The sequence below is a fragment of the Acomys minous genome, assembly GCF_964271855.1.
Source record: "Acomys minous genome assembly, chromosome: 19".
NCBI classification, from domain to species: Eukaryota; Metazoa; Chordata; class Mammalia; order Rodentia; family Muridae; genus Acomys; species Acomys minous.
This window is the reverse complement of record NC_140499.1, coordinates 54,717,008-54,861,186: the sequence shown is the minus strand read 5'-3', so window position 1 is coordinate 54,861,186 and position 144,179 is coordinate 54,717,008. Positions and strand designations below refer to the sequence as shown.

At 40.7% G+C, this 144,179-nt stretch overlaps 2 protein-coding genes across 3 annotated transcripts; both read left to right on the top strand.

Annotated features, from left to right (window-relative positions):
* Positions 1-33,166: 33,166 nt before the first annotated feature.
* On the top strand, positions 33,167-87,969 carry GUCY1A1 (guanylate cyclase 1 soluble subunit alpha 1). Of its 2 annotated transcripts, none has more exons than XM_084769762.1 (9): positions 33,167-33,377; positions 59,495-59,853; positions 65,646-65,707; positions 68,437-68,495; positions 70,322-71,031; positions 73,175-73,660; positions 77,441-77,584; positions 82,394-82,548; positions 85,536-87,969. In XM_084769762.1, the coding sequence occupies exons 2-9, from the start codon at positions 59,599-59,601 to the stop codon at positions 85,738-85,740; spliced, it is 2,076 nt and encodes a 691-aa protein (XP_084625888.1). In that variant the 5' UTR covers positions 33,167-33,377; positions 59,495-59,598; the 3' UTR covers positions 85,741-87,969. The 2 variants fall into 2 exon arrangements, with proteins under 2 accessions (XP_084625888.1, XP_084625889.1); XM_084769763.1 differs by lacking the exon at positions 33,167-33,377 and adding an exon at positions 33,392-33,819.
* A 13,770-nt stretch (positions 87,970-101,739) lies between these two features.
* On the top strand, positions 101,740-143,857 carry GUCY1B1 (guanylate cyclase 1 soluble subunit beta 1). The gene is made up of 14 exons (XM_084768901.1): positions 101,740-101,897; positions 102,393-102,466; positions 115,522-115,622; positions 118,074-118,192; positions 129,107-129,304; positions 130,569-130,799; positions 131,927-132,043; positions 132,832-132,965; positions 136,502-136,699; positions 137,870-138,107; positions 140,434-140,574; positions 140,982-141,136; positions 141,443-141,569; positions 142,660-143,857. Exons 1-14 carry the CDS (start codon positions 101,895-101,897, stop codon positions 142,681-142,683), a joined length of 1,860 nt encoding a protein of 619 aa, XP_084625027.1. The 5' UTR covers positions 101,740-101,894; the 3' UTR covers positions 142,684-143,857.
* The last annotated feature ends 322 nt before the right edge of the window (positions 143,858-144,179 follow it).

Genomic DNA, 144,179 nt, shown 5'->3' with positions numbered 1-144,179 from the left:
AAGTTTCTGCTCTCTAGGGAAACCATATCCTATTTGGAAGAAGGGCCTTTTACTCCTAAACTCACTGCTCAGTGTAAGAGGACAGACAGACAGTATGCCACTGGATACACATATGACAACATCTGTCCAGCATAACCAGGTCACTCCAGGATAAAAGGTTTGGCCATAAGCTGATGGAACTCTGCCCACTACCCTTAAGTGAATACCACATCACAGAACTCCCAAAGGACAATAGTGGACTTCGGTTGAAACTGTTGTAAAACACAGACTCTTTAATGAAAGGAATATTTAGGGATGCCTAAACTCAACAGTCAAGATAGATGAAAGACTGAAAAAGAAATTTGTCAGTTGTTAAAGCAAACGTAAAGCAAGACATTATGTTCATCCTAATGATGTCTTTACACAGGATGATTCTTCATCCTTTCCTACTATCCAATTCAACATGGCCTGGATCCATGAGAGATTTCAAAGAACAGGGAGCAAAAGCAACAGAGTACTTATTGAAATCATACCCAGAAGTAATACAGATGTTGGACTTGTGCGACCAGGAATTTCAATAAGTATGATCAGGGTTCATGAAAAAAAAAAACATAGACAATTTGTGAGAATGGAAGCAGAACTTACACAAACAAAGAGAAACTAAGAAAAAAGAAAAAAGTCTTAGAAACAAAAATGTCTGTAATGGAAATGAAGAATGCTTTTTGACCGACTCATAAGAATAAAGCCTAGAGAAGGAAAGAGCTGAGAAGAGTGAAATAGAGCAACAAATCCCTCCGAGCTGAAATGTAAGAAGAAAAGAAGCAAGGAGAGTGAGGGAAGAAAATGGGTGATAAAGAAGGATGGGAGAGTGAACAAAGGAAATACAGGACATGAAAGAGGAATAGAGAATTGCCTGGGTCTGCAGGGAAAGTTAGAGGACAGCAGGGTTGCGCAGATGGCAAAGGAGAGTCACTGAGGCATGCTTTGTTCCAAGATATCATAGTGTTATCGCAGACGTTGTGTGCTAGTTTAAAACACACAAAGTTAAAGAGAGAAAATAAATAATAAATGGGCCAAGAAAATTTCTTTTCTTAGTTAGTTGCTCTCAAAGAACTGCTGACTACGGATGAGCTGACACATGCCTTTAATCTCATCACTTAGGAGACAGAGAAGACCAAACCTCTGTGAATAAAAGGCCAGCCTGACCTATATAGCAAGTTGTGGACCAGGTAGGGCAATAGTAAAAGTCTGCCTAAGAATAAATACATAACAATTTAAAGCTGCTTAAATTAACAGTGATAGCAATGAGATGGATGATTATAGTATATGGATGAGTAATATGAGTGGCATCCATGTCACTGGGATGGGACCCAGGAATGGACAATATTTTATGGAAAGGTTCCTGTGCTACACATAAAGTGGTGTAGTGCTAGGTGATGGAAATTTTACGTCATTTTGAGATACACATTCAGGATGTAGAATGTAGAAGAAATTGTTGAATGCACAAAGTAGAAACAAGGTGCTGTCATAAACAAGGCCCATTAAACCAGAGAAGGAGAGAAACAGAAAAAAAAAAAAAGAAAAAAGAAAAAACAGTGATAAATAGAGGACAGTTCTAAATATGGCAGAAATCAATCCCACTATGATACCTATATGGAATCTACTCAACTATTAAGGTGAGTTAAAAACTAACCTTGCATTGGGAATGTATCTCAGTTTAGGAGTCCACTTTCCATATATGAAGCCCTAGGTTCATCTACAAAGTACCACCATCATAAAAATGGTACAGCTATTGATGATGGATTGATATCCCAAGTTAACAGTAACCAACAGAAAACGGTAAGAGTAAAAGTAACCTCAGACAAAGTAGATGTCTTCACTAAAAACATGAGCAGGAATGCAGAGTGGTTTTGCCCAGTGATAAGAGGGCCAGTTCTTGGTGTGATAGTATAAGCCACATGGAAAGTCAGAGACTAGCAGAGCTAGGTAAGTTCAAAGCTAGTTTGGTTTATATAGGATGTTCCAGGTCATCAATGATTACGTAGTTAAACCCCGCCTCTGTCAAAAGAGTTAGTGTACAAAATTACGAATCAGCATAATGGTGAATGTCTTTTTTTTTTTAAAGTAAAATTTGCAAGTCAAACAAAGGTAGAACCTAAAGGTAACTCCATTGAGATTGCTGAGAGCTTCAATATCTTTATTTTAGTGTTTGCTGAGGATGCTAAAAAACATGGCCAAGTGCAACTGTCAATTTAGCAATACTAAAGAATAAGATCTTTGGGAGTTGATGAGAACGAAAGCTCTGCTCTTACAAATAAATTCATGCCACTACCTGAGTAATGGGCCAATGCAGAACAGGATGTTTCATCTTTCTTCCCCTTTCTGTGCACACGGTCCTCACTGTGTGATAGACTCTATTGTGTCAGAATATCATGAGATGCTCCAATGGAATGTGGCCCTTTGATCTTGAACTTATCAGCTCCCATGCTGGGAGAAATAATTTATTTTCTTTAAAATTTTTCCACTCTAAGATAATCTGTTACAGTAGCAGAAAATAACAGCCTTTAAAATATCATGTGGGCAGAAAATCAATAAAGAGAGATTTAAGTTGAATAGATATCTTAAATTGATAAACATCATTAGCCAAACTAATGAAGACAAAAATAGACATGACATAAATATTTGAAATATTTAATGAGGAAGAGGAGGGAGTAGGGGGAGGGTTAACCAAGACTAATGATATATAGAGATTTATGGAACCTGCCACTTTATATGCCAAATAAAGAACGTAATTTTAAACAGAGTTTGAATGGAGGTGCCTAGCATGGGCATACAGTGAATTCATGGATTACTAAATGAAGATTCATTGCCAAGAGTCAAGTACTTCCTGTGAATTGTTGGTTAGAAATGTCTTTGAGGTACTCAAAACAATAGGATTTTGCCTTTTTTTCTTGGTTGGCTCTTGTAACTAAACGTTGAAGACACCGCATACTTTGGTTGCAAGACTTCAAGAAATCAAATTTAAATTGACCTGGAAATCTCTTTTCTACTGGATAGTTTCCATAGTATCAGGATGTCTATGCAGGCTGCTTAGAGAGAGACTTAATTAATGCTCAAAACCAACAGTGGACCTTGATACTATACTGACCTGCTAGGCAGCGTAGATCCACTAGTGCAGTGGTTCTCAACTTCCCAGTGCTGTGACCCTTTAAATGCAATTTCTTATGTTGTGGTGATCCCCAACCATAAATTTATTTTCATTGCTACTTCATAACTGTATGTTTTCTACTGTTATGAACCATAATGTAAATATCTGTGTTTTCCAATAGTCTTAGATGACTGATATGAAATGGTCTTTGACCCGCAAAGGGGTTGCAACCCACAGGTTGAGAACCATGCAACAGGGGCATGGATATAATATGTACAAGTTTGAACTTGAGGCCTGAGGCATGGGAGGCTTTCATGCTTGGTGTTGACCAAAATTCCATGCCTAAGGAGGCCATAGGCTCCAGTGGTTACCTTCCACTGAAGTGTTGCTACATTAATATATTGTAAACCTGCCTTCTGAACATTTGTGATTTTTACCCACAAATTCTGACTACTCTAGACCTTAGTGAGAGAAGGTCTTTTGTGCAGTGGATAAACAACAGTTAAGGCAAAAACTCAGAACTTGTCAGAGCACTGAAGTCACTGTTGGAGACTCAGATCTAAGTGGGACTCCTGACGTTTTTACTCTGCCATCCAAGGCTCTGAGAACATCACAGGAGAATGGTTAGAGAGGGTGTAAGAACTAGACAGTGGGGAGGAGTTTGGTAAAATGCTCTGGACATGACACTCCTGTTGCACTCATGAGCTCACAGCAGCTGTACTTACTTGCACAAGATCAAGCTCTTTAACGTTGCAGCATGCATGGGGTAAGGGCAATAACACCCTCAAGTGAAGAGTTATTGGTAGGTAGTGGCTGCCAGGGGTCAACTGTAGTCATATTTGTTGCCACTGGCAGGCTACCTATGACCCAGTAACTAACCCTATATCTATGGACCTATGAACATAGGATCAACACTATTTAGACTCATGGGATTCTATTTTTAAAAACAACATGAAAGAGGGAGCTGCAATAGTGAGAAGGCTTTCAGAGGGAGCTGGGAGAATAGAAAAAGTAAACGGGAACAAATATGATCAAAATACTTTACATGCATGTATGAAATTGTCAAAGAATAAATAAAACCACAGAATTCAGCCCATAGTTTACAAATCTGGATCTGTTCATTGTACCATACATGGATATTGCATAAATGCTTTAAAATAAGAGCAGTTGATGTGGGATACATGGGAACTCAGTGACCTCCAGGATGTTTCTATTAAACATAAAATCATTTTAAAAATAAAGTACAGGGCTTGTTAAGATGTTGATAATGTATGTCCAAAATATTACATCATAAAATTGGCACATCTGTGATCTTCCTTTCAACACAATCTGATCATGACTAAGCTATTAGACAAATCCAAGTAGAGGGGCATTCACCAAAACCAGTGTACATTGTCCCTGCTACCTCAAGAGCAACTTATGAAGGCTTGAAAGAGATGAATCTATCCAGCCATTTAAAAAGGCAGGGAAGGTACAAGAAATGATTTGCCGGTGGGCACGGGCAAGAGTGGTTATGATGTTATAAAGGCATTTCTTTTTTCCCCCTAACTTCTTTGAATTTATATATTTGTTTTCTTTACATCCTGATCAGAGCTTCTCTTCCTTCTCCTCCTCCCAGCCTTCCCTGCATCATCTCTCTTTCCCTTATGCCCCACTCCCTTTCCCCTCAGAGAAGGGATACCTACCACAGATATCAACCTGCTTTGGCACATCAAGTTGGAGTATGAGTGGGTGCATCTTCTTCTATTGAGTCTAGCAAGGCTGTCCAGTGAGGGGAAAGGGATCCGAAGACAGGCAACAGAGTCAGAGATGGCCCCTGCTCCTGCTAGAGGACCAACCTGTACATCTGTTATATGCCGTGAGAAAGCCCACCTCTGACACTGTTAATAATCTTCTGCTAGACTTTCAAACATCAAGTGAGCATAACTGTCATCTGAAAGGCTTCACACAGCAGCTGATGAAAACAGAGACCCATAGCCAAACATTAGCCAGAGCTCGGAGGCATCTTGTGGAAGAGGGGAAGGAAAAAGTAAAAGATCCAGAGATGTCAAGGACAACAAAAGAAAACCTACAGAATCAAGTAACCTGGGCCCATAGGGGCTCACAGAGACTGAACTACAAACCAGAGAGCATGCATGGGACAAACCTAGCCCTCCTACACATACACATAAAGACATTTCTTATGAGGATGCTTTTAACACCAGGAGCTATGGATCATGGACTCACAAGTTTACTTATGCTTGGAGTCCCCTTCCAAAGAAAAGGCACATGTTTTTAATTAGTTTGGAGCTCTCTCCTTTTATTCACTTTAAGTGTGGTTTGTTTGTTTTCTAAATAGTGCACAAACAGATGAACCCAGACAGCCATTTATTGGAAGTTGACAAATTGTTCCTTTTTTTAAATTGGGAGAAAGCTAGCAACATTATTTACAGATTGGGGCTGTATGATCTATTGGATGGCCACAGCCTAAACTGTATAATGTTTAAAGTTAGTTGAGACTCCTGAGGGGTTATTCGTAGGAACCCAGGGTAGAAGTCTTGGCTCCTTTAGTTTTTGTGCTATTGAGGAGCTATTTCCAAAGACCAGCATGCTTCACCTGTTCCTGCGCCAACTTGCAAAAGGGGGAAGTCTCCACAGCCAGAGATTTCCTCAGCAACCTTGGAATATTTACTCCGTTGGAACAAAAATGTGTCCGTTTCATGAGGTTCTATTTATTAATTGTTGATTTTAGTTCCTGTCCTGTGTTCTGCTCATAAAATTCATTCCTGTGCCAATGAGTTCAAGGCCATTCCCCAAGAGGAGGTACAAAGAAGTTAAAAGCCAGAGGGGATGGAGAACACCAAGAAAAGAAGACCCTCTAAATCAACATGAGCAAAGCTCTTACGAACTCGCAGAGAGGGAAGCAGCACACACACAGCCTGCATGGGTCTGCACAGTTCTTAGTGTCTGTATTATGGCTTCCAAGGTAGTGTTTTTATGGGATTCCTGAGTGTACAAATGAGCAGGTCTCTGATTCTTGTGCTTTCTCTTGGGCTATTTTCCTTTTGGTGGTTTGTCTTCTCTCACTTTGATATGATAAGGGTTTTTTTCCATTATCTTATATTTTATTTTGTTGTATTCTTTTTTAAAAATATTTTATTAATTTATTCGTATTACATCACAATAGTTATCCCATCCCTTATCCCTTGTATCCTCCCATTCCTCCCTCCCTCCCGCTTTCCTCCTACTCCCCTCCCCTATGACTGTTCCTGAGGGGGATTTCCTCCCCCTGTATATGCTCATAGGGTATCAAGCCTCTTCTTGGTAGCCTGCTATCCTTCCTCTGAGTGCCATTTTGTCATATTTTTAAAAAAAATGAGTGGATGGATAGATGGATAAATGGGTGGATGGATGGATGAATGAATGAATGAATGAATGAATGAATGAATGAGAACCTAGTATAAGGACAAAGGTTATCAACTGGACTGTCACATATACCTGCTGGGAGAGGGAAAATCAGTTTTCTCTAATATAGTGACACTGGGCATATCAAACACTTCAGGACAAGCCTCATGGTCAGGAGCAGTTGACCAACATATAACAGACTCCACAGTTTTTTGTTTCCTATTATTTGGTTATAGTTTGGTGGTATTTTACACCTTGGATGTGATTTTATTTTGTCTTTTTGTTTTCTTGAGGAATTTTGCTCTTGTAGTGGGGTTTTGTTTCATGAGAAAGAAAAACCCCAAGTTGGGTAGGTAGGTGGGGGAGAGGATATGGAAGGACCTGGGGAAGAAAATAATATTATCAAAATACAAAAAGATTAAACAATAAAATAAAGAGAAAAAAAGAAACAAAAACTGTCCTTTTGTGGCTCGTGCTGACTATGCCAATTATGTTCTGTATAAGCTTTTGGGTGAGAATAAGTGATCTTATTAAGTATATGGCAAGCAAAAGTGAAAGAACAGATAGGAAGTAGCAGACACAACCATCATCAAATTAAATACTCAGTTGAAATAGGCTATGAAAAGGGCTTGTTGAAGCGATGAGCTGGAGTTCCTGCTTACCACAGAGTACTGGGCAAAGACTAGTGTCCCTCAGGCGGGGCTTCCAGGTAAAGGAATGACTAGCATCAGATAGATAACATTTTCAAATCAGGCATTACCAACAGCCAGCAGAAAGTGACCGGGGAAGGTGAGATCGCCAGCCAAAGTGCCTGCTCAAGCTTCCCCTCCGCAGATGAGCTTTCCATGAATAACTTCCGGTTCCTCACCCCCATTGAAAACTTTCCTTACAGTGTGATAAACAATAGCAACATTTTTCCGTTGCGTGATTTTTTTTCACCTTCTAGCTGTTTTTAGAAATGTAATTTTTTTGTTGTTGTCGTTGTTCTTGGGCTGTTTTGTTACTTACTTTGCACAACATTAGAGTTAGGAGACTGGACTGTTCTAGAAAAAGATGCTTGAAGAACATTTAAAAAAAAAAACACTTGAAATAAATAATTGGAGTTTAAACCAAGAGAGCCCTCATCACTCCCAGCATCTGCTTTTAATGAGCTTTCAGAGCACATGGCAATTGGTCAATATAATGTACATTCATTACAACGCACAAAATGAAAACTTGAGGAGTCACCACAGTCGAAAGGAACCAAGGACATATGAGCACTAACGTAATGCAGAGAGACAGAAAGGCAGAGCTAAGAAAGCTGTAGTGATATGTAAACCCTAGTTAATAGGAGCACATAGGTTCCGGTTATTAATTGTAGCAATGATGCCAGATGGAGTCATATCATAGAATAAATAACAGTAGAATAATAATAGAATAAATCTGGTGTGGGATCAACCACAACATTCTGCTTTCTAATTTATTTGTTCCTTTAAAAGTGGGTTTTGTTATGTTATGTTATGTTTTCTTTGAGCATGGGATTTATTCTGCTTCATTTTCTGTTGCTGTAATGAATGTCCTCTCCAAAAGCAACTCAGGAGGAGAAAGGGTGTTGTGGCATGCACTTTCAGGTCACAGTCTACCAGTGAGGAAGTCAGTAAGGAACTCAAGGAGCAGATGGGAGCAGAAATCTGCTTACTGATTCACTCATAGAGTCACATACTCTGCTAGCTTTTTTTATACAGCCCAAGAGCAAAACAAACCAACCAAAAAGAAGGAACAGAAACATAACTACATTTATTTATAGAAATATAGCTAAGATATTGGCCCACATGCTTTAGTAATTCTGCCTTTATTAGTTTATTAGATACTTTATGATGAAGTAACCTATACAATATTCTATTATCACATTAAGAAATAAAATTGCTCATATTCTTTTTTTTTCCCTCCGGAGCTGAGGACCGAACCTAGGGCCTTCCACTAGCTAGACAAGCGCTCTACCACAGAGCTAAATCCCCAACTACGCTCATATTCTTTTTCAAAATAGCAGTTATGGTCTTAGCACAGGTCTTGACCAGTTAGCATATTTATGCTTTGTTTGCAATAGTCACATGGTTTCTGTGGTAGGATGTGTATTTTCATGTTGAAATGAAGAGCTTTTATTACAATAGCATGTAACCGTCTGTAGGGCAGCATGGAGGATGAAGCTGTATGTATAAAGTAGAAATCTGGTAAATTTACTCCTAATTGCTGTAACGAATTCAGCACTAGTAACACAGTATTTAAAGTAAAGTCACAGTGGCAAGGAGAGTAAAAACTGTGCCGGTGAAGTAAGGCATTCCTGGTAAGCACAGGCTTGCCATCTTCTCTAACTACCAGAGCGGGGATTAGAAGTGGACTATCACCAATTGAGTCAGAAGAATGCAACATATATAAACTAGCTAAAACAGGATAGGGCTTTGTCCAATATCTCTCAGCTAACCCCGAACGTCTCTAAGATGATATCTGAAGCTTGATCTATAAATATCCGTGTCTCTGACACTGTGGGACCATTCTGGGTGCTGATGGTAAGAACATTCCTTTTCTAGAATGTTCTTATATCTATCTGCCTGTAGAGAAACTGTAATGTCATGTGTAGTCATGCCTCCTATGGAGGAAAAGAACATGAACTTCTGTAAAATATGCATGATAATTTATAAGAAATGCCATATGCTTCCTTACTAATATTTCTATAATAAATATATGACTTTGTGATAGAATTTGCATGATAACCAATTCCATAATAATCTATGCTAACATTATAGAGAAAAGATAGTTAGAGCCCACCTACTTTATTAAAGAGCCTTCCAGGTACATATGAAGAAACCAAAATTTAGAATAAGGATTGTGATGACAGTTCCTATATGAGTAAATAAAAGTTAGTATATTAGTTCTGGGTTTTGGGAGTTTTGCTTAGTTGATCCTTGGCAACTATTGAAAAAAAAAACCTCACATATTTTATCAAAAACTACATTACAACAAAATACCTCCTACTGATAAAGCCTAATTTTAATTTTTTTATGTATTAAAGAAAGACCAGGTAAATCCATATGGTATACTTTCAGTATTATTTACTGTCTTAGCTAGCTTCTGATGCCCACTTGACACAAACCTAGAATTCCCTGAGAAGAGGGAACATCAAGTAAAGACTTTTTGGTATCAGATTGTCTTGTGACCATGTCTGTTGGCCATTTTCTTAATTGATAATCTATGCAGAAGGGTCTAGTCCACCGGGGGCAGTGCCATCCCTAAGGAAGTGGGCCTAGGATAGATGTATAAAAAACACAGCCTTGCAATCCACTGGAAGAAAGCCAGAAATCAATGTTCTTCTATGATCTCTGTTTCAGTTTTGGTTCCAAGTTCCTGCCTTAGTCAGCTTCCTTCAGTAACAGACCATGACTTGTAGGATGAAATAAACTATTTCCTCTTCAAGTCGCTTTTGGTCTGGTGTTTGTCACAGCCACAGAACACAAACTAAAGCATCTATCTTGCTTTTTGGAATACTGCTAGTAAAATGTATTAAATGTACATGAGACCTTGTCCATGATTAATTACAGAGAAGTTCTCCCATTTTTCAATAGTTTATATCTAAGTGACTAATTTAGAAGTTGATAGAAATGTGGAGTGCTAAAAATGATAATGCTTCTTAATATAAAAACAATTCATTTCACTGCCAGCAGAATCCCTGGAAAACTGACACAGTACATTTCAGATGTGTTTTTGTCAGCCCAAAGCTCAGTGTAGAGCATCGTTGAAATACATATTTAATCAACAGTCTACGCCATTTAATTCTAAAACAATAGCATTTTTCAGAAAGGATCATAAGACTAAACAAGTGTAAGCTAGGAATATTGTTGTACATGAAGGTCTCGTTAAACTTTCAGTCAAAAGGGCTTATGTGAGAAAAAGAATACATTGCTCCCCAGACTTCTGTGTGTGTGTGTGTGTGTGTGTGTGTGTGTGTGTGTGTGTGTGTGTGTTAATTTATTTGCTTTACATTCCACTCATAGCCCCCTCCCTCATTTACTCCTGGTTCCATCTTCCTCCTCCTATTCCCCTCCCCCATTCCTCAGAGAGGGGGAGCCTATCAAGTCCCATCAGGACTGCCTGCATCACTCCACCAGGGTGAAGTGATAAAAGTGCAGGCAACAGAGCCTGTGGCAGGGACAGCCCTTGATTCCCTTAATAGGAGACCCATACAGAGACTGAGCTGCCCATTGGCTACATCTGAGTTTGGGGGCCTAGGTCCTCGCCATGGATCCTCTGTTTTTTGGTGCCATCAGTCTCTGCTACTGCCCCCTCCACCCCCTGGACCCAGATTTCTTGGCTCTGTTGGTCTTCTTGTGGTGCTCCAGTCCTTCCATCCTCCTACTCATCCATAAACTTCCCCTCCACCCCTCTTTCCCTTCTCCTTAGAAAAAGGGAGACCTTCCATGCATATCAACACTTCTTAGCATGTCAAGTTGCAGTAGTACTAGGCATTATCTTGTACTGAGGCTAGACAAGGCAGCCCAGTTAGAGGAAAGGTATCCAAAAGCAGGCAATTGAGTCAGAGACAGCCCCTCCCTCCTCCAGTTTTGGGAGTCCCATATGAAGACCCAGGTGTACAACATATGTGTAGAGGGCCAAGGTCCATCCCATGAATGTTCTCTGGTTGGCAACTCTGTCTCTCTGGATACATAGGGACCAGTTAGTTGCTAGAGGGCCAAGGTCCATCCCATGAATGTTCTCTAGTTGGCGACTCTGTCTCTTTGGACACTTATGGACCAGTTAGTTGCTTCTGTAGGTTTTCTTGTGGTGTCCTTGACTATTCTGGCTCCTTCTTCTCTGTCTTCCACAGGATTCCCCAACTCCACCTTATGTTTGGCTGTGGGTCTCTGCATTAGATTTCATCAATTGCTATGTGAAGCCTCACAGAGGACAGTTATGCTAGGCTCCTGTCTGCAAGTATAGCAGAATATCATTTAATAGTGTCAGAAATGGCCTCCTTCTCATGGCATGGGTTTCAAGCTGGGAGAGTCACTGGTTGGCCCTTCCCTCAAATTCTTTTCATTTTTTTTTACCCCTGTACATCTTATATCACAACAAATTGTGGGTCTACAGTTTGTGGCTGGATTGGTGTCCCAACCCCTCCACTGAAAGTCTTGTCTGGTTATAGGAAAAAGCTGATTCAGGCTCCATATCTCCCATTACTACAAGTCTTAGCTAGGGTCTCCCTCAGATTCCCGGGAGTTTCCACTGTCCTAAGTTTCTAGCTTGTCCCAGAGGTGACCATCCCCAATCCAGTTGTCCCTTCCAGTACTCTCTCCCTTTCTCTTCCCTGACCTACATCCCTCCTGTTACCATCCCTACCTAGTCCCCTCCCTCCAATATCTAATCTATTTCCCCTTCTCAATGAGATTCAACCATCTCCTTTTGCCCACCCCCCTTGTTATTTAGCTTCTTCAGGTCTATGGTTTGTAGCATGGTTATCCTGTACTTTATGACTAATATTCACTTATATAAGTGAGTACATGCCATGTTTGTCTTTCTGAGTCTGGGTTACCTCACTCAGGTTGATCTTTTCCAGTTCCAACCATTTGCCCACACATTTCATGATGTCATTGTTTTCAATGGCTGATTAATACTCCATTGTGTAAATGTACCACATTTTAAAATCTATTCTTGTGTTGAGGAACATATGGGTTGTTTCCAGTTTCTATCTATTAGGAGTAAAACTTCTATGAACATAGTTAAGCAAATGTCCTTGTGGTATGGTGGAGATTCTTTTGGGTATATCCTCAGGAGCAGTATAGTTTGGTCTTGAGGTGGTACTATTCCTAATTTTCTGAGAAAGTGCTAGATTGACTTCCAAAGTGGTTGTACAAGTTTGCACTCCCACCATAAATGGAAGTGTGTTTCCCTTTCTCCACATGCTGACTATTTTTGTTGTTGTTATTGTTGTTGTTATGAAGCTATGTACGATTAGAGTCACTAGCAAAACAGTGATTTTTTTCAATAAAAAGGTGAAGCAAGTTAATGGAAAAGTAAAAAGTTAAGTTAATAGAGACAGAAATGATAGATAATAGGTCTGATTTCTGGAGCGATTAGGCACATTCAGAGTGCTATGGCCACAGGCTCTTTCTGTTTTCTGTATGAAGCACAGAATGACAGGATGGATTCCTAGGGCTTGAGATGATGTAATGATTAATATTTCTATGGCACATAACAACTGGGAAATTCGTGAAAACTCAGAAAGTTCAGTTGTGGTCATCCCTGAAATAAACAGAAACAATTTCCCCTTGAAACACTTAACATTTAGGTAGAAGATGGATTCCAAATGTATGTGTGATGCCTCAATCTAACAGGAGATTTAAACAACTCTTCTTTTTACTTAGTAATCAGACAGAACTAGTGTTAATGAAGGACCAAAAAAAAAAAATGAAGGTTATGTTGAAAGAATGAGAAACATACTGAATTACAAATTTCACTTTAAATAGTCTTTTCCTAATTCCAGTAAATAGCTGCTCCAGGTCCTTTACTGATGGGTTATGCTTGTAAAATAGAGGTGAATTTTAAACTCGCTTTCAGAATAGGCTAATAGTTGTCATAATAATTATCATTTCAAAATTTCTTTTTTCCTTCTAAAAGGTAAGAATTAATAAAAATTAAGTTTTAACCTGTATCTAAAAGATTCAACTATATTGTGGTTTTTATTTCATCAGCCAGTAACCATTTCCCAGTGTTTTTCAAGAACGATCAGAATTTCAGGTCCTATGCTCTGTTACAATATCCATTTAATCAAGTAGAATTACTGTTAACTGTTTTTAATAATTTTAAAGGATGACCAACAGTCTTTTATGCTGATTCAGTTCCCTTACATGAGAACATTCAGTTAGCCGCTAATGCTAATTGCCATGAAGTTGGCGATCATGAAATTTACTTCTTTCCTATTTTTTTCTGTGGGTGGTTTGACTGCATTTGTTTGTGTAGTATGTGTGTGAGATGTTCACATGGGTCAGAAGGGAGTGGCTGACTTTGAGGTTTGGAAAGCCAGCCACCAGATGCACTCCTCCTCCAGTGAGGCGCACCTCCTAACCCTTCCCAAATAGTTCTATCAACTTGAGGCCAAGTATTCAAAGAAATGAACCTATGGTGCTACTGCCATTCAGACCATCATATCCCCTCCATTTACAAGGAGAAAACCATTAAGACACATGAACTTTGTTGCAGCTACTGTGCATTGCTTTCTAGCAAATATTGTTAAAGTAACACATTTGCTACTTTAACCTAGGCATTTTGATCCTACAGTAAAACAATGCTTTTTTTAAAGGGAGAACATGTACATAATAAAAGGTAAATGCCCTCATGGTTGTACTGAAAATGGGATAGTTATAAGTCACTTAAAAGAGCTGGAAATTGTCCAATTTCTGTGGCCTGAAGACTGAAATAATTACTCATTATAAAGGAACAAAAGGTTTATTGTTGTTGGTTTCCAAGACAGGGTTTTTCTGTGTAGCCTTCACCATCCTGGACTTGCTTTATAGACCACGCTGGCCTCAAAGTCACAGAGATGTACCTGCCTGTGACTCCTGTAGTGCTGGGATTAAAAGCATGTGTCACCGCACCAAGAATAAAGGTCTCAGAACTTTATCTATTTCTTCATGTCTAAGCTATCTCACAAATATCTAAGGGAAGGAGATATTTAGGAATTCTGGGTAGCAGTTGTGTCATTATTAAATACAAAATGGCAGTTAAAACTTAAGTATAATTGTGGTCTCTTTTCAGCTTCTCCCTCATTCTTCTGGTTATTCAGATCTGTGTAGCTTTTAAAGCATCTTTTAGTTTTTGTTTCTTATTGTTTGCCAGGTTCATATTACTTGCCAGATTATTTTCACAGGAAGTATGTTCTCTCTTTCTCTCTCTCTTTCTCTCTCTCTCTCTCTCTCTCTCTCTCTCTCTCTCTCTCTCTCTCTCTCACACACACACACACACACACACACACACACACAAACACACACACACACACACACACACATACACACACGCGCACACACACACACACACGATGTAACTGGAGATTTTAAAGAGTACCCAGGCACCCAAGCTTATCAAAGAACATCTGGCTTCCTGGAATTTGGAAATACAAGCCTTAGAAAATTCAGCAAATACCATTTTTTATTGGGACACCAAGCATGACATTCCTGTCCATACACTCAGCACAAGTCCGTGCTAGCGACCTTGACTCTCAATCTGGTAATTTACTGAGCACTGTACAACTTCAAGACCTTCTTAACCAATCCAACTTCCAAATGTCTAATTTCCACCTTTGTGACAACCATTTATACTTCTGTTAAGGAAAGATTTATGCAGTCTTGAAGTCATACTTCAAAGATCTAAACTCTTCAAAATGATTCTTGACCCTCTGTGGTATAGCTTTTTATGTAAAATGTTTCTTTTGAAGTTCTTGATATATTATCTTTTTAACTGCATTATTTGTTGTATCTCTCTCCTTACAATATCTTCGTTGGCTCAGCTCAGTTTCTCCCGGCTCAATTGTCATCAGCTGTCTTCTCTTCTCAGTTGGCTAGCCCAATCCACTCTCAACTGGCTCTTATCTTTTCTCTGCTCAACCTCTTTTCTTCCCCCTTGTCCTACTAAATCTTAGTTCTTCTCTGTCCCTACTTTTCTATCTACTGTCTACTGGAACCTACTCCCTCTCCTACTCTCTCTGTTACTACTATCTCAGTTCTCAGCCTTTTTTTTTTTTTTAATCCTCCCTTGTTCCCAAAAGTCCAAGAATCACTGAAGGGCAGAGAGTCATTTAAAGGGCCAGCAACATTAAATATTTAATACTAGACTATGGGATCCTTAAGAACATAGTGCTCACCTCATTTTTATCATTTGTGTCATGGTGCTCTAATTATTTTCCAATTTCTTTTTCTTTTCTAGACTGAACTTTTAGGGAACATTGACTATGTCATGTCTCTTTTTCTCATTTAAGCAAACATAAAGCATAACCCTAAATGATTGGCGCATGCCACTGATGGTATAAGTGCATCTCATTACAAATAGGAAGACATTCCCCACGCACCCGGACCACGGGTTCTTAGTGCCCAGGATCTCTGAGAAAAAAAATATTTCTCTTGTTTTAAGCCACAAGATTTGTGACAATTTATTATGGCAGTCTTTAAAAGTTAATAATGGATATGAAATATGATTGAATAAATTAATGTTCAGACAGCTCTTGATTCTTATACTGACCTATTAAGGAACTCAAAAAAAAAAAAAAAAAAAAAAAAAAAAAAAGAAAGAACTGAACAGAGCTTTCTACACAGCCTGTACTGCAGGCTAGGGTGTTTCGGTCCAATGACATTTTCTTTATGCTCCAAATGCCTTAATTAGCTCAAACCTATTCAACTCGTTAACAACTTAAATGAACAAGTTTAATATCCCAACAAGCACACTTTAAGAAATACTTGGATACAAGTAAACATTTGCATAATTTATGATGATAAATTTACTTCCCAAAGTTGCCTGTGATTCTGTTATCATTTTAGCATCACACTCACAAGGCAGAGAGCGAAATGATGGTTCCCAGAATCCCTTGCCAGCCAGAGGTTGAATTTGGATTCTGATTTTATGGGACAGTTAGATGTCAAAGCGAAAAATGGGAAGAACTGTCCTCTCAGGCCAGAGCTGTGAACAGCCCCCCCGCCGGCCCCCCAGGGACCGAAGGGTCTGAAGACTTCTATCACCATCCCACATAGCAGGAAGCTCATCTCGCCAATAGTATTTCCTTCTCTTTCCGAATGCCACCCTTGGGTCTTCCTGTTAGCACCTCTTCCTATGCAAATCACATACAAAGGTTTCTGCTTTACTGATGAGGAGTCTAAGTGGATGTGACAAAATGCAGGAGACTTAAAGAAACAGTGCACCACGAATCTGAATCTGGTTGAGAAGTTAACTTTGTCTTCCTTGCCCTCCCCGTCTGCATTATGCTCCCACCTATCTCCCCTTTTAGCCCCATTTCCCCCCATACATGTTGCCATATGACACTGCATACCCGTCACTTAACTTTTAAGCTGTCTGTCATACTCCATTGGGAGAACTGTTGCAACAGTGGCCCTCATTGTCTTGTTCCTAATCCCCTGTAAAAAGTACTTAGACTCAAATGGTATATACTCACTTATATCTGTATACTAGCCCAAGGGGCATGTCCCACGAAAGCCTTCACTTACCAGGAAACTGAGACAGAGGGGAGGACATTCTAGTGGGACTCTAGAATAGAGAAGCATGGGAGAATGGCAAAGTAGAAGGATCCAGAGGGTCCTAGAAGCCTACAAGTAGAACATTATGATAGGCAGATTTGGGCACAGGGGTCCCACTCAAACTAAGGCACCAGCCAAGGACAATACAGGCGGTAAACCTTAAACCCCTACCCAGATCTAGCCAATGGACAGAACACTCTCCACAGTAGAGTGGAGAGTGGGATATTACTTTCTCACATGCTCTGGTGCCTCACCTTTGACCATGTCCCCTGGAGGGGGAGACCTGCTGGCACTCAGAGGAAGGACAGCAGGTTACCAAGAAGAGACTTGATACCCTATGATCATATAGAGGGGGAGGTAATCCCCCTCAGGAACAGTCATAGGGGAGGGGAATAAGGGGAAAATGGGAGGGAGGGAAGAATGGGAGGATACAAGGGATGGGATAACCATTGAGATGTAACAAGAATAAATTAATAAAGGAGGGGGAAAAAAGCACTTAGATGTAATGGTTATTTGATAAAAGCACTAGAATAAATCAAGCGTCTGATCATGAACAAGTTATTTCTCTGGTTTACTTTTCAGTGAATAGATTAATAAGGACTAGGGCTAAGAACTTCTGAGTGTGGAAAGGCGGATCAACATGTCTGCTCGTTGTCCTCACGTGATCACTGAAGACCAGTGATGGTCTTCACCCTGAAAAGCAGAATGATCTGCCCAGAGCTGGGTATTAGTTTCTTTCATGGTTTCTTTTTAAGGTTCCTTGTGATCTATGCTCCGCGTTATCTTAAGATGAATTTGATAATATTGATATAATGACTACTCTCAACAGGCAAGTTCCAGATAAGTAGGGAAAATTATTAAATGTCAACCAAGAGCGAAGAACAAAAACATAAGATGAGCCAGAGATTTTGGAGGAAAATCCTGGCCTCTCTGGCAGCCCCTTACTGATAAGCTAGGCTCAGCCACTCTCTCTAATACCACTGAAGAGATAAGAAAGAGTGAAAACAGAGAAAGGAGACACAGTCACAGTGGGAAGAGGAACATCTGTTTATTTTTTGGTGATGCTAATGATACTGACATGAGACTTTATTAAAGTGAGGTTAAGGGGCGTTCATAACTAAGCAATCCTTGTCCAGGTGTGGTCCCTCCAGGACCCGTCATTTTTATAGCTCCAGTCTTTCCTTTAAGACAATGCTGTTTCTCAGAACTCGGTGGAATATGTTTCTGGGAGGCCAGTGTCTTTTCCTAGTGCCACCTTCAGCAGGTCCCTTTTCTCACCATGGCATTTCTAGGGAAATTCTAACTCTTTTCTGTCCATTCCTTCAGTAGTCTGGCTGCTGAAGGTAATGGTATAAGGGCCTCTCTTTAAAAAAATCTCTTATTTTGCCAGAGCAATTACAAAAGTTTTTGGGTTTTTGTAGGGGTTTTTGTTTTGTTTTGTTTTGCTGTTGTTTTGTTATGTTTTTGTTTTTGAGACAGGATTTCTCTGTGGAGCCCTGGCTGTCCTGGACTCACTTTGTAGACCAGGCTGGCCTTGAACTCACAGCAATCTGCCTGCCTCAGCCTCTTGAGTGCTGGGATTAAAGGCATGTGCCACCATGCCCAGCAGAAGTGTAAATGGTATAGAGCTGTGATAATAATGATGACAAAAACTCAGTAAATAGTTACTATTGCCCATAAAACAAATAGAATTTGGCATTCATGCTTAATAAAAAGTACCTAACGTAAGTATTCAATTAAAAAACAAGAAACATGTTAATCACCCTTTACATGGAACTGATGTAATTATACCCTTGCACAAGACTCACCAAGCCATCTGGTCAATGGCATTAGTCCCTATAAAATAATTTCTCTGAAATCAAAGCTCTTGGAAATAGATCAAAGGAAATTAGAATGCATGCAGGCAAAACTACTTACTAGCAAAATTTTCATCTGTTTGTAATTGTGTGTTGTATGTCACATTTAATTTAGTTTTCAGCTTGTCTTAGACTGTCTTTAATAAACAGACATTCTAAAATTAAAAATTGACACAGTTCATTTAGTTTATGCCAATGCATATAAGAAACTTCCTATTTACTTTGGAAAATAAAAATATGCCGCATATTCACAATGGAATTCCATTCATCTGTGAAGAGAAATGAACTTATGAAATTTGCGGCAAAGTGGGTGGATATAGAAAGTATTATTACATTAAGTAAGGTCACCTAAACTCATAAAGACAAGCAGCTGTGTTTTTCAGTTATGCAAATCCTCACATTTAAATCTGTGTCTTAACTGCTTTTCCATTGCTGCGAAGAGACACCATGAGCGAGTCAACTTACAGAACGAAGAGCTATTGCGCTTAGAGTTTCAGCAGGTTGAGACTGTGATCATTATGGCAGGGAGCATGGCAGCAGGCAGGCTTAGCACTGGAGCCATAACTGATAGCTTACATGTTGAGACAAACACCAGAGGCAGAGAGCTTGGGATGGGGGAAGAAAAGGGAGACTTGGAATAGTGTGGGCTTTAGAAAGCTCAATGCCCAACCCCAGTGACTCAATTACTCTAACAAAGCCACACCTTCCCATCCATCCCAAACAGGTCCACCAACTGGAGACCAAGCTTTCTGACATATGAGCCTATGGGGGACATTCTCCCATGTCAACATGGGAGTCCCATGTCAACAATGGTCTAAATGAGAGGGGTTAGTTATGAGCTATAAAATTAAATGGGAAATGATATGAGAACAAGAGGCGTGGAGAAGGGGGGATGGGGTAGGCTGAAGATCATGTGTGGCGTGAAATCAGAAAATAAAATACTGAGGACAGGAACGTACAATGGTGAGGGGGAAGAAGTGAGGAAAAGAGATAGTAAAGCAAATTTGTTTGAAAAAATGCCATAATGGAATCCAATTATTTTTATGATAATAAAACTACTTTAACCTAAATGAATTCTCTTTGCTCACTGTCTTCCTGCACCATAACTTTGTCTTAGAAATTCCCTTTTTGTAGTGCAGGTTATACAAAGCCTTTAAAAACTGTTGTGGTTAGTTGTTTTTTTTTTTTTTTTTTTTTTTTTTTTTTTTTTGTTACATTTTACATTTAATAACAACTTTGAGAATTTCACTCACAAGCACCCTATCACTTCCACCCCACACTCTGGCCCCTTCAACTTCCTCTGCATCCCTCCTACTCCCTGTGATGTTTATAGACTTTAATTATTGCATGTTGGCTACGTGGTATCTAGGAGCATTCTCTCTTCACACCTGATCTCCAATTCTCGAAGGCCAGTTTGCTCCACACAAAATAGGATTCTGACAGGTATTTTTCTTTCATCACATCCTAGGATGTTTTGCATCCTGGTCTGCTTTCTCTTGCCTTTATTTGCATCTTTTAAGAAGTCAGCAAAGCTGTCAATTGGTTGCTGCTGTTCTGTTGTACACGATAGGCCTGCTTTTTGCTGGTTCTAACACTACCTATGGTTTAGTCATTTTAACAAAAAAGTTATGGGTGAAGTTTTAAAACCTTAGTTATTTCCTAAGGAATATATAATTGGATAGACATGTAATCCCAGGATTTGAGAGGCAGAAACAGACTCAGGAGTGCAAAGTCATCTTTGATTACACAATACATTGAGTTTGAGGATAACCTGGACTACATGAAAATCTTTCTTAAGAAAAACTTTAAAATTATAATTAGGAATTGTTGGACTAATCAGAGCATAAATTATTTAACCTAAATTTTGGAAAAATCTGAGGTCTTTTCTCACAGAATAAATTGTCTTTCTCTGCATCTCTAGTCTCTCCTTGTATTATTCTTTATATATTTTATCCTATTTTTCTATTCTTACCTTCCTTTTTGTTTTAATCTGGACTACTCTCTGAGTTATAAATTAACATTGTTTTTAATTTTCCCTATTATGCAATTTAACTCATAAAGTTTTATTTCTAATTGTTGTACTTTTCTGGAAATTCACTTTGATTCTAGCTTCAAACTGGTTAACTTTCACATTTTATCTTTAAATGTATTAAAGTGATTACTTTATATTCTATTTTGAATAATGATGTTGTTTGGCTATTTAATGTCCCCCAAATTCCTCAGGTGTTAAAGGCTTGTTCTCTAACATGTAGTGCTACCTGGGAGGTAGTAAAATGTTTAGTTTATAGGGCCTATTGAGAGGAAGAGAGACAACCAAGGGTGTACATTCATTTCTTTCTGCTCTTAACTGTAGATGTGTTGTGACTAGTTGTCCATGCCTTAACTGTACCACAAAGATAGGCTGTACTCCAGATTTTTTTATTTTGTTTTTAATTCATGTATCTACGTATCTGATACATGTATGTGGGTTTGTGTTGAGGGAAGAGAGGGTGGTGAATCCTCTGGAATTGGAGTTTTGGACTATGAGCCATCCAGTGATGGTCCTGGGAGTTGAACTCAGGTCCTCTGGAAGAACAGCAAGAGCTCATAACTCCTAAGTCACTTTGTAATTGTAAATGCAAGTAAACTCCTTCATCCTCTGTATTGAATTTTGTCAGGTGTCTTTATCACAGGAACATCAGTGAAACTAGGATCCTTTCTTGTTGCAGCTCATTTTCCTGAGACTCCATATAAAAAGATTTATTTGAGACTCCATTTATAAAGATTAATTTTGATACTCCATTTATAAAGGTTTATCTTCAAAGCAGATTCCCTCCATGAAGATCTGTGTAAATTCGCCTCTGTAGACGTCCCAGAACTTTCTCAATAGATGGTCATTTTAAAATAAAGATTCTGCCTGACACTTCCGAGATACAGAGTTGGTGTTGATCTAGCACTGCGCAAGTACAGGCTTGAGGTATGAAACTCTCAGGAAGGAGATGCCTCTCTCCTGTTCTTTTCCAAGCCGCAAAGACAAGGCATTTAGTGTGAAAATGCTCTCTCGATTCCCGCACTTGATGTTGCTTCTACTGGTGAGCTCTGATGGCCTGGGAGTGGCCAGCTGCATCTCCTGTCTCCTCTGGCCAGGTGAGCTCTGATTGCCTGGGAGTGGCCAGCTGCATCTCCTGTCTCCTCTGGCCAAACTCCAGGCAACAAGGCTCAATGTCTTAAGGGACCATTGCTATCTGGACCATTTGCTCTCAAGTGATACTCTCCTTTCCCACTGAGTCTAGTCTTATCTTGCTTATAAAAACCCAGCCAGGTGAAACCTCAAAAGCACAATTAGTTTTTTTTTAATCTGCTTTCATAGTATTTAGTTTTTTGCTATAAATCTTCTGCCATGTTACAAAGCAAAGTATCTTACTTTCAATTTAAAATTAGAGCAAAATAGACCTCTCTGAAAAATAGTAAGGAAGAGATTTGGTGAGATGCTATTTCCCTTCAGTAATATTTTCAGCTGTTTAAACTAAGCATTTCATAAATAGGAACATAGCAGTCACAACTGTCATTTTCATAAGATGAGATTCTAACAAATCTTCCATAGCACAATTTGCCTTTTAAAAAATATATTAAAATACAGTTCTCTACTGTGTGGTTTGAAGCACTTTCTTTTCTTTCAATCGTGGCTCAGGATGAACCTTTGAGGCCTATCCATGAGACTGTCATTGGAAGTCCTTGACTCTTCTTGGATCCTTCTTCAGTCTGAAACCCGGAGGAAGCCACACTCATGAAATGCAGGTGTGAACATCAGAGAAACTCCATAATTTCTAAAGTAAAGTTTGACTCAAAAGCAGAATCAACACCTACGCACTCCATGTATCTAAACGTTCCCAATTATCTCATTAATAAAAACATCATAGGTTGGTAAGCAGAAATAATGAAAATCACCATGCCTTACTCCTACAAAGTGTTTGTAACAGCTATATTATTTTTCTCAGATCATACATTATCACTATAAAGCTATAAAACAAGAGAGAGAGAGAGAGAGAGAGAGAGAGAGAGAGAGAGAGAGAGAGAGAGATAGTTTTCCTTGGTACTATATTAAAATGAGAGAACGCTTAACTGACTAAAATATGCTTTGATTGTTCTTGACGCCCGTTCAACATTTACAAACTGGTCTTTGTGCATCAGTCCTTCTTTGCAGGAAGGAAGAGGCTCTTATGACTTTGGGACATTTCTCTAAAGAGTGAGGAGGGATTCTTCTATTTTTTTCTATCTGGGTTCCTTCCTTTTTTATTTTTAAAAATTTTTTAATTTATTATAATTTATTCAGATTACATCCTGATTGTTATCTCCCTCTCTTGTATCTTCCCATCTTCCCATTCCCACCCTCCCTCCCTCTTCTGCCCTATCCCTCTCCTGTAAACTTCAGCCTGTCAGGTCTCATCCATATAGCCTGCCCACTAAGGGGAAGTGATCAAATCTGGGGCACCAGAGTTTATGTCAGAAGCAGTCCTTGCTCTCCCCACAACGACGGAAAATGAGCTGTCCATTGGCTGGATCCAAACAGGGAGTCTAGGTGTACCACATGCACTGTCTTCTTAGGTTTAGCGTTTTCACAGTGTCCCAGGTGTCCTGGATGTTTTTTGTCAGGATTTTTTTTTTAGGTTCAACATTTTCTTTGACTAGTGTATCAATTTCTTCTATCATATCTTCAATGCCTGAGCTTCTTTCTTCTGTCTATTGTATTCTATTGGTGATACTTGTGTCTTGTAGTTCCTGTTAACTTATTTAGATTTTTCATCTCCAGGATTCCTTCAGTTTGTGTTTTCTTTATTGCTTCTGTTTCCATTTTGAGGTATTGAACAAGTTTATTCATTTGTTTCGTGTGTGTGTGTGTGTGTGTGTGTGTGTGTGTGTACGTATGTATGTATGTATGTATGTGTATGTGTATGTGTATGTTTCTCAGCTTTCTTTAAGGGATTTATTCATTTTTCCTGAATTTCTTTACGAGATACAGATCTAAACAGAATTCTCAACAGGGGAATCTCAAATGGCTGAGAAGCAATTCAAGAAATGTTTAACACCCTTAGCCATTAGGAAAATGCAAATCAAAACTTCTCTGAAATTTCATCTTACACCTGTCAGAATGGCTAAGATCAATACTACAAGTGACAGCTCATGCAAGAGAGGATGTGGAACAAGGGGAACACTCCTCCTTTGCTAGTGGGAGTGCAAACTTGTACAGCTACTTTGTAAATCAATTTAGTGGTTTCTCAGAAAATTAGGAATCCATCTACCTCAAGACCCAGCTTTACCACTCTTGGGCATATACCCAAAGGATGTTCCATCCTACCACAAGGATACTTGCTCAACTATAGTCACAGAAGCTATATTCATAATAAGCAGAAACTGGAAACAACTTAGATGTTCCTCAAAAAATAAAAGAATAGATAAAAAATGTGGTACATTTATACAATGATATTACTCATCTATTAAAGAATAATAACATCATGAAATTTGCAGGCAAATAGATGGAACTAAAAAAAAAATCATCCTGAGTGAGGTAACCCAGACTCAGAAAGACAATCATGGTATGTATTCACTTATAAGTAGATATTAGCTTTAAGGAAAAGGATAATTAATCAGGCTACATTCCACAGTCCTAGATAGGCTAGTTAACAAGGAAGGCTCAATGGGAGACTATCGTGGATCTCCCTGGAAAGGGAAAATAGAATAGATATTGTGGGTGGACTGGGAATGCATGGGGATGGAATCAGGTGGGATCAGGCAGGGGAAGGATAGAGGGAGAGAGTTCTGGGAGGGACAGCCTGAATTGGGGAGGGGGGTTCAGGGGCAAAGTAGAAAGATAGTACAATGAAAAATACGAGGGGTCTACAAGGGTGGCCCTAGTAATGGGAAAAACAGAGCCTGAACTGGTCATATTCTGTAACCAGTGAAGACATCTAGTTGAGGGATTGGGACACCAACTCAGCCCTCGAACCTTCAACCTACAATTTTCCCTGCCTGCAAGATGTGCTCAGGTAAAGATGGTATGGAACTTGTGGGAGTCACCACCCCATGACTGGTCCAGCTTAAGATCCTTTGCACAAAAGGGAGCCCATCCTTGACACTTCCTGGAGGACCAGGATCCAGAGGCTAGATAACCCAGAGACATAGATTAGAACCAAACATGACTGGCAAAAAAAAAAAAAAAAAAAAAAAAAAAAAAAAAAAAGCCAATGAAATATTTCCTAAATGGTATATTGTTATACTCATGGATCAGTGCCTAACCCAGTTGTCATCAGAGAGGCTTCATCCAGCAACTGGTGGAAACAGATGCAGATACCCATAGGCAAACCATTAGGTGGAACTCTGAAAATCCAGTGAAAGAGGGGGATGGATGATTGTAGGAACCAAGAGGGTCAAGGATACCACAAGGAAACCCACAGAAATAACTAACACGAGCTCACAGGGGCTCATAGAGACTGAGATACAATTAAGGAGCCTGCATGGGTTTGACTAGATCATCTTCATATACGTCACAGTTGTGTAGCTCCGTGTGTGTGTGTGTGTGTGTGTGTGTGTGTGTGTGTGTGTGTGTGTGTGTGTGTGTCCTAACAGTGGGAGCAGGGTCTGTCTCTAACTCTTTTACCTGCATTGGGGACCCTTTTCTTCCTGCTGGATTGCCTCTTTCAGTCTTACTATGAGGTAGGTGCCCCATATTATTGCAGTCTGATATAAGGTGTTTGGTTGATATCCCTAGGAGGCCTGCCTTTTTCAGAGGAGAAGTGGACTGTGGGGGGGAAAGGGCGGTGGATTTGAGGACCTGGGAGGAGAGGAAGGAGGGGAAACTGCAGGCAGAATGGAATATATGAGAGAATTAATCTTTGAAAGATGAAAGAATTTTTAAAAATCAGTAAGGAGGGTCTATAGGATGACTTGATGGTTAAAAGTGCATAATCTCCAGTAAAGGACCCACACCCGTGCCTAACAACTTCTAGCTCCAAAGACTTGGACAGCCACTTCTGTTCTCCCCAGGTACGCATGCACATGTGACATTTACTGAGACCCTCACAGCCCCCATAAAGCACAAATACATAAACACAAATAATACAAATAAAAATTTAAAGGATACTGAATAAATACAGTAGGAAAGCATTTGCCTGGCATGTGTGAGGCCTTGGGTTTAAACCATAGGAGAGAATATTCAAAGCTCAAAGACATCCATATTTAAAGTTTTCAAATTTCAGGAAATGTGTTCCTCTACAATGTGGTATTCTGTTGGTGATGTGAATTTCCATTTTTCTTTTGTTTTCCTTTCTAAGTGCTTAGGATCAGTCCTAAGACCCTTCTTCCAAGTGCTAGATGAGCAATTTGTTAATGAACTATGTCTTCAGCTTAGAGCTGTGACTTGAAACTCTATTTCAATCCAGCCTTTCAAGAAACTCCTCAATAGAATGTCCTCTCCTCTGTCTCAGTTTCCTGGTAAGTGAAGGCTTTCGTGGGACATGCCCCTTGGGCTAATATGCAGATATAAGTGAGTATATACCATTTGAGTCTTTCTGCTTCTGGGTTAACTCACTCATTATGATCATTTCTAGCTCAATCCATTTATCCACAAATTTCGGGAATTCCTTGTTTTTAATAGCTGAATAGTATTCCATAGTGTATATGTACCACAGTTTCTTTATCCATTCTTCTATTGAGGGACACTTAGGCTGTTTCCATGTTCTGGCTATTGGGACTCTAGATGAGAGAATCATGGGAGAAAGGCAAAGTAGAAGGACCCAGAGGGTCCTAGAAGCCTACAAGTAGAACATTATGATAGGCAGATTTGGGCCCAGGGGTCCCGCTCAAACTAAGGCACCAGCCAAGGACAATACAGGCGGTAAACCTTAAGCCCCTACCCAGATCTAGCCAATGGACAGAACACTCCCCACAGTAGAGTGGAGAGTGGGATATGACTTTCTCACATACTCTGGTGCCTCACCTTTGACCATGTCCCCTGGAGGGGGAGACCTGGTGGCACTCAGAGGAAGGACAGCAAGTTACCAAGAAGAGACTTGATACCCTATGATCATATAGAGGGGGAGGTAATCCCCCTCAGGAACAGTCATAGGGGAGGGGAATAAGGGGAAATTGGGAGGGAGGGAAGAATGGGAGGATACAAGGGATGGGATAACCATTGAGATGTAACAAGAATAAATTAATAAAGGAGGAAAAAAAAAAGAAACTCCTCAAATAGCAGCCAGCTCCCTCACTAACAATATTCTTGGGAGATTCAGTCTCAGGAAGTTTGAAGTTGATTATGCATCCAATGTCTAGAAATAAAGGATATAAAAAAATCAGCTCTCTCTATACAGACATTTACTTAATCAACTATTTTTAAAAATAAGTTCTTACAGGAAAGGGAGAAGGAATGACAACTTCTATGACATTTGGAAAAGTGGGCTAATATATCCTGGGCTTATACACTTAATTAAAAAAAAATACAAATAGTCTGTTGCATGCTTCTGCAAGCTTTGCCAAGTTGCTTCAGTAAACTATTTTTCTCCCTCCATCCCTCATTCTGTTAAAGTAAATGCTCTCCTTGGCTCACAGATTGTAAGTTTCATTCCCCCAAATGATTGGTAATGTTGCTTTGGATGAGAGTGGTGCAAATAAACTGTTTATTTCATGGCCAGGAAACGAGAGGAAAGTGAAGAGGCTGGGTTTCCCATTATCCTCTTGGAGGGCACCACTGCAGTGACTTAAATGAAGAGTTCCCATTAGTCTCTTCCCATTGATGACTCTGGTACTTCTCAACAGTACTAGGCTAGAGACCAGACTTTGGTCACTGTGACTCTGGCCCACGACAGAAAGGGATCTTCACTGTGCCCCTGCCCAAGACCAGGTTCATAGTGTCTATCAAGTCTAAGTGGGAATTTTTTATTCTGATACGTATAAGGACTCTTAATAATGGCTGACCTATATGATCTCTCTTCTCAGAGAGTACTTGAGTTTGAGCCCTGATTTTCCTAATTGCTAGTTTTGTGATTTGGCGAAAGATGCTTAATAGCCCTATGTCTCCATTTTTCCCAAAAGTGATATTTTAATATATCTATGGTTTTTAAGATAAATTATGCATATACAAATCAAGTTACAGCACATATAAATAGTTCTTGGCTTCAATAGTCCTCGCATTTAATTAACACATTGCAATATTAGATAGCATGCTTCTTTTGACATTTAAAATATTAGAGTCCTAGCAACTAAGCATTTGCTTGTTATTTTGCAAATCTCACTGTTCGAAGCTGGCATTGATCTATCTCTTATTTAGAAAAGAGAAAAGCCAATAATAGCAGAGTGTATAATTTGATGATAAAGCACTTGCCTTGTGTGCCTGAGACCTATGGTGATTGATCCCTGGCACCATAAAAACAAATAAGGGCTGGAGAGGTGGAACAGTGGTTAAGATGGTTGCTGTTGCAGAAGACCCAGGTTTGATTCCCAGTACCCACATGGTGGCTCACAGCCATCTGGAATTCCAGTTCCAGGAGATCCAAAGCCCTCTTCTGAGGGCACCAAGGATGCATGAGGTGCACATATGTATGTGCAGGTAAAATATTCACAGAAATTTAATAAGTAAATCTAAGAATAAATAAAATAAAACTGGAATGGTGATAAAACTAAAAACTAAATGTGTGTGTGTGTGTGTGTGTGTGTGTGTGTGTGTGTCTGTGTGTGTATGGAGAGAGAGAGAGAGAGAGAGAGAGAGAGAGAGAGAGAGAGAGAGAGAGAGAGAGAGAGACAGAGACAGAGACAGAGACAGAGACAGAGACAGAGACAGACAGGGACAGGGACAGAGACAGAGACAGAGACAGAGACAGAGACAGAGACAGAGACAGACAGGGACAGGGACAGAGACAGAGACAGAGACAGAGACAGAGACAGAGACAGAGACAGAGAGAAAGCAAATTTTTTCTTCAACTGTTCTTTTATCTTATAGGGAGCCTAGAATCCTTGTAAAAACATGAGGCTTGGGTAAGATAGACCAAGAAATAGGGGCAGGGGAAAGCATTATTGAAAAATAAGGTGATGGGGTTCCCAAATAAATTAAGACCTTAATTATAGCTATCTTCTGATAGATTCTTTTTGACTCTTTTAAATAGATATTATGTCGTTCTGTTGCTGAATTCTTGCTTTAAAACCAGTCAACTTTTATTCGTGAGAAATATCTTAGGTGAAAAATATCCCTAGTGCCTTGAAATAAATTTAAAAAACATAGAGTTTATAGCAGTCACGAACACACTCATCTTACTGCTCTGGAAGTCAGTGTGGGTAGCCTCCATTTGCATGTCAGTTCCCAAGCCGGTGCACTTTAAGTTGTCCTCGTGGATGGATAGTGCATTAAGTAGCACTAAGTTCTTCAAGATCTATAACATATTTCCTTCTCAAACTCACATACACAGGGGAAAACTATTGTCAACGTAATCTATCAAGGCTCAAATATTGGCAAGATATCCAATATAACTATGGCTTTAAGATAAATTAAGCATTTACAGAGTTTTTATATTTATAGATTTAATTTCCCAACTTCAGAATTCATCAGATACACCAATGTTCCAAAAGTAAAAAAAAATATATATATTTAATTTTACCCAAACAATTAGTATAATGCATCTTTTGGAATGTGAATAGAGGGGCTTGAAAAGTCCTCAGCAAATAGAAGAGCTTACAGGGCAGGGAGATGATTGCCTTAAAAATATTGCTATCACGAGGACCTGAGTTCAAATCCCGAGAACCCACATATAAAACATGAACAGGGCTCTCACTGGAAATTGGTGGCTACTGACTTAGCTCCAGTTTCTGTTAAAGTCCTTACCTCAGGGGAATAAGGTACACAGCAACAGGACAGGGTACCCATTGTCCTCCTCTGGTCTCTGTGGACATGCACCTACACTTCAACCAAATAGTAATCTCTCTCTCTCTCTCTCTCTCTCTCTCTCTCTCTCTCTCTCTCTCTCTCTCTCTTCTCTCTCCTCTCTCTCTCCTCTCTCTTTCCCTTCATCCCTGCCTCCTTTTCTCCCTCCTTTCCTCCCTCCCTCTTTCCCTTTTTTCATGCACACACTAAAACATACATAAACAGGGGGTTTAAACCATCTATTTCCATGTTGCTTAACAATCCTGGCTTCAGTCTGCCTTTCTCATATACTTCAACAGAAACAAAGAGAAACAAGAAACAAGGCTGCAGCTTCAAGGCCCAGCTGAGAAATCTCTGCTAAGCATACAAATTGTTATTACCACAAATGTATTCTGTGCACCTTGCTGAGCTTGCTACCACTATGTAGGGGGGGGGGAGGGGGTTGTTCCCTGAAGTTTCCCATAACACCTAACTCACTTCCATTTCCACCCACAATGTTAATGTTCATTTTATTTTTTCCATTCAACCTCTGTTCCTAATGATTTATGTATTCTCGAACAGGACAATTTTAATTTCACCATCATTCTTACCTGAGATTGCTGTCTATCGAAACGGTTATTAACAAAATCTGGACATTTCAAAAGCTGACTCCAAAAATCATCCAGCTTTTGCTATTGCCCAGTTCCAGAGGCGCATTTTTAGGTATTCTTTCAATCACTTCCCACTTCCCATGCTATCAAAATGCTCTATGAATTTCCTGTTTGTTGCCATAACAAATAACTCCCAGTAGTGCTTTTAAAAGCCTTCAGTTTGTAACTTTTACAGAAGTCGGAACTGAGTTTGACTAGACTGAAACCAGGGTAGCAAGGGGGCAGCTTTCTTTTCTGAACAATCTAAGATAAAAATAACCTCCTCTTATCCCCCCTTTGGAGGCAGCAAGCATCGCACCCTTCCCCGTTCTCAAGGCTGGAAACTGCAATGCGAAGCCTCTCTCTCACGCTCTCACTCCAGCTGTCTGACTCTGACACTGACCTTCTGTCTCTTTTCTTTTAGAAGGATCCTTATAATTACTCTAGGCCCATACAGATACTATGGTATAATTTCATCTGCATCCTTCATTTCCTTTTCGTTTTCTCTTCTATTTTTAAAGTAAAATCACTTTCATAGTCTTTTGTGGTTCAACAAGAGAAACTACAGAAACCACACAAAACCTGGGAGACTAACATTTTAAAATAAATAGCAGATCACTCAAGGAGTCAGAAAGGGTATTTAAAAATCCTGGACTCCAATGAAAATGAGAGTGCAACCTAACTGAATCTCTGGGACACGGCCAAGGCCGCACTGAGTGCAATCTTAATAGCTATGAGAGAAGGGGGAGGGAAATCAAATAAACAACCTAAAGGTGCAGCTCAAGGCTCTTGAAAAGCTAGAAGAAATCAATCCCAAATCCAGTAGATGGCAAGAAATAATCGGACAGGGAAGAAATGGAAATAGGATTAGGAAGGAAACAGAGTCTAAAGGAGGAAAACACAGAATCAACCAGACAGGAGAGAGTTGGTTCTTTGTAAAACCCAGTAGGATTGGCAAACCATTAGCCAATCCATCAAGAAATGAAGAAAACACAAGGCAACAAAATTAGAGGGGAGAATAGTGTCCCGATAACAGACTCAAGTACAACTCAGCACTAAGTTAGGGGACATTTTGAAAACATAAGCTTCTCAAAGGTTCAAAACCCTAGAATACTTTGGTGAACTTTTAGCATATGATCTATCAAAAACTAAGCCAGAGTATATAAGTAACTAAACAGACCCATTACAAATAATGAAATTGGAACTAATAAGGTTTCCCCTCACAGGAAAGCTCAGGATCAGATTATTCACTGCTGGTGCCTATGAACCTTTCTTCTTTCAAAAACATTTTTTTAAATTAAAACTTCATTATAAAGAACTTGGGGGCGGGGAATGCAGCAAACCTCGGTTAAGTCATCACAACAACAGAACAGCCAATTGAAACTGTGACGCTTCACACAGATCTTATGCTTTCACCAGAGAATATAGTTTATGTACTTGCTGATGGTAATGGGTCTACCTAAATTGTTTACATTCTCTGAAAGTGACAAGGAGGTTACAGAAGACTTGGTGTGCACTGAAAAACTGCCCTTGTCTGCATTTATACTGAACTGTCAAGGCTTTTCCTATTCTCAGTAGAGTGAAGGCAAGTAGGCTTTAACCTACACACAGGCCCTAAGTCAGAGCAGACCTGAAGATGCTGTAACATTCAGGTGCCCCTTCTCTGCTCAGCAGATCCTGTCTCAGAAAGGAGGGACTACAGGAAAGAGGCTTGTCCGTGTGGAAAGATAGCATCAAGAGTCTTAATATGAACCTCCCAGCATTGCAGAGACAGTATCCTGTGCCCTCTGCATCTTCCTGCACTTTCCTTTACTCAGTTTAATTTCTGACCTTTAACTTCTACCCCATTTAATCAGTCCTGTTTTCTGGCCACTGGGGCTCCACTTTCCCACTTCTTCATGGACTTCCTTTGTTTCCTCTGCTAACAACCAGTCCCTTCCACATCATCCTTCTCCAAAAATTAAAGGACCCTTCGAGATCCAAAATTGTCAGCATTATTTCAGAAACATTTTATCTGTCCCAGTAGTGTTCCTTTTCCTCTGAATGTTTATATTACTTTATTTACTTTAAAACTAATAGGGCTAGCTCCTTTTTATTGTGAGTTATATTTTTGTTTCCTTTTGGGTCTTAAGTTCAAAGTTGTCTGAGGATAGACATTGCTCTACTGTTCTAAGAGTATGTCACAAATTAATCTGGGGGTAAGAGAAGTTTATGAGATGGCAAGAAAACAACAGCAAAGACTAAACAACTATGAGGTTTTGTTGGACCTTAAGGTCAAAGTTTCCCTGGTTTGTGCAGCTGTCCTGATGTTTCTGACTAATTCTGTTTCTGTCCACTTCCATCCTTTCTTTACACTGTCTATGGCATAGGCAAAACTGAAGGAAACATTTTCATATGCAGGGAGCCTCAGTGGGACCAATGCAGGTGATGAGTCAGGAAGTAGGTATGTCAGGAGACTCTCAGAAACTATTTGTCTCAGACTTCGTGGAGTTGAAGGATTGAAAAGACTTCAGGAGTAATTGGGTGTGTGTGTGTGTGTGTGTGTGTGCCCGTGCGAGTGCATGTGCGTGAACATGATTTAAAAAAATAAAACAACAATTTACACACACATGTATTAAGAGCAAATAGAATTGAGTGCAGTGAACCAAACAGAGGTAAGACCTTACTCAAAAGAAATGACATTTCTGTGACCACGAAATTACCTTCGCAGTGAGTAGACTGACCTCAAACCTAAAAGCCAGGCCAGGAAAGCCAACCAAGGAGAGAGAAGCTTCCCCTACAGAGTTGGAGTCTCAAATTACTGAAACTACAGTTGCTCTGTACCGATTTGTACTAGAGAAAATGTTTTTGTTTTGTTTTGTTTTTAACATGCCAACTTTTCCTAGAGTCTCTCCTTTGTTTTCTCTTTCTTGTTTCCTTCCCTAAAGTGTGTGTGTGTGTGTGTGTGTGTGTGTGTGTGTGTGTGTGTGTGTGTGTGTGTGTGTCTTTGGTGGTTTGGAGGGTGGCGATTGGGCAGGGAGCAGGACTCAGTTCTCCAGCTGAGCCTGGGAAGAGTGGGAGGGACTCAGAGCAGCTAGTTTCTCACACACAGCCTTCCAAGCAGTCTTCCTCCAGTGCCTGCCCGCCCCGACCCCAAGGCTAATAGCAGCAGTGCACAGCCTGGGGAGCCAGCGGAGGAGGAGGGACACCTGCAGCCCGGTGCCCTTGGTCTCGCGTGACCGCGCCATGGTAGGTTTGCTCAGCTACTTGCTTCTCTAGTGTTTGGGGGCCGGAGAAGGGGAAGAGGCATGGCACGGAAATGTGGAAAGATGTCCTGTGCAGTAGGGAAGAGACACAGGAGAATTCTTTGAGTCATGGCAGGAAGAAACAAAGGCGAGAAGTGACTGTTTTCAGCAATGTGGGGGGAACAGACTGTGAGGGTGTTCCGTGGATCCCGCCGCGCCCATAGGGCAGGTTGACAGAACGCGCCGGGTGTGTGAGCGGCGTGGCCTTGAGTGCCCTGCGGGAACCCGCGCGGGGACCGACAGGTGCGATCCAGCGTTGCCTCCTCTCAGTCCAGAGCCCGCGCAGCTGCCCTTCTTCTGAGATCCACTGCGGTCTTGCTGTGCAGACTGTGCTTGGCAGCTCCAGGAGGTCGCGAAGGTGGTCCCCCAGGTCTAGAAGCCACTGAGTAAGTGATAGCGCCCTCGCCAGCTGGGACTCCCCTCTTCCTAGTCCTGGCAGAATCCTTTCCCACGCCCTCCCGGGATCTTGCTCAGCCCTGGGAAGCACGATCACGCGTCCCCACGCTGGAGAGAATCAAGGAAGGGACTTCCAGGCGGGACTGAGGTCCAAGGCTTTGTGGGCCCGCAGTGGGGACCTGCAAGGAGTGGGGAGATTGTTCTCCTCGTCCCTGCTGCCAACCCTGAGCAGCTGGGTGGCCTGCCTCACCCAGCAGCAACACAGGGACTCCCGGAATCTAAAGCTTGTGGCCTCATCCTGGTTTTCCCCTTCTCAGACTGGGCAAGCTGTTTAAAGCCCCAGAGAATAAACAAACTGGAAACTTCCAGCCTCTGCTGGGGCCGCTGCAAAGGTGCAGGAGCCTAACTGCTCATTAGCAGCCTTTCTCTTGTTATTATTGACTGGGATAAGCTGAAAGGCATGGCCAGGCGTCACTACAGTCTCCTGGGCCTATCTGAGTGGGCAGCCTGTCCTGGGTCCTCAGAGTTGCCTCTAAGTGACTTTTGTGTGTGAGGGTGGGGTGGGGGTGGGGGGTCTGCCTTGCAGTGTGGTCATGTGATCCCTGGGGATTTTGCTTTTGGGGACTCTCAGAGTTGTTCCTTCGTTTTACATTTGATAAACAGTTTTCAGTTTACATCTTCCGAGGCAAACCAAAGCCTTCTTCAGCTCACTCACAGAAGTGGTTAGTGACATATTGAAGGCTTTCTGGGTTTAAATGAAGATAGATTGCTTCAGTTAATTTTTTCATAGTGGTTTCTTAGGCTAGTACCTCTAACAGTGATTCTTGTCTGTATTCGGACTAGCACCAGGCTTAGTAGGAGCAGCGCTCATCTTTCTGTTGCACGCACATGGAGACAGTTAAAGATACGCAGTTTTGTGTCTTGGTTCATAATGTAGCAACTATCTGTTGTTTTCCCTAAACTGGTGGCTTTTTTCCTTCAGGAAGGATCCTGTCAGGTGCTTTCTTTTGAAGAGCAGTGGTAATCAAGGGTGGCAAAGGATGACAACACGAAACCCTCTAGAGTTCTGAAGCAACCTAGCATGCTCGCTGCTTTGGTTCAGTCATTAAATGGTCCGGTCTATGGATCTATTTGAGCGATTTTGTAGTCATAGAAGTTATAACCAAATATTTGAGCCATTGCATTTTTAGGGCATAGAGTGAACTCTTAAGCAGAGAAATTTTGGACATGATAGGAAAATGACCATCGGAGTTAAAGTCTGTAAGCAGAACATTTTTCTGATCCAAATCCTAGCCTCTGTACATAAAGTATGCAGACACGGACTAGGAAAAAAATCTCAAGAATAGTGCTACAATAATTAAATATTTCAAATGCTGGTGAGGTGGTGGAGGGAGAGGAGTCTGTATACATTACCCGGGAAATGTAAACTTGGGAAGCTACTATGGAAATCAGGATGGAGGCTCCTCAAAATATCTAAAAATAGAAATACCACATGATCCAGCTATACTCCTCCGGGGATACACAAGGAAGATTTTGTGTCAGCACACAACGGAGATATTCGGTAGTCACCATAGGCAATATATCGAGCCAGTGTTCTAGTGCCCAGCAACAAGTGAATTAATAAAGACAACACGGGGCAGATGCATGATGATATGTACACATTTATTTCTCTGTACAGAGGAATGGAAGTATGGCATTTGCAGGGAATGGGTTGAACTGCACAGCACTCACAGAGAAATAAGACTGACAAAAAGCTTTTAATCTCATATGCAGAATATATATATATATATATATATATATATATATATATATATATATATAAGAAAAGGAAGGGAGGAAGCTAAAGAGAGGAGGGATTGGAGACAAAGAAGGGCAGTTGAATATATAAAAAACGTGAACTACAAGGAGAAACTATTTTGAGGAAAGATAAGACTGACAAGTTGGGGAGGGCAGGGAGCAAATGAGTACAAAGTATAGTGTAATAATGCATATATATATATATATATATATATGAAAACGTCACAATAAAACGCCCTACTCTGCAAACCGAATAAGATGCACCAATAAAAGAAGAAAATCCATAGGAAATAGTCTCCTAAGTGCATCATCACATCGCTTAGCAAGATTAATTCTGTGACGTTTACTTGATAGAAGTGCGTGACGCATAGATGGGTAGATTTTGTTTCTACTTGCACTGTAATATCATTCCCAGTTTATGGCAGAAAATAAAAATACTTTTCTCTCGTTGGAATCCACCAAAATTAAAGTAGTTTTGGCTTGGTATAGTGTCTCAGAATGCATTACAATGTAGAAAGCCTCAGGAAGACCCTGTTGTACATGTTCAGGTAAAGTTTCAGGTAAAGTACGTGATTTTCTTCTGCCAGTTCGGAATGAGGAAAGGAATGTGAAGCTATGATTTATATCCACCAGTAGGAAAGAATTCACAGTCCTTAATGCTGGTGTCTCATAACTATCGCTTATTAGATAATCTTGTTTGAAGACATTCTGAAAAGTTGTTTTAGTGTAGACTTCACTACAAGCTTAAGTAATGACACTAAAATTATGCTGTTATGAGTAATAGATCAGTAGAATACTTAGAGGATTAAAATTTCAATAATTTGTCATAGATACGTTCAGACTTAAAAAAAAAACCTCTTTTATTGAACAATTGAAACCATCTAACACTGGGTTGTGTTAGAAACCATGAAAGAAACATGAATTTTCTTATTTGCATTTGCTAGCACAGGTGTGGGGGATGGGAGAATACTGTGTTTGTTCACAAGTTTCTTTAAGATAGCATTATGTGTTCCCCCAAGTCTCTAGTGAATCTTTAAGAAATAAATACCAAATTAGCTTTAAGACTGAGTCTCCTTTCATGAGAGGAAATGGAAAAGTAGAGTAATATTTGGACCAAAAAGAAACCGAAATCTGTTATGGATGGGGAATAAATTGTAGTAAGTGGTGTTTTAGAATTACTTTTATGCAGAGGGAAATTTTTTGCTTTCCTTTGCTTTGCAAGAATACTCAGCTGATATGGAACTATTTTATGGCACTTGATTAGAGCCATTTACCCAAGAGATTTCCCCCAGGCATTCTATTTATCACATTCCCACACATTTGTAGAAGGAATTGGCTCTCACTCTAACACAGGCATAATGACAGTCCTTTCCAGGCCATCTTGGTCTAGCCTCTGTTGAGTATCTGGGCAGCAGCAGTTCTTTTAGCTGTCACTGTCTTAGCCTGTAACAAGAGTGTTCAGCAATTTTGAGTTCTCTGTATCTTTGGATGAGTCGACTTAGTGGAGGCTGGCTGCTTTCTCCCCCATCCTGTATCACACCCTATTACTCATTTTTGTTACAATTTTTTTTTAAATTTCACTTATCTAGTTTGTGGGTGTGTGTATATGCCTATGCATGCTCATACCATGGCCTGCATGTGAGGGTCGGAGGTGGATGATAACTCTAAGCTACCTGGTCATCTCCTACTATGTGTGTCCAGGGTTCAAACTCAGGACCTCAGTCATTGTGTCAAGAACTTTAACCTTCTGAGCCATCTCATGAGCTCTTTTCTTCTTTAACTTTCTTCAGAATGTTTTTGAAATACTTTACCTATTTTATATATTTTTTTCCTCTCCCATGAGCCTAGGCTTGCAGGCTTCCACTTCCTCTAACCCAGCACTCTAACAGAAAACAAACACAGTTGTTTTCAGAGATAAAATGAGCTTGGAGCCAGGTGCATCTTCATCACACAGTGAGAGAACAATACATATTAAAAGTGATGAGGATCTTGGGCATGATTTCTTTGCCACAGAAATGTGACTGTTGGTGCCCGTAGTTACTAAGTTTCCTTGTCACCATGCTTTCCACCTAGTATTAATCTTTTATTAAAACAAACCTTCCTTTTTATAAAATGGAAACCAGCTCTGACTCCCTTACCAACTACTCCTACATAGTAAGGATTAGCAGGAAGTTAGCAGGAGATGAGGGTGGAAAGGAAGCTAGGTAAACTCCCACATTAACCCTAAGGCCACCCTAGGTTTTCATCCCTTTCCATTCTTCCACAGGACACTGCAGGTGTCTGTTTCGATGTCTCTACCTCTGGGCAATCTTAGCTCTCTGGATTCACAATAACTTGCAGGCTGCATCTAACTAGCCGAACATTGCTGGTACTGAGTTAAGGTGTTTTGTGTCCGATGCCACTGGTTATATTATTCAAGAACACCATGCAGAGCACAGTACTTGTTTGGGGAGCACTCTGGTAGATGCTACGAGTGTAGTGTCACTCACGCTGGTGCCCTTCTGTGTTGTTATATAGGCTTTTCGGCTTATTCAGGGCTTCATTCAGTGCTTACTAATGTGATTGGTCTATATTTAGCTTTGACCTTAACCTCCTCTACTATCTTAAAAGACCATCAATTCCATCATCCCTCGTGGATCTTATCACTTTAAGCCTCAACTAAAACCTCTTGGAGGCCCATAGTCTTTTTTGAGCAAATCTTTCTGTCCTTCCAAAAACTTTACTAACTTAAACCTGCTTGACATCTTTCTCTCCACTTTGTTCTCCATTTCTACCAGTTTCCTATTTGTACAAAGCCATTTTAGACTCTAATTTTAGCTGTTCTCAACTCTCAGATCTCTTCCCAAAGACCCAACAGATTCTGTCAGCTTCTGTGGAATGTCCATTTTCAAGCCTTCCTGGCTATGGTCTTGGCTAGAAGAGTAGTTCAGACACCCCTTTGCTTGGTCACCAGCTGGCCTGTTCTACCTCTAGATTAACGGACACTTAATGGGTATCATTGATTTAAAAAAAAATATTGACAAGGCTGTAAAGTTAGTTTTTCTTCTTGATTTATTCTGTACCAATTACCCACACCTCATACATGTTCTAGAATTTTATCGGTTTTCTATTCAGATCATCCCAAGTTTTCATTCTTAGCAGGTGGTTGTATTTCCTAATTAATTTAAAAAGATGAGGTCACTTTTGACAAATTCTTGTAAGGCTCTTGTGAGCTGGTCTTTCTTTGCTGGCCGGTTTTGAACAAATGCATCAAGTGACATATTATTTTGGTTTTAGTATTTCTTTACATTTGCCCTTTGGGTAAAATTCTCTTACATATAAACACCTCCTATAATTTCTGAGATACTACTTATTGATTTTACTCATATTGGAAAGCGAGGAGAGACTCTTCTCTATAGAGAAATTTCTCCTTTCAATGAGCTTCAGGCTTTGCATAAAGTGTAGTCCTCACAGCTGAGCACACGCACGTGTGAAGGCTGTCCGGATGCTGTCAGGTGCACGGCTTCATCTCCACTGGATGCTGTAGTGGAAGTCAATGTATCCTTTCCTCCGTTTCTCATCCCTTTCCAGTCTTCCTTCATCTCTTCTTTCTTTTGTTCTATCTCTTTTTTTTTATTTTGCATTCTTACCACACAGTTGAATCCCACATAATTGTTTTTACAAATACATCACTTCCCCCCCCCCAATTTTATGTTTGGACCCCTGATTTGGACTTGAAATTCCAATCCTCCCATTTCTGAATACCTAGAGCTTGCATTAGAGGAGGTTTGCCAGCACACCTGGTTTAATTTAGGATTTAAACAAATACTTTGTACAATTATATTTAACTTTTGTTTTCACCTTATTGTTTCGGAAAGTCAGAGTCTCTTAGGCCTTGAATTTGATAATGCAGAATAAACATCTCTCACCATAGAGGCATTGGCAGACTTTATCAGTATGTAGTCTATCTAAGTGACTGCAGAATGATGAGATGAACGGACCTTTAATGTGGTCCCAGGACCCTTCCCTCTGTCTCAGGGTCATCAGCAAAGCCATCCTCTTCAGGTTATGTCCTCCAGTCTCATGCCTTTCTTTGCTGGGAGTTTACGTTCTTTGTGTGATCCAAGAGTTTCCTGGTACAGACTAGACCTAGTCAGGTTCCTGGCTGGAATCTGTTCCCACTTTCTGAAGAACTGATACTAAGTTAACTTTATAAAAAACAGAAGTGGCAACCCTGCCTTCATTGGTAATGACCTGGTAACAACACATCACAGTTTTAGGGCTTAAGCAGTATGATTTTAAGAGTCTTTTGGAATTGTGCCTGCTGTTAATGCCCACTTTTCTGGGCAGGAGTTAGTGGAATGTACTCGCTGGGTTGAAAACTGAGGTGCTGGCTGGATTTCTTCTTGTCTGTTAACCCATCATTTCATACCTTTTCCCTCCCTGCCCACCTTCCTCTCTCTCTTTCCTCTTCCCTTCTTCCCTGTTTCCCTCCCTTTGTTTCCCTTCCTACTTTGAGACATGATCTTCTGATATAGTTCAGTGTGACCTAGAACTCCTCTGCCTTAGCTGCACCACCCAAATTACCATCATCGTAGTAGTTGTGAAAGTTATTTGGAGAATTTCATTTTCCTATCCACAAATGTTGTTGGTGCTCTGCAGTGTAATTTCTTCCTTTGGTTGGACTTAAACTCATTAAAAGGTTTTATAGCATATTACAACCTGGACAATATATTTATTCTACTTTCTGTTTCAATATTACTGATTTGGGGGGGGTGGGGGTAGGAAAGGAACAGTAGTGACACTGGATCTAGAGTCACACAGACTGAGGATGTAGTGCCATTTGACCTTCTTTGTCTCCTTGAAGGCAGAACACTTTTCCCACATCTAATTAAAATGCCATCATTACTGTTTTATCTATCAATCAGTAATGGGAATCAAAAGACATTTTTGTTATCCTAAGTTTTAAAAGCTTCAGTTTGTCTCGTGCTTTGTAATTTACCCTTCTTAGAGGACCGGCGGCTCTTTTGTTCCTCTCTCAATAAAGTTTATTACAGATTATACTTGTCACTAGGGAGACACAACCAAGTTGATGACACAGTCCTTGATTGGAAGGAATTTAAAGTCTGCACAAGGCAGCTAGCAAGAGCAAGAAATAGTCTCCAAATTATACATGTCAGCCCTTAACAAGCAGCTTGATATGCGTGTGGCAGTTTTAATAGGTTCTCAAGAACTGAGAAGGGAGACAGTTCTGCAGTGGAAAAAAAAACTGAGGAATGAGTTCCAAGGACAATCTAGGACAAGGGCAGGGTATTGGGTTCCACAGAACCCACGGGGTTCATACTTTCGAGTAGCGGGGAGTGTCAGACAGGGGAGTAGCCCAGACAGTTTGCAAATCACAGCTCATTTTCTTTTGAGACATGGGTTTACTCTGACTGGCCTAGCCCTAGCTCATGCCTCAGTCTTTAGAGTTGCTACAGCTGTGCACTCCTGCCTGGTATAACTACTTCCTTAGGGAAAGCATTACCGCTTACTCTGCCATGCTGTTTAATTTTCTTCTTGCTCTAATATTGGGAGAGCCACTCTGGCTTGTTCTTTAGACTACAGTTTCAGTTTCCCTCATCTTCCAATTCTGAAGTGAATGTCTTGTTGCACATTTGCACAGCACCCGGCACTTTGTCTGTACATTCTCTTACTATTTTGTGATTGTATTCAGAATCGTCCTTTCCCACCAGGATGATTTGGGCAGGGGGCATTAGCCCGAGTCCTCATTTTTTGTGCACAGACGTCTAGAAGTGCTGAATGTCATAAGTACACAGTAAAATGCGTCCCATGCTGTGGTCTGCCTGGAGCGATGAGATTATCTCAGAGCACATTTGTGCAAGGCATTCAAGATAAGGAGGGAGTAGATCATAAGACCAGGATGTTAGGCAGAGTCTTTGCTTTATTAGGTGATGCTGAGCTGTGTTATGCTTTTTTTTTTTTTTTTTTTAGAGTTGGGGCCTGGGTGTAAGGTATACATATCAGTTCTGACTGCACATTGAAAACTCAATTCTAGTCATTCACAGGTCAAATTTTAATTGAGGACTTAATCATAAAATTACCTGGTATCCTTACATTGTGTTTTGGTCCACTTACAGTACTATAAGAAATGGTCATAGGCTGCAAGCCTTCTGTTCATGAGGGAGTCCAAAGATTTCTCAGTCCAAATAACATCCTGTTGGGCCTAAGTTATGAATCAGTGATGGGGATGCCTTGCCTGATGTTATGTGTCTTCATAATAGTAAAAATCTTACAACTTGAATTCTGCATGATTGTGTGAATGATGTTTATTTTTCTAGTTTAAATGCCTGCACATGCACACATACACACACACACACACACACACACACACACACACACACACACTGAAATTGTTAGCTTCAGTGGTCAGTCAATACACTGTAACTTCAGATATACTTTCTTACAAGCAGTTGAATAAAATCTGGTCCATTAATAGTACAATAATCTTATCTATGGTTTTTATTTCTATGGTTCTGATTTATAAGAATGTTAGGTAGAAGATTCCAGAAATAAATAATCCCTATGTTTTCTTATAACTTTTATGGCAATTTATTATTGTAGATTTTGTTATAACATTATTTTCTAAACTCTTTCTGGGCTTAATTTAGAAATTGTATGCTACATAGATATGTATGTATACACAGTAAAAATAACACACCTTGTATCAATTTGGTTTGAGAGCATTTACAATTTCAAGAATCTAAGAGATCTCTTGAAATGGGTCCCTGTCAACCAAAGGAATTGTAGTATTGAATTGACAAAGCACTGAGCAGGGGCTTTCAGTATTTCATCAGCAGAGGTATCTGTGCAGCTGTGCAGCTGTCACCATGGAGCTTCATACAAGTATCTGCATGCGTGAGTCATTTCCAAGGCTGCACACGCAACATGAAAGGAGGTCAGGATAGGTGGAGTAAATTATCAGCACCAGAGATGTCAAAATTTAAAGTTCCCCACATGATGCTCCTTTTGTTCTATTCTCATTTGAGACTGTCCATCCCTAAGTTGCCCAGGCTAGCCTCCAACGCACTCCGTACCCCCCACACTGCCTTGTACTCGGTATTCTCATGCCTTGGTTTCTCCAGTGCTAGGAAATCACACCATAGCTAACCTAAACAAGATACCCTTACATTGGATTGGTTGTATATGCTTGTAAATGTGATTAGTACAGGGCAGGGTTTTTTTTTAAAATGTTTTGAAAGGTTTGCAGTCATTAATTATAGGCGGCACTCCTCCTTGCCCGCTTGTATGCCAAATAGTAATTGAATGTGGCCCAGCATCTATTTCTGAGTCCTTTTCTGGTGAATGGCTTCAGAGTAATTTTCATGCTCCAGCGGAGTTGCCTTATGCTAAACATTCTGCAGTGTTTGGGAGACAGTGGTGGTGTTTCCTGATCAAGTTTGTATCTTACGTGAAAAGCAAAGCATCCTAACTGAAGCCTCTGCATCTTCTCTTCTTCATGCTCATCCTTAAGGCTGTGAGTTCCAAAGCCGGGTGTGGTGGCACACGCCTTTAATCCCAGCACTTGGGAGGCAGAGGCAGGCAGATCTCTGTGAGTTCGAGGCCAGCCTGGTCTACAAATCGAGTCCAGGTCAGCAAAGGCTACACAGAGAAACCCTGTCTCAAAAAAAAAAAAAAAAAAAAAAAAAGGCTGTGAGTTCCTTTTGACTTAAACCTCTTACCATCTTCAGCTCACTTGTCGGTATGGCCAAAAGCAAGGCCGTATATGGGGTTATTCCCAGCCTACCCTTCACCCAAGTTTCTGCCCTCCTGGTCTTGCCCTAAGCTTTAAGTTCCTTTGGGTGGGTGTGATCTTTTCTATTGTGCCTCTAGCCTTCCACGGGAAAGTGTTACTCCAGTACAACTTTGCTTGCTTAATAGCAGAGTCTGACTGCCTTCAATGAAGAACCTGGCATGTGGGCAAAGGCTGTTAAAATAAAAGGAAAGTTAATGAAAACAAAACAAAACAAAAAAGATCCAGCATGTGGGGCATAGATAAGAAAGGGAGGCCCAGTTAGGGTGTGCCGCACAACAGGATGCCCACTCAGCCGGAAGGTGGTCAGAAAAGTGACTTCATTTTGTTGTGACCTATGCTCTGTCTTCATTATTGAGAATGGGTAGGATATTTCTTCATCACCAGCAGTTTGAAACTTTGAATATCTAAATCAAACCACAATAAATCAGCTTAGGTACTTCTATCACATAGAGGAAAGTGTTTTATTTCATAGTGGAAATTACTAGCCTTTGGGGCCAGTCTGGCTTTACACAGTACATTTTTATGTAGCTCTAATTGAGTTAACCCTCCTCAATTAGTGACACTTGGTTCAGTGAACACTTATCTCAAGTTTTGGTTGTGTGCCTTGCATTTAGCACCATTTCGTATGGGACTAAAGCCCACCTGCTCAAAAGGTCAAGCTTAGGTCACCTAACAGGCACCCTGCTCTCCCTGCAGACTTGCTTCCTCCTTTCTCTTCAGTCAGCCATTCACCTCAGCTGTGAGTTTCCACCACATTCTTCTTTCTGTCTACGTCCTGTATTTGGCCCACTCACAACATGGTTTCTCTATTCCACTGTCTCCTACTTGTTTTACAAAGCCGTGCTTGTGTATGTCTTCAGAAAGAGACGCATGTTTTGATGCAAGCATCTGACGTCACCTTTACAGCCTGCCGTGACACACTCTGCTCACACTGAACTGAACCTGTGTGGCCTTAGCCTCCACACGCAATCTTTGCTTTAAGGGAACGGAGCTGGGTTTTGTTCTACATTTCTAAAACTCTGTTCCTGAGAATGCAACAATAGCTGGCTAAGAAATGCTGTTGGGGTCCATGATCGAATGAATAAACAGATAGTAAGGAAAGAATTTGCAAGTGAGGGAAGCGATGGAAAATTCTAAGGGAAGAATAGGTAGAGATGTAGCCAAAGAAAGGTCCTAAAGAGAGGATGGCACTATGGAGCCTAGAACATTATGGGAGTGTGTGTTTCAGAGTGGAAAGTGTCACCATGTGTGATGATAATGCATTCAGAGACACTGAGTTATTGTGGCACTTAACTGCCAGGCTAGTGTCATCCACAAGATTAAAGATGCATAAACTTGGAGCACACAATTTCTTAGTAGTATCTATAAATTTGGTAAAAGAATCCACAGTCATGTTATATGGCTATTTGAAATAAAAAGCCAGGTGCTTTTATTATTGGCCAAATGAAGACGGTTTTCTTGGAATTATATGGAAAAATAAACCAATGTTACACTGATACATATATATAAAAGGAGTATTTTAGTGTGTAGTATCACACATTGGAGTTTCGTACATTTCTGGTATGACACCCAAATTAAGATATGATACTTTCCTAAAAGCCACTTTGCAGTGTGGGCTATGAGAATCTCAGGACTCTAAACTCTGCCATGTTCTCTGAACCATCCTGCTCAAATGACGTCACACGTCTCTGTCATGTACCAGGCTGGTCCATCAGTAACTACAAATGTATTGAAAATTTCAGACACTACACATGGCAACATGACTCATTACTCAGCACCAAAGAGCTCCCTTGATTACACCATTGTGGCCTCAGGAGGGACTTTATTTTTTAAATCTTTTTAATTGTTTTGGTTTTTTGAGACAGGGTTTCTCTCTGTAGCCTTGGCTGTCCTAGACTCGCTTTGTAGACCAGGATGGCCTCGAACTCACAGCGATCCACCTGCCTCTGCCTCCCAAGTGCTGGGATTAAAGGCGTGCGCCACCACACGTGGCTTCAGGAGGGACTTTAAGTGCTATGAGCAGCAGATGAAGGGCATGATCAGGCTCTTCGTTCTCAGTCAAAAGTCCAACCGTCGTCATAAGACATACATAAATAGATTTCCATTAAATGAAGATAAATACTAAACACGAAGGTAATGGCTTAAGTGAAAGGCTTAAATTTAGGAATGTCAAAATGATTGGAAAATTCCCCCAAACAGCAATGTGTAGCTGCCTGTTTTGTTTACATGTTAAGTACAAGAAAAATCATGTTAATTAATGGATATTAATAAGCATTAGGTAAAGCGTATTAAGAGATTAAAGAATGTAAAGACAATCAAGAAGGACAGAAATAATGTTTTATGTTCCATATTTTATATAAAAATGACTTTGCAATTGTCCTCTTGTGTACATGGTCTCATTCACTCACAGTGATGACTTTGAAATGCATCCATTTGGTCATGCGGGCATCATCTGAGGGACATTCCCACTTATGTGTGGCTACACAATATTTTATTTATGCGTTTGTGCAGTGATGGATCTTAGAAGTACTTTCCATTTTTGGTTCTTGTAAATAAAGCTGGAGGGCTGGAGATACGGCTCAGCCAAACCTCAAATATAAGCTGGTGTGAACATTTGCATATGAATCTATATTTGAATATATGTTCATATTTTTCTTAAATATGTAAAATTTGAATAAAAACATCATTTCATAGGGAATGCTTAACATTTTTTAATGGAAACACCAAGTTTATTGCTGGTATCATTTGCCCATCAGCAGCCTATGGGTACTTTAGTTATTTCACACTGTAAAAAAAAATAACCTTTGATACTTTCAAACTTCATCTAAACCTGGTGGCATAGGCCTATAATTCCATCTGAAGAGGGCACTGAGTCAGGACGTCCCAGCTGAAGGCCTTTCTGGGTTACTGAGTGACTGCAAGGCCAGCATAATCTAGTTTGACCCAAATTAAAAATAAATAAGAGAAAAGGTTATGCCAATGGTAGACTATTTGTGAGGTCCTGAATTTGACCACCATTAACCCCCCCACACACTCACACTTTCATGTATATACTTATATCCACACACTTGCCTGTGCATGTGAACACACACACACACACACAAACACACACATGAATTTTAGTCACTCTAGGGGATTATCCTGATTTACAATATTCTATATGTGAGAATGTTGTTTACTGGATACTCATGGATCTTCTAAATGAAATATAAATCAGATCCTTGCCCATTTTTAAAACAAATCACCAATTTTTTTTTATTGCGCTATAATGCTTTATATATTCAAGATTCAACTCTTTCTGGTAGATATGTTGCTGATGTCTTACAAACGTCTATCCTTTAGCTAACTTAGCCCTGTCTTTCAGAGGACAAGAGTATTTACCTCGTGCATGGTCACAAAATATTCCTTTAACATGTCTTCAAGAAGTTTCATGTTATTAGCAATTACATTTAAGTTGGTGGTACATTACAATTAATTTTTGTTAGTATAAAGTGTTAGTAAAGATCCTCTTTCCTGTGTGGATTTCTAGTTGTTTCAGTGTTATTTATTAAGAAAACTTTACTTATTGTAATGCCTGGAAACTTCCATTGATGATACAATTTTAATATGTTTTGGATTGTTTTGTCTGTATATTCGTCTGATATATTTGATCTTTGTATCATCACTTTCAAACTCAAACCAAACACATTCCTTGCTATCCCTTCTTCTCCTTTTCTCCTTCCTCTTTTCCTCTCTCACCTTCCTTTTCTTTTCTCTTTTCTTTTGTTTTCATTTTCATTTTCTCCTATCTCTGAAGTTGCATCTCCCTGTGTCCTTCAGGCTGATCTCAACTCCCTGCCCCAGTTCTATGGATAGCTGTAACTGCAGGCATGCACAAGTGTAGCAGACTCCTAACTGTCTAGAACATTCCAGCTTTATTGTAAGTTTTTTAAGATAACAAAAATATAGACAGTTTATTACGAGAGAGATGGGCACTCAGGTGAATCACGGTGAGCAGGTGCGCTTTGAGCACACAAACACCTAACAGTCATTTGAGTTTTCAGTTATATGTAAGTACTAGTGATCTTATTTTCATCCTATTATTGATTTAGCGTTTCTGTGTCTTCACTCCAATGTTAGTATCATTTTGGCAATTTCTACTGAAGGGCTGCCTGGGATTTTGACAAGAATAACAATCAACCTAAAGAACACCTTAAGGAAAATTCATCTCTTAACATTATTTTTAAAATTGTCTGTCCAGTTCTTTATGCTTTCCATAATCTTTTTCATCAACATTTGTAGGTACTAAGGTCATGACCTTTCTACCCCATGATTAGACTTACTGTAAAATATTTGTATGCGTTAACATGACAGATAATGTGTTAAGGTAACCATTTCCCCAATATTTACTCTTAGGTCATGCGGCCTTCTCTGTATCAGCCGCATTACCTGACTCCCACTATATTTTCTTCTCGATTTTATGTTTGCTTCATGGATCAGTTCAGATTTTCTACATGACCAATTAATTCTACATGGACAGAAAATTCAGGGTGCTTTCTGGTTGTTTCTTCTTAACACCATTCCGTGGCCCTGGCCTCACAGGATTGTTGGGTAAGACGTGGCGAAAGGGAGTCATTCTTCTTTTGCTCCCGATAATGGTGGGAAAAGACTCCATGTTTGTTCTCTCTGCTAGAGGCGGAGATAGGAGTAGCTTGTGGATTTTCCTTAGCTTGACCGGCAACAATGACGTTACACAGGTTCTCGAAGTTAACCTTGGACTGCGTAGCAATTGTTTTCATTTATGAGGGCTATAGACAAATAAAAGAGACTTGCTCTCCTCAAAATATTTTCTTTTGAACTTGCTATTTGCCAATCAAGTTCTCATAACTGTATCAGTATCAGCATGCTCATCTTAATTTCATTTCTCCTCACCTCACCTCACCTCACCTCACTGTGGCTACTCAGTTTTCTTGCTTGTCTTTGTGAATTTCTTTCCGATCTGAATTCCTGATGATGTCCTCAGACTCCTTCCACTCTTTCCACATCTCTCTCTCTCTCTCTCTTTCTCTCTCTCTCTCTCTCTCTCTCTCTCTCTTTAAATATTTTATTTAACTTTAATTTATGTGCATTGGTGTGAGGGTGTCAGATCTTGGAATTAAAGACAGTTGTAAGCTGCCATGTAGGTGCTGGGAATTGAACCTGGGTCCTTTGGAAGAGCAGGCAGTGCTCTTAACCACTGAGCCATCTCTCCAGCCCATCTCTCTCTTTTTTAACTTGTCTCTCCTTTGTGCTCATTCCCATCATACTTTGCTAGTTGCTAATTGCTAATTGCTATATCTTAGTCATAACATCATTCTTCAGTCCTTAAGCACGGCCAGTCCCAGAGTCTAAATTCAGCCATTTTCTTTCTCTCTGTGTCACATATAGTCCTTAATTAAAGTCCTGTGTTCCCTGGATTCCACTCGGGGGAGGGACACAGGTTAAAGTGTTGCTCTTGAAGGGAGATCTCCCATTTGCCAATACACCTCTCCCTAAAGATTCTGCTAACAGTCAAAAGCCACATAAACAAAAGCACAGTTGAGCAGCCATTTGGACTTTCTGTGTTCCCTCTGTTCCCACTTCCTATAACTGCATAGCTATCTCTTCAGAGAGAATTCTGGAGTCATTGTGGTCCTCAGATCTCCTTAGCTGCTGCCTCATGCCCATTTTAATCTCACACTATCTCTAGCAACCATCCCTTCCTGTGCCTTTCCCACAGCTTCCTCCATTCGTGCATCCTTTGGGCAGATGGTCCTTTGCCAAAGTCTTTGTGACTAGGCCTAGTTACCTTCCCACTGTTGCTCAACTTCTGCCTGTCTCCAGCTGCTTTTCTCCTTTTCCCATTGTGCACTGTCTGGAAGTGATATTTCCCATGCACGTTGTCCGTTGTCCATTAACAATTGCTTCTCCCACTCTGCCTTAATCATAGCCCTTTACCGAAGTTAGCCTGAGTATCATTCACATTCATCTTTTGGAATAAAAATAATAATAATAATGATTTCACAGTCTCTAAATTTTGACTGAATAATAGATGGGTTTATAACAACATGTGTTCAACCTTGTTTCTGAGAGACAGTGTAATGTGTAGGCTCTGATCTGGCTAAATTTTACTTATGTTTTATAATTTTTTAAAATTATTTTATTTTTGTACATATACATTTATATTATTACATATATATACAATAGATTACCTATCACAAGAAGAACCATGACACAATCAGGAATTATATAAATGTTACATTCTTAGTGTTTTAGCTATTTGTATTTAACAGCCTTGAAGAATATGTCTTTCCTATCTTGGTGCATCTAAATTTCTAAATGTAAATCAATCTCTGTCGCATATTGTCATTATCAACTTAGAACACCTATGTAACCTAAAAACCATCTCAGCTCCTAAACAATTAAGCTTCCTTGTAAAACTAAGCTACCTGGCCTTCAACTCCCTCAGAGACTTGAGAAGGAGTAAACTTGAGTTTATCTGAGTATGCCGGGAGTGCAGGTTAGTAGCTTTCCAAATGAGAAGATGACAGAGACAATTATGTTTTATAACTTTTATTGCTAGTATTTTGGTCTATATATTATTTAGAACTGATAGTTTAATATTACTATATTTGTCAATATTAGCTACATTCATTGAATGTTCAGGGACAGAGTAAACTGTTCAAAAAGCTTTTGAAAATGTTTTGAACCATAGGGATCATGCTGCTTGTCCCTTAGATGATGGACCTGTGAGATGGGGAAGGATACGGGGCGTTTCCCGGGCATCATTGACTTCTTTGACAACCTCAGACCTTAGTGAAACCCGCAAACCTAGGTTGTGATAACATTTTACTTTCAACAAACTTTAAAACTACAGATACAGTAAATGAGGAAAAGAAGGTGTATAGGACCCTTTAAAATTGCTTTCTTCAAGTCAAATGCCATTTATGCGTGTGTGCATGAGTTGTCAAAAACTAAAACTAGGGAAACTAAAGGGAAATGAGTCAACTTGATAATTGTTTAAGCTACCATGCCTATTTGTTTAGATTATAATATAACTACATCATTCCTCCCTTCCCTTTCCTTCCTCCAGATCTCCCCCATATACCTCTCCTTGCTCTCTTTCTGACTTATGGCCTCTTTTTTCCCTCAATAAATGTTGCTTTATATATATATATATATATATATATATATATATATATATATATATATATATATACACATAAATACAGTCTGTTCCTCCCATGTTTCTTGTTTTCATGCATTCGTGTTTGACCATTTGCTATTGGATAACTGATTGGTGTGTTCTTCTCCAAGGAAGGTAATGGGCTTTCTTGCCTCTTAGTTGTCTGTAGTTTTCTTATGGAGAGTTGATGCCTCATAAGTTTTCTCCTATCCACTTCAGTATGTCTCCTGCTGTCCTTTATCAGCTTATGCTTGGGTGGTCATATAGGTGAGACTTCATGGGTGTAGTTCTGACTTTATTGAAAGACACACTCTCACATCAAATGCCCTTTTCTCTGGCTATCATTTTGAGAAGATAATGCCCTGTTTTGCCTATCTGAGATACATTTACTCTGATCTACACAGCTGGTGTGATGAAGGCAGAAATTATACCTGGGATTTGGTAAGGTGACAAAGATAGAGTAGTGAAGAGTTATTTAGAAAAGTGTATTAGAAGAATTGAAAGGTGACTAAAGCTATTCCATTTAGAGAGTATAAAATATGATGAGAAAATCATGTAAAATAATCTGGAAAAAGATTTAAGAAGTTATGATACATTCAAATTATCCTAATATTATGTGATATGTGGGTAATGATGAGCAATGCCCTGATTCAACTAAGATGAAGGATTTAATGCTGAAAGCTTGCCATGAATAGAACCCAAAAGAACTAAGGGGGACTGAGCACGCATAGGTTCATGGGGGAGCCCTTGCCCAGCATGTAGGAGGCCCTAGGTGAGGGTTAGGGAGTCTGTAGAAGGAACATTTTTACTCTTTAATTAAGAAAGAGGACAGGGTGAACCACTTAAGTTTGGGATCATGGTCAAATTGAACTCCTACATCACCTTTGCCCCTGATGAGCTTTGATGCTTGTACCATCACCAAAGGCTAGACATCTGTCATCTGTTAAGTACAAAAGACCACAGCAAGCGATTCCTAATACCTATTCCAGTTCCAAATTTCACTATCCCTCACTTGTATTTCAGTTACTTTATGTGAAAGATACTGAAATAAAAGTAAAAATTGAGGTTTACTGTGAACACACAGATTTACTTTAGTTGTCTATTTTGTATCAATGAGAGAACAGGAAACATTTTTAAAACGACGTTGTGCTTTTGGATGTAGTGGAAAAAAGACTCAGCCTCTCCCCACATATTCCACACTAGTATCTAAATATACACCTTAAGTACATGTTAAGAAGCCAGATGTAATTTTTGGTTATGATATCTCCAGAACTAATCACTATATAAATATTCAAAATAAATTGGATTTATGCTAACATTTTCTGTGCCTGCTGCTAGCCTGGTCCTAGTATGAACCTTATGAAGATGTGTCCCGCTGGCCCAGCATTAGTAACCAAAGATTTCTGTCTTAAGAATCAGACAAAACTGTACTGTTGGCCTGAAACTTCAAGAAGGCTCTAGTTGTTCACAGAACTCACTGGTCAGTGGCTGAGCCACCAGGCAGCCTTAGGAAAAGCACCCTCTCTAGGCCTCCAGGACCCATGGAAGGATCTTCACGGCTGGCTATCCCCCCTCATTCACATTCTTATGCTTGGTCTTTCTAGTCTCACTTTGGTGTTCTCTCTGTGGCCAAACCTACCTTGTGATTAATTAGATCTTCATCATATTTGATACATTTCTCTTTCTAATAGCGCATTAAAATATGGACTTACTATGGCTATGCTACTTTGGGGTTATTTTTTGTCGAAGAACTTGTAAAAAGTCCCCAGTGCTTCATTGAAAGAACCATGGTGATTCCTCTTGTCCCTTACTTTAGGTTCTTCTTTCTGAGTAAGATCAACCAGTACCCAGGTAATTTTATTATCCTCATCCTTCAGGACCAACTCTAATCTCTTAATGTCACCCGTAGCTTCCTGCCAAGAGGCATTGCTATCACTCTGTTGCTGTTCATCAGTCTTCAAATGCATCTTGTTTCTGAGAATTTCATGGCAACAACTCTTGAAGCATTCCAGAGGTCCCTTTCCTAGGCTTTGATAACTGGTTAACAAGGCTCTCACAGGTATAAAAGATGACTGAGTGTTGCTGAGAAGATGAAAGATTTGTTAGTAATAGAGTTCGCAGTGCTTGCTAGAGCGACCGCTAGGGAAACCTGGGGGCGTGCCACATCATGATCGTATGGAATGGACCCAAGCCACTTGTCGTATGGGCTGCTCTGAAGTTAACAACACACTGACAATTTTCCCTCTGTTACAAGACATTTCCCAGATATGTACTGGAAATGACAGTGTGTCTTTTGTTTTTGATACTTGAATATAAGATTTTTTTTCTTAAACTATATCTCTGTGGGAACCAGTGAAAATGAGGCACCTCTATATTCAGTTAAATTGCATTTCAACACCATGTCTCCATTTAACGGGGGAGATGGCAGAAGCTTAGTGTGAGGTTATGAAATCCATCTAGTGCCATGCCAGCACTAACAATTGTACTAAACAAAGCACAGCCATCACTACTGCTGGGTGCAGCACTAAGCACATCCCACCTATTGCTTCTTCTGTCATCACACCATATGATAATTTGTATTGGTATTCTTATTTCCAAGATGGAGAATGTTTCAATGAGCTTTTGGACAGGCAGAGGAACATCTGTTGCGATGACTTAAGCCCTGAGCTGACACCTTGATTTTGATGCTTTAGTGCATGACTAGCGTTATGAATCAGCATCTTCAGGAAGTCCCTCTCATGGCATACACTTACTCCCTTGTGCCCTCAACATATGAAACACCACTGTTGCAGAAGGAAAGAGTAAGTAAATAAATAAACCCAACCCTACCTAAACTTTAATCATACATTGTTGAGAACAGAGATGTTTTTATTGTTTGAGAACTTTGTATAAGCTTAAGATTAAAAAATAAAATAAAATCCACTCTTTTACCCCATTATAACATTTATTCCCTGTCCCCACCACTACTGTTACCCTCAATTTTATGTGCTTTCTTTTTCAACCCACTGAGTCCACTTAGTGCAGGACTAGTACCTGGAGCATGAATAGCTTCTCAGGGGAAGCATCCCTGAGGAAAACTGACCCCCCCCCCAACAGTCATCACCACCTGCCAGCATCCCCCTACCCCCCCTCACAGCCATCACCATCTGCCAGCATCCCCCTACCCCCATGGTGAGGAGTACAGCCTGGTGACCCAGGGAAGAAGCTTTTCTGACAAGTACTAAGTTCCAGTGCAAATCACCCAACAAGAACGAACGACAGACATTGATTGCAAGCAAAAGAGGTAAAAAAAAAAAAAAAAGCTTGATAGGAAGAAAATTTTTTTTAAAGGTGTAGTTTTGTGAGTATTAAGACTGTAGGAAAATTGTATCCAAGGCACTTATGAGATGGGGAGGGATCTGGTCAGTTGGAGGTAAGAGAAAAAGATCAGGGTGACCTCTTGTGAGATCCACTCCACTCTCCTCTACCTATCCGTCTTCTGCAACAGCTCACTTTGTAGAAATGCATAAGTCTATTTGAACATTAGATACAAACAAACTGGATTTACATAATGTTAAACATCTATTTTTGTTTTATTTTCTTTGGTGATAAGGCTGCAGTGTATAACCCAGCCTACCATTGACTCATGCCCCTCCTGTCTCAGCCTCCCAAGGATCAGGGCTATATCTTATGTTTAATAATTGAAAGAGCATATTTGTCAGATCAATTAAAGAGCCTAACTCCCATAAAATGTGAGAGTAATGGTGCCAGCAAAACATTGATTCTGAATGTCATTATATTCAAATACGCAAGGTCAATGAAAGCACTCTATTTCCTATATTGATTTTACTCTATGGTCTGTGGAGAGAGAGAGAGAGCCTTCTGGGGTTGGGGTTAGGGTACAGGTCCCAGGAATGTGTCTTCTGGCCAAGGCTTAGGGATTTTCTCTTCAGAACACTTGTGGAGTTGGTCAACACTTTCATCCTCAGAATTCCCATTTGGCCCATCTCAGTCCTATTACCTGTATAACCCTAACCCAGTTTCCATTACGCATGTCCAACAGTCTTCTAGAAATGGTGTTACTTATCCACACTTCATATTCCGTCGGAGTTGAGGCCTCTGCTGTGAAGTTTCCACTTATTTTTGCATAGTCACAGAAGCCTGTGGAATGGTTAGCTGTGTTCATTTATCTTTTCATCCTATTCCCTTGTTCTCCTTCCTAGACACTCTCCTTGAGTCAGCCTAGAATTACTTCAGCCCTTAAGCATGACATCTTAATATTCAAGCATGCTATTTTTTCTTCTGAAAATCTTTCCCATGGCTGAGCTCCATGCTCCTCCTAGGTTGAATCAAGGTCCTGACTTGCATTCCCACAGCACTGAGCACTGTCTCTGGGAACTGATGTCCCAGATGTAGGCTACCGAGAGAGCATATGTTCTATGAGGGCAAAAGAGTGCCTTAGGCTGTCACTGGGCCACTGTGTCTTGAAGACTGCCCAGCAGGTGGCAAGACAGCCATATTTGTAGAACAGCATAAATAGAGCAGAAGAAAATGTGGTGCTTTTAAAGATGGCCTGGGTCAGAATTATGTAAAGGAATAGGCAAACAAATGAAGAATTCAAATTCGTTGAGAGGCAAGAGAATTTTGAGGTTTGTCCTGTAAGTCATTGATTTAACTAGGAAGCTTCAATCACAACTTGGAAACAAAAGTCAGAAAGTGGTAGCTTGGGAAATAAATGTGGTGAGCAGAAGTGAATTCAGCCACACCCCTAACCTGCCGGGAAGTGTGTAGACAGTGTATCATCACCTTCCACTCAAGTGTATCACCCTAAAAACCTACTGGGGAAACTTGAACACGCTCCCCAAGTTTTCTACTTGTCCTGCTTTCCTAATCACCGGAGAAAATTATCTAAGCACTTCCTACTGCAGAGTAAAGAACAGCCCAGTGTCTAAGGCAGATCTCTGCTATTTTCCTACTTTTGAAGGTTGAAACCCTTCTAGTCTTTTAGTCTGTCTGACCATTAACTGTTGTCCTTCCTTTTAGTTAAAAAAAAGTTATAATTCATATCGAAGTATGCAAACTGTATCCTGATAATTGATATTGGATTTTTAAAGTATTTTTTACATATACATTTATATTATTACACATAGATACAATAAACTACCTATAGCAAGAAGAACCATGACACAATCAAGAATTACATAAATATAAATGTTATATTCTTATTGTTTTGGCTATTTGTATTTGGTATGCTTGAAGAAAACATCTTTCCTATCTTGGTGCATCTAAAACTCTGAATGTAAATCAATATTTATCATACCTTGTCCTTATCAACTTAAAGCATCTATCTAGACTTTTGACACCCCTCCCCTACCCTTCTATGGGTAGTCTTAAAAGCCTCAACTCTGAGCTCCAATGTTCAAAAGGGTATACTGCTTCAATCATGGCTGTATCCAGGCCATATATGCTGCAGTCAACACTGCTCTTCAGGTGGAGGCTGAGTTCTCAAGCTGCACTTTCCTCACAGTTACTGCTAAGTTTGAAATCTGCTTTTCAATTCCCGCTTTCCAAGAGGTACTTGGTGTTTGGTGTGGCTAAGAAGCTCTCTGCTCAGGTCTGCATGACCCTGCTGACTGCAGCAAACAAAGTTTTCCTGGTCCACCCAAATGTTATGGTTTATGATGAAGAGTGCCCTTGCCTGAATAATAAAATACCTGATTATTAACAGAAGCCCAGGAAATGGTCATTATCTTCAACATAGCAATGAGACCGTTAGTCATGTGTGGTCTGTTTAATCATCAGCTTTTGGGATAGTAATAAACTCTCCAAGTTTCTGAGAACATGCAATCTCAGTTTGCCAGGACCTCATCAGTCAAGTTATTACTTTAATTGGTTTTTCCCTTACCATATCTCCTCTCTTCCTAGCCAGCTCTATACTGGCCTCATCAAGTGACCACACTGTTTCTGAAGTGAGTGCTGACATTACACATAAAAATAATCTCTAGTTTAGTGGAAGAATGTCTCCTGTGTTCCTGGCAAACCCAAGACAAGCAGAGGCTTCAAGTGTACTGGTCCTCGGACATCTGTTTCCTGGTGTAATTCCATTGGTCACAGATGAAGAACGCTAATTACTTTGTTTATACATGTGTGATTTAATGAGACTAAACAGTCAGCCGGTCTTCAATAAGTGCAACTTATTTCCCTTTGCTTTTTTTTTTTTAAGCGAATAAAAACCATGCCAAGCACATTTTCTGGAAATGAGAGCATTGTGCAATTCAAGAGAAGGGAGGATTCATCGGCAGTTGACGGGTTATATGTAAAGTGTAGGCGGGCTAAGCAGGAGGGGAGGTGTTAGGCTTGGGGGGACCAGGGTTCAAATCCAGTAATAGAAGGATTTATCATAAACTATTCAGCCAAACCTCCAAGGCCAGTGCTAAAACTGTAATATGAATTAGAAGAAGTTCCTGCAAGCAGCACTATTTTGCTGGCAGATTCAACACATCATCTTTATCACTGCCTTCCTTTCCCCTCTGAGTGCTGTTTCATAGTCGTTGGGCTTAGGCTGCGAGAGAACTGAAACTGTGGCACTGTAACTCAGACACTTACTTTGAGTAAGAGCGTAAAAGAGTGTTGTCATTACCTTTTAGAAATACATGTGTATTTTAAGTTATGCTCCCTTCTAGTTACTTTCAAGTTGTACAGAACCTATCCATGTGCTGGGATGCTGCTCAGGAGCAGACTGCTCAAACAGAACATGTGATGGACTCGATTCTTCCCAGGCATTGCATTAGTCCCCCACCTGGACTGGTCCATGTGCTGGGATGTAGCTCAGGAGTAGGATGCTTGCCTAGCAAATGTGGTGCCTGGATTATTCCTTGCAACCATTCATACCCATGCTGGATCCACGTACCTAAAGTTTTAGTGAGAGGAATGGTAGAGAAGATGAAAAGGCAACTCTATCCTTACATATGGATTCAAATGATTCACTCAGCTGTTTAGATCCAGGGATCTGCAATCCATAGCCTGGGGGAAAGATTCACAGGTTCCCAGCGTGCTTTAAAAAATGCTTTGCTGGAATATAATCCATGTCTATTTGCATATGGCCTATGACTCTCTTTGTGGTGTAAAAGTAGAAGTGAATAGTTCCAGTTGAGACCATATAGCCTACAAAGCTGAAAAGATATATAACCTTTCATAGAAAAAAATTACTGGCCATATATATATCAGCCTTGAACATGAATAGAAATTAGCAAGTAACAATAATAAGTATTGATGAAAAAAAAAGCTAGTGAAAGCCTTTCATGGTTAGTTCTTTCTGAAGTCACATAGATATTCATTATATTGAGAGGGAAAAAAAACTGAACCATGGATGATGGTGATGGAGACACTACCAGCCAACAAGCAAGGGCATTTCAACCATTGCTGATGTCTAATGTAAATATATAAAGTCTATTTCCAAGACAAGCTAATCTTACTTTATGAACTCGGCCCATTGGAATGAGCTCATGGTAGTAGAGAACGTGCCAGTTTGAGAGGCAGATGGGCTTTCAGGTGAAATGTTTCTAGTAATTTAAATGAGGGGAAATTACCTGTGAGTGTCTGGCCCTCAAGCGGGTAGTGGTGTCTTTATCCAGAAGACTCTACATCCAGAGGAAATGCTGAGGTTCCCAGTGCTGTGCTAGGCACATAAGAGGGAATTAAGAGATGTGCAAGTTTTTATTTCCATTTTTCAATTTGTGGTTTTTGACATTTCAAGAGTAAGACACGGTTGGTTTGTGCATCCGGTTGGCCTTGTTTACAAGACGAACTCAAGCTAGAACCTGGGTGACAAATAACTAGCAGCAAGTTGCTTGGGTTTGTGTGAGGACTTGGAGTGATGTCACCAGCAAAGAAGCACTGCAAAAACATGCTGAAGGCGACACGCAGGAGCCCAGCCTGCCCTGGCATGGCAGCTTCCTTGGTTTACCTAAGTGTCACCTGTACATTTCTAGCCAGAGATTCCTGCAAATACCATGCAGGATATTAGATTTATGTGTGCACAGATAGTATGAGAAAAAGCCAAATTGCTAAGCACAGGCTTTTTTTTTTTCTTCAACGGAAGAAATTGACACCTGTTTTGCATCTAGAAGAACAGGAATGGTTGTGTTAATACCTGGTAATCTTTGCTGTTTTGTAAGCTGGTCCTCACTGGATCCCCTCAAGTCCTGAGTGTTGCTTCCCAGTCATTAGAACTCGTTTTTTGGGAGCAAGACCACAGGGGCTTCACTAGAGAGATGTACTTTGTACAGGACTCTCTCAGATGTAGCCTTGCCTACAGCTTTGTCCTCATAATTGTCACACGGAAACATTTTCCCAGAGTTTTGCTGTATTTAAATATGTAAGAAGTAATTACTTTGGGGTCAGACTCCAGAAGTTTTGGCCGATCGCCTGCTAATCGAAGTCTAGCTGAAGCCAAGTCTCATTCTTACCTCACCCAGATAGTTTCCCTGTATATGTAGAACAATACATATACTGAATTATTTAAGGAAAACGTTGGCATGTACTATGCTGATATGCAGACAGGACACACATCAAATATACTAGTTCTAGCATTAGTAAAGATTGTGGTGTTTCACTCTTAAACAGAAACAAATGGGTGTAAAGGTAGAAATCAATAGTTTGTGCTAAGGACATTGAGAGAAAATGAGATTTTTATTTAATTTTTTTAAACATACTCAAGGCAAATACTTTTTCATTGCAGTATCTTGAGTTGCACATTCAGTTCCTTCCCAATGTACTTATCTTTAATTGATACTTTGTTAGCAACTTCCCCTTGTATGATTGTTTGCTCGTTTCCTTAGTGCGCCTAGCTTTCTGTTGTGTGTAAAGTGACCCCTCTCTCCTTTCTGTTCTGACTTTCTGCTGCCCATAGATGCTGGGTCACCTGTGTCCTTGATTCAGTAGGAGCAAACCTTCATCAGTGCACATCAACACCAGCTAGTCAGACGGAAACCACCGCTGAGCTCCAGGAACACCATGTTCTGCCGGAAGTTCAAAGATCTCAAGATCACAGGGGAGTGTCCTTTCTCCTTACTGGCCCCTGGTCAGGTTCCTCAAGAGCCTACTGAGGAGGTGGCAGGAGGCTCCGAGGGCCTCCAGGCCACTCTGCCCATCTGCCAGGAAATTCCTGAGAAGAATGCACAAGGCAATCTTCCTCAAAGAAAGACAAGCCGGAACAGAGTCTACCTGCACACTTTGACAGAGAGTATTTGTAAGCTCATCTTCCCAGAGGTGAGTGTTTTCCCTTTAGCAATGATAGTGGTATTTCAAAAACAGAAAAGCCAAGGGTTTCAAAAGAAAATACTTAGAAATGAGTTTCTCACTTTTAAGGGCATGTGAAACAGAATTTCCTCGAAACATATGAAAACTGTCTTTTTAAATAACAATACTCTAAATTGTGTGTAGTATTTAAAAAGTTTTATATCTTAGCTGTGCATGGTGGCACATGCCTGTAACCCCAGCACTCTGAGAAGCAGAGGCAGAAAGTTCTATGTGAATTTGAGGCCAGCCTGGTCTACAAAGCAAGTCCAGGACAGCCAAGGCTACACAGAGAAAACCTGTCTCAAAAACAAAACAAAACAAAAAACAAAAACAAAGTTTCATATCTGGAATTTCTTTCAAAAGATCAGTAGACTGAGAACTTTCTGTCTTCACTTTATCCCTAACCTCAGCTTCCTTTATCTGTGAAATGGAGTCATATCACACCTACCTCTGAGTGTTACTGCACATGAAATGAATGAATAAAATCATCTTTCACCCTTGTCCCGGAAGTGCTAGGAAAGTGGGCTGTTTCAACCTGAATCAAACAATTCAGTAGGAGACTACTGCTTTAACAACAAAGGCAGGGGTGGGGAGTGAGGGCTCAGGGCAGGGTGGAGGTGGGGTGGGGGTGGGGATGCCTGAGGAACAGGAGACAGGAAGTGAAGCTCCAAAGAAAGGTAAAGTGGTGTTACTAGAAAGTTGATGACACTGATTTCAAAGATGATATTTATTGCATGCTGCACCTTAATGACTTTTGACATGAAAATATTTAATCATTTGTCTAATCCAGTCGTTAGTTACTCAGCTTTGTTGAGACTGGGAGACATAGACCTTCCCACAGAGGCCACTGTATTGCAGTGTGTGGGTTTGACCAAGGACAGAGTCAGATATAGGGTGGCAAATGGATGACATTCAGTATTTTGCTTAATAATCTCCTTTTGTTGATATCTCCTTTACTGAGGACAATTCTCCTGTCTTTGATTGTCTACATTCTCTTACAGATTGTTAAACTGCCTCAAGATTATTATTCTGAATTCCTTGTCATCTCTCTAGGGTTGGTGACTGGAGATGTACTTCTGTCACATTCTCCTAAGACCTTGTATTGCCTTGTTTAAAGAAGCAGCCGGATTGTCAATCTCTGCTAATTGACTTTGATAGTGGAGATACCTTGGGTGGTTGGCCAGCCAGAAGTTTGGGACATCCCTGAAATCTTTTCTATGCCATGTATTTCTTTTTCTCTCCCCATTTCCTGGAGGAGAAGCCACATATATGCCTTCCCACAACATGGAAGAAACAGGCAGACTACTATAAGCTGTCCTTTTTCTCTGAATGGCGAAAAGCCAGGGAGCAATAGCAAACAGTCATATTTAGAATGAGCTGTGTTGTTGTTGGTTTCTGGACCCATGAGAGTGATGACCCAGCTCTGACCACAGTGCAGTGCAGCAGAGAGGAGGAGGCTATGGGCATCTGGCACTATGTACTGGCATTCTTTCACAGTTAGGGTCATTTGCTTTATGGCAGTAAGTGCCCCAATGTTGAATATGTTTGAAATGTGTAGTATTCAGTCTATACTACTTCATCATCTGTCCAAATATCTGTTCGGTATTTTTATAGATACATCTGCTTTTCATGGCGTTTGTTTGTTTTGAGTTGGCATTTGAGTTTATGATGCTTGCATTTTAGTTTCAGTTACTTCAATAACCTTATGAAAGATATTCAAAATTCAATTTGACATCGTAGTCCTTATTTTAGATAATCAGATTTAACTCTCCAATTATGTTTTCATGAGGGGTGGTAATAATGAAAATCCATTAGCTGGAACAGGTTTATATTAGGAACTGGCTGAGTTTAAAGGGGCTTTCTGCATCACCTAATGAAACCTACCATTTCTACTTGAAAAGCAGCAGTTAAGGCGCAGAAAGTTGTGCCATTTGTTCAACGTGAAAGAGAAAACTGCTAATGAGGAATTCTGCATCTCATTGGTAATGCATAGCATTATAATTTATCCTTATGAATTAAAATAGGATTGACTTAGAGAAGCATTAAAAATGAAGAGGCTTCTAGGGAGATAGCTCAGTGGGCAGAGTGTTTGGTGCACAATCATGAGACCCCACGTTTAATGCTCAAAACTCATGTAAAAAATCTAGGCATGGACATATGTTTATAACCCCAGCACTAGAGAGGAAGAGACTGGTGGAACACTGGAGCTCACTGGCTGGCCAGACATGCTTAATTGGAGAACCCCATTGGGGTATCTTGTCTCAATATGAAAACAAAACAAAGCTCAAGGATGAATACCCGTGTTTGATTACTGGAGTCCACCTGTACACACAGGTGAATGTGTACACAGACTAATGCCGCTCAAAGCACACATACACATTTATTACACTAACTGCAACAGTCAACTGAAATTATGGCTTATCCATAAACTATAACAGCAAAATTCTATACACCAAATTTTAGAGTATTTACAACAATGTTGCTCCTATAGTGTTTATTTCTAAACTGTCCATATGATGTATTCATGACTCAGGTGTGTGCTTGAATAGGAATTTCTATATATTCTCTATCACACCAAAGGATAATTGTTAAGAAAAATAAAAATAAGTGATTACTTCTAAGTCATACCTTCTGTCATGAGCCACAACATTAAAATACACAAAGATTATAAATAATTTCTTCAAATCTCAGAATAGAGACTTCTCATATATATAAAGAAGTCCTGAAGAAAAAATACACAGACGACTACTACCCTGTGTATATACTGAATTCTGAGATGACTTTTAAAGACATCATGGATTTAGTCCTAAAGTGTTACACTAAACTAAAAATAAAATCAACATATAGAGTTATTATATATATATAGAGAGAAGTCCCAAGCTGTTTGAATTTACACCATGGACCTTGGAGTTTGTGATAAGCTCTACTTTATCTGAGTCTGGCCTATTGCTTTACAGTGTCTCACCTCAGTGTCTAGATTTAGAAATCAGAAGAAATACAGTTTGAAGGAAGAAACTCCATTCCCCCATCCTTTGCCAGGAAGCACTTTGCCTAGAAAACCTGTGTATTTCATTTGAACCTACACCTTTTCATAACCACAAAGACAGTCACCTGACTCTTCCTAGGGACGCGAGAAGAAGCTCTGATCATCCCCAGATAGGGCATGATGACAGAGGAAATACATGTAAGTATTCCATCATGATACTTCTTCATGATGTACAGCTTCATGAATTGGTGGACATATTAGGGTTACTTACAAGACCACGGGTAGTACAAAAACTGCTACATCATCCTAAACACAATGTGAGGGATGACTTCACATCACTGAAAAAAAAATGGAGTCTCATCTTAAATGAATCTTCTACCTTTTATGCAGTCCTGCGTCTTGCAAGATAAACACATTTGTGGGGCAGCAGAAAACAATAGCTGGAATCCTGGGAGAAAGACTTCCTATCCCTCCCCCAGTTTCTTCTGCTAGGAACTGTTAACAACCTCTACATCATAGCAATAGACTTGGTGGTCACTTGTTTTATTCCATTGCTATAGCTATGGGGCCAAGGGCATTCTGTGGATCACCATAGCAACCTTTCCTGATGGTGGTCGTGTCAGGCTCTGGTCTTGTCTGCCCTAGAAGAAGCCACCCACTACAAGACTGTTATAAGACAAAGTTAGAGTCCAACAAGAGTCCACTACAATAATCTAGTCATGCTTCCGTAAGAAGTCTGTAGTTTCAGTTAGAAGAAAATAAGTCTGATTTGATTGGGAAGCCCAGAAAAAAATGGTCTGGTCCAGCAATGCTGGGAAAAAAACATCAATTTCACTCCTCCACAACTTGATGTGCCAGTGCATGCTGGGAGCAAGGACCCATGGAAGGCACAGCTGGAGACCGTCGGAAGGAATAGAAACAGCAAGAAAGGATTGTTTGTTTGCTTGCTTGCTTGTTTTTAAGGGCAAAAGAGTGCACCTGAGGGTGTAATTGAAGAGCAAGAGAAAGCCATCTCCCATAGCACCACACAGGAAAAAGGATCAACAACCCTGTGATGCCTGGACTGATTAGATTTTTCTTTCTTCATAGTCCATCAACAATTCTGACCAGGAGCTGATGGAGATGAGCAAAACAGATTTTTTTCTTAGCATTTCTTGGCTTCTATTTCACTAGATAAAAATGACAGTAAGACAAAAACTTGGGTAGCAACACTGAAAGAAAACCAAGGCCTCATACACAGAGGAGGGGCAGAATAGGACCCCTCATTTTTCCCCACAGCCCATTCCTCAGAAGGATGTGTTTTGCAGAAGATAGCATTCAGAGGCCTGTGGTTTCTTGGGCTTGTACCCCAGTGGTGTCCTGTAGCTAGTGGTGGGGAGTAACTGCTGAGTGGAAGGCTCCTGAGAAAAACAAGTTTCCCAGGCGTCTGTCTGAGATGCTCCTTTATGCTCTCACAAGTTGCATTGGACCTTTCCCTCCCTTGGTGTGAAAGTTGACCGACTGGGAAGCGCTCCCCTGTGACTCTGTTTCTGAGCTGTTTCCTTTCAGGCTTTCTGCTGTCACAGAGTCCACAGGGCCTGCTCACAAGTCTACCTTCTGGACTCATCTACCAGCTTTTCTTCATCCTGTCACAGCTGTGTCCCCTTCTTCATTCCTAAGCCATCAAAAAAAAAATCTGCTCGGCACTATAAATTTAAATTTTTCTTTTCATTTCTTTTTAGCAATTGTATTTTCTTTGAATACATTTTATACGTATTTGTCTAAGCTTGATTTGTATATTTAGAATTCAAAGTCCTTTTCAGAAGAAGCTCTCCGTACTTAAAAAAAAAATCGCTGCCTCCTGCGACTAGTGGAAACTCTATGAGAGATATAAATAGATTAAGGCAAAAAAGAATTTCCCAACTTGGATCATGTCCAGAAAGTTCCTGACTTTCCTCTGTGTAAAGTGAAAATAAGAATCAGTGACCATGTATCCACGCATAGATGTACGGTTTTCATATCAGATGCAAAACTGAATATTTAATTAATGTCCTTTCTTGTTTATCAAGTAGAAACAAAGACACATTAAAAGAGATCTGTATACAGTAAAAAAAAAATAAACAAAAAAAACAAACAACAACAACAACAACAAAAACCATACTAAGCGGAAGGGGAGTTGCATATGCATGTCTCACAGAAGAGGAAAACTCATAAACTGCCCAGAAATGAATAAAAGAGTGAACGTGCTAATATAGGATAAGGCTTGTTGGCTCAAAAAAATGCAAGTTAGTAAAGAATCTTGAAATAAACAATCCTTGTGGCGGGTTAACTTTAGGGCCTGAAAGGACAACGGCAGGGAGAACGGCAGATTTTCAGACTGGGATGTCTGAAATGTGAGTAGAGCATGTGGGAAGGGCACCGCAGTCCTTGGGTGAGCGGTGGAGGCAATAGAGTTTAGGGCTGGAGTAGACTGTGTCTGGCTTGAGCTCTGCAGTGGAAATATTGGCAGTGTGTCTAGAGAGACTGCCTGGCCAGGAGGAGGTGATGATGTGGAGGCCGGCATTACAGAAGACCTGACATCTTTTGTTTGAGTTCAGACTCAGCCTGACTCTCTGCGAGACTTATGGCCAGCGACTCCCATACAACCGAACACAAAATAATCTTCTTCTGGTATTGAAATACACGAGTGAACAAAGTCCCAGGTCCCAACCTAGCAAATCCGTGACACTCACTATCAAGTTCCCACCCTTTATAAGGCATCTTAAGGAAATGTTACAAATGTCTCTTTGATTTCCAGTTCGAGCGACTGAACCTTGCGCTCCAGAGAACCTTGGTGAAGCATAAAATAAAAGAAAACAGGTAAGCCACATCACTTTAGTTGTATGACCCCCCTCACCCCACTAACACTTTTAAAAACAACTAATCCTTACTGAGTATATTGATGCTTAGGGGATTTTTATTATATACACTCAAACTGAAAATGTATGTTAGCAATTACAAATTTGAAATTAAATGCACTTGCTTTTAAAGATTTCAGAAGAGATGCAAGACAGAACTGCATTCTTTCTTATTTTATTTTTAGATCTGGTTTATATAGATGGTCTTTATAATAATGCTGGCCACGTGCTGTTGGTGATAAATTGACTATACCTGTTCTCGGGACTTATTTGTAAATAATAAACACTAAGCTTGCCTTCGCCAAGCAGATCATTGTAGTTTTTCTAACCGGCACCGCGGTGAGCACAGTCTACAAACACCTTCACGTGTTTCTCCTCCTCACAAGCACAGTAGTCTGCCCTGTGGATTTTCTGGGCTGAAGTTTCCAGAGTTACTGCTGTCAGACTTCATACAGGCAGCGCGGCTGAGCCAAGAAAGGGTCATGAACGGCCCAGGAGAGTGTGAATCTGCGTCTGACAGAAGCTGTTTGGTGGACTGAGCTGACAAGCATCCCAGGCGCCTCTGCCTCTGTCCTTAGTTCCCAGGCAGGCAGATAAGATAGCTTCAAGTCAGTCTTTGTGGTGCTACTGGGGGCTGTCGGCTCAAGGCCTTGGCAGCCAGTGAGCGAGCTAGAGATTTATTCTCAGGCCTTTGTTCTCTGAAACATCCCCAGCTGCTGGATGGAATTCTGGTTTCTGTGGTGCATCCTGTAAAAGAGCCCTCAGAAGGGTAACCCGCAGCAGCAATCTTTTCACTTGGAAATCATTTCTTAACGAAAAGAGGTGCTGGCAGGCTGACACTGCTCCATGATGCTGACCCAGTTGATGGCGGTAGGGTTTTCCTTCCTGCCCGCTGGCGTATGGAGTGGCTGTCTCCTTTCTGTTGAGTCTTGGGCATCCTCTGTGTGCTGCTCTTTTCTCACTTGTTTCTTGGTGCCTCACAAACACTGCTTGTGTTCTCCTCGGTCTGCCAGCAGGTGAGCACATCTCAACCCTGTTTCGTGCAGCTGATTGCTGATTAAGCAGCGAACTGTCCTTGAAAGAAGGTCCAGAGCCCAGTCCTTATCTCATAAGTCCCTGTGATCTCTCTCGCTGCTCAGAGAATTGCTGCAGCTTCCCCTTCCCCCGCCAATGAACTCATAACGTGTGTGTGTGTGTGTGTGTGTGTGTGAGAGAGAGAGAGAGAGAGAGAGAGAGAGAGAGAGAGAGAGAGAGAGAGAGAGAGAGAGAGAGAGAGAGGAAAGAGAGAGAGAGAGAGAATATTAAGTTGGCTGGCTGCTCACAAGTCTGTCTGTCTGCTGTTTGCTAAAGTAAGACATATTTAATTCAGTCTTCACTGTATGCTGTTTGGAATGACAAAGCTCCGCTCTGCTCTCCTCTGACAGCGTGAATGTCAGAAAATGGCAGTATTAGCCTGAGGAGGAGGCCTGCTCTCTTTCTTTAAGAAAAAAAATCTGCTTAAGTGAAAATAATGAAGAAATAATAAATGTTTGTTAGTGTAGTGAATTATCTCAGAAAGGGTTTGCGGCTCTCCACATTCAAATAGAATATAACATTATATCATGAGCCTTAGTCCACTTAGAAAAAAGATATTTCCACCTAGTACTTTACATACTTACAAGCTTCATATTTCTATGCAACAAAGTGATGCTCTAGCCAACTTTCCTTCTCACAAATATTTTCCTCTAAAACTCCTTAAATTATAACCTGTTTTGTTAAAATGCTATTTTAACACAGCAGACGTATACCTTCATTTAAATTTGGCTCAGCTAATGACAAGTTGAACGCTGCAATTAAATAGAGGCTTTTATACTCTTAAAGTGCTGGAATAGTTTGGCAAATTTGCCCATAATCACTCACTATAATGAGAGGCTTTCAAAAGGCAAGTAGGCTGGACACAAACGACAAAGTTGTGCGGTTGATAGATGAAGACACTGACATCCTATATTGCTGAGCGTCAGTAGTCATGAGGAAAATGTGGTTCTTAAGCACACACACACACAAAATATGTCTAACATGTAAATGTTCAATTAAGAACTACAGAAAAAACAAAAGATGCAGACTTTAGCCTCTATCTAAAATAATAATAATAAAACACAGCAAAAAGGAAACTAAAGTATAAAGGAAAACCATAACCTTTATAGGAATCATCTGGTGTATAAGATAAATAATTATAATTTTAAATGTTTCTACAATTAAAAGAAAAGGGCTTCTCAGTTGAAATTATCTCACCTTCCTAATAATCCTTATAAATGCTAATTATTATTTTAATTGTACATTTTCTTCATTCTGTGCTAGGGGTGGAAGCCGGGTCCTCCACACTCAGGGCGCGTCCTGCTGGTCTCTGCTTGACCATTATCCACTCCTAACTGCGTGCTGGTGCAGATTTTCACAGTGACTAGTGAGCCGCAAAGGCAAATATGCTTCGGGAGGAATTATGATACATTCCATGCTATGTATACACTGGGTTTTTCTCAGTTGTTCTCAGTTCTTCTGAGTTGTTCAAGTCATTGATTGTTTCGTACATAATTGAGTCAAGATTTGCTTGTGGAAAAATAATTATCTCATACCATTATCTATATGTTGTACAGGATCTTAATTTTTTAGCATTTATTTATCATTTTGTAATTTAAGATACTTAATTATTCCCAGGAAATCTACAGAAAAAGAAGACCTTGAAAAAATAATTGCAGAACAAGCAATTGCAGCAGGTAATAAATAACACTGTTTAGATATATAAAATTAGGAAGCATAGCCATCCCTGAATAGCTAATATTTATCTCATCATATTCATATTTATTTATTAGTGACTCCCAGCATGAAGTCTTTGAGCTCTGTATGTGTTAATGCAGATTAACCCTTTCTATAAGACATGCTGTTGTACGGCATCAAACATTTCCTCTTTTCATAGTGTTTATTTGCTGAGAAAGTACATAAGCCTAGGTGGGGAGCTGATTCTCAGACTTTGACTTTCACAGGCTTTGTCCTTTTCATTTGTATATGAAAATTCTGCTCAACAAGGTAAACTAAAGAGTATTTTAAAAGATTGGAAGGAAGCATAGGAAAATAGTCTGCCAGAGTTGTGACATTAATAGTTTACTTCAGGGGAAACGAGAGATGAGTGACTGTTATTGAACCTTTTCAAGCATGGGCATGAAAAGTGAGAGGCCACAGGCTTAGGAAGGCAGCATGTTTAAGAAATATAATGTTAACAAGAGCTACTGAATATTGAAACATTTTTGGAAGATAGACCATTTTTTAAACATAATTCCCTTGCATCACAATATTCCTCAAAGACAGTAGTATTGCTTTTGTTTTGTTTTGTTTTGTTTTGTTTTTACTTTACAAAAAAAAAAAAATCTAGGAAACTTCTTTGCAACAGAAGGGAGACCATAACAGAAAACCACAACCAATCAAAGTTAGAGTTGTGGAGGCTAGTCCGAGTGGTTCAGGAAACATGGCAGAGGCGGGGCCAGAAAGATAAGAAGAGCCAGGGGATCAGGGGGTTTGCTGTAAGACTGTATCTCCTATAATATAAGGAGCTGCACTCATGAAGTCTCACCAACATGACTGTTCAAATGGGACCCAAACAAAGACAGGGCCTGTGGCATGCCAAAGTGGATGGAGAAAGTCCGCAAGGCCTCAAGCCTAAAAAAGAGACCCATAGGCAACGAAGGAATCCTCAGTGTAGGGGAAATAGTTTTCCTGGGAGAAGAGCCCACCAATTCATCACCCAAATAGTCAGCCCTGAAAACCACACATGCGAGTAACATAATACAAACTGAGCAGTTTATATTTAGAAAATATATATATATTCAGATGCCTACGTGTAGGTAACAACAATTAATGAAAAAGAGGGGTCATAACTTTGAAAGAGAATAAGAAAGAGTGTATGGGAAGACCTAGATGGAGGGGCACGGAAGAAGGAAATGATGTAATTATACCATAATCTCAAAAATAAAAGAAATAATATACATGTAGTACCCCGGGTATAGAGACAAGAAGGAAGCTTGGGAAGAAGATGCTGAAGGCAAATGATAAGATTCATGCAAATATTCACTTAGGGAACATCAAATAACAAAAGTGATCCTGAAATCATCTCCAGACATAACCCAGTTTCATGTTTTAAATTAACTTCTGTTGTGACTCTTATCCTCAGCTGTACACGCTAACCTCTTGGGTAGAGGACTCTTTAGAAAGAGGCATGTTAAGTGGTTAGGAGATGGACAGACAGGCCTCATGTGAAATGGACTTAATCTTGGAGTTCTAGTTGTTCGTTATATTTAAGAGAAAAAGTCATACAATCTACTCAATTATTCATTCTCAGTTTACAATAGACAGTTTGTGGATAGTTGTTAGAGTTACCAGAATTCTAAAAGCTTATCTCTGTTGCTGAGTTTAGTGTGAGCATTTGATTTGAGTTAGAACAAAGATAGTAACAAGTTAATCACAAATAATGGGACTTTGTGTGTGGTGACACTAGCCACCCCCTTCTGTGTTGACACACTTGATGGCCGACTCTGTTGTATGCCTTCAGGGGTCCCGGTGGAGGAGCTCAAAGACTCCCTGGGTGAGGAGCTGTTCAAGATCTGTTATGAGGAAGATGAGCACAGCCTGGGAGTGGTTGGTGGTACTCTAAAGGACTTTCTAAACAGCTTCAGCACGCTCCTGAAGCAGAGCAGCCATTGCCAAGAGGCAGAGAAGAGGGGACGACTGGAAGATGCCTCCATCTTATGCCTGGACAAGGACGAGGACTTTCTCAATGTTTACTACTTCTTCCCCAAGAGAACCACAGCCCTGCTTCTCCCAGGCATCATTAAAGCAGCCGCTTGCATACTGTATGAAAGCCATGTGGAGGTGTCCTTGTTGCCTCCCTGCTTCCCGAGTGACTGCACCGAATTTGTGAACCAGCCCTATTTGCTTTACTCTGTCCGCGTGAAGAGCACCAAGCCTTCTCTGTCCCCAGGCAAGCCCCAGTCCTCGCTGGTGATCCCCACTTCACTCTTCTGTAAGACTTTCCCATTCCACTTCATGCTGGACAGGGACCTGGCCATCCTACAGCTGGGTAATGGCATCCGAAGGCTGGTGAACAAGAGGGACTTCCAAGGAAAGCCCAACTTTGAAGAGTTCTTTGAGATTCTGACTCCCAAAATCAACCAGACGTTTAGTGGCATCATGACGATGCTGAATATGCAGTTTGTGATACGGGTGAGGAGATGGGATAACTCAGTGAAGAAGTCATCAAGGGTAAGGCAAATGCAAACTCTTATCCAAAATAAAACCAGTTGTTTCCTATTTAAGGGGAAGAAATGACAAGACAAACGAGGAAGCCATTGTGCTAACAGAGCTGTCTAAAATTCTAAAATTATTTTAACCAGTAAATTTTTTCTATGTTCATTTTCTTGCCTACTTCATTCATTAGGAATATTGGTTGAGTGCACTTTGCATCTTAAAATTATAATTATGAAAAAGAATTCTAATGATGATGTGGATGTGCGCTTTTCATCAGTAGAATGTTGCCTGGCCTGCAGGAGTTTGATCCCAAATATTCCATAAAATTACACTGAGTTATATCACATATTTCTAATCCCATCACTCAGGAGGTGGAAGAATCAGAAGTTCAAGGTCATCTTTGATTATATATTCAGTTCAAGGCCAGCTCCAGGTAAATGAGACCCTATCTCAAAGCAAGATACAGGGCGAGATGGCTCAGTAGATAAGGGTGCTTGCCACCAAACCTGAGGGCGAGTTCTATCTCTGAAACTACAGAGTTTAAGGAAGCACAGTTCCTACAATTTGCCCCTAGGCCTCCACTTTTGCTATGGCATGTGGAAGCCTTCAAGTGCATATACACATAAAGGTGTTGACATCTAAATATAAGTAAACAAATACAAATCAAAATAGAGAGCTTTATAACCAAGCTATAAGTGTTCATATGAAAATTTGCTTTTGATTATTATCAATTAGGTCATTGGCTTTGAGTAATAAAAAGTATAGTTTTATAAGGAGAAAGCTGAATGTTGTAAGAAGTGGGTGAATGAATTTTAATAAATATATAATAAATACATGGAAGACTAACTTGATGGATTGCTGTTGAATGTGTGTGTAAGGGAGGACATGTTTTCATGATTAGAAAACGTTGGCAAGCATTTAGTCTCAGGAATAAAGTTTACTAATTCCATGGTGGGTGCCATATACATAGATAAGGAGTGACCTTAGATTTGCTGACTTTTCCTTAAAATAAAACAACTGTATTGTTATTTTTTTAAGCAAAAATATATATTTAGGTACTTTAAAATGATACTAACTGCATCAAAATGAGAGGTCCTATGTATGTATGTGTGTATGCATACTTGTTTACAGCTACGACAACAAATTCCTACAACTGCTTTTGCCACTGAAGGACAGAGTGTAGTCGCTCATCCCTGCTGTTGGACATTGGTTTGTCTCACTGTTTTTGAGTCTGTGGCTTATTGCACTCAGTGGTTAAGCTTGATTTTATTTTTCCAGTCTCCCATTGATGAGCACTAAGGTTGCTTGGCCTCTGATACAATGTAAACACATGTGTGTCCACTTCTCTATATGTAAACAAGTTTGTGGTCCAGGACATTCCCTTGAGGCCTTATCCTCCTGCAAGGCCCTCTGGGTACACTGGTGTCTGTAGGTTGGGTTGTATTTTTTTCTTACATTTTGGAAAACAGCCTTTTTTTAAAAAAGCTAAAGACAAAATTGAAACACAGACATATTCTCTCCTTTAAGACTCAGATATCTCAGGCTGAAAATACTAGAGAAATAATCATTTCCAAAAGATGTTTCTCTAACACTCTTGAGACAGAAAAAAAAAAAGAAATGTTTGAACACATATTTAGAGATATTTTAATTTCTACGCCTGCCAGATGGAACAAGTCACTCATGGGAGAAAAGAAGAGAAGCTTGCTAAAAGAGAAAGAAGCCAAGTGAGAAAGGAGAGAGAGAGAACGATGGGGCTGGGCAGGGTGAATGGAAACTAGGTTTTTATAGATACCACATTATGTGAGAACTAAAACTTTGATTAACTGCATGAGGCTATGAGAAGACTCCAGCAGCAACAGAACCAGAGTGTTGCTTCACAGAGCCTGAGAGCAGGACATGTTTCACACTGCTCACAGCAGCTCAAAATTTCTGTGTAGTATATTTTAATATATTTGTCAAATGTCTGCATGAATTTCAGAACAGAGAGCAAACTGGAAGCGATTAAAAAGCCTATTCTTTTATAGCGTACTGAAAACAGAGTTATCCATTCCTAATGTCAGACACAAAAAGATTACACCCGTATCCGTTCCCTCACCTGTTTCAGTGGGTTTGGGGAACTTGACAAACCCACTGTAATTGCTCCTCCTTTCCTTTGCAGGTTATGGATCTCAAAGGTCAAATGATCTACATTGTTGAATCCAGTGCCATCTTGTTCTTGGGCTCACCCTGTGTGGACAGACTGGAGGATTTCACAGGACGAGGGCTCTATCTGTCTGACATCCCAATTCATAATGCCCTGAGGGATGTTGTCTTGATAGGGGAGCAGGCAAGGGCTCAGGATGGCCTGAAGAAGAGGTTGGGGAAGCTGAAGGCAACCTTGGAACACGCCCACCAAGCCCTGGAGGAGGAGAAGAAGAAAACAGTGGATCTTCTGTGCTCCATCTTTCCCTCGGAGGTTGCTCAGCAGCTGTGGCAAGGGCAGATTGTTCAGGCCAAGAAGTTCAGTAACGTCACCATGCTCTTCTCAGACATCGTAGGGTTCACTGCCATCTGCTCTCAGTGTTCACCTCTGCAGGTCATCACCATGCTCAACGCACTCTACACTCGCTTTGACCGTCAGTGTGGAGAACTGGACGTCTACAAGGTAGGGGAGGCGGAACAAGAATGGCCCAGCAGGCAGAAGGCACCTTGGAAAGAAGGCATGGTGGCTAGCATCTGATTACACTATGATGCTGATGAATAATAGCTCCTGGCATTTGGGTCACACAGGCTATATCTGGGGGGGGGAGGGGGGTCAGGCATTGTGCATTAATTACGTGGGTGGTGCTCCAGCCAGAAATAGCTCAATGAGAACTAATTGTTCCCGGAGAGGTCTGCCACATTATCTTCTAAAAATGAGCCTAGAATGGAGAGAGATTTGGGTGAATGGGTGATTTTCTTATGGTGAGAAGGTAGGGATTAGCCACCCATGGACCAGCCACTTAACTGTGGAAACTGAGTTAAACAAGGCCTAATTAAAGGTATGACTCACAGAAAGGAACTTTATCCTTTGTATCTCTAAAAATAAAGAAACAGAGGGTTTATACTAAAGGGTTTGTCTTAAAATAGACTTAAGTCAATGCACGGTTTACTTGATACTTTTCAAAGACAGTTAGCAGGAAATCAGCATCAGCTCCTTAAAAAACGTTCACTGCATCTTCATCAAAGGCAGACACACTCAAATTAAGGAGCCCCGCCTTCAGATCCTGTCTTCTTCTTTTCTTGCTTTGTGAACAGAGCAAGCAATTTCCCGATTGTAAAACAGCAAAAAACAGCCTCTCCGGAGCTTGCATCCACAAATAATGTTCCATAACCTTTGTCAATGGAACCATTATGAAGTCTTTGTAGATGCTAAGTGCTACTATGGCTCAGGATCATGGATTCTTTAAGGGGTTCCAGTGATCACATAGGTGTCTGTTTAGATACTGAGGATCCAACAGTGCAATTATGTCCTGGATGACAAATACGTCATTTCTTTTAAAAATATTAAGGAAGGGGAAAAATGAAATTTCGGGTTCTACCTGTTCTGTGTAATTAGAAAGTTTCACTGGCTTAAATTGCTTTGCCTTGTGTTAGGCAGTGCACTCATCTCTGTTAAGAATGAAACACTCATCTCTGCCTGACTCGAATCATCAGTTTAGCTTGTCACAGCGGTTGGCTACTCCAGAGTTCAGCCCAACACAAAAAGAAATAAACTGTTGGGAAGAAGCAAATACTGTTTATGGGAACACACAGACCCTGCCTTGTTTCTGTGGGGATGCTAAAAGCAAAACTCTTCTCTGGTGAATTTTTTACAGGAAATCTCAGAGGGAGTTGTGAATTTTCTCTTGGGGGGGTGGGGAGGAAGAGGTCCTTGTATAATTACAGTAAAAGAATTGGCATCAGTTCAGTTACGTTTGATGGTCTCTTGTGGAATTTACTGTTGATTTGTAGCTATGCTATCCAAGGAGAATGGTTTTTCTCTCAGCACTGAGAGAAGCAAGTTTTTTTTTTTTCATCATGTAGACAGCTGTGAGTGCTGAGGAAGTACTTGTCAGCCACTGCTTTTAGTTGCAATGGTTCTAGTGAGATTCCTTAGCTACATCCCCTCCAAGAAGGAGAGTGTCCACAGAATTCTTTGGCTAACTAGCCTCAGATGGAATCAGATAACGCACCACTGATCACTCCCTCCCCAGGCCACATTTCTACCTTCTCCTCATTTCTGATTCGGCATGGAAATACCGTAAATAGCTTATGAGAAATGAGAAGGGTCTATTTTTAAACCATTTTTTAAGAGTTCTGTAAGATTTTCATACATTATGGTTTGATCCTATTCATTCCCCCTCTCTGAAGCTCTGTCACCTGTCTATCCACCCAACTCCCTGTTCTCTGACTCTTTGTTAAAACTCGTCAGCTCCAGTCTGTGTTGGCCAACTGCTCCTGGGCACAGGGCTGGACATGGAGTGTGCTCAGCATTATCAGGTACCACATCATTAAAGAAAACTGACTCTCCTCCTCCCAGCATCAGTCAAATGCCAAAGTCTCCTCCTCAGCTAAGGCTTGAATTTCATTCCTACCTCCCTTCCTCCAAGCTGGGATTTTGTCTCGGTAGAATTTTCACAAGACTTGTGCATGCTGTTGCAATCACTGCAAGGCTGTATGTCCATATGCTCTGTGGCATCTGTAAAACACTGCTTCCTTGAAGTCATCATCCACTTCTGTTCTAACAATGCTTCTGTCCCCTCTTCCAAGTAGACCTCCCGCCTGAGAAGTGGGGTGTGATATAGACACTCATGGAGAGTGAGCATTCCAAACTCTCTTGTTCTCCGCACACTGTGTTAATTACCATCCATCGCAGGAAGAAAGATGAGGTTTGAGAGATGCACCGATTTGTGGGAACAGCAATATATCATTACAAAGCATTTGGATGCTCTGTGTATTAAGCAGAACAACAGTACTAGTTTTTTTTACCTACAGCCCACAACCTCTCTAGTCACAGGTTCTTAGTGCCCTTGACAATATCAAGTACAGGTTCCATCTTGTGGGATGAGCCTTAAATTAATTTTTTAAAGGTGGTTGGGTTACTCCATTAACATTCATGCCATCAATGGCCATATCTTGCCAGGCGGGTCATTAATGTATCTCACAGTATTCACAGTTGGTATAAGATCGATTATTACTTTTCTTCTCTAATAACTGTCAAAGGGCGTTCTGGCACTATGAAAGCTAGACCTTAGGGTTGCAGCTCCCAGTTATACCGTAGCAACTCTGGAGCCATCCGAAGACCTGTAGCTGCCCATCAATAATGGAAATTATTTGAAGTAACTCACAATGGCTGCCCCTCTTTCTGTTTACTTTTGTAATTCATAGTGGACTCTAGATGAGAACAGCTTAATGTAAGGACAGGACAAGTTCAACTACTTGGGTTAGAAGAATTATATATGTATTTTAATTGATAATTTAACATTTAATTCTCTCAGAAATACAGAATTGCATATGGAAAGAACAATAAAGATGATACTAAGCATAGTTCAAACTTAACTAACAGCTTCCTTTTCAGTTTCTTTGCACTGTTTCTTTCATTCTCTACCTAACAATTTGGTTTCTATGCATCCTTTGTGATTAATATCCATGTATGCTCTTAGTAGCTGCGGAAATTCCCAGAAAAGCCCTATCTTTTTTTCTTTTATTGCTAGAAGGATCTTAGTTTTATGTCACACATTTTTGTTGCATTCATATGATATTGTTAGGAGGATGAATCCATTTAAATGCAGTTTTGCATAGATGGATATTTCATTGTGTTTTAGTGTATGATGGGAAATTGATCCCACTATCAAAATTTGCTAGAAATTCAAGTTAGGAGCTGCCAAAGTGCCTGAGCCATTAAGAACACTTCCTGTTCTTCTAGAGGACATGAGTTCAATTCTGAGCACCTATATGGGGTGTCTCATAACTGCCTGTAACTCTAGCTTTAGAGAATCCAGTACCATCTTCTGGCATCTGTAAGGCACCCACACATGCATGCAGCACACATACACATAAATAAACATAAAATCGTGAATAAAGATGAAATCTAAATACCAAATCCATTTGTGTATATAAAAGTCATTTTATATTGTGTTTTGTTTTGCTTTTAGAGAAACAAGGTATAGTGGAAGTAAGTCTATAGAGGAGACTATCTGATCATCCGGTAGTGTGTTTACAGACTGTGCTGTCTTTCAGTTTAATACCCTGACTAAAGGCATCAGAACATTATGCATTTTGTGAAATGAAAAGGACTCCTGACACTGCCCCACTCTCCCGGCTGCTCTATAGGACATGCGCACTCAGGTCTCTGCTGTACAGGTCTGTTGTGCTGTCTTCCTCCAAGCTTCTATTTATAATGGACAGATTCTATTATCTGTAGGTGGAGACCATTGGGGATGCGTACTGTGTGGCAGGGGGATTGCACAGAGAGAGTGACACCCATGCTGTCCAGATAGCGCTGATGGCCCTGAAGATGATGGAGCTCTCCAGTGAGGTCATGTCTCCCCATGGAGAACCCATCAAGGTAAGGCAATGACTGGTTGCATAAGTGTTGGTTGTCCAAAACCTGGTGTGCGTTGTCCAAAAGCTGGTGCGTTGACCAGGGTTTAAGTTTTAAAGAGAATTTAGGTGGTGTTGGGTGGGGGGTGGGGGAAGGACATCCCTATAGGGTGTTACATGGACTTACAGGGTATTTGGATGAGTGAAAATGCCACTTGCAAGTTGAGTTTTCAAAAATGCCTGCTAAAGGTCTATAGCACGCCACCACTTTACCTCTGGCCTGGAAACATAGAACAGAGCTACAGTGCTGCAGCTGCAGCAGGAAACCATCACGTGAAGAAAGCTGTTTCTAGTACTTCTGACTGCAGATTGAGCCAGCAAGATAGAAATTCTGTGTCAGTGCTGTTGCAGGACATGAGCCTGGCCAATGGGCTCTCTGCTAAGCATGCCATAGAAAGTCACAAACCTTCCACAGAAGTACTCACATTTGTAAACACAGGGCAACAGAGTCTGACCATCCAAAACCTTAGAGCATGCCTAGCATCCACGAAACTTCATGTATTCTCAATGTGTTAGGCAATTTTTGTTTTCAGCAATAGCAGAAGATATATATATATATATATATACCCTAGTGTATGGACTGGTTATTCTAATGCTGTAGAGGTTCACTGAAATGTAAAGATTAGGTATTAATTTCACTGCCTAGCATGCTTTTATTTGCAGATTCTTTATAATGAATTTTTAATAAAAAATTAAGACTGAAAAAATATTGACTATGGAACCAACAGCATTCTCCAGGAATGTGACACTGTAAAAATTTTAGATGAGACATATCCAGAATAAAGTACTATTGCAAAAAGAAAATGAAATTAACATACTAGGTATTGATTTAGCAGATAGAACTTGACTGGATTATAGAAGTTGTCTTATAGTGAATTTACCACTTAATCTTAAAGAACGTTCTTCATTTGATGACTTTTCAGCAATGAGCCCTTAAAATAATACAGAATTCTATCCACTCAACTTTCTGATATCAAATTCCAAGAATGACAAAAACCTTATAAATAAAACTATTGTAAAGACAAGTTTAGCCTTGATCTGTAACCTTAGGCGAAGCCATGTGTCTAAGCCTTCATGGCACTTTCAAAGTCAGCCATCAGCTCATTTATACATTGCAGTGTCAAACACTTCCCAATATTTATTAGTGTAAATCTGCAGTCACTTATTGTGTACTAGCTTTGTGCATCATGAGCCTGACTAAGTTATAAGCAGACTTCCCAGTCTTTGCTACACATCATCTGGGACCCTGGTTGGCAATAAGCCAATAGATGAAGGTGGTATGGAAAAGCTAGGATTGCACTGCACAAGCAGGAGGATCAATTCTTATATAACTGCTTTACTTGCCTGCTGGGTAGAGGAAAGTCTGGTATCAACTACTAATGCCTACTTATATGCTACATGCTCCAGCATGGTGCACTGAGAGTGATCAAGCCCTTACCATGGTGGCTAACATCCCAGTGAAAGGCTGGCACATGCTGCATGACCTTTTATGACTTGACCTTACGCAGCACACAGAGCCATTTCCACCCATTCTATTGTTCAGATCCATCGTGCACCTGTTCAGAGGAGGCACCAACCCCAAACCTGAAGCAAATGAGTGCAGAATAGTTTGCAGCTGCGCCGTAAAAGCTTGACAGCATCTCACATTAACAGATGTCATCTCTATGATTGCATTTCTAGAGAAAAAAAATGTAAGAGGTTTTGTTCTAATATTTTGGTAATAGAGTTCATAACATCACAATAAATAATAAAAATATCTAGACTATTAGCAGTAAGGCAAATGATTGCCAAATAAATTATTTTTACATGTCTGATCCATATCAGAAGATTAATGGCAGTGTTTTTGTTAGTTGTCTCAACGTACTTTTTCTTCTTTTTGCAGCTAAGAGAATTATTTATAGTTAGCTATAAAGATAACCGCCTGGGTTAGCCTTGCAGGTTAGCCCTAGTGACCCGGGAAGTAAGAGTGTAAATGGGCCTTATTTTCTATGCATTTGCAGTCCTTGGAAATACTCCATGGATTTAGACATTCGTGGTGAAGAATACAGGGCTGAGTGGGGAGTGATTTTTAGCACGCAGGGAAACATGAGCGTGTACGGAGGGCTGCACACTGTGATTTAGATGTTGCCTCATCTAATTTGGGGGACAACATTTTGAAGATTGGCCAGCCAGCTTCCTTGGCCAATTTGAAGTCTTGGATTCAGCAATCAGACTTCCCTTACTTTTTAAACCTGGTTTCCTCATAAGAAAGTAAAAACTATTTCTCTGATGGTTTTGTTTGGTGTTTTTTTTGTTGTTGTTATTGTTGAATTCATTTGTTTTTTTTTTTTCTCCAGCTGTGTGCTGGTCTCTGGTGTAGTCATGTGTGTGCATCAGTCATGAACTCCTCTTTAGGACTGTCCTCACTCATTCTCCTCTACTTAGGTTTGGGACACTGTAAGTAGACTGTGGTAGACCACTGAGGGTTGGACTTCATAGCGGAAGTCAGTAAGTAGCAGGAAAGAAGAACCCTACATTAGATATCTTCTTGCCTAGCCCCAGAACCTAGGAGGAGAAAGGAGCAATGCTGAGCAGTCCTCAAATAGAGAGCTTCCTTATAAGGTTCCCCTTAAGAGCTCCAGAGAGATGGATTCTTTTTGCCTTTTATAATTTCACTGTCTCTTTCCTATGGAAAAAAAAGTCTACTCAGACACATTGCTCATTTTATGCTATTAATGGACTTTTGTTCTTGAGTTTTGGCTAAATATGACATTGAGAAGGGGAGAGAGGGAGAGAGGGAAAGCTGTGTGGGAGGAATATGTGGGCTTTGGCTGTATCTGTGATGGGAATACACTTACATATTACTTTTGAAATAAACCAATAAAATGCTATGGTACATTTATAATTTGAAAAATCAGAACATTAATATACACAGAGAAACTGGCTTATAGGAGCATGCCCAAGAGAGCAAAATCTCCTCAGTATATTGTGCTAAGGTTGCATTTATGTCTAATTTAATATTGTGCAATTGTTAGGTGTGTAAGCCCTTATTCTCATAAAGACAAAAACCTAGGAACAATAGACATCTAAATTCTGCTTCTTGGTGTAGAATTATGGCTTTCAGGATCATCCACCGATGTGCTTTATAGATGAAGAAATAAGCAGAGACAAACAAAGGCACAGAAGGCAGCTCTTCAGCAGGCTGCTCTCCCAGTGCTCTGCTTTGAAAATTGCTGGGGAATGTGTGATATGACTCTTGGTCATTTCTAGCACATGCCCAAAGTTAGCTGTAAAAGTAAGAAAATCTTGGGCTGGAAAGTTGGCTCAGCAAGCCTAGTGAGTGCTATCCTCAGCCCTCAAAGGTAGGAGGAGAGATCCCACTCCACACAGCTGTGCTCTGACCTCCACAACTTGCTGTTCCATGTTTCCGCCCACCCCACCTCTTTCTTTCTTTGTTCTTTCTTTCCTTCTTTCTTTTGAAGATGCAGCCCTAGCAATACTAGCACTCACTATGTAGACCAGACTGATCACAAAACACAGAGACCTACCTGCCTCTGCCTCTGGAGTATTGGGATTAAAGACACGAGCCACCACATCTGGATAATAAATATAGTTTTAAAATTAAAAACTAACAGAGTCCTTTAACTATAAAGAAGTACCCCAGAGAGCTGAATCATTGACCTTTTAAAAGATATGTACAGCTAATAAAACCTTTCAAATGACCACTCAGACGTAGAATCTGAAAAGAATGAGCATGTAAGATATGTTTACCATGTGTTAACATGGCTGCTATATCAGCCAGTTAAGAATGTAAGCATCCTCTTACTCCATCAAGGAACTGAGTCTTTCAGAATAGCTCACTTAAAAGTACTTCATCCCGATTCTAGCATTCGGAGGTGGAGGCAGGAGACTCACACTGTCAAGACTATCCTCCAGGATATAGCCAGTTTAAGGACAGCCTGGACCACATGACCTCCTGGACTACATGGGCCCAAAATTCAGAGAAAACATTTCACTCAAGGCTCCTCTGCCTGCTCATAATTTCTAAGTTCTGCTCCAGACTTGTGTTTTCTATTTAGACGTTGCCTAAGCTTCATGTGGCATGGGTCTGGGTATTAGGTTTGCCAAGTCTAGACTGTATAGATTGAAAACACAGGGATGTGGGGCCCAGACACTCTGATTTTCTTTGTCCTCTGTCATTTCCACTTCGATATTATAATTCCTTTCCCCCAGTTCTTAGTCATTTAAATAAAGGACTAGTGTTTGCCCATAAAATTACTTTAAAGCGAAATGGTTGTTAGATTCCCATCCCTTTTGAAACTGGAGTCTGACTGTCTTGGCCAAGCTGACCTCAAACTCCGGAGTTCAGGAGATATCCCTGCTTTAGCCTTCGGAGTATCTGAAACTACAGGTGTGTCATACTCTGTCCTTGGTTCGAGAATTTTGAGTGTAGAAAGGATGGCTTCCTCCTGTTTTAAAGGACAGAGAAGCCTACACGTGCTTTGTTATTCTGCTGCAGTGATCCTGAGAGACCTGAGAACAAGTTTATTCCAGATGCTAAAGACAGGTGAAACAAAACAACACCCATGGGAGCAGAGTTTCCAGGTGTGACCACTGGCCAGCCCTGCCAGTGCCGCCTTGCATGAGCAGCTGTGGCTGACCGGAAGTATCAAGGAAGCCAGGGATGTGCTGGAATTAGTTACCGATCAGAAACATCTAGTCAAGATGCTCAGGCAATACTGACAAGTGGGAAGTGACGTGCCAGTGACCTGGAATGCTGCTATTTTGCTTTCAGATGCGAATTGGACTGCATTCTGGGTCAGTGTTTGCTGGAGTTGTTGGAGTGAAAATGCCCCGCTACTGCCTGTTTGGAAATAATGTCACTCTGGCTAACAAATTTGAGTCCTGCAGTGTGCCACGGAAAATCAATGTCAGCCCCACCACATACAGGTACTAACTGCATTAAGAACCTGAAATCCATGGCTTTCATTTAGATGCAATTGTCATCTTTATCCATCCTCCAGCCCCGTTTTCTGCATTAGAAATCTCATAGGAAAATGAAATGAATTATGTTAGCATTGTTTTTTTTCCACTTTCTTATTTCTGATTTCTTTTATTTTTTATTTCCTTTTATTATTTTTTTATTTAAGTAATTTATTTATATTACATCTCAATTGTTATCCCTTCACTTCCTCCTTCCTTCCCTCTTTCACCCTACTCCCCTTCCCCTAGGTCTGTGACAGAAGGGGACCTCTTCACACCATATGATCACAGCCTATTATGTCTCATCCTGGTAGCCTGCTTCCCCTTCCTCTGAGTGCCACCAGGCATCCCCACCTAAGGGAAGTGGTCGAATATGGGGCACCAGAGTTCATGTCAGAGTCAGTCCCTGCTCTCTCCTTGTTCTTAACTTGTTCTAAGGTTTTCACTATGCTTGGGAGGTAATTGTAGCATTAATTCTTAACGGACTTTGTATTTTCTACCATAACTTTCTATTGAAAATGTGTATTAACCTTCTTGGTATATCAGTGGGTCTTCTGACACCAGCTGGTGTCCTTTAGTATAACTCTAGTGGTAACCAGAGTTTAACTATAACATTTTAAAGTGGTCGTGCTCAACAAGTGATTAGGATCAGCTACCAGGCACACTTCAGGGGTGCCTTGGCTATTACACTTTTGGCCAACTAACTACAAATGTGAGGAGGGCTCCCCTGACTCCTTCAACTTAGTCTTCGAGAACGATGCCAGATTCAGGTAGGTGTCACCCAAGCAAACCAGGACACCTTCATTGTAAAGACTGCAAATCAGGATCACCCAAAGACAGAAGCATATAGGTGGGGCCTGGCTGGGCTCCAAATGCAGACCTCCCATGCCTCCCCCTTGCAATATGAACACATTGCTGGCTCTTGCCACACCAGTGGGGGTCATAACAAGGAAGCTCTGCCCTTATAAGGGTTGATGCTTTCATTCCCTGCTTTCCTTATTGAGGGAGGATGGACTGGATCACTGGCTTGGCTAATAAAACTCAGTTCCCAGTCCCCCGCCTCAGCCTTCTCTTAATAACAGGATATTTCTGAAACCCAAATCTCATTCTGAGTCATCTTATTAACATCAACTGAGGTGCAAGCCAAAGGGCTCATAGAAAACAACAGCAACTCTGTCATTTATGAACTTTCCCTGGGTTTGAGGGTTATTCCCTCCAATGGTAAATCCCCTGTTTCAGGACAGTAGGAAGGTTTAGCAGAGAAACCTGCTGTCAGGTTATTAAACAATCCAGCCTGTATTCTTGAGGACCAGCAATGGTGACAACATAGCACAGGAGGCAAGTGTCATCTTGGATCAAGAGGACCTCTTAGAGTGTGTGGTTTGGCACAGACCTATAATTCCTACTAACATGGCAGACTGAGGCAGGATGAGATCGAGTTCAAGGCGAATTTGGACTATAGAGTTCAAAGCTAGCCTGGGCAATTTATGAGACCCTGTCTCAAAACAGTTAAAGGAACACTTGTAGGAGGGGGTTGGAGAGATGGCTCAGTAGGTAAGAGCAGTTGCTGTTCTTCTGGAGAACTCTGGTTTAATGCCTAGCACCCAAACAGTACCTTATAACTGCTTCAACTCCAGTTCCACGTGATCCAGGGCCCTCTTCTGTCCTCTGTGGGCACCAGGCACATACACAACACACTACACAGGCAGACAAAACACCCATATACATAAAACATATATAAATAATTATTTTTTAAATTGAAGGAGCACTGGAGACATAGCTCAGTGATAAGGGGCTGACCTAGCACGCATGAGGCCTTAGGTTCAATCCCACATACAACAAAGGGAAAAAAAAAAGCAGACCTCTCTTTCTAGTTCATTGAAAATGTGCAGGTGGCAACCTGAGCAACTAACTTCCTGTGTTGTGATAACACTTACCTGCATTTAACCAGCAACCATTCCATATCCATAGACTATTATTTATTCCATAAATTTTGTCCTATTTAAAAACAAAAGCTCTAGTGGATACCCCATCATAACATAAACTGTTCTAGGTCCCCATAGATCACAAGACCATCATACCATTTGATCTCTTTAAAACATAACAGCTTTTTGATTGCTAAGTTAGTCTCTTGCTGCCCCTTTTAATTTATGTTCTGCCATACATATGCATGCCAAGCAGTAAGTAGAGCACCAGCACGTGCAACTGAAACCCGCTTGTGGGCTGGCGATACGACCCCATTGGCAGTGTGCCTGTGTAGCATGCTTAAAGCCCTGGAGTGGATCTACAGCATTGCATAAAGCAGGAGTGGTTGTGCATGACTGTCATCCCAGGGCTTAGATGGTGGGGCCAGGAGGCTCAGAAGGACAAGGTCCTCCATAGGACCACAGTGAGTTGGAAGCCAAACTGGGCTACAAGAGGCCCACTCTCACATAGGCTCCTCCCACCAAAAAAAGCTCATTGGAGTTCTACCTTTATGGAATTCATCTTTTAAAAATCGCTTAATATTTCAGAAAGTAATTTTCATATCACTTTTATCATTTTACCCTTCTTCACGACATTTTGCCCATGATTTCTTCCCAGCTGCATTTAAATAATTAATGAATAAATGAATTTTTAACTTAGGAAATCCTTATCAATCATGTTAAAATAATGTTTGCTATTAGTAAAACTTTAGGTAAGTTTGTGTTTAGGAATTCCATTGTTATGTAAATCACACTTTCCCAAATATCTAATAATTAATCTTTCTTTTAGTAAGAGTGAGTAGAATTTTCTATGCATTGGTTCTTTGTAGTATTTCTTTCATGGGAGTGTCTTATGGAAGGAATCGTTTTGTCAATCATACCTAATATGGTTACTGCTGTAATATTCATTTATTTCTGTTGTCTTCTTGTCCTGAATTGCCAAATGTTTCTGCCAGCATTAAGTTTTCATTTTAATGTCATTTTTTTCAGGTTACTCAAAGACTGTCCTGGTTTCGTGTTTACCCCAAGATCGAGGGAGGAACTTCCTCCAAACTTCCCTAGTGACATTCCTGGAATCTGCCATTTTCTGGATGCTTATCAGCAACAGGGACCTAATTCTAAACCATGGTTCCAGCAGAACGATGTGGAAGATGGAAACGCCAACTTCCTAGGCAAAGCATCAGGAGTAGATTAGTGAGCCGCGCGCTCACGTGCTCGATGCCTTTGAGGATGTGCAGAGCCTCAGAGATGACTTTGGGCTTGCAGAAGATGAAAAGCAGTGTTAGATTCTCAGAGGCTAAAGCCCAGTCTCCTCTGTCTCCCATCTAAGATGGCAAAAAGAAAAGGTGTTCGCTGCAGCACTTCAATCTTCTATTTAAGAAACAAACAAACCTCAAACGTGACTTTTGAGGACATAGTTTTGTTCTAGAACAATCACTACCTGCACTTAAAATCCAGCACATTGTACATACTCCTGACAGTCGTAGTCAAGTTCAAGTGTACAAAGTCATGGATTCACCTGCAGCCTGTGCCCAGTGCAGCGCCGTGGTTATTAAAGTGTGTGTGTGATAGCATCCCCCTTTAAACTCTCTGAATAGAAGTGACCAGTGTTTAATTCTGTAAGAGCTCCCAGCCTTTCAACTCTGTATCTAATTAGATTTCCTTAGTAACTGCAGCATATGTACACCAACACAATAGGCTCCACCTTCTTTTTAGCTACATCTTTGTGTATATGTATATGTTTTCTTTTCTAGAAATTAAGCAATTAGAGATTACATTAAATGTGGCATAAAGTAGTTCTGCAAATGCAAGGAATATTTTCATGCTTTGGCATTAAAGATATTCTCTATAGCACAGTATACCATACAACAAATACTTCTTTGGTTTTGATGTCATATGTGAGAAACCTATTCTTATCAATAGTAAAAAAATGCACTTCCTATTAATCCATGTAAAATTTACTAACAGCAAAGCTTTCAAGATTAAAAATGCTTATAGCCATCATTAAAATGCAATAATATTCTAATTTAAACAAGTCAGCATAACATGGAATTAAAGTTTGCACACAGAGAGCCTGCTCTGGAGAACCATGGCAAAGCGTTCACACACATATATGTTTAAATGATCCTACTGCCATGTTGAGCCATACAATCCTGGGGGGGGGCAATGTTTTATCTTTCTTGATAGCTTCATAAATATTTCTACTCACCATTTTAGTGTTTGTGTACGTGTAAAGAATCCAATTTTGTATCACTCCGTGTACATTCATGAAATTTTTACTCTAGTTAAAATATCCTAGTAACGTGTTCTAAAGAAACCGCTAGTACCGATGCAGAAAACCTCAATATTGTTTCATGTTTCTAAACATATTTTTCCCTTGAGTTTGAACTAATTCCCTTTCCTCCCCTGCCCTCCTCTCAGGTTCCCTTTCTCCCCTTCCTGTTGTGCATGTATGTGTGATTGTGGGCTGAACACAGGGCCTGTGCATACTGGGCACAGGCTTTGTCACTGAGTGACTTCTTCAGCAGAGAGCTTTGGTTTTATTGCTAATGGTGTCAGCATATACTCCCTCCCAAATAGGTCCCAGTGCTCAATTTGATAAAAGGATATCATTTTAGAACAAGATCTACTTTAAAGCAGGAGAAAGATGCAGTTGAGTTTTTGAATCAGTATTAGCAGAGCTACAGACACGCTGGCTTCTTATGTGAAGATTTGAAAAGAGCCTCGGCTGAAAAGTCCCTGATACCTCCATCCATCTCCAGGCATAGGGAGTAGCAGTCATTATATGCCTAGTTCTAGCTTCCTAGGGGTGTGACTAAAACCCTCCAGTGGATTTTCCAAAAGACTGGCAGTGTCTCATTAAACAGTCACACTGATGTTGGAGAGTGTCACAGGCCTTGCAAAGGTGTACTTACGGTGTCACAATGATATGAAGTTCAGTGAATACCTATTAAGATAGTAAAGAGGTAAATACACTCTCTGAAACTAAAATTTAATACAGGGAAAGTAAATAGGAACTACAGACAAGCAGCGTAAAACAGGACGTCATCCTCTTAACCTGTGCATTTAGGTAGTTGCTACATTAGTAATAGTCTGATTCCAAAGCTTGTGCAGTAATTAGAATTAATTCCCCCACTGTCATTTAGGGATGGAGAGGTAGCTCTGTGGAAGAGCACCTTCCTAGCATTCAGGCAGTCCTGAGTTCCAACCCAAGCAGCACGAAGAAACTACGTGTGTCTCTCATGTGTATATGATGTATGATCACACTCACCTATGTCACCTGCATACACACCTGGAGCAAATGGAGGTACCGTGTAGAATCCAAATTTAAAAAAAAAAACCCTATAGGGGCTCCTTGTACAATTCCTGTAATTTTTTCTATTATTTTCTCATTTTATCTAAATAAAAACATTATCAAAAATTATTTTCCTGGAGCAAATATCTTTTATAGGTTCTCTAGATCTGCTTATGAGCACACATTGACTATAGAAAAAGAAATACAGATCCATCACCTTCTGTCTCTATAATAGTGTTAGAACCATGAGACAAGGGGAGTGCTGAATCATAAAGGATGAGGGTGGTAGGTATTGTGTATTTCTCAAAAACTGTTTCAGGAAATGCACAGACAACAGTGAATACTTATGTGCAGAGGTAATCGCGTGAGCAGTTGTTTCTATTATAGTGGCAAACAGGTCACGTAATACCTTGGGTGTTTTGCCAAAAGTATGGACAAGATAGCTGAGTCAGTAAAGTGCGTCCAAGTGTGGTGACATCTGTTCAAATCCCAAGGCTCATGCAGAAAGTGGGGCATAGTGGCTCACACTTGTAATCCTAGCACTAGGGAGGTAGAGACAAGCAGATTCCAAGGTTCACATTCTCTGGCCATCCCGTGTATCCTACTGGCAAGTTCCAAGCCATTGACAGCCCCTGTTTTGACAACAACAAAAGATGGACTCACATAATGAAGAACATTTAAGAATATCCTCCATCCTTTGTATGCACAGACACATGGACTTTCACATGTGCACGTGCACACAAACGCACGTACACACACACACACACACACACACACACAGAGAGAGAGAGAGAGAGAGAGAGAGAGAGAGAGAGAGAGAGAGAGAGAGAGAGAGCGCAAAAACAGAAACTGGAGCTAACACTGGGGTTACATATAAATCTTTAGTACTTTTCATCCACTGCTAGAAATGGAAGACTTACCTCCCCATTGTACCTTGACTTCTGACTCTTACGATTGCCTGCTCCTTCTCAGACCTATCCTACCCTCATGTTTGAAGCCATAACACTGAATATTATGCTTTCATATTGGCCTATAAGATCAAGGAGATGGATGCACAGGAGTGCCTGCTCCAAATATTTGTGGGTATAGATATGGGCCCCTTGAGATTACTCAGTCAAAAAGCTACCTGAACCAGGTTGTGCATGAGAGCCTCACTTGAGTAAATAGGTACAAATAGCTTTATAGAGTCTTACTTTGGTTTTAATCAGTACAACCTATTATTCAAGCTGTTTTATGTGTATATGCTTTCAAACATCAGATGAATATTCTGTACCTGTAGTTAGGGTAATGGTAGATCACTGTTACTCAGCATCTCATGACTGTAACACAAGCCTGAGCAAATCAAAGTGTAGAATGGCACGGTTCACATTGATTGTCTCATGGTTCTGAAGGTCCATGGTGGGTGATCTGAAGCTTTTGGGCCTCTGGTCAGCGAGGCAGCTTATCATACTGGAGTAACATGTTGGAACCAAGTGTTCATGTCATAGCCGGGAAGTGAAATGGAGAAAAAAGAGGAAAGGGAAGGGGTTCCACTACGCCTTCAGGCATGCCTTCAACTGCTGACAGATTTTTCACTAGTCCTCACATGCTAAAGTTTTCACCACTTGCCAACTGTGCCAAGTTGGAGGCTAAATCCTCAGTGTCTAGGCCTCTGGGGAAAACATTATGATCTAACACACTGCAACTCCCTGCTTTTCATTGAATTGTAAGACAGATTTGACCTCTCCCACTCACACACTTTGGTGTTAACTTACCTTTTATGTGACATAGACAGTTACATGGAGAGTTAAATAGTGGTGGGGCCAACACACGGTCCCTGTGAGGGGTGCAAGGGCAGCCATTGGCATCTTTCCCCAAACTGAAACTACGTGGCAGAGATGAGAGAGAGGTCACGTCACTTGGCCACATATAAGCAAACAGTGGGAGCAGCATCACCTTGCTTTGCTCAGCAGAAAATACCAACAAAAGAAAATACCAAGTTGTTTCCAGCCAGGATTTTGGTGTTGTCATAGTAAAACATACAGTCTTTGGTTGGAGATTTTCAGATCCTGGGAAGTCTTTGTGTCTTTTAGAGAGGTGGAAAAGACTCACACTCGCTGTAGAAGTAGTCAGTCCCCTGCCATTGTTGTATCCAGTTTCCTTCTCTTAGGAAGTCGACGTTTAGCTTTTTGGTGATGATGTTCCCTTTAAATGTCTTTCTTATTCTACTTATGATATGACTCATTTGATATTTTGATTTGAGGCTACTTCAAACACCATGCATGCTATTAATCTTCACACATGCATCTATTGTGACCAATCCATAAGACCCACATTTTTTATCTAAAATTTTACTTTCTTGATCATGTCTAGTTCTTCAAATCTGATGTTCCTATAAGAAAATAGAAACGTCTTCACAAATGGACAGATTTTTAACTCAACAAGTTAAGTAAAAGGAAAAAATCTACTAATCTTGTTAACATACTTCTCCCATTTTCAGGGTAGTATTTGCTGCCAACATAATCAACATACTTTCATGAATTGTTACTGTGTTAAGCTTAAATATAACATTTAAAACCAAGACAAAATTTAAATGACAGATTTAAGACTTAATCTAAGATACTCCGTAAAAAGACTGAAGCGAGAAGTGTTTTCAAGCTTTAAAAATTTTTGAACACATGATGCCTGAAAAAGAAACCGTAAGTGAATCTCACAGAATTTGAAGAAAATTGCTTAGAAGAAAATGCCTGTGTGTGCCCAAGTCTTAAAGAGCCTGCTGAGATGTTTGTTTATTCTGAAATGCTGCCAAGCCCTTCTTTATGGTAGAAAGAATTATGGGGGTAACTCCAGAATAAACTAAAACAAAACAACGCACCCCCCCACACACACACAATTATAGAAACTGGACAGAACAATGTGTTAGGCAATCCACACTGTAGGATAAGAAAAATGAATCTCACTGGAAAGTTACAGTTGGTGGTGGTTGTGGTGCTGTTAAGTTTTGTAGCAATTTCTAGTGACTAAGTCTCTGTAGCTTTCAGGAATTATAGACTTACCACAGCTACCCACACTTTTCACCTTCATAGGGCATTGTTGTTAACTTTAGAACCTATCCTGCCTAATTGAAAGTTTGAATCATTTGGCCAACACAGAAATACACATTTATGTTGGGAGAGCCTTCTATGAGCAGAAACCATGCATATGCTATATACTTTTGCTCGTTTTTTTAAGTTGCAAGGATGCAAGACATATCTGAATCAAAAGCCATCCAAGACCTCACAATGTGTCCTTTCCTGTCTATATTTCCAGCCACTCTGTCACAATCAATCGATGAGTGTCTAAGATGATCCAGATCATTCCTGGTCATCACTGACATCCTCTCCATGCCCTTCTAGAGGGCCCTGTATACAGCATTCTTGGCTTTTACTAGCTTGTTCCTCCAAATTCTTCCATTCAAGAGTACCAGTCTCTAAATTGCTTCTACATTTGCAGGCACACTTAAAGTAACTGCTCCACGATATGGTGCCCGCCGTCACCACTAAGGTGGACACTATGAAGAAAAGAGGATAGTTACGTAGGTTTAAAAGCTACATACATTAAAGAATGCAATGCTGAGGCCTCATGGTGAGCACGGAGGGCTTGTAAGGCCAAGAGGTCACTCCAGAGTCAGGAAGCCAGAGTCCCTCTTTCTAAACATTTTCATTTATGTTACTTACACGTAAGGGGGTTTTGTCTGCACGTATGTCTGTGTACCTTGTACACGGATGATACCCAGAGAGCACAGAGAGGGTGTCAGATCCCTAGGGACTGGGGTTACAAACGCTTGTGAGGAGCCATGGCAGGACATTGGTTGGAACTGAAGCCACATCTCAAAGAGCTGTCAGTGCTCTCATCGACTGAGGCAGCCTTCCCAGGCCCTTAAGATTGCTCCTCTTAAAACAGCTTTTTCTTAGAATCAGCCACAGGTCCACTGAGAACACCCTTTGTCTTCCCAAGGCAGCATGCCCCAGGCTTTAAGGATTATTCACTCCCTCACTACTACCTGTCTCTCAAGAGCAGCATCTCCTCTTATATCACCACTCTGATGACCAAGACTCCAACACATGAATCCTTTTGAGGGAAACCAAACCATACACCATGTATCTCTATGGTTTCTCCGTTAACCATTCCACATGGTCAGACACGTCTTTATGAGAGCAACATAGGTTATTGCCAACTACAGGCTGTCTTAGTCAGCCGGAGGAAAATCTAGGTAGTTAACATCTCTTTTAAATCCTGGTGCTATCTCGGTTCCATTAAATTCACATTCGACAAGCTCAGACTAAGTGAAATAGCCACCTTTACTGTGCGAAATGATAGGGAGAAATGGCGGCAATTAAGGTGATCTATATAGTCTATATCATAGATATTTATTGAAGGCTTAGTCACTACTAGGCATTTTCCTACACTTTTGTACTGACCATTATTTCAGTGTTCCACATTATCATCAGATTTAAGGATTTTGTTCAGACCAGGTTCATCTGCAGTCAAGACTATATATTACACACACACACACATACACACACACACACACACACACACACACACACAGAGAGAGAGAGAGAGAGAGAGAGAGAGAGAGAGAGAGAGAGAGAGAGAGAGAGAGAGAGATTAACAAAAGGGATTGGGGATTTAGCTCAGTGGTAGAGCACTTGCCTAGCAAGTACAAGGCCCTGGCATCTGTCCTCAGCCCTGAAAGAAAAAAAAATGACAAAATAACAGGACAGAAAACCTGAACAATGTGACTGCAAAAATGGGAGATGAATAATCAAACATTTCTTAATATTTTTATTATTTTGTTAATTTATTCAGTTTACGTCTCAATTGTTTTCCCCTCACTTGTATCCACCCGTTTCTCCCTCCCTCCTGCTTTCACCCTATTCCCCTTCCCTAGGTCTATGACCGAGGAGGACCTGCTCCCTCATTATATGGCCATAAGCTATAAAGTCTCATCTTGGCAACCTGCTTATCCTTTCTCTGAGTGCCACCAGGCCTCCCCACCATGGGGAAGTGGTCAAATATGGGGCACCAGAGTTCTAAACCAGGCTGAATATATCTCAATTTCAAAGGACCAGTTTGTATAACAAAATTATATTATCTTATGTTCTGTCTTCTAGAGAAGATATAGCACTGTGCATATTTTTAATATTGATCACAATTTTAATTAATAAATGTGTCTATCAATATAAAAAATAAAGTCACCTTGCCATAAAGAAAAAACAGCAAAATAACAAGACAGTATATGTAGTACTGAGAGCAGGAGACTGAAAGCATGGTGTTTATGGGGCAATACCGTTAAACCTCCACACAGAGAGACTCAAGTTCTTTCTTTTCAAATGAGGCAAACAGATGATATGCTCTCTGGTTTGTGTCTGTCGGTTGCTACTCTTACTTCACACAGCCTGGAATCCATTAGCTCCAGAGAAAGGAGAAACACACCCAAGTTAAGAGCAAACTCCATCCTCACTTAAGTTGTTTACAGATGAAGGAGGGAGAGCATCTTTGAAAAGACACACTCAGGGGGGAGAGAGAGAGAGAGAGAGAGAGAGAGAGAGAGAGAGAGAGAGAGAGAGAGAGAGAGAGAGAGAGAGAGAGAGAGAAACAACTTGCTAGCTCTTTGCTAAAATAGGGACATGCCTCTTTCCGACAGGTGTGGACAGAGCTGTCACCTGTCATTTGCTCTGACTTAATGAAGAGTGAACCTGCTTCTAGACAACCAGCTCTTGTCGTCAGCCTGCCTCACCTTCGGAGCTAAACTAAGAATAACTTCTTTGCTGGAGAAATCTGGCATAAGGAATAGGTGTGTGAGCAATCACTTCTTCGGAGACGCTCAGAAGCAAGAATTGGAAATAGCCTCAAGAGTCTTCATGTGGCTCACACAGCACAGCTGGGGAAGCAGGAGAATTTCACAGAGAGTTCCCTGTATATTGAGTACCACTCACTTTCCATTATTGACATCAGGTGATTATTGACATCAGGTGAGATGGAGTGTGAGACACAGGGTGTGGCACAGAGACTAAATAGTTACCTTACGTTTGATCCATTTGCTCAGAAGTCATTGTAAGAAGAGACATGGCTATTAAAGCCACTGAGTCCTCAAAACCACTGCCTATCGAGTCATGAAAACCTGAGTGGCTCACACACTTCTGCCTCTTTTAAGAGTTTATAAAATCAATTTTCCATCCAAGGACACTGTTTCTGTGTCTCTCCCCAGCGACGAGTGCTCACCTACTGCATGGCAAACATGGCTGGCTGCTGACATCTCCATAATAGTGTGTGTTCCCAGGAAGCTGCATCTTAGACCATGAGTGTATTAAGTGGGGCAAAGGACATCCAGCTTCCTGAGATGCTTTCTGTCTTGCTTACTCTCTTCTAGACTTGTGGATTGTAATAGAGATAATTAAAGGCCAATACACTGAGGCTGGAAGAGAGCAGATAACTATGCCTCCAAATACCATACCAGAAACATAGGTCTGCATCTGGGATAAAAGGAGAGAACCCCTTGCTTAGCTAATTGCTGAGCTATACACTCAAAACAGAGTGAAAGATGTGGGCTCTAGAAAAGGCCATTGGCTCCTCATAGGGCTTTTCCAAATATATGCATATTTATGCAATCAGTAAACCTTTAGTGTCACACAGAACAAGTGACCATTCATGTTGTCATTCACACTTTATCTTGGAAACATGCCGCAAGTCCCAAGATGATTTCCCTGTCCCCAAAAGGACCCCTTACACATGCCTCCCCTTTTCTTTTCGACTTTCATGTTATAGTTGATGTTTACTCAAACCTAATTCAAAAAGTAACTATTGAATACTACTGTCTCTTCATAAAATGTCACTCTCAAGTCTCTCCAGACTGTTGTAATCCATACACCACACTGACCTGATGTCTTTATTTTTATGATACTTTTATTGAGATAAGGAGAATTTATGTACAGTTTCTGCTTCTCTCACTATGTTTGCAATCTATCTTATGATTTTGGATTCTGCCTAATAATGCTCATGATTTCTAGTTGTTTTATTTTCTGTTCTTTTTGCTTACATTAGACATAGTTGGTATCTGTCTATTGGCATATAGAAGTACAGTGGACAAACCAAAATATTTTTCCCTCCAGGATAATCAGAGAACCTTTTGTTTCTCTGTGACAGAGTAGCCTCTATAACGTGGTCACATCCTCAATAAAACACAAGGCCAACAAGAGAAAAGGAATTTGGTATGGTCATAAGAGTTATGTATGGCCAGGTGTAGTGGCACACTCCTGTAATCCCAGTACTCGGGGAGGCAGACACAGGAGGATCTCCGTGAGTTCAAGGCCAGCCTGATCTACAGAGAAAATCCAGGACAGCAAAGACTACATGGAAAAGCCATTTCTCAAATAAAAAAAAAAAACCAACAAAACAAAATAAACAAACCAAAAAACAGCAATGCCAACAACAAAAGAGTTATGTATAAAGAATTTCTGCTGCTATTGACATTTCTAAAATATTTAGCTTGAAATATAATCTGGACCCTGGTCTTTGTCAGTTTGGACTGCTGCTATAAAATCCTGTAGAAATAATGCATAGAGACCTTGTTTATCTTATTATTCTTGAGGCTGGAATTTTTGAGTTCCTAGCAATTGGCCCCTTCTTGACCCAATAAGTGCTGCTGGTTTAAGACGTTTTCTGAACATTTGATTCCGTGGTTGGCAGTACTGTCTGTGAGGTTATGGAGTAGTGCATCTTGCTGGAGGAAATGCATGACTGGAAGTGGGCTCTGAGAGTTAGAGCCTTGCTGCACTTTCAGTTCACTCTTTCTGCTTCATGTTTATGACTGAAGATGTGTACTCTCAGCCTCCTGGTCTAGCTATTTTCTGTCATGCCTCTTCTGCCATATAGACTCGCCCTCGGCAACAATACGCCCATATAAATTCTTATTTTTATAAATCATCTTGACCATGATATTTCACCATAGTAACAAGGTAATTAATTAACCTGCTTGTTCATGTTTATCGCACACACAGTGAAGAAAAGGCTGAGGCATGCTTGTCTTATGCAAACTCCTGCTTTCATGCTTTCCTTTTACTCCAGTTACCTGCCAAGGGTCCCAAATACCATTATATTGGATCTTATGACTTTTATATGTACATTTCAGAGAGAAAGATACATTAAATCCATGCACATTTGCGGACATATTTCAGATTTTGTTTCAGAAACAAAAAAGTTGGCAAACTGTCATAGTGTCCTACGACTACTATAACAAACCCCACAAATGCAGTGGCTTAAGACAAGAGGAATTTGTATTTTGTAATTCTAGACACCAGAAATCCTAAAATCACGGTGTCATAGGGCTACTTTTTAGGGGGAGATTCTAGAGGTAATTAATTCCCTCCAGTATTCAGATGTCACATGTATCTGTTGGTTCATGGCCCCTTCCTACTATTGCTCCTACCTTTACTTTAAAACTGAATTTTGAAAATTTGAGTCCATTTCAATACTTCAGAACACTCTCCTAATATCAGTGTTCTTCATATAATCAAATTTGCTACATTCTTTTTTGCTATGTCAATAGACAAATGCATAGGCTGTGGAGATGACGATGTGGACGTTCTGACAGGATAGGGTCTTATTCTGTCTCCCATATGTGCTAGCTCAGTTTTGCCTGGCTCACTTCTGTCAACTATGCCATTTTTCCATGTGAGAAATTCCTTGCTCCCAGGAGGTCAGTTTTACCTTCATTCAGATGGAAGAAACCTCTGATTTCCACAGTACTCCTAAAGAGTAAGTTTGCTCTTGAAAATCAATTATTTATGGGCATTTTAAACGACAAGAATAAAACTGAAAGTAATCAATTCCAAAGAAAAATAAATAAGAGCCATTCCACAAACTGAATATATTTAATTTTGAAGATAATGAATTAAGACAGACTTCAGAATAGAATAACTTTCTTTCACATGTGTTATTGGAATAACACACATCTGCAGACACCTTATTCTGTTGATATTGGCTACTGCTTGTTGAGCTCAAGTGAGAATAAGAGAAGGGACTAGGATTCTGTTTTGTACACTGTGTAATGCTGCTATGAGATTTAAGAAAGTTGTTTTAAATCAAATGCAATACTTGTGGACAAGCATTATTTGTATTTTTAGCAAACACAGTGCTTAAATGGATTATAAAGATCATATTTGATGAGAGATTACTACATGCCCAGCACTATATCTCCTTTAAAAATATTGTTGCAGTGAATATCCTGGATTATCTTATGTTTAGAAGAGGAAATTGGTGTTTAGAGAGGTTCACAGTTGGGCCAAAGAACACAAATTCTACAAATTTCATTCTCCTGTCTCCTTCATGAATTTTTCTCACATGGAGAATGTTTACTATCTGGGGAATTCAGGCAGTGATATGACACAAATAGGACATCAGATGCGCACTATTATATCATATACACAATCTTTTCTTATACACTACTTCATTTCAATTAGCACCTCAAAAGGAAAGGGTAGAAGGATTCCATTGACAGTGCCTTGATTTTTCCGGAACATTAAATGAAGCATAGGACTTACATAGGTAATTTGCAGATAATTCCTTCTGAGAGCTCTCTATTGATTTAGGTACAATAACAAACACTAGCTGTTGATCCCAGCACTCTAAAGACAAGATTACTCTGAGGAAAGAAGCCTGGTTTTGAGACATTGGTTTGCATAGATCACTGGATGAGTTTATTGATATGCCAGTCTTACTCCCCTGGCATGAAGGACAAAGCAGTAAAACAATATTTGCTTGGGGGATACAAGAGGAGATAGTGGATGTTGTAACCTTGTCACCTGCTAAGTGTATTTAAGATCAAGATTCGCTTTTAACTAAGTGGCGTGTTTCACACTTCTCAATTGGGCATTGATGCTCCCGAGGGCAGCATCACTCACAGACCTTTGAATCTGGGTAAACTGGTTGAGAACTTTTTTTTTCTGTTTTGCAGGTAGATACCCTATGGCATACAGAGGAGCTATAATATAGAGATATCAAAAATAATGGTTAATGATCTAGCAGGATGAGTTCTAAATGACTTTTTGATCAGAAGAAATTTTTATAAGCATGCTTTTAGTTGTATTAAATAAAATTGTGTCTAATTCAATGAAATGCCTGACTTCAGGATCATTTAAAGACTGGCCAGGTGATCAGGCATCACCAAGTGGCGGTAGAGGCTAAGGCACATGATCAAATATGGACATCCAACTGACAGGGAACAAAGTAGTTCTAAACCATGTAATAAAGGCCTTTAAAAACTTGAATTTTTACAAAGAACTACACAGCTAGACTTAGAAGACTCAGGAGATCTTCTCAAGTTTTGACAAATAATCATGTCCCTTCTTTTGAGGCCTCTTTCTTAATCAATTAGTAATTAATTATACACAATCAATAATTAGTTGCCCTGATTCCTAGGCAAAGCTTTCTAGAATATTTTTTTTCCCATTTGTTCGTTTGTAAATCATTGCCAAGGAAGAGGTGACAAGCTCATCGTTGTGCATGGCTTCAATGTTCACTGGAGAGAGCCTCATCACCACAGAAGAGAGTCTTGTTGAGATATTGCTCAGATCAGAGTGAGCACTGAACATGTCCATGAGAGGCCTTCTTGACTGATAATTGGTTTGGGAGATCCCTGCCCACTCTGGAGAACATAGTACCCTGGGAATAGTACTGGGGTGTGTAAGAACTAGCTATGCATGAGCCTGTGCTAGCCTGTGCAAGCACCGTTTCTGCAACGTTTCCTGAGCTCTGGATGAGGGTGTGTGATGATGATGATGAAGGACATTTAGGGCTGAGCATTCCAGACTCTCTTAGTCTCCGTCCACTGACCCACCATGGGTCTCTGTGTTATTCACCATCTACTGTAAGAAGAAGCTTCTCTGATGATGGTTGAAAGAGATACTGATCTCTGGGTATATTAACTTGGAAATGTTTTAATGCTATGTTCATTTAGCAGGGTAATAATAGTAGGTTTTTCCATAAGGCCTATGGCTAAGCCAGCCACGGGGTTTGGGCCCAGTTAATTGTACTAAGCATGCGTTCTTTCTTCTTTAAGAATCTAAGTTATTTGCTCTTGATTTTCCCTTGATACAAAGCCACATGGGAAGCTATCATTTTTAATTTGATTTTTCTCTTTGATGAAAGCATCCTGAATTCCTTGCTTTAAGTGCCGGGTGACTTTTAGCACAGTTTTAACAAGAGATATGAACATTGCATACTTACGTAATGCTGGCACCAGGAGCTCAAAGAAATAGTAATAATTAGGTCTTGAACTATGCCAAATAAAGAAGCATGTGAACTGAAGCAAGTCATTGCATAAGTACTGGTTCAAATGACAATATGCCGCTCTGCAAGCCCTGATTGTATGACAGGAGAAGAGAGAGAAAAAAGGCATGGTTTGAAAAGCACACACTCAGGCCTGAGAGAACCCCTTACATTCTCAATATAGGCATGCTACTCTCATATGGATTTGAAAGGCTTGCAAACAATAGTCCAAGTACTTTCAATTTTTAAATTTCCAAACTAAAATTACTTTTATTAGCTGAAAAAATATATATGAGTTACTTCAGCTGACATTTATAAAAGCTACCTGTTACTTTCTGTTTGCTTGCTTGTTTGTTTTTATCTATCAGACTGATAAGCAAATAATGTTAATTGTGGGGTCATCAAAGAACTTTCCTAAGCTCCCACTTCCCCTTTTAACTGATTGTCCTCAGCTTGGAACTTACGGGGAAGAAAGCAACATATTGTTTCTGGGAATAAGACATAAGTCACTTCATAGTGTTATGTTTATATTCTTTAGTCAACAGTGGTGTTGACCAATACCCCTGAATAAATTAGTGAACAAAGCTGGGCAAGATAGTAAGTGCAAATGCCTATTGGATTAAAAAACAAATAAGAAAGGACCTTGAAACCAGAAGGACAGAGACAGACTCAGCCGAGGGCGGAAAGATAATGTGAATACTCATTCTTTATGTCCCCTTATATCTTTTCCAAGTGAATTTTCCTGCCTAGAAAATACTTGCTCTCCTTTTTTTCCTGTTTAAGCCTAGTGTGGAGCAAACCACTGTGAAATTACCACTGAGACCACGTAGATGCCCTGCTCTGCTCTTCATAGGAGAATACATAAAGACAGCTAACAATGTGTTTTTAGCCAGTCAAAAACTGGAATCAAAAGGCTCAGGAGGTCTTGTGTACGGAACCTGAACCTGTTCTGGGGAGACACAATGTACGTGTCTTAGAGTGAGAAGCCAGGACAGACTGGCGGTCATTGCTCAATGACTGCATCACTGTCCATCTTGGAGAACCAGTGGGTTTCCATTGGGGTTTACTAGTGGATCAGTAACTACTTATAAGAGCAGGGACGACTAAAAAGTAAAAACAGCTGTGTCACCAAAAAGCCCACCTCAGATGATTTTATTCCCATCTTTTGTCTGCCCTGTATCCTTATCATTATCCATTCTTCCTCATGCCTCTTCATACTTGTATATTGTACAATTTCAAAAGTTAAAATAACAGCCTCATAGTTAAGTAGTTGTATGAAGTTGGGTGCTCCATTGTATGAGAGACTCATTTGTTTAATCATAGCATCCTTGATGGAGGCATTTTGGTCACCTGATGTCTTCTTTGCTGTCTCATTTCCTAATCACTTGGTCTTCAGCATATGTTTGGATGTTGTTGGCAGTGTAACTTTCTTGCTTTGACATTTCCCATCTCCTCATTGAGGTGGTTCACACAGATTGATGGCCAACAAAGATTCTCGGGTCCAAGTTAGAATGAAGACTAGAAGGAGATTAAGTAAATGTCCACATTTTTTGCACAGGGCCATTTCCAGTTTGTTTGTGTGTGTGTGTGTGTGTGTGTGTGTGTGTGTTTGATCATATATATATAATTTTTTCCACTTCATTTGATATATAGATACATATAGCAGAGTTAAAGCTTCTGGAATCCTAACTCCTAGCTTGGAATACAATGTGCCTTGTGAAGTTCACAGATGGACAGAGATGGTTTAACATTCTGCTCACAGTTATGTTTGCACATAAAGTGTCCTCCAAAAAGGTCAGGTACTAAGAGCATAGTCCTCGGATGGTAGCATTATTTTGGAAACTTCTGGGAGATTTTTTAGGAGTTTAAGCTTACCTGAAGGAAGTAGACCACTGTGTGTGTCCTTGGGAACTACAGCCTCTCCAAGGCCCACCTGTGTTTATCTGTCATAAAGCCAGCATCCTCTGCGGCTTGCTAAGCCACCAGCTTTACCTCCTCCAAAAGCCCCAAAGCAAGGGGAGCCAAGGATGGTGGACTTCCGCAGCCATGGACCAAAATGATTTCTGCTGCTCAATGTCAGGTATTTTATCCCAAGGACAAAAAGTCTAACACACTTCCTAAACCTCTTGTATATTACAGAGCATCTTAGTTTTTGTGCTGATTATTAATCGCACTGACTAAAAGTAAAATGTGTTTAGCTTTGTAGGGTTAGCTATAGATTTGTCAGCTGCTGTGAGGTAAATCTGACAGAGGGAATGCTTATCTGCATTACTACAGTAAACATTCTGATGCTGAACAACACAAGAACACACACACACACACACACACACACACACACACACACACACACACACACACACACACCATGCCGAGGGAAGAATTCTGGATCAGAACACTACTAGGACGACAAGGCTCCCATAGCTGGAAGGAGCACAGCTGGCTCTGCTCCATCTGCCTTAAAGCCTCAGGAGAAGGACTTGTCACCAGACTAGGGCAGGAAAAGGCCTAAGCACCATAGCTCTGAGCCCATCCGAATTCCCTCCTCTGCCACCCATTGGTTAAGATATGGGAAGAAACCGCGGCCGGCCTCCTGCGGCTCCACTCGCCATTGGCCGGGAAGAGGTGGCAATCAAGGCTGCTCGAGGCTGATGCACTAGCTCCAGCTCTGTGCTGGTCTGGGTGCGCTGCCGCTGTAGTCGCTGTCTGGGTCCCTTCCGCGGTACCTTTGCGTGGAGGCTGCCTCCCGGGCCCCAGGCGCGGACACCATGGTGAGTGCTGCCAGGACGGTCAGTAGAACCTCACACCGGGGTTTGTGGATCTGGAATGCCTAGAGATCCGGCGGCTCTGCAGGAGCAAGCCGAGGGCTCACAGAACCGAGGGCCAGGAGGTGGGAGGTGGGAACGAATGATCTGTTGGAGCGCTCTGAGTTCTGGGTCCCAGTGGGTCCCCACTGTTCAACAATCAACCTCCGACTTCGGGCAATTCTCGATTCCGCGGGCCGGGTTGGATGGGAGATTCTGGGCTCAGGTCCCGGTACTGGGTACTGTCCCTGTTGCACCACGGTGACAGGTGAGCAGGGGTAAGAAGATGGGGGAGGGTGAGGTGGAGCCTAGAATCCAATCATCCCGCAACCCACCCACCGCCTTTTAGGATAGGGTACCCTGAAAGCGTAGCTAGAAGACAAGTGACAGGCCAAAGGAGCCGAGTGGGCTACCGGTTCGCAAGGCATGGGTCCCTGACCGCGGTCTTTCTCTGTCCTGCAGTACGGTTTCGTGAACCATGCCCTGGAGCTCCTGGTAATCCGCAATTATGGTCCCGAGGTGTGGGAAGACATCAAGTAAGTGAACAGCCCTGCTCCCAGGGCCGCGCTTGGCGCTGCGCCCGCGCCCGCTTCCCTAGCTGCTCCCAGCAGGGTCGTGGTGCGCATCCTCTGGTCTCCGCTCCCACGCTCTGGGGCCGGGACTAGGAGAGGAGGGTAGGCCGGGGCGTGGCAGCGTGAGCAAGCCCCTTGGGGTCATTGTAGCCTCCTCACCCAGCCTGAGCGTGGGAACACACAGCTAGAGCCCTGTGGCTCTCAGGCGAGGTTCAGAGCTTTGGTGAGCTTCCATGCAGATGAACCTGGGGACTTCCTGGGCCTCTACAGGGTCTTGGGACCAGAAGCAAGAAATGAACAGTTGCGCTCCTTTGAGAGTCACACACCTGATACACGTAATATGGTTAAATCATTTGGACGTGCTATAGTACTCTCAGAGATTATTTCTCCAGTAAGCCACGAGAAGTGCCTATTTAATAAAGGGACCTTTCCCCTTTCACGTCCCCAAATCATCCTTGTTTTGCTGTGTTTTCTCCTCGCAGCCCTGTGGAGCTTTGAGCCTAGTGTTCAGATGAGACCAGACAATACATCTGTCTGAGATTTTTAAGGCCCGGGTCATCTCTTCAGCTTTTTGTGGGTTTGGGGTCTTTGGTGGGGGGGCGTGAAGGCAGGTTTATTGGGCACTGAAGTCAAAGCCTTGTCCATGACAGGCAAACACAACAGGATACCATTAAGTTGCATGGCTGGCCTTTAGATTTCAGAGGCAGGATCTCCCTATATGCAGCTTAGGGCTGTCCTGGAATTACCACTCTTCCTGCTCTCTCCGAGTGCTGGCATTAGAGGAATGCGTCACCATGCCCAGAAGAGCATTACAATCTATTGAAATTCTTTCTTCACTCTCTCTCTCTCTCTCTCTCTCTCTCTCTCTCTCTCTCTCTCTCTCTCTCTCTCTCTCTCAAACTTTAACTCTTGTGTATTCGAGTGTTCTTACCAACTATCGTGAAATCTTACCTACCACATTCTAACTGGGTAGTGATAGTGGTGAGGATGAAGGAAGGCAAAAGGGACACGTTTTTTATTATTTGTCGAGTTCCTCTCCTCACTGATGTCGCATGAGCCCTTGCTATTTTTACAGCATATTTTTTATTAACAATCAATTTCAACGAGCCTTATTATGCAGTAACAGGATGGTGATTTTCTATAATTATCTGTTTCCATAGAAATGACCAGGTCTATAATTTAAACACTAGAATCCAACATCTTCCTCCAGCTCTCTTATGTTTCAGCTTTAATTCATGTTCCATAAGCCATTATGTTATCCACATTTATCCTATCCACAGGGCACAGCTGCATCCTATAAAAAAAGAGGTCCAGATGTGGCACTTACGATTCTATCAACCAAAACTCTAAGAAGTAGGGCTGCTTTGAGATTGCGATTTTGTTTTGATGTTTTTCTTTCCTTCATAATTTTGATTTTCTGTGGAGACGGTTATAGAAAAGGCACACATCAAAAATAAGCTCTTACAGTGTAACCAGGCATGATCCACTTTGTGAATGTGTGGAGGTAACATGCACACCCCACAGATATTAATGTTTCCTCTTTAAAAGTAAAATTCCCAAAGTTCGTGTTAGATAAACTGTAACAATGGATACATTTAGAATTTCAAGAGTACAATACTAGACTATGATGAGTCAGTAATCATGATACAAAGTTAATCAAACTTAGAATACATATATTAGCATTATTAATGTAGGAACTAGTAAATATAGAGATAAAAATTTTACTTCATAGCTCATAGAGTAATGTAACAATATGTTTCTTTTTTAAAATTAAATTATCAAGATATTTGTTTATGGAGATTATAATCTAAAAATACATACATTCTATTGATGGGAACCTAACGTCCAAATGGTAGTTGAAAATAGTAATTTGTGTACACACACACACACACACACACACACACACACACACACACACACACGCCATACAAGTTCTTGCTATAGAGCTTTGGATGAGTGGAAATTTGGAAATTTCCTGTGCCTGCCTCTCATGTGCCTGGACTACAGACACATGTGCTCACTTTGAAGTACCATTGAGTAATATTCTTAAGGTGGCCAAGTGATAATACTTCCAATCACTCAGAACATTTTGGTAAATATGAACGAAGTCGTATGAGTGGTTTTTCTCTGAAATAACCGGAAGAACAGTGCCCTTATAATAGAACCAGTGTTGGCCACCCAGCAGCTTGTTTTCTCTTTTTAGGAAAGCATCCTTTAGTGGTATCATGGGTACTGTTTTGTATGTGTGCTGGGGAATCTGGCTTGGCACTCTGTACCCAGGGACCAAATCTGCCCTTGCTACCCTGCCTAGTCTCCCAAGAGGTTGCTGAATGCTGAACTGCCTCAGCAGATATTCAGAGGGTGAGGAAAATGTAACTGCCAAAGGCACCTGCCACGAAGCTGTTTCCTGTCCCCCACCCCCAGCCCATTGTGGAGTACTCTCCACAGCTATTGGTCCAAGGCGCTTTCAATTTTAACTTTTTATGTAAAAATGAATATATGAGAAACTTTTTTCTATTCTTTGCCCCAATAAGACACAACCTTTTCTCTCTTCCTTTTTGATCTGTGAAAAACTGTGTAAGTAAATATTTGTAAAATGTTTTATACTGGGGTTTTTTTTTTTTTCAGTTTTGTAGGAAGTGGGCATTCATCCTTTATGAGAAAGGAAGCCAAACGCTTAATGACAAATATAACTCCAAGTAACAGATTCCAGAAAGAAGATTCTAGATGGCTTATAGCAAAACATACCTCCTTGTAAACTCGGTGCCCACATACACGCCTACCAACAGTATCACCATTTCACAAGCGCTTCCCCTCCTCTTTTCAGGAAAAAGAAAAATTACCCCAGACCAAGGCCCAGGAAAGTGCTCTCAATGAGACAGACAGAAGAGGTTTAATATCTGTGCCTAAATCTAGCCAGAGGTCATCATGGGTGTATCTGTATAATGACTCAAATGCAACAGTGTAAGCATGTAAACTTCACTGTTAGCCCCTGCACCTGGGAACATCTGGATGCAGTGTCCTCACTCGCTTCCAGTCTACACAGTAACAGAAGGGAGCAGAGATCTGTTTCTAATTTCCCATTGTACATTTTGAATTTTCAAATGATCTTCTTAAGAAGCCATGATTCCTAAGTAATGAGAAAATATATCCCTCATTCATTTATAAAATGTACTAAGACTTTATTAAAATATCATCCAAATGCTTGATATGTCTGTCTCTGTTTATCCTGGTGTCAGCCCTGGTTAACCGGACAATTGCATTGTGTTAGTGAGCTCCAAGATTCTGTGCCTACCCTGGAGTGAACATGGAGTGAAAAGGCTGGAAATTCTAAGCTGAATAAAAGTCTATTACAAACAGGAAACAACTGAAGGTGTAGCTCAGTGGTAGGCTCCAACACACACACACACACACACACACACACAAACACACACACACACACACACACACACACACACACACACACAAAATCACCTTTCAGAAAACTGTATTTATTTGCCTATAAGTGAGCAGGCCAGAGTATTAATTCCCTCGCGTCTGGTTTTTCCAAGAAATTAAAGATAAGCAATTAGATCTAAATGTTGGTTAATACCTGTAAGTTCTGTAATAATGTAATTTCTTTGTTAGTTAACAGATACTGTTGTCAAGTCACTTTGGTCACCTTCCATGTGTTTTACCTGGCTTTGCTCAAGTTGCTACATACTACATTCGTTAGCCCTTCTTCTCTTTCATTTATTGTTAAGCTTATCTCTAATGAACATAGTTTAGCACTTCAGGCACTGAGGATAGAAAAGCAAATGATGTCATTCTTGCCTTGAAAAAGTCTAGAGATATCAGGATATTTTTAGACTTACTTGTTTTTTTAATAAAACTCCTGTCACTCAAATAAGGGAATGGCTTGACTGTTGGATAGCATGTACTGATCTTCCAGATTGAGGCTCATAAATGTAGTGTACTTGGCTAATCATGAATGAATATTAGGGCCCAAACGAGCATTTTTTAAAAAAACAAAATAGTTACATGATTTCCCAAATTGCCTAAACTTTCTAAATTTCAGTAGTATGTACAAAAATTTAATAAGTATTGGGCTGTTGCAGTACATTCGGTATTGTCTGACAATAGTTGCTAAAGCAATGGTATTTCTTGTTTCCTTTTTAGCTCTGGTACCTGGGTTTTTCAATATCTTTCTTCTTCAGTGCACATGAAAGACGTGAAGCTCCTTTTGACTAACAGTAGCCTGGGTCTAGGGGGGTGTGACTGAATGCTAGAGAGCCTGCCTAGCACGTCACACCCAACAACATACCAAGACCTGCAGCCCGTTGTGTTCCAACCCAAGTGTTTCCTATTCCTTTGTTGTGAGTCCTCAGGTCATCTCTCATTTTTTTTTTTTTTTTTGCACTGGCTGCTCTAATTTCTTCTGAACTGTCTTCTGGCCTCTCTTTTTCCTCTCTGTCCCTATCAGCTTCCCTTGCCCTACTCTAAAGCAACCCTCTTGCCATATTTCTCATATCTTCCTTGTGCTTGTCCTCCACATCCTGAAGACTGTATGATTGAGGATGATTATTTCCCTATGCCATCCACAGTGGAACTCTTCAAGCTACGCCCCTGCCTTTCATCTCTTCTGCTGTTTTAAAATTTTACATGTGCTCTTAATGTTGGTTTTACCAAAACAAATGACAGCAAACAAAATAGCGCATCCTCATGATCCATCGTGCTTTAACGGGATTTTCACTGCCATACTTTTTATGCCAGGGTTCAAGTAGGAAACAGCCTATGTGTTTCTTAGATATGAATGGTGCTTCATATTATAAAGCCATTTTAGCTTTCTAGAGCCGTTTCCTCTATGTGCTTTCAGCTGAGTGCTGTAACATCTATTGAAACAGGAAATGACTGTCCGGCTCAGTGTGTTTGTCATTGTTGGCTTTTCTTTCTTTCTTTTTTTTTTTTCCCCCTCACCATGAAGTTGCACTTTGAAGAAATGAAATGACTGTCTGTCAGGAAGATCGTGTATAGGAAGATGAAAAGTCACAACTTATTTCTGGGCTGTTCCCCTGATACCAGGCTGCATGCTTCCAGAAGTCTTGCCAAAGAAGAGTTACGTGATATAAATATAACATATTCATTTTTCTTACTCAGAAACAACCTTACAAAATAAAATAAAACAAAATTCCTAAATTCCAATAAAGGCTAAAAAATAAATAAGTTAGTTCTATATTAGGGATAAGACCCATTCTTCCAGTTAACCTGAAGGCCCAAAGAAGATGTAATATGCATGTTTGTTTGCTACCAGGAAATTAAATGCCTAACTGTGAGTTCCCTCATACAGTTGCTGCTGAGTTGTCTGAACTGGCCTTCAGTACCCTGGATCACTTTGGGAATAATGTGGCACTTGTGTGATAAAAAAGGCCATAACATGTTGTTGTTGCTGTTGTTTGTTGTTGTTGTTGAGAGCCTAGCCTTTATCGGCTGAGCCATAGCATTTTTTTTTTGATTGGTTTGTTTTTATGATCTGCAGCAACCCCCAGGCTGGTCTTGAGGAGTCTTCCTGGCATTACTTTCTTCTCTTTTTGTGCATTAAATATATACTAGGATTATACTAGCTTGGTGTATATGTTTCGGCATATTACATTGAGGACTATAAGAGAAACCAGAAACCCCATGCTTTCACTCTTACTATGTCAAGACTGGGTGATGGCAAACATTAACTAAACATGGCTGCTGTTTGCAAGAGCGATGTCCTTTGTGTTCTCTCTCTTTTTTTTTTTTTTCCTCCAGAATCAGGGACCTGGCAAATGTTTCCTTGTAACATGTTGGAAGGTGCTGGTTAGGGGTTGATGCTGTGCAGATGTCTAGAGGAAAGCACACTTAAGGAAATGAGCACTATAAAGAGGAATCTCTCCAGTCCAGTTCCCCAGCGATGGTGCAGACTTGAAGTCTTGCAGCTTCTGCATTCGCTGTTTTGCCTCTTGGTGCATTAGTGAAGAAATAGTATGTAAATGGTGTCATTATTATTTTTATCTATAAGACATTTTTCCTTTGTAAGCAATGTCAAAGATGATAAGGTCTAAGGAGGAGCTGTCTTGTCAAAGCTAAGGTCAGTGTACAGCATCCCATTTACTCTCAGCATCCAATCTTGTGGAATGATCTCAGTTACTTCATTATGCTGAGATTTATATTATGGAACAAATTCCCCCCCCCCAAGCCAGGGCTCCTTGCTTTCTACGTCCCCTCCTTGTTCTATAGATGTCTACCTCTCAGCTTTGATATAATCACAGTAAATGCTATTGAAGGAACCATCTCATGTGTCCAGCACTGTGTTTTCTCTTCCTAGTACATGAGTGAGTTGGCAATTATCCTTTGAATTATTCATTTAATATCTGACCCACCTCACTAGGGTCTAGCCTCCTTACTATTCTTAGGAGAAAACTTAGGGATGTTCCCTCCCACCTCTTTCTCTCTTTCTCCATTCCTTCCCTTCCTACACCTGTCTCTATTTCTCCCTCTTTCTCCACGAATATGATACGTAGATATATGTGTGAATTGTTTTTACATATTTAATTGCAAAAAGTAGAGCATGTGAATAACAATTTATCACATATTTATACATATACATACACACATATACATGTGTGTGTGTGCGTGCGCGCGCGTGTGCGCACTCATGCGCGTGTGTGCATGTGTGATACAGGGTATATCTAGGTCCTTAATTTGCAGGATTCTGGGTAAAGCCATTGGCATAGATTGCAGAGAAATATATATCAGGCTTCAGTTAGGTTTGAGAGGGGAATTTACAACATGCCATCCCATTCTCAATGCAATATCTCATTTATATTGGACAGTCGCCTATGGTTCTACCATGCCCTAATACTTCCCAATCATAACTAAATTGCTATATCCACCCCGTTCATTCTTTATTGTCACTTTACAAGTAAGAGAACCAGGGACATTCCCTCGATCACATAGCTGTTCATAGGGTACAGATTGGCACAGAGACTGTTGATTGTCCCACGGGGCAGGGGGCGAGGGGGAGGTGCTTTCCCCTGAGGAGAACCTGGACTTTCCTTTCCAGCAAGGGCTGATTTAGCAAGGATTCCAACAATCTATATATGTGTTACTGTCTTCTGCGTTTGTTTTGGCTTCCCTGGGATGGTCCAGCATATGTACAGGTGACTCTGATTACAATGTTTTGATGGTGTTTTTATTTACCAGCCTTCGCATGTGTTAAAGAAAGCCAAATCCTCCTAAATTTTCAGCAGATTGCTTGCTTTTTGAGAGGCGCTGTGACAGCAGGTGCTCCGCAGGCAGGGTTGGTAGTAAAGTGGATTCCTCTGTTCAGTAATGATGTAGAAAGCTCTTTTATTTTTTTTATTTTTTATTTTTTTAAGATATTTGTGAGTTGCTTTCAGAGCTGCAGCCATTGCTGTGACGGGTCTCCCATGTCAGGAGAGTCAGAGTGATATTAAAAACAACAACCCAAAAACATACAAAGAGTGAAGACATTATTTTGATTAAAGCTGGAACCCATTTGTCACTCGGCAGAGCATGGACAAATGACAAGTTAACTTACAGGAACCAACCTTCAGAGGAGCCCCAAAACGGAAGCTGACTCTGAATTTTAAAAGGCCTGACTCTCCTCTGGGAAAATTCTTCACACTGGAGTATCACCTTGAGGGTTCAGAGGTATATTAAAACGTTGAACTTAGATAATGAAAATGTAGCAACTATTTTCCCCAGGCACTTACAAAAAAAATCTACATGCAATTTCAGTGTTGCCTACTGTTTTTATCTGTGGCTTCTAAGGGAACATTTTGATTTTCATAATGATTAGATGCAGCTCAGGGATCTAATATGCTTCCATCCCCGTATCCTGGGCATTCCTAGGATTTATTATAAAAACCAAATCAGAGTGCACCAATAACGCTTGGGGATATTGGGTGGAAATTCCTGTCTGACAGGGGTGGAACTTTTCTGGTTGGAAACTGACCTTTGTTTTGGGATGTCACTTCTGCAGCCCTCAGGCTGCCCCAGTTAAGAGCATCCCTTTTTTTACCTCCATGGGAAGCCTCTTTACCTACAGGCACAGACTGCCCCTGGAGTCCACTTGCTGGGCGAGTGCACAGTAGCAGCAGCTCAGGGTAGGTTGTAAGTCAGTCTTTTTGTGTGTTCACAAATGAAATCAAGGGATAGATCCTTCAACAGAGTTGTGAGAAATGGCACTTGGCCATTTTGGATACATTATAGATTTAATTATTTTTTCTTTAGTCATATCAAATATTCTTAATATGAATATGAACCATGGACTTGGGCAGTTATGCTGAATAGCTTGTTTTTTAATACAGAGTATAGAAATGTATGAGGAAGTAAATTTTATTAATTCATTCCCTTGTTTTAAAATGACACATGAGTATTCAGCAGGTGATTTTTCAATCAACCCACAAAACACCATTCTGATAAAATGATCCACTACCTGCGTTAGGAGGTAATTAGTAGATATGAAAGATGGGTTTACATTCACACAACTATCAATCAGTGAGAATGATTTGCTCTAGGGCAAACATGTCACCTACCCATAATGCATTACTGTGGCAGTGAACACAGAATATGATTCTATATCATTTTGTCCCCATGTGAGAATCTAGCCATTGTTTAAGTCACATACTATTAGAATTCATAATTTTTTTTCACCAGCAAATCAGCAAAGCACACACCTGCTTTCTGTTATGCTGAATAGGGACTTTTGAGTGGATTATTGCACTTCTCGCCTCTCTCCTGCACCTTTCCTCTTCCTCCTCTCTGCCTTGCCCCTCCCCTCATGCCTTCCCCTGGACACTCCCTCTCCCTCCCCTTCTTCTGCTGTTTTAAGTCATCCAATGAAGGGGGTGTGAAGTGTGTAAGGCAAAGGCTGATTGTGCTACGTCTCTGAGGGACCGCAGGAGAGAACTTACACTGTGGAGAGAACATATGCTGTGCTCTACAGAAGACGTGCGATGGAGCCCGCAAGTGGATTCCCTCTGACTCAGCACACAGGAGTGCTGTAGTTCCTCATTTTGCACAGGATGCAAAAAAGGAGTTCCATTCATAACTTGGGGAGGGGGGAACCCTAGAGATATTAAATAAATAAATAAATAAATAAATAAATAAATAAATAAATAGATGTCTAAAATATCTAATGCTAGGAGATTTTCAAATGACGCATCCCAGACAGGCCTGTAAACCAAGACTGTAGAGAAGACAGAGCAGCCGCTGCATGGGATGCAGAAGTTGCACAAAGTTGATGTTCAAGATGAACTTGAAACAGTGAGTTTAGAAAAGTTGGTGAGAGTGTCTGGATTTGGGTAATTCAAGCTCCAAAGAAATGATATATATATGTATACACAAAAATACATGTTGAATTATTATAAGTGGTACATGTAGTAGATATCGATGTGCACTTGGTTTAAAAGCAAATGCTTTATGTGTTATGGGCCAACAATGTAAGAGATGGAGAACTCTAAAGCACCATGTCTTGAATTACGTATGTTGCTTAGGTAATTCATCTGCTAGCTTGCTTCCTACCTTCTCTTTCATTTGCGGGTCGCCTTCCACAAGTGTCAGTCAGGTAGCAACTGAAGGGAAAAAAAGTATCTCCATCTATTTATAGAATGTTTGGCAGAATTGAAATCATGAGAGCCATTGAAGTTTCTACCCAGTAATATGGTGGGTCTGTCAAGTAGAGAAATGACTGAAGGTGCTGGTGTGTGGGGGGGGAACTTCTGTGAAGAACACAGACTGAGGGTATTGGAGGGGGGGGTCTGTCATGGAAAGTATTGAGGTGAGAGTTAATTACCTCATTGTACCAAATGGAGGCTAAGGCATTAGGAAACATGAAGCCTGATCCAATATGAATTTTTCTGGATGGTAAGAGTGGTGCTGAGCACTGACAGGGCATTTCTGGTAGCTTCTTTAGGCTGTACCACCTGCGCCCCCATCTCTCATTGCTCCTGCTTGGGTTAATTTGTTAACCAGCCACAACTGGGGGGGCGGGGGGAGGACGTCTGTGATTCTCTAGTTAGTGTTTCTCCTGAATGTGGGAGGAGATGATAAGGAAGCTGCAGGGAGGAGGGAACTGGTTCCCGTAGGCTGGGGGAATAATGGCGGACAGCAATGGCACCACTTTAGGTCTGCAGACCCCAATGACACTCCTGTGGAATCTCACTGCTTCTTGTGTCTTCCTCATTCTTGTTCTGCCTCGCTTCTCCTCTTATCCTGAAGAGGAGGATCTTCCTATAACATAGTATGGAATTGAACTGTTTTGTTTTTTTTTAACATGTAACTTCTTTCTACCAGTTACAATACCATAGGTCAGCAACGGCCGGTATAGTTTCTTAGTTTTCTTTATTGAAATACCAAAACACTTTGAAAAGGAGCCTAGAAGGCATTGGGTATGTGTGGAAAAACTTGTGGGGCAGGGAATAAAAAAGAAAACAAGCAACTGGACGTTCCCCAAGGCGTCTGAGCAGCATGCAAATAAGGAGTTCTAAGTGTCTTAATAATTTAGTGGAATTCAGCATGACATTTCCACAAGGAGACACTTCCTGCTCTGCACTTTGCTTACTTTGCCTTTAGCCCCCTCCAGGGACCCTGACCGAGGGTCAATTTAGGAAGGAATGCTTAGGAGATAAAGGACCTTGTTTCAATAAACAGAGGATGTAGGACTGGTTGGTAGTTGACCTAGCTAGCTGATTTCTCTGGGTGAAGAAAAAAAAAAAAAACCCCTGCTTCTCCAGTCTATGCCTAGGGAGTGTGGACTCTTCTCACTCATTTAAGGGTTACCATGGATAGAAACTAAGCTTATTATAAAAATTAGATGACTTGATTTAATTCATTTGGAGGAATAAAACATGGTGACTATGGTGAATTAGCATACATTTTACTGTAGACTTGATTAATACATATGCATATCTTATTAGTGTATTTTATGTTAGATGTTTCTAAATTCCCATGTGGACATTAGTGTTAGTTCCTAATAAAAGACTGATGGGAAAAATAACAAAATTGACATAGTCATGTTCTTCAAATCAGTTAATTCCATTCCTAGGAATGTATTCTGTTTCTATATAAAAATACAATTAGCTACACATACACTCGTCATAATATTATTATATATACTCGTGGAAGAAAATAAAATCATTCTACCTCACTGCCAAGATTTCACTGTATTGAAACAATGGAAATGTGTGCAGTCATGTTATCCAAGAGTATTTGCTGAACTGAAAAGATAGCCATCAACTATGACATTGAAACTGGCTGCATTTAAAATCATTATGTCTTCAAGTGTGAAAACTTGATATAATATTGACAGTAGTTATTTCAGGCTAAGGGAAACTTGTCATTTTGCTTTTAGTTTTTTTTTCTTTCCTGTGCTTTATGGATTCTTATAACCAGCAATAAGAACTCATAAATTCAATCACTGAATTACCAAAGGATATACATCTGTACATTTTATGTCCAGCATCTTTCTATGTTGTGCCAATGTTTAATATTAAGAAGATGTAAGCTCTTTGGAGAACTATGTTCCTCTTACCTGATATGTATATTTGGGACGTAGAATAAGACTGCATTTGACATATGTCTCAATAATTGAGATTGCAAATATATAGATTTCTATATTAATTAATACGTACTGCTTTAAAGGGCTAGAACATAAAGCTTCATGAGTTTGTGTCATCACAGTCAGGGCAGGGGAATGCCTTCTGCCACCAATTTTAGAAAAGCTTATGCTATATATGGGATTTGCTTCCCTTTACCCAAGTAATAAATTATGAGCCCTGAAGCCATGTTTTCTTTGTGCTGGGACTTGGATTCAGGACCCTTTGACTACTAGATGAACAACATCCCAGCTACGTATAATTATAGGCAAGCCGTGAGTTATGTGCTCTGAAGGACATAGGTTGTGTTTACGAATGTTTCCACGCTGGGTCGGGCAGCAGACTCAGCACCACCGGGGAAATTTTCCTTTGAGCAAACAGAGAGAGAGAGAGCTGCTGTTGTGACTGAACCACTTCTGAGAGAAGAGAACCTGTGACGAGCCTTGAACATGCCACTGCAGCGTCTTGGTACAGTGAGGTGGGTTGAGTCAGAGACGGCTCCCCACACTGTGTGCGAATTTCACATGGAGACAGCTGTCTGAGAACTTGTCTGTGCTGTCTCCACCCAGCAGGCTTTGAAGGATGGCTTCCTCCACTGCAGGGACACCAATTTGAGAGAAGCAATCCAAATCCTATCAAAATAAATGTATTTATAGACTCCTGAAGACTGTTAAGTGATAAGTAACATTTCCTTGCGCCAACCGTGTGTGGCTTGAGCTACTGTGTTCCCTATGTGAAAGATACATGACAAGATGTGACCAGTCCACTCAGAATCTCCAAGCATGTGTTTAAAACATAACTCTTGATCTGCCCCCAGTCCACCTCAGACAGCCTTTTCCAGTCAGCTACTAATGATAGGTGCTCAGGCCAGAAACTTCCTTGTCCTCCCTGAGGCCTTCTCCTCCCTCAGCCCTGTTTCAGCAGGCTGTTTCATTTACCTGAGCAGTTACCTAGGTTGAAGTCAGTGCTCACATGCCCTGCCTCCTCTTTTCATCAGTGCATTTTCACCTGAGCATGCCTCTCTTCCTAGAGCGCCTTTGTTCCAAGAAAAGAAGGCTCTAGTCTGTATCTTTCGTTAGTTCCTAGTACAGCGCTCCAAACCTGTAGAGAATCAACAAATACTTACTATTTCTCAATTCAAACATAACTTTGTGTTGCATTGCATTATGCACGGGAGTCCTAAAATATAGTTGAATGGATCGTTTTAATTTGGGGAGAAGCATGCGGCAGTTCCTCCTAAATCACTCCGTTTTTAGGTACACAGTGTCAACGTAAGCAATTTTGCCTCCACAAATCCTGTTTCAAAAATAGATCCATTATTCACACAGTCCTAATCTTGCCAGATACTCTTATTTTAACTTTTCTCTCCATCACTCTTCCATTTTCCTTCAGGAAAGAGGCGCAGCTGGATGAGGAAGGTCAATTTCTTGTCAGAATAATATATGATGATTCCAAAACATATGACTTGGTGGCTGCTGCAAGCAAAGTCCTCAGTAAGTTCAACCCATCTTTCCTTCTCTGGATTGGCTACACATAGGTGCCTAAAGGAATGTGTGCTCCGAGAGCACAGTGTACGATTATGCAGGTTATTCATTGAAGACCTGTTGCGGGGCGACATACTTGTGTTATGCTAGGCTGGGGCTCTGCTGAAGCCTGCTCTTCTGGTATGAGCTGTTTAGCAAACAGAAAATGGAAGCTCCCTCCCTGTGCAAAGTCCCATATGGACAAAAACAAAAACAAAAACAAAACAAACAAAACAACAACAACAACAACAACAACAACAAAAACCTTACAAATACAGTCATAAAATTTTCAGGTCCAGCTACACTGTAGAGTAAACATTCGAATGTGGTGTACAGAAAACACTATTCTTAAACGTGTGTTATAATAATAAGCTGTGTGAAATACTGGCAGAAAGAGAGAGGAGGTTCATTGATAAATGAAATTCATTGATGTAATTCAAGCAGGTCTCATGGAGTGAGGTTATTCTGAGTATTAATGTTCCAAGGGCCTCATGTACACCTGGACTGAAGTGTGCACGGAAGAACATGCGATCTTAGCTCTACTTGGCAGGATTTATGAATTAGAAACAAAACTGGTAGACGGTCAACAAAAACAAACAGATACAGCAATTATGAAAGAAAATATGGTATGAACTTTTAAAATGTTGATTTTTCAAATGTATAAAACTGAAATATCTGTTCAGATCAAGGGTAGAGCTAAAGAAGCAATAACACACATTTTGAATTTAGTGATAAAGTAAGGCAACTCTGAGGGATTGTTTTATATTATAAATGTCATTTAAATATGTTCAAACTCTATTAATATATTTTTACTTCATCTTTTGTGTGTAAGGCATATGTAATTGTGTGTATGTGCATGTACAGTGTGCGTGTGCATGTGTTTAGATGCCAGAAAGTCAGGTGCTTTTGTCAATCATTCTTACTTTTAAAAAATATATTTTAAAAAGTTTTTCAGATTAAAATTGTATCATTTCCCTATTATTACTTTCCCTCCCTCTAAGCCCTCCCACATATGCCCCACCCACTCTTTTTTAATTGGTGGTCTCTTTTCTTTTGTTCTTTTGTTTTATAATACATACGGTTTCTTCTGCTCTCAGCTTTTCTTAGTTGCCTGTAGCTGTTTGTTTAGGGTTGAACCCTCATGAGCTCCGCCCCCATCCACATTAGCATGTCTATTGCTGTCATCCTTCTTCTGCTCTTCCTCTGTTTAGGCAGCCATGATGGTGGGACTTCATGGGTATAGTTTCAGACACAATCCCACACAGAAAACTCCCTATTCTTCTGGCTCCTACAGTCTTTCTGGTCCCTCTCCTGAAATGCTCGTGTTTTAGATGTATAAGTTTGAACTTGGCTCCACAGCTTTGTATTTTGGTCAGTTGCTCCACCTTACTTTTTGAGAGAGGGTGTCTCCCTAAACCTGGAACTCACGATTTGGCTAGATGAGTAGTTGGCAAGCAAGCTCCAGTGAGCCGCCACCTGTCTCCTACCCACCAATGCCAGAGCCGCAGAATTTACCACTACATCTGGCTATGATATGAGTACTGGGTGTCCAAATGCGGGTTATCATACTTGCGAGAAGGCACTCTGCCAAAGACTCCATTTGTCAGCCTCCTCGCACTCTTAAGGAATTTTCACTGATGACACATGAGATCTGCTTCTTAGAATTTGTGTCTAAGAGGTTTCCCGTGAATTGTTTATATCATCCAAAATAAAAGGTGTGTATTTTCGATAAGATTGGTTGAATAAATTGTTGCACTTGTGTGTTGAGTAGGTATGAGTCAAAATTCATACCTAAGAAGTATATACTTAAGGTTTATGAAATATTAACCATTAGTTGTTAAGAAAAAAGGATATTAGGATTGACACTATATGCAAGAAGTAGTTAAATGTTCATGCTTATATAAAGAAAAGTTATTTTGCAACAGAGTAACTTATGAAATTTCTTTATAGTGTGTGTGTGTGTGTGTGTGTGTGTGTGTGTGTGTGTGTTATACAGATGTTTATGTACCACAGCACATGAGTGGAGGTCAGAGGAGAACTTGTGGGGGTCAGTTCTTTCCTTCTACCATGTGGGGCTTGGGCATCAAACTCTGGTTACTAAGCTTGGTAGAGCCATTTTGCTGCCCTGTGTCTTTGACTTGAATAATCTTTTTTTAAAAACACAAACACTAAATATATATATATTATAAACTATTAAACTTGACCATGTTACTGTATAAGTTGAGAAAAATGGCTGCATTGCTAATAGTCGAAATTATACCATTAACCTGTTAGCAAATAGTCCTCTCAGGATTCATTGTAATATGCTGGTTACACTATAAAAAATGAATATTTTAAAATCATTTTCATATACATTTGTGTTTATTCCTCTCACTAACCATCTTCTGCCTATTGTTCTTTCTTATTTAACCTACAAAACAGACCTCAATGCTGGTGAAATCCTGCAGATGTTTGGGAAGATGTTTTTCGTCTTTTGTCAAGAGTCTGGCTATGACACCATCTTGCGTGTTCTGGGATCTAATGTCAGGGAATTTTTGCAGGTGAGAAGCTTGAGTTCCTCAGAGTGAAGGCTCTCAGTGTCTGTCGTTAAATTTGAGCTCTTGAGTAGTTCTATTTAGCCAGCTGGACAAGAGTGTCTTGCTGCTGGAGAGGATTCCTGGTGACCATTCTCACATAAAATCTAATTATTGAATGATCCTATATATATCTCAGCATTTTCTATCAACACTTTCACAGTCTACAGTGGTTAACTCTGAATATGAAAACCTTCAATTAGTATTCTCCTATGTCCACAGGGTCTTTTATGATCTGTTCAATTGCCTTTAAGAAATAATTGCATATACTAATGGTGTGATCTTCTGTTTTTCAATATATGATACAGGGGTTTTTTTTGTAACATACTCCTAAATCTAAGATCTCATTGTCAGTGTCTCAGTATTGAGTAAGTTCTGCCTGGGCTCCTTATTAGGAGAAGGCAGCAGGGGCTTCAGGTATCCTACTTAGGAAAACTAATCCTTTGCCTTAGAATTATACATTAGTTGATCTGCCACAGAAAGCAAGAGATGTGAGGAAATCCAAACTTGGTTTCAGGTGAAACATACACACACACACACACACACACACACACACACACACACATCATCACCTAAGGTCTTTATCTCACACACTGAGCAATTGCCATAGAAGTCTGTACTAGTAAACTCCCCATTTGCTGAGATGCTATTTCTGGACTGCCTGTGCTATTTTGAGCTCTGGCGTTGGTGAGACCCTCTGGATGAATGTGTGGATGCTCAGCATCATGGGGCTGGTTTGCAAAGAGTGTTCCTAACCTGACTTCTGAGAGTGGCTAGACCTGCTGGAAAATGATGTCAACCCAGTCCCAGCTGAACCGAAGCCCAGTTCTGAGAGAATGTAAACTGCTACGAGGCCAGCTGCATTATTGATTTAACAGCCAAAATAAGAACTTTGGTGTTTAATCAAAATGTCTGTTGTTTACACAGGGACATTTTTTTCATAAACTTAAAGCAGCATTAAATCAAGATGAACGCTGGTTTACAGTCTCCAGCTGTGGACTTACTAAAATCCTGCTGTCCAAAGAAAGCCGCCCCTTCCAAATGAAATAGCTACTAAAATGGTGGTGTTTAAATTGATTATTTCAAATGGTTATTTCAATCTGATACTTCAAAGTGTTGGAGGGATTTTACATTTCTGAATACAAAGTCCATTTTAAAAAGTATTTTTGTTGACCAGTCTCACCTTATCAGAGAAGTTTAAAAAGAAAGTGATGTGTGTGTGTGTGTGTGTGTGTGTGTGTGTGTGCGCGCACGCAGGTACTGGAAGAGGCCAGAAGGGGGCGTCTGATCCCTTGGAGCTTGAATCAGAAGAATTTGTGAACTGTCATGTGGGTGCTGGGATCTGAACTCTGGTCTTCTGATAGAGCAGCAAGTGCACACAACTGCTGAGCCATCTCCTTGGCTCCACCAGTGAGGTTTCAGCCTCCCTCCAGTAGCTCTCCATTTTAACGTCATTCTCAATGACTATATCTACACAAGAGCTCACAGATTTAAGTTATATTTACTAATGCCTATATCTAACCATGTGCTAAATGTATCGTGGCTGAGTAATAAAGGGCCACACCTCACTGTGCTGGTGTTTCTCAGTGCTCTCAAGCCACCGCATCCAGGTGGCTAGGGAGGCCCCTCAACATGCAAAAAAAGTATAAAAGCTTAATTACTATTTGATAATTTTGTGCATTATTTAGTACGCCCTGGTCACACCACCCAACCCTCCCACGTCCCCTTCATCTCTATCTGTACCTTACCTCTCCTAGTAACTCTTCATCTCGCATCGTAGCTCTCTGTTTTGCTTTGTTGTACGACGTACTAGGTTGAACCAAGACTGCCTGCATGGGCATGGGTATAAGCTAGTAGCTACATCCTTCTCCCTTAGCAACCTCAGCTACCAGTAGTTCATAACTCAGCGGAGAAAGCCAGGGCTCTATGGTCCTCTTCATCATCCATGACTGAATGCTGAATGGTTCAGTCTAGAAAAGGTAACCATAGCTCCTGCGGGATCACTGAGTGCAGTGTACATGGCATGCTTAGAAAACAGGTTTCATGGCCACCCTCACTACCTTTACATTCATTGTGTCCCCTCTCTTATGATGTACCCTGAGCGGTGGAAGTGGTCATGTGATTCTAATATCTAGGATTGAGCAATGAGACTCAAAAGTCAACTATTTTTAGTACCCCCAAATAGCCACAAATCTCCACATTAACTACTACTGACTACTAAAAGAAGATTCTCTGAACAATGCTGAAGAAAGAGCTGGTCTGTTGTAGGGGGATAACAATTTAAGTTGTGAATATGCCCATGGAGCAAAACAGACACGGTAGGTTCACCTGTAGAATCCACATGCTCCCCCGAGTCATGGCTTTTCACCAGAACACAGCACCGCATATGAACTTGCACACTGGAAATAAGAAGTAGGTCACCCAATTTCACAGATGATGTAAAAGAACAGAAAGTGCCTCAGTTATAATTTAAAATTTAAAAGTGGAAAATGAAACTACATATTTTGGATACTATAAAATCTTCATTATTTTCTAGTTTTGAACAGATGAACTTTAGTCTTTCTAGTTTTGAAATTATTTATTATCATGACAAATTTACTATGTTAATATAATACTTAGGAGTAGGTGGCTTTGCCATGGTTAGGCTAACAAAAGAAAACTCTACATGTTTTTCTGTGTCTGTGGTTGTAAAGTAAGGTGCTGGGTTTTCACACACTGGGGTAAGATCCTAGCTTACATATAACATTTTTCTTCTGGCACATATTAATAAACCACTCTTTACATGTGCTTCCATCACTCGCTAAAGAAAGAGATGAACTGGGCTTCATCACAAAGAGAGAGTTCAAAGGTTTTTCTTTCTTTTTCACTCTTTAATTATAATAAATAACCAAATATTTGATCCCATCCTAAGTGCTAAATTTCGAGAACTCAGACTTTTTGAGGTTTCTCTGACACTTTCCAGGAAGGGTCCTCTGGTATTTAGAGATCAGATAGCCTTCCTGATGTCTCCAGTTTCTTTAACTTTAATGATTTGTCTAAAATGCAAATAAACCCATCATATCCTTTTCTTCTTTGAGCCCTTGAGTGACTCTCTATTTTTCTCTGGAAGAATCATGTATATCGGGTTTAAGACCATGGAAACTCCTCACCTCACCATTGTCTTCATCTCCAGCCTCTCTTAGTACATACAGTTAAACTCGATCTCCATAAAAATCTTGTATTTACCATGTTCCCTCTTTCCTGTAAGGTTTATGCATGCTCCCCCTTTCGTCTGGAACTCAGATCTGGCTCCTAGTCACACAGGAAAGTCAGTCCATCTTCCAGGTCCCATTCCTTCTTCCAGGAAGACTCCACTCTTCTGTCTACACTCTGCCCTACTTCCGATGGGATCGCTGGCTTTTCTCAGGCTTTCAAAGCCTCAGCCCTGGCACTGCACCATCACTTCCTGTTTCTTCCACTGGAATGTAAGCCCCAGAAGCCAGAGACCCTGCAGAGCAGCTCATTGGATGCTACCTTCAGAGAGGGATCAATCAACAGCTTAAAAACAAAAGCACGTTCCCTCCAAGGTAGAACCCACCAAATAAACAGATGCAGCAGCAACCTGGGCAGTAATGATTTCAACAAGGACCGTCCACTTGAAGGGAGGCTGTGCAACTTTTAGAGATTTTTATGTAAAATGTAGCTCCCATCTAAAGGAATGAAGAGAGTTTATTCTGAGCCAAAAAGGAGGTGACTGTGACTTGGGAACTGTCATTGTCACAGAATAAAAGAAAATTATAAATCAAGGCATGAGTTAAAGCATACTGATGGAAACTATACTGCAGGCTTTAGATGTTATCTGATGACGTGCTTGACTCTTGGCTCGGTAAAAATTAGTGCTCAGCATAAGAATGCACTTCAGAGGTTTTACCTGATGGTCACAAAGACGTTAGGTTGGAATGGGCAAAACAAGACCATTCAAGGACTAAAGATAACTCAAGGTAATTTGGCCTCAGACTTGCAGCATTCCAACTCTACAGTTCCAAGGCTCTAGTTGGTCGGTCAGCCTTATAGATATTTCAGTGTACCTGTGTTTTTTATTTTCCTGAGATTCTCAGTTGGTAGAAGTGAGGTTGAAAGCGAGATACAAAAGAAGACACACTGCACATTTTTTTTCCCTAGGAAGACAAGGTAACTTTATGTTTATTATTTAGATTTGCATTACTGTGTCTATACATTTAAATACATTTCTGTACGTTAATGTACAATGTAATGTACACTGCTGTATCTGTACATTAATATACTCATGTATTTTTAAATGTCAACTTTGATCTTGCCACGTAAACACCTCAAAGGACAATGGCATTGTTACTGAAGTTAGCGCTCAGGAGACTACCAGATCAGGCGTTGACTTAGCAGGTCTATCTTGTCCATCACTCCAAAGAGGACTTGGGAGATCTTATCTCTGTCTCTCTCTGAATGCATCAGGAACGGTTTTCTAACGCGCGCGCGCGCGCGCGCACACACACACACACACACACACACACAGAGCTGCATGCACATACATACACATATGCATAGGCATGCATACACATGCACGTGTGCATGCACACACACACACACACACATACACACACACACATAACATGAAATAATTGTTTCTGAATATCAAAAACTGTATTACTGCAGGGCCAACCAAAGAGTATGCATAGACTGGACTGAGGCCCCTGATACATATGAAGCTGATGGGCAGCTTGGTCTTCATGTGGGCCCCCTAGCAAGTAGAGCTGGGGGCTGTCTCTGACATGGACTTTATGGCCTGCCTGCCTTTGGATCGCTTTCCCTTAGCTGGGCTGCCTTGCCTGGCCTCAGTGGAATAGGATGCGCTTAGTCCTGATGTGACTTGATGTGCCAGAGTGGATTAGTATGCAAGTAAGGTGGGGTTCCCCTTTTCTGAGGAGAAGGTATCTTCTGTCCCTCCTCTGCCTGGCCTCCATCAGGGAGATGCAATTGTCCTTACTTTGAACAGGGGGTTGGCTTTGGCAATCATCTGAACAACAGGATATGGCAAAGGTGACATTGTGAAGCATCCTGGGCCATAGCATAAGAAGTCTGCATTTGTTGTTCTTGGGTATCACAGGAAAAAAAAATCACTGTAAGATGTTAGCTTAAGGATCCAGACACTTAATGTGAAGTGTTCAAGCCACATGGACTGTGTAGACATGGTCAGAACAAAAGCCTGCCGTACTCCCTTGCAGGGAATTCCTTTGCGGAGTCCCGACCTTGTAGCTGGCTGCTTCAAGGGTTTGCTGCAGACAATCATGCTGCTGTCTACTTGCTGATGACTCTAGTACAAGAGTTTCCACACTCAGACAGCATAGTAGACCATCAAAGAAAACAATAAATTAGCCTTTCAATCACCACCTGATAGTGTGGTTTGCTATACCACAAGGACAAGTCCAACAGGCTCTGTATTACTTTTCCATGTACTCTTCTTTTTTTTCTTCTGTTAGTATGTATGCAGTTGTGCACTTGTGCCATGAGTCCTTTGGGAGATGATGTCCCTCTTGGCTGTGGTACCCAAAGGAGGCCAAAGCAGGTCTATCTGCTCATTTCCAGTGATGCTGCATCACTAACCTACCTGTACTTTATGACCCTAGCAATTTTATAGACAAAATCAGCAGCAAAGGCTGCTGGGTTGACTTGAAAAACACACAGGAAAAACCCGTTATTTCAGAAACCAGTTAAGATTTGTATTTATGAGCTTGTTTCAATATCCATAAGGGCCTCGTATGAAATTTTAAATATTCTTTTATTCTTGGCTAGTAAGCAGGCTCTCTCAGTTGGGTTTGGGGCACTTTCAGTCACCTGCTCATTTCAGATATACTCCTGTTCCTTCTCCAGCAGACCATGCTGCCTGCAGGGGGATTGTCTCCAGCTCTGGTTGGCTCTGATTTGGCCTTATAAAACATAGGCCACCAGCAGCAACCTGGCACTCACAGCAGATCCAATTTCAAATTCTCAAATGTTTATACAAGGGGCTATTTTGGGACATACTAGGATTTTCCTGAACAGCTGAAAAACCTTAATATTTCCCTAAATTATTTATAGCTTGTAGAAAAATGCAGTGGATACTTTAGTTCAACTTTTGAATTTAAAAAGAAACATCTAAACTCAATTTCTACAGCCTGGCATTAAATATAAGTGAACTTTTACCTAAAACAGAAAAAAAAACTTTGGAAGGAAAGAAACGTGTTTAAATTGAAAGACTCTTCTTTAAGTAACTGGTTGCATTGTTTCACTAGACACAGATCAGTTGCTAAGTTTAGTATTATCTGGGTGGCTTCTGTTTTTAACATGAGTTTTAAAGCACAGAAGCATGTGAAATGTTTACATAAGTGTATCTTCTTTCTTTTTTATCTTTAATGACAATATTTCTTTTGGAGAAGATGATGTGGTAAATATATACAATTTTCTTGATGGCTTTTTGAGACAGGGTTTCTTTGTGTAGCTCTGGCTGTCCTAGAACTAGCTTTGTAGACCAGTCTGTCTGTGAACTCACAGAGACCCGACTGCCTCTGCCTTCTGAGTGCTGAGATCAATCAAAGGTGTGCACCACTGCCCAGTTAATACTACAATTTTAAGTGATTTCTGTTTAAATAATTTTAATGACTATGATAGATTTTCTTTGCAAACAGAATTTTTCTTTTTTACAATTTATTTATTTTTAATATTTATGTGTGTAAGTGTGAATTATCACATGTATGTCTGTGTACCATACATATCTAGTGTCCAGGAAGGCCTGAGGAGGATATTGGCTTCTCTTTAAATGGAGTCACAGGCAGTTGTTAGCTGCTGGGTAGGTGCTGGGAACTGAACCTGGGTCCTGTGCGAGAGAAGCATGTGATTCCAACACCCAAGTCACCTTTGCAGCCCACTCTATGCATTTAAAAGAAAAAAAAAAAGAAACACTAGATCTTTTTATTTTTTGAAGGAGCCGCTCCCAAAAGGAAAGGGGGAAGCAAAGAACCAGCCTGCCTCCATCTTAGCCTTAAGAGCCATTTTATCATAAAGACAAACTAGATTCATTCCTGTTTGTGTGATTAAACCTCTGTTTCTCAAAGACTGGGTTATGCCCCTCTTGTAACCTTAGCTACAAATTTTTTTTATTTTTTTTATTTTTAAAGAAAAATAATTTATTTATTCACTTTACAACCTTATTGCAGCCTCCTCCCTCCTGTCCCCCAGATCGTCCCCTCTCCTTCTCCCCTTCCTCCTCTCTGTTCGTCTCCCCTCTCTTCTCCCCCTCTTCTCCCTCCTTTCCCTGCCACCTTCACCCCCTTTCTCCTCAGAAAAAGGGAGCACTTCCTATAGTTCTAAGTATAGCAACCATGTCTTTGTTTCAAAAATCTGTTTATAATAGCCTTGCAACCTTCTTTGTTTCAAAAGGTTACATGAGGACCTATGACTACCTTGTTATGCCCACATTGCAACCAAGTCTTTGAAACGATTGTTAGAGCTAACTTGTTTGTCCTGCTTCTATAACCCTGCCTATTTTGCCCATAATATCCCCCATTTGGAAACCCCTTAACCCTGAACTATAAAAGCCCTGTCTCTCTCACTCACATCTAGTGTTGACTTTTCCCAACTCCACCTTAGGGGGAAGCAGCCTGGGTTATGTTGGTGTGCAGGCAATTCAGCTGGCCTGCCCTCAGAGCCTTTAGGGTCCTCACAACGTCCTATGTCACCACCTATACCAAGAGCACTCTAGTTTCTCTCTCCCTGTCTGTCTGTCTGTCTGTCTGTCTGTCTGTCTGTCTGTCTGTCTGCTGTCTGACTCTCTCTTCCTCCCTCTCTTCCTCCCTCTCCCCCCACTCTCTGTCTCTCTTTGTCTCTGTCATGGGCACCCTCCCTTTTTCTCCTCTTATCCCTTCCCCACCATAAATCTCCTTTCATACCAGATCTGTTGCATGGCATATTTATCAATATTATAACACTGTGTACACAATTTTTTTTTAAAAAAACATGCTTTAATTAATTGCTTGTTTCAATTAATTTTGCCATGATAATTTGAGTCAGTGGTCTCCCTTCCCCCAGTCTTTGAGAATAACAGAAGCTCCTTGTCTCCTCTCACTTCCTGGTTTCCCATCAGCCAAGGGGTACACTCACCATTTGTTTCAGTGTTGCTGGCTTAAATTTTTCCTTCTCCAACTTCTAAAATGACCCATTTCTCGTTAACCGCAGCAAGGGGTTTTCAGGGTCCATGATGCTGGTCCTGCTTCTCAGAGGTGTGTAGGAAGAAAATGCTGGGGGAGGGGAGGGAGGGAGAAGGCTGTGTCAGGACATCTTTTTTCCAGCCTTGTACTGTAGAGGATCAGCCACACAACTTCCTCCCCTCTCACCCATCAGGATCAGGGTTAAGAATTATGGAGACGGAAAAAACCAAACCAAAACAAAACAAAAAAACAATGCAACTGCAACAACAAAACTGCTTTGCCTTAAAATGTCCCAGGCAGAGGCTTTATCTCTACATTTCTGCAGCCAATTTATATGTTTTTGATTCGCTTCTCTAGGAGCAAAGAAAGCAGGCTTGGATGTATGCATATTTTGTCTCTATTATTATGTATGAGCTTATTCTTGGCATGCCTGGTATATTTCAAAAAGAAAATGTGCATTATTTTGAAATAGTCCAAAATCTTTAAATATATAGATGTAGATGGCTTCCTAAATCTCCAGAGCACACTCCACCCTGAGCAGCAGCACTGCGTAAGGGAAATAGGACTCAGTGTCCTATAAAGCACAAACACCAGGAGCCAGGTCCACTGGGCTGACAGTTGCAGAATCCTCGCATAGAATAAGCACATCCATTCTCTTAATGGCAGAGGGAATATAAAATGATGTGAGCACAGTTAGAAATGGAATTAAAACCTCAGACTAAATCTTAGGTATTGGAACAAAACCACCGCCCTTTTAAATGATGCTAAGGAGAAGTCCAAGGCATATTTGAGGTTGCTTTGTGGTTTCCTGGAGGCTGTTGATGCTGAAGCATGTGTGTTTACATTTTCCCACGACTTTTTGGCTTCTATGCGCATGTGCATACTCCTTGTAACTGGCCATGCAGCTGCTCTCTTCCTGTAGTTACCTCCATGGGTATATTTAGAAGTGAAACAATTCCAGTTTTGTGATGAAAGTTTTATTGCCCAGAATGTATCAATATAGCTATGTTTGTGAGCTGTCAAGTCTGTTTAGATGGTCCGATCAGCTGTGAATGGCTTTTCTCTTGGCCCTGCTAAGGGTCCTCAGTTGTGGTTTCCTGAGGTTATTGTAACAACAGTAGTTCAAATATGAGGACTGCAATTTATTAGCAATATAATTGTAGTGAAAAAGAATTTAAATTTAATCATAAGCCAATTTATTTGAAGAGACAGGCTGTGGTAATCACTTGAATTTTGATAGAGTAAAACTGCGTAAGGAAAGCTGTAACTGAAGAAATCCCAAGAGTGTATTTTATGCTGGATACTAGCTAAAGAAAATCAATATTACATTAAGTAGTAAATCTTTTATGCTCCAACAAAGCACTCTACTTGTCCATTTAATTAATAGCAAATTCAATACGACAGCAAATCTCTGGAGAGTTGGTTACCACAAAAGGGCTCGAACCATGAACACTATCACTCAGCATTCGTCGCAACCCACTTGCCTTTAGGACTACATCCAGGCTACACTCTGTTTCCACTGTTCAACCCTTAATACTGTCCACACCTGTGCACAAATGCAAATGGTTGCCCCTACAGAAAGGGTGCTATCTTTAGTGACTCATCCATCCTGGGGGATCCAAGGACAGTATATGACCTGCCTTAACATCAACGTGGTGCCTTCGTCTCTGCAAAATGATCTGCTTGACTGCTTATAGGAATATAAAAGGCCAACAGGCCTGATAGCTTTTACACTGCAACAGCGGCCCCTAGAGGGAATCAGGAAGAAGACTTAAAAAATACTAAAGACTATGTGTACAGGAGCTATGGAGTTATTAAAGGGATGAATGAAGAATTCGGGGTAGACTGAGGCATAGACAGTGACACTGGATTTACCCACCCGACTGAAACAGTGTCAGCTTTTATGACTTTTTGTGTCTGGATGTCTCTTGCATCTCCTATGGCTGCATGGAACATGGTATCAGCTAAATGCTATAATGCTGAACTGACTTAAAGGTGTGGCTTTCACAATTGAAGTGTCAATCTTTGCATAAATCAGTTTTGAATTTTAGTGACTAATAGAAAATTCTGGGAAATTTAGCATGGTTTAGGTGACAAAGCTACAGAAAGTAGAAAGCTTACTGATCTTTAATTTTCCAAGACGTTTGCCTGAAGTGGTACTTTTGCTGCTTTGCCGTGGGCTCTTATATTGATTACGGACTACTGATGAACATGGAATTATACACACTTACTTTATAAAGACACACCTTAATTTAAAAAATCACTCATCAGAGCAATATGTCTATATTTCACATTTTGATATTTGCTTTTAGTAAATTCAGTTGGGGGCTTATAGTGTGAGCAGAAGGGATGTGGGGAATTTAAACATTCTCTATTGCACGAACAACAGCCCTAGGCGCCTGCTTTCCCCTTAAGTATGCTCTTTCTTCTGATGATTGACACTTATTTATCACTTCTCGAGGTGTACTGTTATTAATTATATGTGTTCTCCTCAATTATTCTGTCCTGTTCATTCTCTCTGTGACATCTTGGCGCCTTACCTCAGGGACACTGTGAAGAATATCCTACGTAAATGTTTACTCTAGTGATCTGCCCAGGAAGCCCAGATTTGAACCTCACTTCTGCTCCTTGCATTGCTAAGTCCTCATGGAAGTCTCTGGTCACTGTTCTTTCCTGTCCACTACAGAACCTCGACGCCCTGCATGACCACCTTGCCACCATATACCCAGGGATGCGGGCACCTTCCTTTCGGTGCACCGATGCAGAGAAAGGCAAAGGGCTGATTCTGCACTACTACTCAGAAAGAGAGGGCCTTCAGGATATTGTCATCGGCATCATCAAGACGGTGGCTCAACAGATACACGGCACTGAGATAGACATGAAGGTAACATCCGCAAGCGAAGATGTTTCCGAATACAAGTGGCATTTGGGACATTTGAAATGATAGCACAGTGTTTGCTGCTCATCGGCCGCATGAATAGTACCTGTGAGCCAAAGTGGTGAAAACCCTAGCAGCCTTCTCTATTCGGCTTTGGAATGCATGATAATTTGAAGGGCAATTCTCCGCCCCCCCCCCCCCCCTTGCAACAAGCTTTCTTTGTAATTATATGTTGCTTAAGGCAAGAGGAAATTCAGTTACTTTCTGTGAATACCTGCCAGCTGGGGATGGGGCGGGGCACTGGCTTGCTGGGCTATGGGTTTCACATGCAAGTTATCAGATACTGGATAGTGAAACCCACAGACCATATCAACTTAGCCAATTTTACAGATTACTTTTTCTATGTGAATTCTTTTGTCTTTCCTGTAGACCTAGAATGTGTGTGTGTGTGTGTGTGTGTGTGTGTGTGTGTGTGAACTAAAAGTTTGTATTTGTGTTCCCTGTTGCTTTGTTTCTTTCTCTTTCTATGATGAACATGGCCAGGCCAGCCCTGGCCTTTCCAGGTGCTGTTGATGACACCCATTGTTATTTTTGAGTGGCGATTTCAAGTTACCAATACAGAGACCACACAATGAAGAAAACTGCCATTTTTCTTTGTCTGACCTCTGTAGCATCCCCAGGTCAGCTGATGGTTTTTTGTGCTTATCATGTCCATCCTCAAGGGCAGCGTGGCCATAGATTCTCTGTACTGATGTGCCTGTTCAGGAGGCCAAGAAGGTACTCTCTTCTCAGTCCTCCTCAAAGCTGCCTGTGCTCGCGGGGAATTCATTCCCGAATTACAACCGATGATTCTGCATTAATAAGAACAGGAGATGGCTCAGCTGGTTGAATACTTGCCTTCCACCACGCACGAGGCCCTGGATTCAATCTTCACCATGGCAGAGTCTGACCACAGTGGCACAAAAGCACCATCCCAGCACTTAGGTGATGGGGGAGCAGGAGGATCTGAGGCTCAAAGTCAGTCCCAGCTACTGTGCCCAACGGAAGCTTGCCTAAAATACAAAAGAGTGTATCTCAAAAGAATACTGTCTTCACATTTCATGGATACAAAATATCTAGAAAGATTTTTCAGCTTTACTTGTATACAGCATTTGCATGTATTTTATTCTTTCTAATTTCTAAACACAATATTCATAAGCAATCCCAGATAGCCAGATATTGTAAGTTAAAATACCAGCAGTTAACCACATTTCCCCTCCCTGGCATCTAGGTTATTCAGCAAAGAAACGAAGAATGCGATCATACTCAATTTTTAATTGAAGAGAAAGAATCAAAAGAAGAGGACTTTTATGAGGATCTGGACAGGTTTGAAGAAAATGGTGCTCAGGAATCACGCATCAGCCCCTACACCTTCTGCAAAGCGTTTCCTTTTCACATAATATTTGACCGGGACCTAGTCGTCACCCAGTGTGGTAATGCCATTTACAGGGTGCTCCCCCAGGTAAATGCGCAGCAACGCCCACGCGGGGCCTGACCTTGTTTCCCATTTCATTCATTTCTTAACCTTTGACTACAAGGCAGGGCATATCCCATGCACTTATAACTTAAACGTATTTGAAAATGTCCTTAGGACTTGTTTGTTTCTCATTCCAACACTTGCGGGGAGAGGAGGAAGTTATGTGAGACTGGGACCGATGCCTTGTGGGAAACTGGGGGACCTTGCTAACAGCAGTCCGCTTTTATTCGTGCTTTCGTTTATTGAACAAATATTCGCTGCCTAGCTGCCTTCCAAAAATAGTTTTCAAAGTCAGCTGTTGACAAGGGGAAGAGGGAACTTTACAAACACTCAAGAAGAAACACAGGGAGGTCTCCGCGGGGAGAGTGACAGTGCGTTGAAGGGCCACAGAAGGTTTACAGCTGCAGCTGACTTGCGCTCCCAGGAGCCATTTGAAAACTCCCTGCCCACTTATTCTTTCTCTCCTATCCTGTGTTAGGATTTGTCCATGGCAGGTGTGTGCGGAGGTACCCCTTTGCTTTAACTCAGGACTAGAATGCAGAGGTCTTGTGTAAAGCTGTAGACTTGGAAGCAGAAGACTGGTCCCTGTGGGCTCTCCCTTGTGGTCTGTTACTTTGCCTGTGTCCCTGTCCTGACATGACAGGAGGATGCTTTTGTGCAATCATTTGCTCCACCAGAAGCAGTCGCTGTGTGTTACTACCTCTATTAATATTATCTCTCATTTTAATGAACTTTAAGAAAGTATTTACTGGTGTTTTGGTATTTCATTTCATGTTCAGCCACATGCATCTAATGTGTAGTGCTGCAGTTTAGAAGATATATTTTCGTCTTTTTCTTGAAATAATTATTTTATTGGCATCAGCTTATATTTACATATCAGTCACCTAAATTCATATTAGTTTTTCCTGTTCCTGCAAGCATTTGATGTTTGCTTAATCATTCAGTTGCACATAGCAAAATGTAAGGCCACCTTCAGGGTACATTTCACACACAATATTTATTTTTTTTTCACTTATAAATATAATTGATCTGGCCTAATTTTAAGATTAATATTTAACCATGAAGTCAATATTAAGTAGCTGAGTGTTCTTTGTTCTTTTTCTGTATCTTAGCTTCAGCCTGGGAACTGCAGCCTTCTGTCTGTCTTCTCTCTGGTCCGCCCTCATATTGACATCAGTTTCCATGGAATTCTTTCACACATCAATACAGTCTTTGTACTGAGAAGCAAGGTAATCAAGACTCTATTTGGCTGACTTGTAAGTGGGGCATGTTATTAACCAGCAGTAAAGAAATGGGCAAATCATCTATGAGCATTGGCTGGGGGCATGGACCTCTGTCAGCTGATCAGAATGAATGAAAAACAGTTTGAGAAAGTGTCTTGCTGGGAACATCTCAGTCACACATAATAAAACAAACATCTGCTCCTTGAACTCACAATGCTTTTCCCCCTTGCAAGAAGTCTTTGATAATGTCACCAAAGCTAGTGATTTATTCTTCTGTAAATTGTTTATAATTCTTGCTAACATTTTTTTTCTGTAGGGAAATAAAAGGATTAAAAACTCATAAACTTATGTAGCTTGGTAGTTTAGATAGTTTCCAGATCTCCTCATCTGTGCTCCTGGGATAATTGTAGCAAACACAATTTTCCTAGCATCCACACTCTGGATACTCCCCACATGACTCTGCAAAGGCACAGCCATATGTATTTTATATGATTGGGACTGACTGCTCCCAGGTGATCTGCAAATACCAAGTTAGCTTGGCTTAATTTTGGTACAATTCAGTAACGCGTGTTGTGGCCACAGAAACTTACAGTGACCACAGGGCCATGGCTCAACTGCCACCACCCTGAGCACACAGAAAGCCATCGGACACTCCGCTTCTAACCTGGGCAACCCCCTCCAGTTCTAACAGATGAGCTTTCTCTTCCTTAGGGCTGGTGAGAAGTTCGGTTGTTTGGTTCTTCCTGGTGCTTTGCCAGGGAGAAGCTAAGGTGTTTTTTTCCTCCCCGTTCAAGGAAGGATTGCTGGATGTTGAGAAACTTGAATGTGAGGATGAACTAACTGGAACAGAGATTAGCTGCTTACGTCTCAAGGGCCAAATGATCTATTTACCGGAAGCAGATAGCATCCTTTTCCTCTGTTCACCAAGGTAATCACTGTTAGCTTAATAGTAACTGATGTGAGGTAAAAGCAAGTTCAATGAAACTTTCTTAAAAATCTTTGATCAATGTGTATTGGATGTACATAAGAATAGGGTTTGGCATGGTATTTCAATGCATGCATGAAGACTACATGGGTCAAAGAGCCTCTTTGAATCCAAAAGCATTTTAGTCCACAATGCTTAGGTTTGCTGAAGTATAAGATGCATTTTCAAAACCTTATTATGTAATTCTTTATAAGAAGAGTGATTGCACTGGGCATTTCTAAAAACTCAAAGTCCTGCCTACTTTATGCCATATAAAAATCTTTCTATGAAGTTGTTATGACATTAGATCATGGGATGAGTAATCTGCCAATTCTATATCTTGTACTTTTGAAAAGAGCATCATATAAGAGAGCAATTATGAAAAATGTATAGTACAATGACATAAATAAGGAACCTTTTAAAAGTTAGTAATACAGGAGGATATGGAATATGCATTTATAGAACAATAGGAAAAAATAATTGTGGTGGTTATTATTAGAAGATATTTCACAATGATATTATATAACAGTGATTATTATTTATCTTCTGAGCATTATTTATCATAAAGACAAAAGGGATGATACTGAAATACAAAACATCTTTAAAGCTAGCACCATCCAGGGACCCAGTGACACCTCACCTGCCATCCTTTTTTTTTTTTTCTCTCTGCATTTTCCTGATTGGGTGCTAGCAGAATGACAGTGTCACTTTCTGCAGAGTCCCTATCCAAGGACAGAAAGGTTTCTTCAGAGGGAGAATCACAAATTGTAGTGTATATGTTTTTACTTTCATATACAGAATTGGTCCTACAGTGATACATTTGCCAATTACCATGAAATCTATTTATTTATTTTATTTTATTTTTTAGTTTTTTTTCCTTTATTAATTTATTCTTGTTACATCTCAATGGTTATCCCATCCCTTGTATCCTCCCATTCTTCCCTCCCTCCTCTTTTCCCCTTATTCCCCTCCCCTATGACTGTTCCTGAGGGGGATGAAATCTATTTAAATGGAAGAAGTTTTGCTCATAAAATACTTCTAAGATGATTAATTTAAATAAAAAAGAAAAGTAATAAGGATTTCATTTTTGAGAAGGAATGTCATGCAGCCCAGGCTAGCCTCAACATACATAGGGAGACTTGCATAATAGTGGATAGCGGATCCTCTGGCTTCTACTCCCGAAGACTGAGTGATCTTTCACCTAGTATTAGTTTCATTCTGATTATTATAATCCTCCTTTGAATCCCCTTTCCACCTGTATTTCCTCCACCTTCTCCTTACAACTTCCCTTCCTACATTCATGACTTCATTGCTATTCTTTGTTTTGATTTGGGTTCTCTTGAGACTCACTGAGTTTAAATAAGATCATCTTTGCCATCTATTCATTGTTGGAACTATTCACTCGGGCCCAGTGGGGCTCCTCAGTGGGTACCCAAATGAAGACAATGACCACCTCTCATACAGACTCTGTCAGCAGCAGGGGTAGTTCATCAGTTCATGGGGAGAACTAAGGCTCCTAAACTCCCCAAGCCATGATTAGCTGTTGAGGCACTGTCTTACAGAGTCCCCACTCTAGGCAGCTGCAGCTGCTGTGAGGGCATGGCTCCATTGGCAGTGCCATGCCAACAACACAGTATTTCACAGCCCCTTTCCAGATGCCACATTTTTCCAGCTCTTACATCCTTTCTCCCCTCTTCCAGGATGTTTCTGAGCCTTCTTAGTGATGGTATAAATCTTCTCTTTAGGGCTGAACATTCAACAGTCACTTCTTAGCATACTGAGCAGCTACTTGCCTCTGCAGTCACCACCTTTACCGAGAAAGTCTCGGGTTAAAGCTATGGGTGGCATTTGTTTAAACATAATTTTTTTTGGAAGTCATCTTGGCCCCATGACAATTTAAACAATAATATTAAGTTCTCCCCCAGGGCCTGAGACCTCCTCAGCCAAGACCAGGTTTAAAGTGCTACTCTTGTAGAGTGGGTCTCAAATACAATTAGAGAGCAATTGGTTATTCATGTAACAGTGATGCAGCTACTTCATTAAGTGAGCAAATCTTGCCTCACAGATTGGTACTGTAGATCTTAGGGTCACAGTGGGATAAGACCACTGGTGCCTTTTCTCCCCCAACATTCTGTAGACACCTTCTGGAACTAAGCAAGCTATCCAGCAGGAAGGAAGCTTCCAGCTCAGTCCCAGCGGGATGTCTTTACACTTTTCAGCTGAGGTTTGTGGTATCTTCAGCAGCAGGGTTTTAGCAACTGCTCCTAGTTTGCAGCTAAGAAGAGTGACAGGAGTCTTCGTTGTCTTCAGAGGCTGCCCAAGAGGGTATGTGATACCTGGCACTAGGGTATCCATTTCAACTTTAAGGTTCTCTCGTTTTGTCTTTGCTCGTGAGCAGATCTTCTTGTTCATGTTTGGATCACTTGGCAAATGATCTGTCATCTCTTTGGATGGGTTTACTTTTGCAAAATACATTTTTTTAACAAAATATCTATTTTTGTCAATAGCAGCCTTGATTATTCCATGTTTGCACATGGGATTTTTTTTTACTGTGCTTTGATTTATAAATATTTCTGTTGAGAACACATTCATGGGAACCTCTTCTTAATCCAAAATTCTTTTAGTAAAGTCATGGCCCGTATTTGTTATTTTAAAAAGATTACTGTCCTGAATAACCAGAAATAACCATTTTATACTTTAACAATGAAGTCAAACCAATAATAAATTTTTAAACATTTATTTAATTAGTAAAATTTTAACTGAGCTTTTTATTTACAGAACTCTAGGGAATCAATCAAGATTATTATAATAAAGCTATAAAAAGATAAGATTTGAGCTACAAAGATTCATAGACTTCATCAAGGTCAGATACTACATTTTAATAACAAAGAAAGTCAACCAAAGAAAGAAAAAAATAGAAGAATAAATGAGAACTAGAAGAAAGAACAACATAAAAGCGCTAGGCAAGGAGTCTAAAACACATGCTAAGGAGGGTTACAGAACCTTGGAGAAATGAGCCATTGCCTCCAATAGCAAATCAATTAGTTATAAGAGTCTTAAATTCAAAAGGCAAAACAAGGTGGTTTTGCAATAGAAACATTATTATTCCTGACACAAGCATAAAGACAATTTTTTTCTTCTGGTTCTTGTGATAAAGAAAAACAAAAGTTTTTTTTTTAAACCCCGCCTAGCCTTGTATTACTCTCAGAGGTGACGTTTGTGGGGCAGATTTCTGCTTTATCTGTTGGGGAAGGTGCCTTCAAAATGTACAACTCGCCAAACGTGTAATTCACGTTCGCTGCTTGCTAGTGGGGTTTCAGATACACAGAGAGCAAAGCTGGGTTAGGTCTGCTCTTCCTTGAGTTGTTTCTTCAGCCTCATTTTTTTCAACAGCGAATGTGGAGGTGGAAAGCTGCCTGTGCCCCTTGCTGTGGGCGGGGCTGACCCCCACCACGTGGACAGGCGGTGCGCTGACCTTGACTCCTTGCTCTGTTTGGCAGTGTGATGAACCTGGACGACCTGACCAGAAGAGGCCTGTACCTGAGTGACATCCCTCTTCACGATGCCACACGAGACTTGGTTCTTTTAGGAGAACAGTTCCGCGAGGAGTACAAACTGACACAAGAGCTGGAAATCCTCACGGACAGGCTGCAGCTCACACTGCGAGCCTTGGAGGATGAAAAGAAAAAGACAGACACGTAAGAACGGTGTGAAAAGGGGGTGGTGGCTGGCTGTTATTCACAGTTTGCTATCACTTGCATTACGTTTCAGTTCACACTCTTGCATCCCTGACTACAACTTGGTCTCGTCTCCACATAGTAATTAAAAGCAATACTTCCCTGGTGCCCATATGATGGCTTCCCCAAGTGCTTGAATGTTCCTTTTTTGCTAATTTGTATTGTTTGTAAAATATGACATTTTACTTCTGGCGAGTTGAACCTAATTGACTTGTTTCCCGTCAGTTACTCCACTCCACCTCAGCACCACAGCTGCAGCACACTCAGGGCTTCCTTAGCATTGATGCAGGTGTAGACGCCTGTCTGCAGATGCTGTGCACACAAGTAAACACAGAAGCCAGCATTATCAATAGCATGAATGAAATAGAGAGTTCATTGTAAATGCCGGTCCTTATCCATGATGGCTTCATTCCTGGGCTTTCACCTCTACATGATGCATCTGAAAGCTGTGTCTACTTGCTTTGAGACCACTGTACTTCCCCCCCCCCCCATGGTCATAAGGGCACCTAGTTTAATCTGCCCCCATATTATGTAAATTAAGCCCATGGGGGTAGCTAGCTCAACATCTCCCCGGGCTTGAAAACAACTCAGAGTACATGTTTCCTCAGTACATGGCACAATTTCACTTATGAAAATGACACAGTTTTCTCACATATTTGTATGATGCACTTAGGATCCAGATCCGTTGTCATATGGATTAATCAGTTTCAGTTACCCAGTTTCTGTGTTGGCTATGATACTGGAAAATGACATTTTGGGGTGTTTTTTTGTGTGCTTTTGCACATTATGGTTCCATATATACTGATCCCCACACTTGTAGTTAGGTTGCTCAGGTTTCTGTTACTCTAAGAACTGCCTTATGCAATAAACTCAAAGAAATGAGGAACATCTGGGTTTATGTTTTCAGCTTCTGTTGCTGGCTCTGGGTTTGGTTTTTTTTGTTTTTTTGTTTTTTTGGCTGTGATGGAATCAAACACCATAGCAGGGGTGCACAACAGAGGATGCTGCTCATGCCATGCTAGCTAGGATGTTGAGGACAGTGGCAGTGATGCAGTAAAGAGATGGGGGCAGTAAAGAGATGGTAAAGGCTTCCCCAGCATCTCTTACAGTGCTTTCACATGATCTCCATAGATTGCTGTACTCTGTCCTTCCTCCATCTGTTGCCAATGAGCTAAGACACAAGCGCCCAGTGCCTGCCAAACGATATGACAACGTGACCATCCTCTTCAGCGGCATTGTGGGCTTCAACGCTTTCTGCAGCAAGCACGCATCTGGAGAAGGGGCCATGAAGATTGTTAATCTACTCAATGACCTCTATACCAGATTTGACACGCTGACTGATTCACGGAAAAACCCATTTGTTTATAAGGCAAGTCCTCGTGGGAATCCCCCTGTAGTGCAGTACAGGTCTGGACTCCTGAGACTCTCCTGCAGAAGCACATGGTCACTGGACCCAGACGGTAGCTGCTTTCCTAGTGTGGTGAGGGGCAATGTGGCCACTAGCTTAAGTAATTTCCGCATTGTAAAGAAAGGTATTGTTTGAGGATTTCATACATGTGTATAATGCACTCTAATCATATTCACAACTCACCTTCCCTTCCCTCCCTTTCTACTCTTCCCAACAAGTGCCCCTCTCACTTTCATGTCTTTTGTCTTTGTTGCTGTTGTTTTGTGACCTGTTAGAGTTTAACCAAACCTGCCTGCATGGGCATGGGTGTGGAGCTATCCATTGGCATATAGACAACTTAGCAGCAGTTACACCACTGAAGACAATGATTCTTAATCTCCCCAGAAGCAATCTCACATGTGTAATTTAATGTCGACTTGCCCAAGCTTTGTGCAGGCACTGGGAAGGCACCTGAATCTGCCCTGTGATCCTGGGTACAACAGCCATGTTGGTCCCAGAAGACATAATTTCACAGCCTTCCTCCCCGTCATCGGCGTTTGCATCTCATCTGCCTCCTCTTCCCAGATGTGCACTGAGCCTTAAGGGAGATAATACATATGTTTCATTTAGTGCTGTGCACTCAACACTTTTCAGATCCTGGACCATTCATGAGTCTCTACAATACACTGCTCACTGCAAAAGGAAGCTTCTTCCTGAACAAGGCTGAGGGCAGCCCGAGTCTATGGTATAAACGTCAACCCTGAGTAGTTAGCATTTAGGAAGCGTTCTTTGCATTGCAACCACAATGATATTTTGTGGCACAATCTCTGGCTGACATGGAGTATCCAGCAGTTTCTTTGCACTTAGGTTAATGAGTCTCTGTGGATTGTATATTACTTTCAGTATAAACACGACATTCATTTTTGTGCTCAGCCAAAGACAGTTTTTTTCCTAAAATACATAAATGCTTTGCACTGTGAAGAAGCCATGGAGGTTGAGAAGGGTCCTGAGCCTCAGGTTTACTTTTAGATACCATCATCTTGAAGATAAACATTTATAAGACATCTCTGCCCTTTGTTTTAAGTAGAAACAAATATAATATTGAAAAAAATGAAGGCAGTGGAATATTGCTTTATAAAGGCAAGAATGTAGCTGACTGTCTCTAGGCTCCCAGGGTACTGTAAGTTCATAAGGACTGTTTATTTTGTGGTTCTTTCCTAAGGCACAATGCTACACTTGGTGAGCACATCATAGCAGTAGGTTGCTTAACCCAGACTACATGGCTTAGTTTGAAAATGAAGGTGGGTGGCATTTGATGAATGATACCCAAGGCCGTCCCCTAGCTTCCATATGCATGTTCACAGAGACATATACCAGTATACCATGCATGTCAAAGGTAAACAATGAAATGTACAAGTGAGAAGATAATTAAATGAAAACTTTAAACACTCATAGAGGTCATGATACATCAATGGCCTTCAGTCAGCAAGCCCTATGTTGTTGAACTGCTGTTGCCTGAGGAAGAAGGGGAGTAGCAGAACAGTCTACTGAGGGCTGTGCAACATCAGGACCTGAGTTAGGAAAGCCAGGAGGGCCATGCACATATATAACCTAGTTCTGGGGGAGGGGGAGGCAGATGGGTTCTGAGGGCTAAATGGCCAGCCAGTCCATCTTAACACTAAGTTCTAGATTCTGTAAGAGACCTTGCCTCAAAAATAAGGTAGCAGGCTGGCGATGTAGCTCAGTGGCAGAGTGCCACTAGATTCAAATGCAATCCCCACCACTACACACACACACACACACACACACACACACACACAGAGAGAGAGAGAGAGAGAGAGAGAGAGAGAGAGAGAGAGAGAGAGAGAGAGAGAGAGAAAGAGACAGAGACAGAGACAGAGACAGAATAGGGAGGGAGAGAGATAGAGATAGAGAGAAAGACAGACAGACAGACAGACAGAGAGAGAGGGCTTTCATCAGCCTGTAGCCTCTATATGCTCAGGCAAACATACTACCTACACACGTGCACACAATTACACATGCATGGCTAAGAGCATTTGTCCACATATGTGCATTCACACATAAATATTCTACTGACTGATAAGGGGATCTCAGATAAAATGATCAAGACCCAAACTGCCTGTACAGTGTAAACTCCAAATGATTAGAAGGTTCCATCCTGCTGGAGATCACACTGCTAGAAGGAGGTCACTGGAAATTCTGGCAAAAACTATTCATTAGAATAATAATAAACGAAACTGTCACTTTATGTCAACCACTGAACACCTGAATATGTGTATCACCTTAGGTGGAGACAGTTGGTGACAAGTACATGACCGTGAGTGGTTTGCCAGAACCGTGTATCCACCATGCGCGGTCCATTTGCCACCTGGCTTTGGACATGATGGAAATTGCTGGTCAGGTTCAAGTGGATGGGGAATCTGTTCAGGTGAGTAAAGAAAGTGAACAACAGGTTACAAATAGTAGAACTTGGTTGGAAAGTGATTTGTATTTCTTCTCAGGAAATGGTTAAAATGTACAAGGAGGGACAACTAGAAAGCAGAGGGCCTATTGTATTTCACTCTTCCATGGACATGGGAAATAAATCAGTTCATTTGTTCTGTAGGGAGAATGTCCTGAGGACAAGGAAGTGTCCCAGTGTTTCTTCTTTATTGTTTCCTCATGGAAATTGCCCACACCATATCTTTGCCATCTTCAACTTTAGGTCTTCCTCTTTGGACAGAATTATTCCTCTTCTCTTCACAGAGAGATACTGTATGGAGGTATTTAACATAGTCTGTAAAAACGCACATGTTGACAGTCAAGGCTATTGAAGCAAAACTTTGCTCTCTACAGATAACGATCGGGATTCATACTGGGGAGGTGGTGACAGGTGTGATAGGGCAGCGGATGCCGCGGTATTGTCTCTTTGGAAATACCGTCAACCTCACAAGCAGAACAGAAACCACAGGAGAAAAGGGGAAGATAAATGTATCAGAATATACATACAGGTAAGGAGGGGGGTGACATTCTATTTGCAGGGTAGTGTGGGGTGAACAGTTTAGTTTTGCTCCGTTGAAACAGCTGCTGCCTCCCTGTCTACCTTCTCCTGGCTGCTGGCATTATTTTTCATTTGAGAAGAGGATGCCACTGTTTCCATGGTAAACCACTCCACATCACACCGGAGGTTCCTGATAAGCACCATTACAAAAATCCTGAGCTCATTTAACTACAACTACAGTGTTGGGACCAGACTATCTTAATTCTCTACACAGCTTTGTTCAACTTCCCTCTCTACCCCGTCTCCTCTCTTTTAGGTGTCTCATGTCTCCAGAAAATTCAGATCCACAGTTCCATTTGGAGCACAGAGGCCCAGTGTCCATGAAGGGCAAGAAAGAACCAATGCAAGTTTGGTTCCTATCCAGAAAAAACACAGGCACGGAGGTATGGCTCACAAGAGCATTACTTTTGCTTCTGAGAAAGATTATAAAATGGGGAGTATGGGCAGAAACACCAGGAATGCACTTGGAATGAAAGGAATTCTTGCTCAGAGAGGGGAGCTCTTCAGTAAAATGGGACATCACCGCAGCACTGAGGAACCAGTAAGAAGGATAACTGCTTCTGAGGGGTCTGGAAAGTCCCTGGCTTTTGTCTTGCAATGAAGTAGGAACCAAACTCTCTGGCCAAGCAGAGCTGGGGTGTACTCCTTCCTCAGCAGTCAGACTTAACCACAGCCCAAGCTCTGGGTCCTCAGGGACCCATGAGGCCTTCCTGGCCCCTGCTGCTCCTTCTGGGAGCTCAGCAAGTGTACATGACAGCTGGATGTCCAGGCAATTTTATCTGTCAGGAAGCTGATGATTCTCCTAAGGATGGAAGAAGTTCCTGTGGAGGAGAGGTTGAGGGGCTCTTGATGATCCACTCACTTTTGAGTTTCTCCTGAAAAGATGCCTCGTTTTGATTTTTCAGAATCCAAACAATTCCTTTAGGGAAGATTTAGGTTCTCAAGTGCCGAGAGTCTGTTCCAGCCACAACCCACGTCAGGACTGCACTGTTCTAACCGTGCCTGGCCTTATCCCAAGGGGTCAGGTTAGAAGCACAAGGACTGTTTGTTCCCTCTTTGATGCTTTTCCTCTTCAGAGGGTGTGAGACTGCTTGGACACATATCTTTCCCCTGTGTGTATACATTCCCTAAAACTTTTCCTAGAATATAACAAATAGTACAGGGAAGAGAAGGCCAACTTTTAAATACTTAACCCTCTTTCAGTTGGTTTTACTCCTCTAAATAGTTTCCTTGTGAGGGTGGCATGCTCATGGGTGCCCTAATGAAAGACCAAGCTGTCTGGTGTCAGTTTCCTTAGTCAGAAGACCCTAAGAATAATTTCCTCCCAAACTAGGGTGAAGACGGTTTATAGAAACTATAGGTATAAAACATATCCTACTGCCAGAAATATGAGCATGTGTTGGTGGGGGGGGGGTAATGGTAGGGTTCAATAAGACTGAAGGTCACTAATATATGGTTTTCCACTTGTTTAAGGAAACAAACCCGGATGAAAACTGAATCTCACATTGAGGGACAAAGAAAACTTTCCATTGGGCTCTGGTGACAGCCTCATGTGTGTCAAGCCCTGGGCCACTTCTTCCCTGTGGATACCGAAGTCTACTGCCCTCTTTAGTGACGCTAGGCTTCCTCCTAGATACCCATATCTCACACCATCCATTATTTGATGTGACCTCTGCTTTTGATTACCTTTAAGGACTTAGTATATTTTCTAAACTTTGCTTTTTGGTGTGGATGATTTGAGCTTTGTGTTTCTTAAATTCTGCTACAAGCACTGCCTAGACTGGTGATCTAAAAGTGGTAGGCACTCAATATGTACTTGTTGAACCAGATAAAATGAGGCATAATAGTATCTGGCCAGGTGTGTATATATCATGGCTCAATGCTCTATGTATATGTATATGAATATTTTAATGACTATAATAACATAAAATAAAGTTTATATCATGTTCGTGCACGTCATTCAAGAAACCATTTTCTAAAGAAGTGAATCTAGGTTTTAGAAAGAATGTAATTTGTTTCTAGACTTGTGAAATAAGAATTAATATGCTGTACTAAGAAAAGAGTGACTATTTTGAAGTATGTTCATTCCCTTTGGAAATATAGGATATACATTTCTATTATTGCAAAATTTGGTTGTTCATTCAACTCTCATGCCAATTACAGTTTAGCTAGCATCTAACATGCCCTAATTGAGTCCTTGTATTGAGTTTTGTTGACTATTGGTGGCTGTGGTGGGGGCTGCATTGTTTTACACTCAATGGTTACATTTGCTTGAGCAAGTGTTGGGCAGGGGTGAAGCTATAGCCAAGAGCAAGGTGGGAAATATGCAGCTAGGATGTTGCTGTTGGAGCTAGCCCTGGCCTGTCTTCAGGCTTGGCCTCCCTTTACTAGCTTAGGAGAATGTCAACTCATCCAGAATATAGTAAAAATATTCATAAAAGTATTTTAGTTCCAACATAAAATGGACTGCATTCCTATTGGAATATTTGGCCTATCATTCTTTAAATGTCTCTGATAACTTATTACCTATCTTTATAAAATATAGTGAAAGTACTTTTGTGTGAAAATTTGTCTTTAAATTTAGTACTTCATATCAGCACATCAATATATGTATAAATGTTACATGTTAATTGTGTAAAAGAATCTACAATAAATTATTTTTTCCACTTGTCCTCAGGGTTTTATTTTAATAAAATGATATTGACACCACTTGCAATTTTTATTAATCTCATGTTTAGAGGCATTTTAAACTTTGTTTGTGAGCTATGAATTAATCCTGATTTTTCTACTTCCACAATTTGTTTTCAGAGCCGTGTGCTGAAAATAGGGCGTGGCATGTGCTTGGCAAATGCTGTAACAATGAGTTGTACCCACTACCCATCTGTACCATAAATTTTTAATAGCTCCTCTTTTTAATATTGTTTGTTTGTTGTTTGCTTGTCTCAGACAGGGTCTTCCTCTTTGAATTTAGGCAGTCCGCCTGATTTGTTGTT

What these genes read in the sequence shown, in the direction of transcription:
- GUCY1A1 (XM_084769762.1), top strand. Translation starts at nt 59,599, where the DNA reads ATGTTCTGCCGGAAGTTCAAAGATCTCAAGATCACAGGGGAGTGTCCT. An exon ending in CAGTGAAGAAGTCATCAAGG is followed by an intron (nt 71,032 to 73,174) that starts GTAAGGCAAATG and finishes TTTCCTTTGCAG; the next exon opens with GTTATGGATCTCAAAGGTCA. An exon ending in GAGAACTGGACGTCTACAAG is followed by an intron (nt 73,661 to 77,440) that starts GTAGGGGAGGCG and finishes TATTATCTGTAG; the next exon opens with GTGGAGACCATTGGGGATGC.
- GUCY1B1 (XM_084768901.1), top strand. An exon ending in GAGGTGTGGGAAGACATCAA is followed by an intron (nt 102,467 to 115,521) that starts GTAAGTGAACAG and finishes ATTTTCCTTCAG; the next exon opens with GAAAGAGGCGCAGCTGGATG. An exon ending in ATGTCAGGGAATTTTTGCAG is followed by an intron (nt 118,193 to 129,106) that starts GTGAGAAGCTTG and finishes TGTCCACTACAG; the next exon opens with AACCTCGACGCCCTGCATGA.